The sequence below is a fragment of the Spermophilus citellus genome, assembly GCF_964194105.1.
Source record: "Spermophilus citellus genome assembly, chromosome: 2".
Lineage (NCBI taxonomy): Eukaryota > Metazoa > Chordata > Mammalia > Rodentia > Sciuridae > Spermophilus > Spermophilus citellus.
Genome location: NC_138183.1, coordinates 39,326,056 through 39,447,951, shown reverse-complemented (window position 1 = coordinate 39,447,951; position 121,896 = coordinate 39,326,056). Strand labels below are relative to the sequence as shown.

The window sequence follows — 121,896 nt, the reverse complement described above, 5'->3', positions numbered from 1 at the left end:
AGCTACTACATACCCAGCCCTTCAAAAAAAAAAAAAAAAAAATGACACGGTCTCCCTGAATTGTCCGGGATGGCCTCGAATTTCCCTTCCGGTCTTTAACTCTGGAGCAGCTGGAATTACAGGAGGGCGCCCCAGGGCCTTTGATTAGGTGTTTTTTATTGTTGTTTAACTCCAAGCTTAAACTATTCTGGAATGGTGAGGTCTGAGCTGACTCCTGAAGACTCCTGGGTGGCGGGGCAAAAGGGCGTCGTAGCTGGAAAACACAAAGCATAGCAAAAAGAAAAACAAGATTACGCAAGTCCCTGCCCTTCCTCCTACAATCTTTTGCCACCTCTCCTTGCCACCAGCTGCACGCCTCCTTCCGCCTGGCGCGTCTGTCTGACATCACGAACTCGAGTCGTTCGATTTAGGCCGCGCAATCTCCGTGGCAGTCTACCTGGCGCGCCGACGCGAATCGTCGTGCGGCGCCGGAAGTCAGGGGCACGTGACCGGGTGACAGCGCTCTCTTGGCTGCGGGCTCGCTTTAGGTGCTGCGGCACGGGATGGCGGAGGCGCCTCCTGTCTCAGGTACTGTCCTGTCCCGCGCGGGACTGGGCCCTTCTCAGGGAAGGGCAGTTTGGTCAATGACTAAGTGCTAGGGCTCCGGCAATTTATATCGCGAGAGTGGCTCATGCTAGACTTGGGAATAGTGGCTCGGAAGGGCCAAGCCACGCTTGTCGCGCAAACGGAGACCTCCAGCATCTTCAACTGGGTGGTGAAGCCCGGCATCTGGGTTTCCGAGGAGATCGGGCTTGTTCTGGCTCCCAGTGAATCGATGCCGGTGTCCCGCTGTTCCACGGGGCTTATATCGGCCATCTAGGGTACATCTGGCTCACCTTTGAACGGCGGGCGTCGGCCAAGTTGCCGCCTTTGCCTGGCGGGCTCTCGGTTCCATCGGGTGTGCGCGTTGTGCTTGGGGTGTATGCATACCTCTTGGAGTGGCGGCGCGCGCGCCAGCCGAACACCAGTGGTGATCAAGTCTCAGTTTCCTCATCTGTCAGATTAAATAAGTTATAAACTGTAAAAGCTCTCGCACTGAACTGTGTCTGTTAGCTCACTTCCCTTCATGGAGTTGCCTCTGTAGACCGCCTTATTTGACTGTTAGTATAACGTCCATTTTCATTTCCTTCAGTGTGTATGGTAGATTCGTGGCTTCCAAACTTTGTGGAAGGGATCAAAAATAATTTTGTATCACAAGCTTATTTCACACTTACAGAACGTGAAAGTGAACTAAATATTTCCAGGAGCAATGTTTTCCTTTACTATCAGTGATGATATACTTACTCTCTTTTCTTCCGTGTGTGTGTGTGTGTGTGTGTGTGTGTGTGTGTGTGTTTAAACCCCGGGCCTCACGCATGATAGGCAAGCACTCTACCACTCAGCTACATGCCCAACCCTTTTTTAAAATCTTAGGACAGGGTCTTGCTAAGTTACCCAGACCAGAGTCAAATTTTCTATCCTCTTGCCTCAGCCTCCCCAAGTAGCTACAGTTACACTGTAGCATCTGTCTTGTGTATCACTTTTAAAAGTAGTTGTCACGGGGCTGGGGATGTGGCTCAAGCTGTAGCGCGCTCACCTGGCATGCGTTCGGCCCAGGTTCGACCCTCAGCACCACATACAAACAAAGATGTTGTGTCCACCGAAAACTAAAAAATAAATATTAAAAAATTTTCACTCTCTCTTTAAAAAAAAAAAAGAAAGAAAATGTGGTATAAAATAAAAAAAAAGTAGTTGTCACTACCCACTATATTGATTTAATAGGGTTTTTTTGTTTTGATTTGTTGTTGTTTTGGTAGGTGTATTCCGTTGTGCCTGGCTGCTACATGACTTGGTTTCTGATTTCACTGTTTCTGAAAAAACAAGGCAACAATTTCCAGCATTTGTTGGTTTGAATCTTAGCTCTGCCACAGAACTAAGATTTAAGATCTTATTGGGGCACCAATAAGATTATGTATGTATTTGTGTACTAGATAGCAAATAAAATATTTATTACTGTGACCTCAATTTTAAAAATTGGGGAAAAAAACACTACATTGGTTATTAATTAATCTTGGGGAGAGAGTTTTTTTTTGTTTGTTTGTTTTTTGGGTTTTTTGTTTGTTTGTTTGTTTGTTTGTTTTGGTACCAGGGATTGAACCCAGGGGCACTTAACCACTGAGCCACATCCCCTGCCCTTTTTATTTTTTATTTAGAGACAGGGTTTTGCTAAGTTGCCGAGGCTGGTTTTGAGCTCATGATCCTCTTGCCTCAGTCTCTTGAGCCACTGGGACTACAGGTATGCATCACCGTTCCCAGTGAAAATCTTATTTTGTGTAAATGGTACTGAAGATGAAACCCAGGGGTGCTCTATGACTGAGCTACATCTCCAGCCCTTTTTGTTGTTTATGTTGAGACAGGATCTTGCTAAAATGCCAAGGATGGCCTCAAACTTGTGATCCTCCTGCCTCAGCCCCCCAAATAACTGGGATTACAGTCATGCACACCATGCCCAACAGGGATATGAAAAAACTTTTTAGGTTGATATTTTTGCTATTTTCCCCAACAGGTCCTTCACTAGACCCTCTAAACTGGATCTATTGGTCTTCCCATCCTCAGGCTCACTTATTTCTATATCAGTGTTTAAAGTGGAAAGGGTAAATAAAGGCTAGTTGTAAGACATAATTGTTGGCCTCTGGTGTGGGCTCCAAGTTACCACCTCCACCTGTAAATGCATTTACTGAGTCCCATAGTTCAAAGACCTCTCTACTTTTGTGATGCTTTGTTTTTGTTTTAGTTCCCTATTCCATTTTCTTATTTTAGCATCATCTCTATTTTACAACCTCCCTCTCCATTTAAGGTCCTTAAATGGTAGCCTAATTCAGGAGGAATCTTTTTTTCATGGGTAGACTTTCCATGTCAGCTTTGTCCCTGGACTTTCTAGTCTGCCAGTTGGCTTTGCCCTTATTCTGCTCTGATCACCTGTTGAACACCTACCATGATGCTGTGTTATCTTGGATCTTGATACCACTTACTTCTGTTAGAGCCATGTCTGGATGAGGAGACATCACAGTTATTGAGTAACTTTCACTTACTTAAATAGTGAAAGGAGTCTCTCTGATGTTTGCTATGGTCCAGTTTCCTGACTCATGTATCTCTTTTCCCTTCCTCGTGTCTCTTAAGTGTCTTTCTGAGGGCTTTGCCTTATACTTAATGTCTAATGGAATATAAACTGTATGAATAGGTGCAGCCCTGTCTGGATTAATTCATTCCATCTCAAAAGGCTATTCTGGACAACTTCACTGACTTTATTTCTGCCCCTCTTTTCAGCCTTCCTTTTTTTTTTTTAATATTTATTTCTTGGGTGTAGATGGACTCAACACAATGCCTTTATTTTTATGTGGTCTGAGGATCGAACTCGGGTCCCACCGGTGCTAGGCAAGCACTCTACTGCTGAGCCACAATCCCAGCCCCTCAGCCTTCCTTTTTTTAAGCAGGAAAACTGACCTCTTGGTCCAGTTTACCACTCCTTATCTTTAATTTGTATCTTATATTTCTAGAAAATCTCTACCACCTTCTGAATTTATCTAATCCTCATGCCATTTTGTGCAGCCTTACACTCCACCCCTAGTATTCTGCCTATGTGGAAGTGTTCAGTAGAAATCTGGGATTAAGTGGGAGGTTACTTTATGACTTTTATGAACTCATTCAGTTCTTCACTATGTTTATCTGGTCTCTGGTGCCACACATCCTGAGCTAGAATCCTGAGTCTGCATTGGAATACCTTTGTGTCTTTAGGCAAGTTACTCTCTCTGTGCCTTAGTTTTCTCATCTAGAATGTATAAAGATTAACTGAGTTAACACATGTAAAGGACTTAGAATAGTGCCTAGCACATATTAAGTACCTAACAAATGTTAGGCCATATTATTAAACCTGCACTGTATCCATCTGCACTTGACTGTATATGTTTCAGGTAGTCCATAGTCTGTATTCCTAACAGCAAGAATAAAGACCGTTGTAACTACTTTATACATGTCATTAACTTGCTTTACTCTTTTTTTCCACATTTTTTAATTGGTGCACCATAGTTGTACACAATGATGATATTTATTGTTACATCCATGCATACAATGTAACAATATAATTTGACCAACATTACTCCCTTGTACTTCCCTCCTCCCTTCCCTCTTCCCACCCTTGCTTTACTCTTTATAGGAACTCTATTTGTTGTAGGGATTGTTTCCATCTGCATTACATAGAAGAAAACTTACATTAAAGCACAGTAGGTGATAGGGACTTAAATCCATGTCTTTCAGACTCTGTTGACTCAGAGCATATTTTATATGTTTCCAACTGGTTTTGTGTTGTTAGGCTAATCATTTCTTCTTTAGGGCTTTAGGGACTAAGTTGACTATCCTAAAATCATTCTGGAGCCAGGTATGATAGCACATACCTGTAATCCCAGCTCCTCAGGAGCCTGAAGCAGGAGGTTCACAAGTTTAAGGCCAGCCTCTGCATCTCTGCCCCACCCTATCTCAAAGTAAAAATTTTATATATTTTTTTTAAGAGAGAGTGAGAGAGGAGAGAGAGTGAGAGAGAGAGAGAGAGAGAGAATTTTTAATATTTATTTTTTAGTTCTCGGCGGACACAACATCTTTGTTGGTATGTGGTGCTGAGGATCGAACCCGGGCCGCACGCATGCCAGGCGAGCACGCTACCGCTTGAGCCACATCCCCAGCCCTCAAAGTAAAAATTTTAAAGGGGCTTGGGATGTAACTTAGTGGTAAAGCATGCCTGGATCAGTCCCCAGTACCAAAAAGAAAGAGGAAAAAAAATTATTTTAGAGGAGCAAAGTGAGTGAGTTTAAGGGACATATGATCAACTTTTTTTTTTTTTTTTGGTGTGTGTGTGTGTGTGTGTGGGTGTGTGTGTGTGTGTGTGTGATGCTGGGGATTGAATCCAGGGCCTTGTCCACGTAAGGCAGGCACTCTACCAACTGAGCTATATCCCCAGCCTCTGTATAATCAATTTAAAAAAATATATATTTATTTTTTAGTTGGACACAATATTTTATTTATTTATTTTTATATGATGCTGAGGATCAAACTCAGAGCCTCGCACATGCTAGGCAAGCGCTTTACCACTGAGCCACAACCCCAGCCCTGTATGATCTATTTTGAGACTGGAACTCTAGAGCATATTATGGGTGTTGTTATGGAAAATCAAAAATATATTCCTGGGAAAAGAGATGGAAAGTAATGCTTACTATGCTAATATTTTCTGTGTGAAATCTTATTTAAAATATTTTTAAAATTATCTCAAATAATCCTTTAAAAAAAACTCTTATAGATGTGGAAACTGAGGCTAGTGGTGTTCAAGTGATATCCCTAACCTCATAACATAAATTGGAGAGTGTTTAAACCTGTTTCAGCTGACTTCAAAGTTTGTTTACTTAGTATTGCACAATGCTACTTTAGAGTTTCGAAAGACTCTGGTGACTGATGGCTCATTCCTGTACTGTTAACTGACCTTTAATATTTTGATAAAATAAATGCATGTGTACATAATGCCTGATGGCCCAGATGAGCATTTTTACTCAGCAGCTCTTAGCTGTTGTGGCTCTATAACCAGTGGATAAGGGATAATGTATCCTCTACAAGAACCTTGATGGCTGGGGCTATAGCTCAGTTGGTAGAGTGCTTCCTTTCATGTACAAGGTCCTACATTTGATCCCCAGCACCCAAAAAAAAAGCTTTGAACCCATCACATCAGCTTCACAGGTCTAAGAGTTTGTTTTTTTGTTTTTAAAGAAAGAGAGAGAAAATTTTTTAATATTTATTTTTTTTTAGTTCTCGGCGGACACAACATCTTTGTTGGTATGTGGTGCTGAGGATCGAACCCGGGCCGCACGCATGCCAGACGAGCGCACTACCACTTGAGCCACATCCCCAGCCTGTTTTTTTGTTTTTCTTTTTAATATTTTTATTAGTTGTTGATGGATCTTTAATTAATCTATTTATTTATTTATATGCGGCGCTGAGGATCGAACCCAGTGCCTCACACATGCTACGCAAGCACTCTACCACTGAGCCACAACCCTAGCCCTAAGGGTTTATTTTGTACAATGTCCTTAGGAAAATGATTTTTAGATATGGTTTAGAGTCTTATAGGGTAACACATTCATTTCCTTACTGACGTGTCTATTTCTTATGTCCTAGGTACTTTTAAATTGAATACAGAAGCCACTGAATTCATTCCTCAGGAGAGAAAAAATTCTGGTCTAAATTGTGGGACTCAAAGAAGATCAGACTCCAATAGGATTGGCAGAAGAAATTATAGTTCGTCACCTCCCTGTCACATTTCTAGGCAGATTCCTTATGATGACATCACTGTTGTTCATCAGCACAATTATCCTTCAGGAAGTAAACCTAAGAGTCAACAGACTTTTTTCCAGTCTTCTACTTCTAATAAGTCACTCAAGAACCATAACCTTCAGAGTCAGCCTTGGCAAAAATTAAAGCATGAAAAACATCACATCAGAGTCAAGAAAATACAAGGGCTCAATGACCAGGGCTCAGATACAATTAGCTTAGAAAGTGTGACCAGGCCAGAGAGTGGGACAAACCTCAGTGAGTATAGCCCTTCTGAGAGTGAGAAAGAAATTGTTGGTGCAGATCCCAGGGGAGCAAAACCGAAAAAGTCAGCTCAATTTGTATACAGTTATGGTAGAGGATCAAAAGTCAAGGGGAAACTAAAGTGTGAATGGGGTAACAAAATGACTCCAAAACCTGAGGATGCTGGACTTGAAAATACCAAATCTGTGGGGGTTTGCAACCCTGACTCTTCAGATGCATCCTATAAAAAAGGAGCATTGGATGGGTATGGAGCCAGACGAAATGAGCAAAGAAGATACCCACAGAAAAGGCCTCCGTGGGAAGTGGAAGGGGCCAGGCCACGACCAGGCCGGAATCCACCAAAACAAGAGAGCCAACGACATACAAATGCAGGGCCCAGAATCAACCTGGCCCCCATTCCAAAGGACAATCTCAATGAAAGACCAACAAAATCAGCCTGTGACAGTGGGAATTTGGCAGTTGTCAACAAGTCTTCCAGAAGGGTTGACCAAGAGAAAAGTGCTATAAGGAGACAGGATCCTCAAGTGATATCTTCTTTCTCCCGAGGCAAACAGAACCATGTGTTAAAGAATGTGGAAACCCATACAGGTAAACCCACCTAGATGTGTGGAAATATATTTTTAATATTTTTTTTTTGAGAGAGAGAATTTTTTTTTTAATATTTATTTTTCAGTTTTTGGCAGACACAACATCTTTGTATGTGGTGTTGAGGATCGAACCCAGGCCACACGCACGCCAGACAAGCACACTACCGCTTGAGCCACATCCCCAGCCCTATTTTTAATATTTTTTTAACAAGTAATATATTCACGTAATTTAGAAAACAAAGTACAAAAAGGTACACAGTGAAAAGTATCTTAATTCATCATGTGCCTGGGTTCTGTTGCTCTTCTTCCCCACTGGTAAGCACTTAACATGGTTTTATGTATATTACAAACAAATATAAATAAGGACTTTTTCATATAAGGAGCTTTGTAAGGGTTCTTAAAACTGTAGATATAGATGGTGAAGATGTCTAGCTATAAGATTTTTTTTTTTTCCTGTAGTACTAGGAATTGAACCCAGGGCCTGGTGCATGCTAGGCAAGCACTGTACCTTTGAACTACATACCCAGCCCTGAAGACTTTTTTGAATTGTGAAAGCAGAAGTAGGGGATAGTAACATCCACACTCTCTTTGCAGGTTCCAGCCTGTGTCACCTAATCTGCTTCATTTTGTTTGCTCAGTTGTGATGGTTCCTATCTCACCATCTCTTAATTTCTCTCTTTCATTTCATCTCTTGCACCACCATCAGAGAGCATTTTTTCAGCAACATATTGAACTGCCTTTTCCCTGCTCTTTTCCATTTATTAGTTCTTATTGCATACAGATTCTGGCTACTGCCTTACTCAGGCCTGTCTTCTACTACCTCAGTGTCCACCATTTCAATTTCCTGGATTCAGTACTGTTGTATCTTTCCATGCTGTTGCATGATTCTCCTTCTGTCTAGAATTTCTACTACTCAGCTTACTGGTGATTTATTTATTTATTTGTACTGAGGATTAAAGCCATGGGTACTTAACCGCTGAGTCACTTCCCCAGTCCTTTTTTTAATTTTAAGACAGGATCTTGCAAATTGCTGAGGCTGGCCTCAAACTTGTGATCCTCCTATGCTACTATACCCAACCTAACTGGTAAATTTTTTTTTTTTTTTTTTTTTTGTACCGGGGATTGAACTCAAGGGCACTCAACCACTGACCTCCCTGTTGCTGAGGTTGGCTTTGAACTCCCAATCCTCCTGTCTCTGCCTCCCTAGCTGCTGGAATTACAAGCGTGTGCCACCACACCCAATGTGAATTCTTATTGATGTTTCCAAAGCTTAATTTAGTTATATGTTCAGGGAACATTTTCTTATCCCTATAGATAGCATTAATTTTTTTCAGACCTTATATGTATATCTTTCATATATATATGTGTGTGTGGGGGTGTGTATATATATATGTGTATGTGTATGTGTGTGTGTGTGTGCGCGCGTGCACTGCGCATGTATACATATATATGTATATATGTAAGTATGTATGTATATATGCTTCTATTTCAGAATTTACCACTGGAAATCATAATCTGTTTATGTGTCAGTGCCTTTACTAGTCTGTAAACCCATTAAAAACAAATATTGGCCAGGCACATTGGTGCACACCTGTAATCCCAGTGACTCAGGAGGCTGCAGCAGGAGAATCACAAGTTTGAGACCAGCCTCTGTGACTTAGTGAGACTCTCAAAATAAAAAGAGATTGGGACATAGTAGTAAAGTGCCCCAGGTTCAATCCTCAGTATTGCCAAAAGAAAAACAGTTAACTGTGTCTTTTTTTTCAGCTTTTTGGAATTCTGTCTTAACAGCTCATGGAACATATGTAGTTCATCCTTAAATTGAACTGAAAACTTTTTTTTCTATGAATGCTGTCTGTATTTTGGTTCAAGTTCTATCCTTTATAACAGCACAGCAATCAGTATTTCTCCTCATGATTTCCCTCCCCCTTGTTTCACAGTTGGAGACCTTTCCTTTTTCCCTGAGTGTACATCTCATCAAGGCTAAATAGTTTTATCCCATTATTATTGTGAACTTTTACCATCTTGGTCTTTTTTCAGTTTTAATGTGAGATATAGCCTAACCCATGAAGCTGCCACCTTCCTGGAGTCTGTTTTTGTACTAGCCTTTATTTCTTCTAGTTGCGTGCTTCACCAGGTAGTCCTTGGGACTCAACTTTTATGTGAAGCAAAGCAGTGTTATGCCAGAGTTGTTTTTTATTGTTGTTTGTTTGTTTGTTTATGATAGTGTAGATTGAACCCAGAGCCTCACACATGCTAGGCCAGTGCTCTACAAGCCCTTTTTTCATTTTATTTGAGAAAGGATATTGCTAAGTTCCCGGGGCTGGCCTGGACTTGCGATCCTTTTGCCTTAGTCTCCTGAGTAGCTGGAATTATAGGTGTATGCTACTGGGATCAGGGCAATGCTGGGGATTACACCTGAGCACCTTGCACAGTCTAGGCAAGTGCTCTACCACTGAATTGCACTCCTAGTCTCTCAGGGTTGTTTTGAATCCTTAAGACTGGTTAATGGGCCACTTATTGCTTTATAATGAATTATCATAAACATAGTGGGTTAATATAACACAAATTTAATATGTGACAGTTGTTGTGAAGCAGGAGACTGGGTATGGGTTAGCTGGATTCTCTATTCAGGGCGTCCCAGGCTGAAATTTGGCCAGAGATGTGACCTTTGAGGATCAGGACCCTCTTTCATTCTCACTGCTGGTGGTAGGATTCAGTTTCTTAAGGGTCCAAACTGAAGTCCCTTTTTTTTTTTTTTTTTTGGCTGGGATTCACTCTCAGCTCCTAGAAGCCAATCCTAATTTTCTATTATGTGGCCTTATTTATAACATTGTAGTTAGCTTCTTTGAGGCATACAGAAAAATATATTCTATAAGTTTCAAATCATTCTGACTTCTGTCTCCTTTGTTGTTAATTTGTTTTGTTTTTGGTAGTACTGGGGATTGAACCCAGGGCCTCATGCATTCTAGGCAAGTGTTATACCACTGAGCTACATCCCCGGCCCTTTTAATTTTAAGACAAGGTCTTGCCAAGTTGCCCAGGCTACCTTGAGCTTAAATACTCCTGTCTTGCTCAGCCTCTATAGAGTAGCTGGGATTATGAACATGCACCACTGCACCCCGGTGTCCACTTTTTTATTATTTTTTGGTACCAGGAATTAAACCCAGAGGTGCTTAGCCACTCAGCCACATCCTGGTCCTTTTTTATTTTTTATTTTAAGACAGGGTCTTGCTGAGTTGTTGAGACTGGCTTTGAACTTGTGATCCTCCTGCTTCAGCCTCCCAAGATGCTGGGATCATGGGCATGTGCTACCATATCCAGTACTCTCCACTCGTTTAAAAGGATTCACCTGACTAGGTCAGGCATAACCCTTCTCAAAGGGAGGTACCCTTTTCAGGGTGTACACATCAAGGAGGTAGAAGTCTGGGAGCCCATCTTAGACTTCTGCTCAGTAAATCTCTCAAGGCCTTACATTCTCACAGTATTTGTTACTTCATTCATATTATTGTGTAAATACAGTCATCTCTTGGTATCCACAGATGATTGGTTCCAGGACCCCTTCCAGATACTGAAATCCATAGATACTGAAGTCCCTTATATAAAATGATGTCGCATTTTCATATGACCTAAGCATGTTCTCCCATATATTTTAAATTATTTTTAGGTTATTTATAGTCCCAGACAAAATGTAAATGCTGTGTACATAGTTGTTATACTGTATTTATGGAATAATAACTAGTAAAGAAAGCTGTACGTGTTCAGTACAGAACAGGTATTTTTAAAGAATTTAACCTTTTATTTATTTAATTTATTTGTTTTTATGTGATGCTGAGGATCTAACCCATTGTCTCATCTGTGCTAGGCAAGCACTCTATCACTGAGCTACAACCCCAGCCCATTCCAGAGCAGTTTTTAAGGGAAAAGAAAAAAAAAAAATCAGTCTGTGGTTGTTTGAATCAGCAGATGTGCAACCCACGAATATAGAGGCCTGAGTTCCTATATACCATTCACTGTGCTAGTTGCATTAAATACTGAGAATGTTTACATTGTAGTAGGGAAGACAGGCAGAATATTTAATATATCAGGTGGTGATAAAGTTTAAAAAGAAATACAAAACAGGTTGAAGACAAAAGTGGCCAGGATGCTATTTTTTTTAAATATTTATTTTTTAATTGTAGTTGGACACAACACCTTTATTTCACTTATTATTTTTATGTGGTGCTGAGGATCGAACCCAGGGTCTTGCATGTGTGAGGTGAGTGCTCTACCGCTGAGCCACAACCCCAGCCCAGGATGCTATTTTAGATAGATTGATATGCTTTTTTTTTGGTGATGCTGGTGGTTGAACCAGGAACATCTTAGGCAAGTGCTTTACCACTATATCTCCAGCCCATGAGGATACATTTGTACAGAGACCAAAACAAAGTACAGAATCCTCTCTGTGGCCCTTTGAGGAGGAACAAATTTAGATGGAGGGAGGAGCATTATGGTCAATAAATGCGGGTAGGAGAAACAGTCAGAGAATTAATAGGGGCTGGATCATGTGAGGCCCTTAGTTTTGGTTCTGAGTAAGTAGATGAGAATCTGCTAGGAGGTTTTGGGAGGATGGTATGCTCTTTCTAAAATAATGATCACTGGGCTGGGGTTGTGGTTCAGTGGTGGAGCACTTGCCTAGCATAAGCGCGGCCCTGGGTTTGATTCTCAGCACCACATAAAAATAAATAAATAAAATAAAGGCATTGTGTTCAATTACAACTAAAAAATAAATATTAAAAAATAAAATAGGGGGCTGAGGATGTGGCTCAAGCGGTATCACGCTCGCCTGGCATGCATGTGGCCCGGGTTCGATCCTCAGCACCACATACAAAGATGTTGTGTCCGCCGAAAACTAAAAAATAAATAAAAAATAAAATAAAATAAAATAATGATCACTTAGTCTGCTATGTGGAGAAAAGACTGAGAAAACAACAGGGCAGATTAGTATAATATGATAGTAATTCTAATGGGAGAAGATAGAAACTTGGACCGTGAATACTAGTGGTAGAAAGGGTGATCTATAAGACTTTGTGGATGTATTTGGAAGGAGGAGCTGATATCTTACGCGTGTAGATTGGATGATAGAAGAGAATGAAAGGAGTGCAGGATGAAGTTAAGGATTTTGTGCCTGAGCAGTTTAAAAGAGTGGAGCTGCCATTTACTGAATATAAAACCTGGGAAAGGATTAGGGACTTATTTATTTATTTATATTCTGATATTTATATTATATTGTTATTTATATTATTTTTTTTGTGGTGCTGGGAATAAAACTCAGAGCCTTGGGCATACTAGGCAAGAATTCTACCCCGACAGAATATTCCACCCAAATAAGGTAAGGGAGAGGGTTTCGAAAGGTGGAGTCTTGCTGTCAGCAGATTGATTGACATCTCAGCAAGTCACACCCATCTCAGGTGCTGTGTGTGATCACTGACAGAGTGAGAGGAAAGGCACTTATGTGTCACTCAGCATGCAACACCAGATGGCTCTTGACAAGTACTACTTCTGTTTTATCTATATCACCTTCTGTGTCTCCTTATCTCCTTTTTAATTTTTTTATACTGGGAAATTAACTCAGGGGCACTTGACCACTGAGCCACATCCCCAGCCCTGTTTTGTATTTTATTAGAGACAGCATCTCACTGAGTTGCTTAGCACCTCACTAAATTGCTGAGTTTGGCTTGAACTCACTCTCCTCCTGCCTCCACCTCCCGAGCCACTGGGATTACAGAATTGCATACCGTACCAGCACTCCTTATCTTTGTCATCTCTTATTCTCCAAATCTCCCATCCCCAGCCCTTCCTATTGATGCATCTTGCTCCATTTCTCTACTGCAGTGGTTCTGAAAGTATGGTCCCAGACCAGCAGCCGTCAGCAAGACCCAAGAACCTGTTTAAATGCAGGTTCTTGGGCCTCATGCCAGACTTATCAAACAAAAATCCTGGGAGCAGGATCTGTAATCTTATTTTTTAACAAACTTCCATGTAATTCTAATTGCATGCTCAAATTTGAGAATGATCTGCCATAAAACCTGCTGTTATTCTGTGTGACTCTAGCATCTAACAATCATATGGATTATGCCATCCTGAAGTTCTTTCATCTTCTGAACTACAGTCACCTTTAACTTCATCCTACCTCCATACCCACTCTCAGGGAAATAACACTGAGAATCCTGTCACTGAAAGTCTTATGTCAACTTTTTGACTGTAACCATTTGTCCTGGTTCTCTCAGCCTCTTTCTTGCACCCACACTACCAGTTTTGTCTACTTCTTGCCCTTCTTCATTCTTTTCAGGCTGAGTCTTATCACAGATCATGTGAAGCATGATCTTTTGCTAAGCCATTTGGCAGAATCTCATCCCCAGAAAAATCTGCTTTATTCTACATCAGCACCTGGGAAATAAAATGCTGTTCCAGAAAAGTCACAAAACCAAATATGGTGCTGCTGCAGGTTTATTCATCTTTTTAGAGAAGCCTACCTGCGTTAGCTTTCCATCACTGTGATAAATAACTGAAATAAACAGTTTAAAAGAGGAAAAAATTAATTTGGCTTATTATTTCAGAGGTTTCAAATCATGGTCAGTTGGGTCTATCCTGGGGCCTTCAGTGAGACACAACATATGGCAGGGAGCTTGTGGTAGAGCAGAGCTGCCCATGGCTCCCAAGAAGCAGAGAAAAAGAGAGGCTGGAGTCCTGATAACCCCTTCAGGACACACCCATATTGACTTGACTTCCTCCAATGAGGCCCCAGGTCCTCAAGTTTCCCCTACCTCCCTATAGCACCATTAACTGGAGACTAAACTAAATCTTCAATACATAAACCATTAGGGAACTTTAAAAATGCAAACTGTGATACTTCCTAATCATGTTATTTAAAATTATAATCCTTCCCCACTGTCAGGATTCCCTGTCCTTTCTTATTTTCTTTTTCTCCATATCACCTTTCTCTATCTTATGGTGTTACATATTTTCATTATTTATTTGTTTATGGTTTACTTTCTCCCATGAGATTATAAGTTTTACAAAGATAATGATTCCTCTCCCTAAATCCCAAGTGAACCTTCTAGCTTCCTACTTTACTGATAAAGAGGAAACCATCAGATAGGCCATATTTATCTCACCATTTTGTTCCTTTTATGCACACTTAAAAGAGTTCTTTGTTTACCTGTCCTTCAATTTCGTTCTGAGATTTCCTTTGTTTCCTTTCACCAACCTTTTCACATGTACTCTTTCAGCTTCTAAGTCTGAAGCTCTTGCCAAGTCTTTTCTACCCTCCAAAAGGAAAATTTCCTCTGCTGAATGACTTCTTAGTAAGATTTCTTTCTTTTCATTCCGGGCTAATCAAGAGTTGTCTGCTGTTTTCTCTATTTTGATTCACTTCTTTGTATCATCATCATCATCATCGTTTGATTCAGCTGAACAATGATAAGGTCAGGAATGGTTTTCTATTTGCCACACCCATTAGATGGATGTATATCAGTCCTTACTATTCTGGATTTCCCTTTGAGTATGATATAAAGAGGGAATTGAACCCAGGGCCTTGTGCATGCAAGGTGAGCACTCTACCAACTGAGTTATATCCCTAGCCCACAAGAGGGAGTCTTTTTTGAAGTGAGACTTTCTTGACACCACATACTTCTGGTCTTTCTTATTTTCTCTGACTGTTTTGCTTGAGTCTCTTCCTCCTCTCTTTCCTAACTATTGGGTGTTTCCTGGGGTTTTATCTCAACCCTTTGTTCTCATTGATAAGGTCTCATTAGGTTATTTTATCCAAGGACCACTGCCTCCATTCTGCACTGACTTCTTACTTCTATGTTCAGACCCTAAAGCTTTAGATTTAATAAATATATACATGAGTATAACATATACTTTGAATTCAACAAGACCAACTTGAACACCTTAACCATGCCTACCATTGTATTAGCTTAAAAAAATATATAGCTACCTCAACTTTAGTGAGATAACTTACTAAAATTCCCTAGTGGATAGCTTACTTTTAGTCCCAGTATCCAGATAAAATCAACTTTAACTTTTTGTTCAATTTCCTTACGGAATTTTTCAATGCAAGTGGCCATTTTCTTAGATAATCATAGTATCGTCTTCACACTTAACAAAGTTAGCGACGATTTTATTAACTCATCTAATACCTACTCCATGATTGAATTCCTGATTGTCTTAAAACTCATTTTAGTCTTGAATTTTTCCAAATCTGGTTTGTTTTAGCTTTTTTTTTTTTCTTTAAGCAGTTATTTATTGATATATCTGAAAAGTTTTCAGTCAGTTAATGCTTCAGTTATATCTCTGCTTTTCTGATTATTTCAGTGGACAATATGCCAGTAGGACATTTTGTCCAATTAGAAGCATAGATACAGTCATGACTAAGAAATGGTAGGGAAGCCATGGTGGAAAAATACCTTCTAGAATTCAAAAAGAGCCAATAGTCAAGGCAGGACTGCCATCTAGTGTGGACAAGACTCTTACACCTGAAACCTGATAGTTAACTAACACAGTAATGGCAGGACATTGCCATGTCTTACAAGTTAGGCATGTTTTGATAAAACTAAAGGAAAGATTAGTGTCATCAGTGAAAGACCTACTGTTTCTTTTTCTGGGACCTTTCTGGAACCTGTACATTTTTATTTTATTACTGCATTTACTTATATGAGAAATACTATTGGGTATGCTATTTTTGTGTTTTTCATTACACAGTGTGTAAATTATTGTGGTTACCTAGTTCACTGTGGTACTAGGCAGAAATTTTTTTAAAAATTTAATAAAGATACAAAGAAATTGTTAAGCAATGATAACAAAAAGGAAAGGGGGGGAGAAATAGTATTGGTACTCATCATGTCCCAGGCACCACTCTAGTAAAAGTCTGCACTATTCTGTGAAAAGAGTTGAATAATAAGCAAGAGAAAACAAGTAAAATATATGTCCTATCAGGTAGTTTCTTTGTGTATGTAGTGCTAGGGATGGAACTTAGGGCCTTGTGCATGCTAAATGTGTGTTCTACCATTGAGCTATAACTCCAGACTATTCCCTTGGTCTCAGTAGATGGTGAGTTCCTGGAATCAGGAACTGTGTCTCCTTAGGTCTGGTAACCCTACCATGGAGATTGTGATAGGAGCCAAGCCTATCTTTATTGAGTAAATAAAGAAAAACTTCTGGGGTAACTGCTGGAATCATCTCACTCCCCCATGGATTGTTAGAACATATCCAGATTTAGGCTTTTGCAGCTGACCAGTGCAGCTTCATGAGCCCCACCCTAGCCTAAATCCATGAATTTGGTAGATTCAGGGCCTCTCTCCTTTAGAGTGTGCAGAGCAGCATTCCATTGTACAGTGTCCCCCAAGGACACTCAAGCTGTCTGTCTTTCAGGGGCATTTTGCCACTCTAGTATCTTTCTGAGAAAATTCTTGGGAATATTTTCTCAATTATGGGAATGCACACTAAAAAATCTTTTTACTAAATCCTCTGCCTCAGCATATCCTGCTTTGTAGACCTTAATGTCTGAATAGCCATCTTATTCAAAATCAGATATCCCTTAAAATCTCTGTTTAGTTTCTTTTCCTGAATGATTAGCGAAAAGTGAAGGATGTTTGAGTTTATCTTTTTTTTTTCCCCCCAACAGGTTCTCTAATTGAACAGCTGACTACAGAAAAATATGAATGCATGGTGTGCTGTGAATTGGTTCGTGTCACAGCCCCAGTGTGGAGTTGTCAGAGCTGTTATCATGTGTTTCATCTGAACTGCATAAAGAAATGGGCAAGGTCTCCAGCATCTCAAGCAGGTCAGTTATTTCTCTTTTCAGAGTAGTTATTCTCATCTCTTTGATATGTTCAGGTTGTAAGTCTAGCTTTAAAATATTGTCTAATTCCTCTTAAATATTTTGTCTACAGGGAGAGTATATTACCTTGATCACATTTTAGATGACCAAAGTTAAGCTGTAAATCTTAAGTAAACTAAATGTAACAATATTAAAATATTTAGGGTATAATAAAATTTGTTACTTTTATTGAAAATGGCAGCTTTTATCCAAGTAGCAACTATAGAAAGCTTTTCTTATATAGTTTGCCTTAGAAATTTATGCAGAGCAATGGTTTCATTTATACTCAAGATTTTGAAGTTGTTTTTGCCTTTCACAACCCTTCTTCATAGTATATTGTTGGCTAAGTATACTAATACAATTAGATAATGCATATGTTACCAATAATATGGTTTCTGAACTATGGACCTCTAATTCAAAACTCCTGGATTTTCTTGCATATACTCAGTTTATCCTATGTTTTTCAAACCAAGATTCAAATTAATGTTGAAATAATAGAACAAAATGAATGCCTACTTGATTTGTTATCTGAAAGTTCTTTCAGTATTGTGAATTTCTTTTTTAAATGTTTGATATGCTTAACATTGAAATTTTTACCAGGATGTCAATATTGTGACTTTGGCAGTTTTTAGTTTGTTTGTTTGTTTTTGTGTGTGTGTGTGTGTGTGTGTGTGTGTGTGTGTGTGTGCATGCGCGTGCTACTGGAGAATGAACCCAAGGCCTTGTACTTGCTAGGCAAACCACTGAACTATAGCCCCTGCCCTAGATTTAAATTTTTAAAAATTACTTGTGCCTTTTTTGGGGTGGTAGTGCTGGGATCGAACATAGGACCCCATGCATGCCAAGCAGGTGTTCTGCTCCTGGGCTACACCCCCAGCCCTACTTGTGCTTTTGAACGAAAATTTCTTTGTCATACTCATTTTTTTTGACAGATGGCCAGAGTGGTTGGAGGTGCCCCGCCTGTCAGAATGTGTCTGCACATGTTCCTAATACCTATACTTGTTTCTGTGGTAAGTTTGCATACATTACAGAGTCTTTCACTTCATTTATTGTAACTCAGTGTGCTGTCTAGGAGAGGTGATCTGCTGGGCTTGTCTTAGAAGTTACTAGTAAGACTCTGAAGCTGTGAGACTCTATAAGACCTTACTAATGTGGTTCATCTCCCAGCTAGAGTCATGAGCTTTTGTGCTCTCAGCAGGCTGTTCTGGAGATAGGCTTATGATGCCAATCAGGCTTATGTCACTTCAGAATTGTGGTCCAGGTCTCCTTGGTCTTAGCTTAAGACAAGAGCTGACCATCTGGCAGAGGCAGTATCAATATGTGCTCCCGCTCATAACCAACTGTGACAGCTTTAACATTCCAGATTTGAACAGCATGAGTAAAGAGCTAGTATTTTATATTTATTCAAAAATAAGTCATTTTTCTTCATATAATAATTTTTTTATAAACCAGCATTACAAACTCATATCTTTACATCTTCCTTCTTTTTGGAATATTCCTATTTTTTAATAGCTCAGTTTTCCTATGTATTAGAAATCCTATGTAATTGTAATCCTGATGCCCATTCCTGCTACTAGCTTATTTCCACCTTATTCCTGACATGTCTTCCCCCAGCCCCTGATTTTTTTTGGGGTGTATGTGCTGAGGATTGAATCCAGGACCTTGTGCTATGTGAGGCAAGCATTCTACCAATTGAGCTATATCCCCAGCCCCTTCCTGCTGATTTTTAATGACTAACCTCTCCATATAGTCAATTTTTCAGATTTTGTTTCTTAACTATTTTATCTCCCTCCTTGAACCATGCATTTTTCCTCTTATCTCTGTTGTCTTGCTGGAACTATATTCAAAAGTCATCAGTTGACCCCCTTTGGGCAACATCAATGGCTGATTTATAAATTCTTAATCTTTTGGACAGTATACACCCTTGACGTGTTTACCATATGACCAGCTCTTCTGTTTGTTTCTGCATGCTCTCATTTTTCTAACCAATTTACTCATATCACTCCTTTCCCATTACTTAATTAAAAGCTTTCACCAAGAGTCAATCATTGACCATTAATTCCTTGGTGAACTCACTGACGATCAAGAATGTTCTTCCTCCTCTTTAAATTCTCATCCACTGCCAGGCATGCTGGCACACACCTATAACTAAGCAGCTCAGGAGGCTGAGACAGGAGGATCACAAGTTCAAAGCCAGCCTCAGCAACTTAGTGAGGCCCTAAGTTAGCGAGACCTTGTCTCAAAAAAATTTTAAAAAGGGCTAGGGATGTGGCTCAGTGTTTAAGTGCCCCTGGGTTTAATCCCTAGAACTAAAAATAGTTTTAAAATAAAAAATAAATTCTCATCCACTTGCTAATCAGGGTGTGATCCCCAATCTCCTCTTCCAGTAAATAGGAATCTATAATGAGTGCAATAGAAAGAAAAAGGTAAAAATTTAAAAGGTAAGCAGGAATGAACAGCAATAGGAAAGGGAAGAACTCAAACATAAAGTTTCATGCTTTTAGAAATGGTGATATCAGGGAAAAGGGTGGGTCAAGAGAATCAGTAGGGACAATGAATTCAGGTTAGAAATCCTGAGTTGAGTGAATGTGCAGAATATCTAGTAAAGAATATCTAATAGGTAGGTAGAAATATATTCAAAAAAAGATATAAAGACTTAGGATGAAAGTTGCAATTGAGAGGAGTAGATAAGACCCTACTGGAAAAAAAGGATAAGGAATAAGGAAAGAGTATAATACAGAATCCTGGCAGGGAAAAGACAACTATCACTTGTGACTCAGGCAGAAGTGGTGGAGGCATCAAAAGATGTTAGGGCCAAACTGGGGCACTATATTGGAACAAGAAAACACAGAGGCTGCAGCTTTCCTGAGGTTTTAGCAGATAGTGAGACAAGAGCAGGAGTAGGAGGAGTGATAGGAGAGAGTCACTGAGGAAGAATTGACAAGACTTGGTGACTAAGTACAATGTAGAAAGAAAAAGAGGAATTAATAATGACTAGTTTTTGAGTGTTACTCTGACATTGATGCTATCATTGATCGAAATAAGGAACACTGAAGAGGGAGAGCCTTTTTTTAATTGTTTTTTTTTTTAGTTATATATAACAATAGAATCTATTTTGACATAATTATAAAAGCATAGAATATAATCTTGCTCTAATTCAGACTCCATTACCTCTCTTTTCCCTTCCTGAGGGAGAGGCTTTAGAAAGAAGATCTGAACTATGGCTGTAGATAAGTCAGTTATATATGACTGAAATCCCAAGCAGAGGTGTTCAGCAGGTGGCTAGACATGTGAGACTGAAATTGAAGATTCAAGGCAAGGCAGAAAATGTAGATTTGTGAATCACTTGGACTTTGGATTGTTGAATCTCTCAATATGAATAAAATTTCTAAAAGAGACCATATATAGAGAAAAGGTGAGAGCATGGAGTGGAACTGGCTGCCATTTCATGTCTAAATTACCCAAGTGAGGATGAATTCTTCAAGGACAAGGAGGAGTCCTGTAACTTGGATTTTGTTCTTCCCTGCCTCTGTTAAGTCTGAAGAAGATGCTCAGTAAAGATTTGATTATAAAATTATAATGCTTTTTATGCCTATTTTATAGCTTTAGAATAGGTGAGAATTTATGTCCTTTCCATCTTATGGCCTCATCCCCTTTTCCCCAATTCTCTTTCCTTATTTCTTTTATTTTCTATCTATTTATTTTTGTGGCACTGGGTATTGAGCCCAGGGCCTTATGCATGCTAGGCAGGTGCTATACCACTGAGTTACATAACCAGCCCACTAGCCCTCTTTTCCTGTTTCTTTCTAATCCTTACCATAGATTTTCCAGGAGCCCATTTACAGGATGTTTATCTAGTAGATATTTATCTGAGATTAAATGTGCTCATTAATCAAATGAAAATAGCACTTTCATAAGTAAAAATGACTTTATTTCTGCCAGGCGCAGTGGCGCACACCTGCAATCACAACAACCCAGGAGGCTGAGGCAGGAGGATCACAAGTTCAAAGTCAGTATCAGCAGCTTAGTGAGACCATGTCTCAAAATAAAACATACAAAAGGACTGGGGATGTTGCTCAGTGGTTAAGCACCCCTGAGTTCAATCCCTGGTACCAAAAAAAACTTTTTCTCTTTCCTATGTAAGCTGGAATTTAAGACTCAATGGAGCTTTTGATGAATAGCATTACATTTCTTTTTATTGTAGGATGTGAAATAATGAATTTGTTGAACTAATGAAAACCACACTTGAAGTTTCATGCTGTCTAGCTATTCTGTTCTATTTCATTAAAGTTGAGAATATGGTTGAAATCTGTAGCATTGACTCTCTGATCTGATATATTTTAGGCAAAGTAAAGAATCCTGAATGGAGCAGAAATGAAATTCCACATAGTTGTGGTGAGGTTTGTAGAAAGAAACAGCCTGGCCAGGACTGCCCACATTCCTGTAACCTGTAAGTTGGAATACTAGACTTCTGGAGATTCCTGGTGTACGTGCCTTGCTATTAGATATAAAGTACACATACCTGGTTAATATGTAATAGATCAGGGGAAGGGTGATATGGTACCATTTACTTAGCACTTACTGTGCACTGGGCATTCTACATAAGGTAATTTGTTCAATTTTTAACATAGCTTAGTGATGTGTAGATATGTGTCATCTCCACTTTACAGATGAGGTTTAGAAAGGCCAAGCCTCTTGCCCAACATCGCAATGTTAGGACATGGTAGAACTATAATTTTCAAAGCCAATGCTCCTTCCACAGCATTGCACCATTTCTAAAAAGACATGAGAATCAGATATTTTATCTCCTAGCAATATCTAATATCCAGGTCCAAGAGAAAATGCATATGACAGCCTTTGGTCTGAGGAAAGATAATTGCATAGCATCTTGTCTGACAGTATTTTTATGATATGAATACTTTTTTTTTTTTTTAAAGAGAGGGGAGAGAGAGAGAGAATTTTTAATGTTTATTTTTTAGTTCTCGGCGGACACAACATCTTTGTTGGTATGTGGTGCTGAGGATCGAACCTGGGCTGCACGCATGCCAGGCGAGCGCGCTACCGCTTGAGCCACATCCCCAGCCCCGATATGAATACTTTCTATACAATAAATAGCCAGGGTTAAGATGTACCAAATCAGCCTCTTTAAAAAAAAAAATGGTCATAGAGAAAGAATTGATCAGTTTCAAATAAATTTCTGTGGACTGCTTTGACCCCAGACAAAGATTTAAATCTGCGTTTGAATCAAATATTTACATGACCTCAGACAAAATTATTTCTCTAAGCCTGGATTTCTGCATTTGTAAAATAATGATGATTTGAATAATAGTACTTAACTCAGAGGGTTCTGTGGAAAAAATAAATAAATGAGCCGGGTGGTATAGTGCATACCTGTAATCCCAGAGGCTCAGGAGGCTGAGGCAGGAGGGTTGCAAGTTCAAAGCCAGCCTCAGCAAAAGTTAAGCACTAAGCAACTCAGTGAGATCCTGTCTCTAAATAAAATACAAAATAGGGCTGGGGATGTAGATTGGTGGTTGAGTGCCCCTGAGTTCAATACCCCACCCCCAAAAAAGTGATACAGATCAGATAGTCAACACCATGTCTGAAAGGAAGGATGCTCTAAAACACATTGTTTTGCAGCTTTGCAAATTCCACACTTGATTTGGAAATTGTCTTTTTATTACAGTCAGGATCTCAAATGTTGATGAAACCCATTCCCCAGCAACACTTTCTTGATCTCAAAGAAAGTTTGAAGTTTCTCTTTTTTATCCTGATCAAGACTTCAAAGCCACAACTGACCCCTTTCTCTATTTGGGGTTGCATAGGTCATAAAATCCCCTCAAATAATTGTTCTCAACCCTGGCTACATATTAAAATTACTTAGGGAACATATAAAAACACAATTAACTCAGTCTCTATCTTCCAGCAATGGAATCAGAACCTATAAGGTTGTGTCCCGAACCTCTGTAGTTTTAAAAGCTCTCCAGGTAATTCCAGTATATAGTTTGCACTGTAAACCCTGCTGTAAAGGTTAAGAAACTTAGTTCAGCTTTTGGCAATATTTGAAATTACCACACCTGACCTGTGGTTTGTCTCATTAAAAGTTGATTAAATTCTTTTGCCTGACAGGGTTGTTACATATCATGTGAAATATTACTTTTGAATAAATTATACTCTTCTTTAAAGACATGCTTAAACTAAAGTTTCCTGTGGGTGCTATCAAAGTGGTCACTTTTGAAAACTAGGTGCTTATTCCTGGATTGTTACCAGTGTTTAAACCTTATTTAAGAGGTACCAGAAAGACTGGAGATGTAGCTCAGTGGTAGAGTGCTTGCCTAACATTTGCAATGCCCTGGGTTCAATCTATAGCACCAAAAAAAAAAAAAAAAAAACCAGCTGGTAAGTCATGTATAAAACCAAAAATTCCAGCCAGACTACTTTGTAGGCACATCTGGTTTGTTTTGCACAAAATTCTCTTACCCATGCAATTAATTAGACTGGCCTCAGATAAAATTCTCAAAGGATTATACTTTAGCATCACTTAGAATGCCCTATTTCACCAAAAATGTTATAGAAGTTCCCCAAATGTTGTAAGTAGTGGTATTTCTGAACCATTGTATAATTTACCAGGATATTGCTTTGAAAAAGGCAATATTTATTTGAATGTACAAATTCCATTTTGCAATTTCTTCTGTTGGCGTCTATAATGTAGTTCCTATAAAAAGCATTCTGTTCAGAGTTCTAATTCTGACCTGTAGTATATCACTAAGCTCAATCTTTTCCATGACCCCTGGTCCCTTCCTTCTCTCCCTTTTTTGCTTACCAGGGTCCACCCCCTTATAGCAATCTTTTTTTTCATTCTTCCCATTGTTTGTCCACTGCCTAGTGATCATTTCAGTAGTTAATGAGAAAATGTCTATGCTTGTCATGGACCTAGTGGAGCTGAGCTGTGTCACTTTGCTCAGGTTGTCATTCTACCTGGCACCTGAAACGCACATTGTGTGTTTGTGTGTGTACGTGTGTGTGTGTGTTTGTGTGTGTGTGTGTGTGTAGTACTGAGTATTGAATTCAGAAGCTTGTGTATGTTAGTCAAGTATTCTACTACTGAGGTATTTTTATCCCTACCCACTGCTGTAAATGGGCCAAGGCCATATTTGAAAATGTCATCTTTGACTATCAGACCCAAATAAAACTAGTATTTTGACTTGGGCTTTACTTTTCCAGTTAAATGTTCTAAAACGATAATGCAGTTAATATTATTTTCTACATAAAAGTATGGTTGGTTATCTTTAGGGAAATAACTTAGACATAATAGTAGGTTTATTTTTTGCCATGTTCACAATAGGACCCAGTTATATTGCTTTGTTTTGGTTTGGGCACAAAGAATGGTTTGTTCATTGAAGCCTTTGTTTTTCAGTCTCTGTCATCCTGGTCCCTGCCCGCCCTGTCCTGCTTTTATGACTAAAACGTGCGAATGTGGACGTACCAGGTAAAGTTAGAATAGCACTGTTTCCACATCTGTGATTTACTTGTGAATTTCTAAAATAAAAGTTAGTAAATATAATTAAATGGTAAGTGTAAAGAAAAAAAATCATCTCTTGGAATCCGTGGACGATTGATTCTAGTACCCCTGAGGGTAAAAATCCACAAATGCTTAAGTCATTTTTATGAAGTGATGTGGTATTTGCATATAACTTTTTTTTTTTTAAGAGGAAGAGAGAGAGAACTTTAATATTTATTTTTCAGTATTTGCCGGACACAGCATCTTTGTCTGTATGTGGTGCTGAGGATTGAACCCGGGCCGCACGCATGCCAGGCGAGCGTGCTATCACTTGAGCCACATCCCCAGCCCTGCATATAACTTATATACAACCTCCCATGTACTTTAGCTCATCTCTGTATTACATTGCCTAAGATAATATAAATGCTATAGAAATAGTTGTTACACTATATTGTTTAAGAAATAATTACAAGAAAAAAGACCATACATGTTCAGTATAGACACAATTTTTTTTTAATATTTTTATTTGCTCTTGGTTGAATCTGTGGATATAGAACTCACAAAGGGAGAACAGTAGTACTTTTTTATAAATAGTAATTTCCTGTGATGCTCCTGATCCTGCTTTGAAATCTTATATAAGTAATTAAGAAATTGTATGCACAGTGAGATTGTAAGATTACCTATTCAGGTGAAATGCCAATGGGACAGGATTTTTATTAACCTTTCTAATGGGTGACAGAACCAGGAATTGAACCCAGGCCTGCTAAGATCAAGGACCATTATTCATCATTATTGCAAGGATCATTGATAGCTGTGGAGTATCTCTGAGGCCCAGGAAGATGTTAAAATGATTTCTGAACCTTGAAACAAGATGGGATCATGCAGATTTCAGTGATTTGCATTTGTAGTAGTGTTGCTTAAAAGACATGAGAGAGTTCTGAGTCAGAAGATCAAATTTGGGCTTTACTACTTATTGGCTATTGATTCTGAGAAAGTTGTTTGATCTCACTGAGACTCACTTTTCTCATTATAAAGTAGAAATAAGGGACTCGGGTTGTGGCTCAGTGGTAGAGCGCTCACCTAGCACATGCGAGGTGCTTGGTTCAATCCTCAACACCACATAAAAATAAAAAAAAATAAAGGTATTGTGTCCAACTACAACATATATATATATTAGAAATAATAAATAGTTGAAGGATTGAAGTTAACCATGGTGCTAGGCATATGGTAGCATAATAGGCCAGTGGTAGCCATTATACTGAGCACTGCATTTTGATCATTTATGTACATGACAATGACTTTTGTTTTCTTTTTGGTTTATGTTGTGTTTTATTTAACTGTAATCAAAATAAATGAATGGAACATGCGCATACACACCCACACAAATTCAATTTGAATTCAATAATGACTTTTTAAACAAAATATATATATTTGAAATGGGAGGGGTAAAATTAAACTCTTCTTGCAGGAGAATAGACTAAACTACCTGGAAAGACACCTGAAGACAATATCTAAAAGCCATTAAGTCTTGCACATGCTAGGCAAGGGCTCTACTAAGCTACATCCCCAATCTGGGTGTTAATTAAAACAAAGTTAGAATTGGCTTATCCACCCTAAATCAAAATCTTTTTTTTTTTTTATTGGTTGTTCACAACATTACAAAGCTCTTGACATATCATATTTCATACATTAGATTGAAGTGGGTTATGAACCCCCAATTTTACCCCAAATGCAGATTGCAGAATCACGTCGGTTACACATCCACAATTTTACATAATGCCCTATTAGTAATTGTTGTATTCTGCTACCTTTCCTATTCCCTACTATCCCCCCTCCCCTCCCCTCCCATCTTCTCTCTCTACCCCATCTACTGTAATTCATTTCTCTTCTTGTTTATTTTCCCATTCCCCTCACAGCCTCTTATATGTATTTTTGTATAGCAATGAGGGTCTCCCTTCATTTCCATGCAATTTCCCTTTTCTCTCCCTTTCCCTCCCATCTCATGTCTCTGTTTAATGTTAATCTTTTCTTCCTGCTCCTCCTCCCTGCTCTGTTCATAGTTGCTCTCATTATATCAAAGAAGACATTTGGTATTTATTTTTTAGGGATTGGCTAGCTTCACTAAGCATAATCTGCTCTAGTGCCATCCATTTCCCTGCAAATTCTATGATTTTGTCATTTTTTATTGCTGCATAGTACTCCATTGTGTATAGATGCCACATTTTTTTTATCCATTCATCTATTGAAGGGCATCTGGGTTGGTTCCACAGTCTAGCTATTGTGAATTGTGCTGCTATGAAAATCGATGTGGCAGTATCCCTGTAGCATGCTCTTTCAAGGTCTTCAGGGAATAGTCCGAGAAGGGCAATAGAAGGGTCAAATGGTGGTTCCATTCCCATCTTTCCCAGGAATTTCCAAACTGCTTTCCAAATTGGCCGCACCAATTTGCAGTCCCACCAGCAATGTACAAGTGTACCCTTTTCTCCACATCCTCGCCAGCACTTGTTTTTGTTTGACTTCATAGTGGCTGCCAATCTTACTGGAGTGAGATGGTATCTTAGGGTGGTTTTGATTTGCATTTCTCTGACTGCTAGAGATGGAGAGCATTTTTTCATGTACTTGTTGATTGATTGTATATCCTCCTCTGAAAAGTGTCTGTTCAGGTCCTTGGCCCATTTGTTGATTGGGTTATTTGTTATCTTATTGTCTAATTTTTTGAGTTCTTTGTATACTCTGGATATTAGGGCTCTATCTGAAGTGTGAGGAGTAAAAATTTGTTCCCAGGATGTAGGCTCCCTATTTACCTCTCTTATTGTTTCTCTTGCTGAGAAAAAACTTTTTAGTTTAAGTAAGTCCCATTTGTTGATTCTTGTTATTAACTCTTGTGCTATGGGTGTCCTATTAAGGAATTTGGAGCCCAACCCCACAATATGTAGATCGGAGCCAACTTTTTCTTCTATCAGACGCAGAGTAAATCAAAATCTTGTCTATCATGTTTATATTTATATAAGTATTATATCAGAATGAAATGCCAGGGTGCTGGGCCCCATGAAAATGCCATTGTGCTTTAATTCTCAATACATCACATCTGAGTACATTAGTATTTTGTTTTCTTCGTACCCTATCTGTACATTATTATGGGAGCCCCAAGCAGAGCTAGGATTAGAATTTTAATCTTCTCCCCTCTCATCCTAGAGCTCTTTCTACTCCTGCATGCTCCATCATGGAACTCAGATAAAATTACATAGAATGAGTTCTTAGGAATAACCTTTAATTCCTCACTGATTAGAAAATAGATGAGAGAGAAAAGAAGCCTGGATAATAAGAAAGAAAAAGTGAAGAAGAAGAAGAAGGTAATAAAAGAAATAAGAACTGGAGGAAGGAGATATATAGAAAAGCCAAACACAGTGACACATGCTTGTAATTCCATCCCAGCTACTCAAGAGGCTAAAGCAATAAAGTTTGAGACCAGCCTAGGCACTTAATGAGACTTGTCTCAGAATAAATTAAAAGGGCTGATGTTGTAGCTCAGTGGTAGAGCACTCGCCTAGCTTGTGCAAGGTCCTGGGTCAGTCCCCAGTACTACAAAAAAGAAATGAAAGAAGGGGGGAGGGAGGGAGGAAGGGAGAAAAAAGAACTGGGGCGACAGGGTCAATAAACAGGTTTAGTAGGTTTTGGGGGAGAGGTTTGGGCTTCAGTGTTAGTTTAACTGTATAGCAGGAACCTTTAGACTGATGTTGTCTTTGTTATCTACTACTGTCTTTCCAGGCACACAGTTCGCTGTGGTCAGGCTGTCTCAGTCCACTGTTCTAACCCATGTGAGAATATTTTGAATTGTGGGCAGCATCATTGTGCTGAGCTGTGCCATGGGGGTCAATGCCAGCCTTGCCGGATCATATTGAACCAGGGTAAGTGGTATGCACATCAGCTAGGAAAGCTTGTGATTTTTTTTCTGGAATTATATGGCATGTGAATTATATTGCAGTAAAACTGTGTTATAAAAAAACAATGTGGAAGGAGGGTCAAGGGGAAGCAGAGAAAAACCAAATCCATAATGAAGTATCTATTTGCACTTTCAAGAATGTTTAAAATAAAAGACTAGTGATCAAATGTTGGCAAGTGTAGGTAACTAGAGTTTTCATGTATTGCTGGCAGATGTATAAAATGAGAAAACCACTTTGGACAATTTCTTATAAAATTAAACCTGTAACCAGCCATCCCTTTTTGCTGTTTTCATAACTAAGTCACAAAAACACTTGTATGGGATTATGGGAGTTGGGGGACAAGGGGGTGTTGTTTTTTGCAGTACTAGGGATTGAATCCAGGGTCTTGCACATACTAGGCTCCCTCCCCCCTTCTTTCATTTCTTTTTTGTACTACTAAGCTACATCCCCAGCTGCATAATATGTTTTTAATAAGAACCCCAAACTAGAAACAACAGCCAAATGTCCATTTATGGAAGAAGGAATGGATAAATTATGGTATTTTCTTTCTTTTTTTTTTTTTTTTTTTTTTTTTTTGTTGTTGTTGTTGTTGTTGTTGTTGCTGCTGCCTAGGCTAGCCTTGAACTCCCAGGCTCAAGCAACCCTACCTCAGCTTCCCCAGTAGCTAGGACTACTGATGCAAGCCATAGTGCCCAGCTAAGGCCTTTTTAGTCTTGATGCAGTTTGGGCTTTTACTCAGGTCTTTTTTTGTACAAATTTGTATCCTAGTTGAAGTCTTAAACCCAGTTGAAGACTTTTTGTCTGCATTAAATAAGGAAATATTTTGGTCACATGTAAAGCTTATCTTCTGTAGTGCTAATTCTTTTCAGATTCCCTTCATTCAGCCTTATTTAGAGATGTGTTAAGCATTCCTTCTGGATGTTCATTCATGTGTTTTGAAAATGCTGAACAGATTACAACTGGCAACAGAGTTCTTCCTCAGGACTGTTTTTGGCTCCCTAACACAACTTGTGACAACTTGTGCCCAAGTATAACAAAACTTTTTCAGTGGACACAACGTCTTTGTTTTGTATGTGGTGCTGAGGATCGAACCCTGGCCGCACGCATGCCAGGCGAGCGCGCTACCGCTTGAGCCACGTCCCCAGCCCCTGAATCTTAAACTCTTTATTTACAGTTGTTTGTTCATTACCTCTGAAAAAAAGCTTCTGTTCCGTTGGAGCCTAAACTTAGCAAAGGAAACATTGCTCTCAGATACTCCTATTTGCCTAGGGTTTATTTACTAATTCATTGATTCCACAAATATTGTTTCCTACATCTATATTAAATTTTTTGGGGGTGAATGAATGAATTTTAGAATGGGATTAAGTTGCACATTACTTAATTCAAGATGAAATGTATATTTTATCTAGATTATGTCTTCAGTGACTTGAGGCTTTCCTTTTCCCAGGTCTCAGTAGAAGTTTTTAGTTTTGTTTAGTATACAATTTTATTTTAGAAATGTTATTTCTAATGTTTTATTAGAAGCATTCTATTTTATTTCTTATTTCATATATATCAAAAATAAAAAGGACTGGGTATGTAGCTCAGTGGTAGAGTATACCTGGATTCAATTCATGGTACCATTGGGAGACAAAAGACGTGATGTTTTTATAATGTACATTTATTCTGATAGATTTTGTGTACAATAGGTATCTAAATTGCCCTTGGAAGAAGGAAAATATCATTAGATCTGCAGAATTTCAGTTTAGTTTCTACTATTCTGATCACCATTTATTATGAAGGATATACTTGCATAGGTTAATTTATAAGATAAATTTTCACTATAAAATAAAAGCATAAAGGGGCAGGAAAATTATGTACGTAAATTGGTACATATTTATGTATCAGAAACACTTATGCAAAGAGTATCAAATAGCTCAGTGATAGAACATTGGCCTAGCATATGTGAAAGACCCTAGGTTGAATCCTTAAAAAGCCTTGAATTCTTTGAAATTTTTCACTCAGTGTATTCATATTTAACAGAGAAATATATGGATTATTAAGGATCTAATACTATCTTGATAACTTTTTCTTAAAAAAAAAATTGAAGTATCAGGGACCTTTTTTTCCAAGTATTTTATGTAAAACCCAGAATATAAAGTATCATATCTGTACTATTTGTGTTGAGATGAGGATGGGTATCACTCTGATGTTGTTATTAGGGTGTGCTACAGGGGCACTATGAGATTGACAGAGCCTAACGAAGCCTTTTTTAAACTTATTCCTGTATAAAGCTATTAGGTGGGACTTTGAGCTCCTGTACAAAGCACATTAATTTCTGTATCAGGCCTGATCAGCACTTATGAAAAGCATTTTTTTGTTTTCTTGTTGATTATTTGAAATATTTTAAGAGCATCTATAGGTTATTAATCTGTTGTTTTTGAAATTGTGTCCTCAAGTATGCTACTGTGGCAGCACCTCCAGAGATGTGTTATGTGGAACAGACATAGGAAAGTCTGATGGATTTGGGGACTTTGGCTGTTTAAAGATATGTGGCAAGTAAGGTTTTACATTTTCTTCTATTAGAATAAAACTGAATTTTATGCAACAATTATGTAATAATCTGTTCTTTTTTTTTTTTTTTAAGAGGAGAGGGGGAGAGAGAGAGAGAGAGAGAGAATTTTTTTTTAATATTTATTTTCAGTTCTCGGCAGACACAACATCTTTGTTGGTATGTGGTGCTGAGGATCGAACCTGGGCCGCACGCATGTCAGGCGAGCGCGCTACCACTTGAGCCACATCCCCAGCCCCTGTTCTTTTTCTTAACAGGGACTTGAAATGTGGGAGCCATACGTGTTCTCAAGTGTGCCATCCTCAACCCTGCCAGCCTTGCCCACGGCTCCCCCATCTGGTGCGCTGTTGCCCTTGTGGCCAAACCCCTCTCAGCCAATTGCTAGAACTCGGAAGTAGCGGACGGAAAACGTGCATGGACCCTGTTCCTTCATGTGGAAAAGTGTGTGGCAAGCCTCTGCCTTGTGGTTCCTCAGGTAACTAATTTGTATAAAGTTGGCTTTAAAAATATTTGTGTCATCTGGGTACAGTCAAATACAACTCTGATCCCAGCAACTTGGAAGACTGAGGCAGGAGGATCAAGAGTTTGAAGCCAGCCTGGGAAATTCAGCAAAACCCTGTCTCAAAAAATAAAAAGTATTGAGCATATAGCTCACTGGTAGAGTGCCCCTGGGTTCAGTCTCCAGTACCAAAAATAAAACATTTTTATTATGTGGCAGCAATGACATTTTAGCGAAGTAGTATTAAAAACCAGTTATCAGTGTTCTTTTAAATATTATTTTCAAATTTGTGTAGGTACTCTGTCTTTACACTTACATTTGTCCAAGTGATCTCTCCAATTCAGGTATTTTTATTGTCAATTCTGGACAACTGATGAGATACTGATATGTACAATAAAATTTCAGCCTCTTAGACCATTCATAGAATGTTACTTTCTATAATAGTTACCCATGTAACTAAGGGTAAATTAAAATTATAACAATGTAATGTTCAGTTTGTAATATATATAGATACATATAACAATAGCATAAAAAGGGAGAAGAAGAATGAAGCTTTTTAGTAGTAGAGCATCTGTATCTCACTGGAATTAAATCCAAAATAGATTCTGATGAGGTGATTATGATAAGATTTAGAGCAACCATTAAGAAAATAGCTCAAGCCAGGCAGAGTGGTGCATACCTGTATCTCAGCAACTCAAGAGGCTGAGGGAAGAGGGTTGCAAGATCGAGGCCAGCTTCAGCAACTTAGCAAGACCCTGTCTCAAAATAAAAAAATAATATATTGGACAAATTAGTCCTAATTTTATCATCTCTAATTTCTATATATTAAAGAGGTCACTAGTGTAAAAAGTAAATAAATAAAAAGAGCTGGCAATATAGCTCAGTGGTAAAGTGCCCATGGGCTTTAACACACACACACACCACCACCCACTGGCCGCCCAAAAAAAGATACAGTGAGGCTGACCGTTAAAGGATGGAGATAGTACATTATGTAAACAGTAACCATAAGAAAGAGACTAAGGGGATATAATTTAGTGGTAGAATACTTGCTTAACATGCCTAAGGCCCTAGGTTCAACCCTTAGTACCAATAAAAAAAGAAAAGAAAGAAATAAGGGTTGGAGGGTACAGCTCATAGAGTACTTGCTTAGCATATTTGAGGCCCTGAGTTTAATCCCCAGCACTACAAAAAAAAAGAGAGACTCTGGGTGATCTCCAAGAGGTCCTTGAAAGAGGATTTGTTCAAAATCTTGTTTAGTTCAGTTAGTGCAGGCCACTCATTGCCAGATGTTCACAGTATTTAAAACAGTGAGATTATGGATTATGGCTTCTGAGTTATCTCTGATTCATTCCCCAGATAACTTCTAGAGTGATTCATTCATCCATGGCTACACTTTTAAGGGGATCTGAGTCTAATCTGCAGACTTGGGGTTTAAGGGCTTATTAACAAGAGTCAGAACTTTTTTTCCTTTCATGAAGTACTGGGGATGGAACCTAGGGGTGCTATACCACTTAACTAGATCACCAAGCCTTTTTATTTTTTTTAAGTTTATTTTCTTTTCCCAGCCCTTTCTATTTTGATTTTGAGACAGTGTCTCACTAAATTGTTGAGACTGTTGAGACTAGCCCCCAACTTGTGGTCCTCCTGCCTCAACCTCTGAGTGCTTGGGATTACAGGTGAGGACCCCCATGCCCAGCTGAAAAATCTATTTGCTAGTGTGGTGGCGCACACCTGTAATCCCAGCGGCTCAGGAGACAAGCTGGAGGATCATGAGTTCAAAGCCAGTCTCAGAGTGAGGCCCTAAGCAACTCAGCAAGACCTGTTTCTAAATAAAATATTTTAAAAGAACTGAGGGTTCTTTTTAAATATTTTATTTAGAAATAGGGTTTCTGGGGTTGTGGCTCAGTGGTACAGAGATCGCCTAACACATGCTAGGTGCTGGGTTTGATCCTCAGCACCACACAAAATAAATAAGTAAAATTAAGATATTGTGTCCAACCAGAACTAAAAAAAAAAAGTATTAAAAAGGGGGTGGGGGCACTGGGGATGTGGCCTGATGGTTAAACACCTCTGTGTTCAATCCCTGGTACACCTCTCCCCCCAAAAAAAAAGTTAAAAAAAATTATTCTTTGACAGGCAAAGCAGCATGCATGTCAGAATATATTCCAGTGACTTATGATAGACCCTGTCCTCCTCTGTAAAGACCTAACCTACCAGATGATGGGAAAATAAGGGAAGAAGCATTGACTACATCCTTCCCTGGACTCTGAATGTGGAATTGCAGGAATAGAGATGGAAGACCAGTATCATTACTGTATTTGGGAGTATGAAAATGAGTAGATGCAATTTTCATTCCAGCTCTTTTCATTTTTATTAAAGATTTCATTCATACCTGTGAAAAGCTGTGCCATGAAGGAGACTGTGGCCCATGCTCTCGCACATCAGTTATTTCCTGCCGATGCTCTTTTAGAACAAAGGTAAATCCTAAACAATGCTAGAGTTGTTGTTGTTGTTTGATTTATTTTGTTTATTCTAATTAGCTATATATGACAGCAGAATGCAATTCAATTTTTCATGTCTTTGGTTGAACACTGGGGATGTGGCCTGATGGTTAAAAAAAGTTGTTGTTATCAGTGCCTTTTAATATGGTGATTATGGGCTGGGGTTGTGGCTCAGTGGCCGAGCACTTGCCTACACATATGAGGCACTGGGTTCGATCCTCAGCACCACATTAAAAAAAAAAAAAAAAACAAAATAAAGATATTGTGTCCATGTATAACTAAAAAAGTATGTATATATTAAAATGGTGATTATGGGGGCTGGGGCTGTAGCTCAGCAGCAGAGCACTTGCCTCGTATGCGTGAGGCACTAGGTTCAATCCTCAGTACCACATAAAAATAAATAAAGATATTGTGTCCACCTAAAACAAAATATATATATATTAAAAAAAAGCAAATAAAATATAAAGGTATTGTATCCATCTACAACTACAAAAAAATTGTGATTATGGGAGGGGAGGAACCAAAATAACCTTGGTTTTATTAGTTTCACACTACATACGAATCTTTAAATCCAGCCAATGTATACTGATACATACTATGACTAGGATAGGTGTGAGGGGATTGCAGAACTCAAGGTTTAGAGGCACATAGCTGTACTAGGTATAATTATGAAAAGAGGAACAATAGCAGTGTCTCAAGGAGTTAGCCAACTAAGCCAGAAGTGGTGGCTCACACCTGTGATCCCAGCTGCTCTGGAGGCCGAGGCAAGAGGATCATAAGTTCAAAGCCAGTCTCAGCAACTGAGCAAGGCACTAAGCAACTCAGTGAGACCCTGTCTATAAATAAAATACAAAAAAAGGCTGGGATTTGGCTTAGTGGTTAAATGCCCCTGAGTTCAATCCCTGGTACCAAAAAAAATAAATAAATAAAAAGTAATTAACCAACTAAGAAGTTAGAGGAGCCAGATACGGTGGTGCACACCTATAATTGCACTCACTTGGGAGACTGGGGCAGGAGGATTGCAAGTTTGAGGCTAGCCTCAATAATTTAGCAATACTCTGTCTTATAGTAAAATTAAAAGGGGGTTTAGAGGGTGGAGGAGTAACTCATTGGTAAAGTGCCCTTGGCTTCAGACCTTTGTACCAAAAAAAGTCAGAGGGGACATAGTCCACAAGACTGTCCTCACTTCTAACCCACTTCAAGAATTTAGACAACTGCTAAAGTAGAACATTGACCACTCATTCCTGATATCAATTTCTGATACAACTGCAAGTTCACTGATCCATAAGACCTCCTTCAAGGCTTTGAATTTGTTAGGATGACTCACTGAACTCACTGAAAACTACTATATTCATGGTTGTGGTTTTATTACAAGGAAAGGATACAGATTAAAATCAGCCAAAGGTAGAAACCTGTAGAGTCGAGTCCAAGAAAGTACCATATGTGGAGCTTCTTTTCCCTCTTCCCTTGGAGTCAGAACAGTGTTACTTTCTCAGCATCAATGTATGATAGTATGCATGGAATATTGCCAACAAGGGAAGATCACCCAAGCCTATGTGTTTAAGAGTTTTTATTGGGTCTCGTGGGTGACTACCTACATGGCAAGTCTTAGTCTCCAATCTCTCCAGAAGTGACCCAAAGCTCCCAGCCTATTCAGTGTGGCCAGCCTACTCATAAATCATATTATGAGACTCTCCAGTGACCTAAGGCCATATGAAAATAATGACACCTGTTGAACATGGCATTCCATTAGGCTTAGAGATACCTCTCTTTGGGTAAGGGTAATTCTTCACTGTACCACCCTTGTATAAATTTCTACTTTCTTTCCAGGGTTGTTGTAATTTGACTTTGTCTTATAAAAGGAGCATCTTAACATTTTGGAGTTAGACTCTAGTGCCCCTTTCTATGTCTGAAGAAGGAATCTTTCCTGTGGAAGGCTTTTGGTGAAATACACAAAGTGATGATCTGTCTTGCTGTTTGATCTACTAGTCATTTCAGGGCATATTAGCAACTGTGCCAGTAGATCACAAGCTGGGGTGGAGACAATATTCTGAATAATTGGTTCTGTTTGTTAATACAGCCAAGGTCGGGGTAACAACTGACTTGCAAGTGAGTCTGAAGATGTAGTCCACAAATTGGAAGCTACAGTTTAGTGTAGGTAATCTTTAGAATAAAAGCGGAGAAAAAAAAATAAAAGTAGTATATATTAGTATGACAAAAAAGCATGTGTGTCCTTTTTTTTTTTTTCCTGAAAGAATTCACAGTATAAATTGAGAAGTATAGGTACTTTGAATGTCAATTGTAGGACCACTTTTGACTTTGTTAGTACCAGATTAAAATCTGTCCAAATTGGGGGTGTAGTAGAACATGTGCTTTAGTACACATGAGGCTCTAGGTTCGGTTCCTAACACACTCACACACAAAAAGGCTGTGAGATGCTGTAATTTAGTAATCATCAATTTAGTCATGCCCAGAGGTGCTCTTTGTAAACAAGGATTATAAGCAGAGTTGAGACATGTAAGCTAGAAATAGCTGCTGTTAATTTGCTTCTCTCTCTCCAACAAACCTATCCTTTGTTCTCTTGCTTCTCATTCACTCTCTAAAGTCATGCCATCTACAGCAGTGAGTATGTTCTTGGAAAGATTTGTGTAAATTGAATTTTTGCAAATACGTCTTTTCTGTAATTCCTGAAGAAACTCACCATCAATATAATTCTGTTCAATCATTAAGGACAAGTTAACCTTAAAAAACTGATAATCATCATGAAACATCTTTTGGAATGGGATGGGCTTTTCCACAGAATTGAGTTTTCCAGATAAATAAAGCTTATTTTTTTTAAAGTTTCAAAATTGTTTTATTTTCATCATTTTGACAGGGAGTCTTGAGAAATGTATGCTGTATCCTAGTACTATTAGTACTTCTTTTTTTTTTAATATTTTGTTTTGATTGTAATTGGACACAATACCTTTTTTTAATTTTTATGTGGGGCTGGGGATGTGGCTCAAGTGGTAGCGCGCTGGCCTGGCATGTGTGCGGCCCCGGGTTCGATCCTCAGCACCACATACAAAACAAAGATGTTGTGTCCGCCGATGACTAAAAAATGAATATTAAAAAAAAAAATTCTCTGTCTGTCTCTCTCTCCCTCTCTCACTCTCTCTTTAAAAAAAAAAAAAAAAAAAAAATTATGTGGTGCTGAGGATCGAACCCACTGCCCCGAATGTGCTAGGCGAGCTCTCTACCGATGAGTCATAACCCCAGCCCCTATCCTAGTACTTCTTAATAAAGAATGTTGTATTTAAGTTTTTACTGGTAATTCATTTGCATGGATTTAGGGAGCTCTGCCTTCCCCTGTGTCTTGAGGTCCTACTCCAGCATATAATTGCAGGAGCATTTACTTAAGTAGTTTCATGAGTTACTGTTGTTTTATATCTTTAGAGGGCATATGGGGAGCTTTTCATATCGTTGATTCCAGCCAGCCCTTTTTTTTTTAATCTTAAATGTTTATTTTCTAACCAAGAACCTTCAGTTTTTTAGACCTCTTCACGTCTGTTAACAATTCTAATAGCTGCCTTTTTAAATCAGTCATTATTGTTAAGAAGGAACGTTTTTATTATTTTGCTTGTATCTTGAGTACATGACCATCTATAAGTTACATCAAAACCAAATTCCAATGTAGCTGCTGGACAACCAGCCAGGCTCATTTTACCCCAAGTAAAATGCTCCCTATACAGCTTCACCATATGTTATATCCAGAATCATGTCTCTGCAAATTACATATGATAAGTCTTTGGAACCACTCAGATATAATTAAAACCACAATAATAAAACTTTAAAGACCAAAGATGTACCATTTTCTACTTTGCTACAGTTCAGTAACATTGCGAGGAGTGCTCTTGAGGGTCTAGAGCTGTTTGCCCCTACTATAAATGACACCAAACTATAACCTATTTTCAGTTCTATGTCTGCTCTTTGTATCTGCAGCCTTGTCAGATGACAACTCCTCTTTGCTTTGCATACCTTTAGCAGCCCCTTTTTTATTCAGACTTTATAATTCCTAACCTGCTGTGAGTTTGGAGACCAGGGCACAATTATTAGAATTGTATTTGCATGAAAAGTCATTAAACAGGAGGTCCTGTTGTAAGTAAAGCAAGTTAATTTGTTGGCTATTGTGGTATACAACTGTTGTTCCGCTACTTAAGAGGTTGAGTGAGGCAAGAGGCTTGTAAGTTCTAAAGATGAAGCCCCATGCTTGTGTGAGTCCCTGGGTTCAGTCCCCCATGGGGCAGGGGAAAGTGCACATTAATGTAATTGGGCAAGTTCCACACTAGTGAAGTTGATAATAAATAAATGACTGTTATATTTGGCATTACACTAAAGAGTGTTGTTTACTTACTCCTAAAGTAGTTATTGTTTCTTTTTCTCTTCCTATAGGAGCTTCCATGTACCAGTCTCAAAAGTGAAGGTATGACTGGGAAGGGTCATGAAAGAATTTACTGGGATGAAGATGATGCTTTGCATCTTAATAGGGGACTGAGTTATGTATTTGTCAAAATTCAGCAAAGATACACTTAAGATTAGTACATTAAATTGTATAACTTTTACCTCAAAAGGAAAAGAAATCACGAATTGCAGTTAATGAATTGCTAAAAATTTAGGCTAAGTATACTCATGTCTACAGCATACTTTGAAATTTTTTTTTTCCAAATATTTATTTTTTAGTTGTAGTTGAACACAATACCTTTATTTTTGTTTATTTATTTTTATGTGGTGCTGAGGATTGAACTCAAGGCCTGGCACTTGCTAGGCGAGCGCTATACCGCTAAGCTACAACCCAAGCCCCTGAAATTATTTTTAAAAATATTTGGTTAGATGGGTAAAAGAATGGATATAAAAAAAGTAAATATGCTTATGATAAAATCTAGTTGGTAGATATGTGGATGTTGTTCACTGTAAAATTATTTCAGCTTTTTTTAAAATATTTTAGTTGTGGATGGATATGATATCTTTATTTATATGGTGCTGAGAATTGAACCCAGTGCCTCATACATGCTAGGCAAGCACTCTACCACCGAGCCACAACCCCAGCCCTATTTCAGCTTTTTTATATGTTTGAAATTTTCATACCAAAATGTTTGGAGGGGCAAATAATACCTAATACTTGTTTTGTTTTATGTTTGACGCATAAACAGTCTTTACTGGGCTCAGACAGGAAGTCCATGGGTCTTGAAAAGACCTCTTTGTACATATGGTTTTCTTTTTGTTGTTTCGTCTTAAAAGGTTTTTTTGCCCTTATAATTTTTTAAACACTGACTATATAGTTGATCCCTTAAGGCTTGATAAGACTTGGTACCTGGAGCAGGGACACAGCCTTCAACCTTTTTTACCTTGAGTTTTAGATACTTTGAGATAGAGTTTTGCTAAACTGCTTAGGGCCTTAGTCTGATTTTCCCACTCAATTCTGGTTCTATCCTATCTTAGTAGCCATCACATAGTGTCGCCACCTTAAGAGCTTTTTGGAAAAGTGATAAAAGATAGCATGGGCAAAAATAAAAGTTTTTATTCTATTCAGGGAGAAAGCAGTATTGGTTAGGAAGGTTCTGCGTGCAAATAACAGAAAATCCAAGGAAAAATGACTTCCACAGTAAGAGAATTTACTATCTTATATAACAGCAATCTGGAAGCAGAACATGTCCAGGATTTCAGGATTCCAGTTCAACTTTTTTGTGATTTTCATGACTTTTCCTGGATATCAGTTAGCTACTGCAACTCCACACATTGGGTTCTTGCCCAACAGCATCTAAAAGAAAGAAGGGGAGACTTTTTATGTTGTATTTCTTTTTAAGAACAAGGAAAACAATCCTCAAAAGTCTTCAATACACTTTATATCACACATTCCTACTTAAACCTACCACTAGGAAAGGGGATAGAATTACCACGATGGTCTAAACTCTTCAACATCCTCCCCTGGAATGGAGGAACGCAAAATCTGAACAAAATTAAGGTTCTGTTAGCCTGAGGAAGAGACAAGTGGCCTCAAAACCAGATTCGAAATTTTGGTTATTAAAAACATAATTTGAGGAGCTGGGGCTCAGTGGTAGCTTAGTTGCCTGGCACGTGTGAGGCACTGGGTTCGATTCTCAGCACTGTATATAAATAAATAAAATACAGATCTGTAAACAACTAAAAACATGTTAGGGGTGGGAGGGACATAATTTGAGCTGGGCACAGTGGCATATGCCTATAATCCCAGCAGCTGGGGAGGCTGAGGCTGAAGGATCACAAGTTCAACACCAGCTTGAGCAACTTATCAAGGCCCTAAGCAGTTTAGCAAAACTCTATCTCAAAGTAAGAAATAAAAAGTCTGGCAATGTGGCTTAATGGTTAAGTGTCCTGGGTTCTATCACTGGTACAAAACAAAACATAATTTGAAATGTTCTAGTTTTCTATTAGTAGGTAAGGTTTCTGTCAATAATGGTAATGTTCTATGCATTTCCAGTAAAACTAGAAGAAGGGTTTTTTAATGTTATCTGTGAATTTAAAAAACATAATTTGAAAAACATAAAATAATGTATGTGTGTTGTGTGTGTGTGTGTGGGCGCACGCGCGCACCTGGGATTGGACCCAGGGGTGCTTAACCACAGAGCCCCATTTCTAGCCCTTTTTATATTTTATTTTGAGATAGTCTCTTGGTACATTGCCGAGGATCTCGAACTTGCAATCCTCCTACCTCAGCTTTCCAAGTTTCTGAGATTATAGGCATGTGCCACCATGCCTGGCTAAAATTAATATACTTTAAGGCTTAAAATATACATATATATATAAAATAAAAAGTGAAAATATATCCTCATCCTATTTTTTTCCCTCCTAATTTCACCCCTCTGATAAAACCACTATCAGTAACTTGTGGGGTATCGTTTCAAACAGCTTTCTGTATTTATAAAGAAATACAGGGGCTGGAGATGTGGCTCAAGCGGTAGCGCGCTTGCCTGGCATGCGTGCGGCCCGGGTTCGATCCTCAGCACCACATACAAACAAAGATGTTGTGTCCTCCGAAAACTGAAAAATAACTAAATATTAAAATTCTCTCTCTCTCTCTCTGTTTAAAAAAAAAAAAGAAAAATAGAAAGAAATATAAACCTACTACCATCGTTTTGTTTTTTCCCCTAAATTTAGGTTCATACTAAACATATTGTTTGCAAGTTGATATTTTCCCTCAATTATCTGTTAAACACATTTTTTCATGTCTGTGTATAGCTTTCCCTTGAAAATTATTTCATATTATACATCATCATGGCCCTTTGGGTGGTCATTGAAGAGGTTGTCTCCAGTTTTCCCCATTACTAATAATGCAGTAGCTATCCTATCCCACTTTTTAATTTTTTATGATGAATTTCAGTTATATGTGAAAATAGACCAGGATAAAGAACCCCCATACACCTATCACCTTTCATCAGTTGTCAACATTTTGCTTCTCTTGTTTTATGCTTCCTTCTGTCCCTATTTTTAGTTTTTGGGGAAGCACTTTAAAAGCAAATCTCAAACCTAATTTCACCCATGAATACATAAGCAGTCACTATCCTTTTTGTGTGTGTGTATTTTTAATTTTGAGATTAAGGTCTCATTAAGTTGCCTAGGATCTTGCTAAATTAGGTGAGGCTGGCCTCGAACTTGGCAATTCTTCTGCTCCAGCCTCCTGTGTTTTTTTGTTGTTGTTTGTTTGTTTGTTTGTTTGCTGGGATTATAGGCATGTGCCACCTTGCCTGGCTTGCTTAGCATGTTTTCATGGTTATCATATTGTAGCCCATATTAATACTTCATTCTTTTTTATGGCTATTTTATCAGTATGCCACACTTTATTGATCTATTCATTAGTTGGTAAATATTTGAGTTGTTTAGACCTTTTGGTTATTGTCAGTAATGCTACTGTGAACATTTTTATATATAAGTTTTTGTTTGAATGCCAGTTTTCAGTTATTTAGGATAATATTCCTAGGAGAGGGATTGGTGGATCCATTGGTATTTGTTTTTGAAGAACTATCATACTATTTTCCACAATGGCTGCTCCATTTTACATTCCCATCAGGAATGTATATTTATGTTCTTAATGGCCATTTTTATAGTTTTTTTTTTTTGGAGAATGATCTCTCTCTCCAAGTTCTTTGCCCTTTTTTTATTTAGAATGGTTTGTCTTTTTTATTTTGGTTATCAGTATTCCTTGTATATTTTGGATCCTAGACACTTTGTAATTTCTTACGTTACGTGGATTATTTTTACTTCCTTATAGTATCCTTTGATGAACAAAAGCTTTTAATTTTTATGAAGTACATTTTTAAATGTTTTTGTTGTTATTGCATGCACCTTTGATATTCTAGTCTTTTTTGTGTGTGTGCGGGGGATTAAATCTGTAGCTTCATACACACTAGACACACTAAGCAATTGCTCTACTGCTAAATCAATCCCATAATCCCCATCCACTCTTTTTAAAATATTTTTTTAGTTGTAGGTGGACACAATATCTTTATTTATTTATTTATTTATTTATTTTTATGTGGTTCTAGGGATTGAACTCGTGCCTCATGCATGTGAGGCAAGCACTCAACCATTGATCTATAACCCCAGACCCCAATGCACTTTTTTTGGTACTGGGGATTGAACTCAGGGGCACTTGACTACTGATCCATATTCCCATCCCCATTTTGAATTTTATTTAGAGACAGGGTCTCACTGAGTTGCTAACACCTCGCTGTTGCTGAGGCTGGCTTTTTGAACTCAAAATTCTCCTGTCTCAGCCTCCCGAGCAGCTGGGATTACAGGCGTGCACCACCATGCCCGGCTCCCCCCAATCCACTTTTGAAAGTATATATTGTGTTGTTTAAAATGAATTGCCAATTAAATTTTTCATAAATACATAGATCTGCCCATTTAAATATACTTTTTTCCCATACCTTCATCCATACTATATGTATGTATGTGTACATAATATGTATGTATGTGTATATTTTATATTATATGTATATACACACATACTTTTTTCTTTTCCCCAGTACTGGGGATTGAATCCAGAGTTATTCTACCTCTAAGCTATGTCCCCAACCCTTTTTATTTTTTACTTTACAACAAGGTTTCACTAAATTGCCCAAGCTGGCTTCAAATTTTTTATTTCTTCTACCTTTGCCTCTCAAGCTGCTGGGATTACATGTGTGCTCCACCACACCCAGTCCATACTATATATTAATCAGTGTTACTCTTTCTAGTTTTTGATAATTTGACAGGTAAAAAATGATTTAATTTGCTTTTTTTCCATGATTAATTTATTTACTTTATTACATTATATTTCTTCTAATTGTAGATACTCAAATATATGTTGAATGAATGTTCATATCTTTTGCTTTTTATCTTTTTAATTGGCCATCCAGATGCTACATTTATGTGTGACAAGCGGTGTAACAAGAAACGGTTATGTGGACGGCATAAATGTAACGAGATATGCTGTGTGGTAAGTGGATTTATCATTAGGCATAATTAGATTCCATTCATCTAGGCACCAGGCTGTAGAAACCTCAGCCATCTGGAATGTGGCTCAGATTTAGATATCAATAGGAAGGGCCTGTAGGCAAGAAAGAGCTCTCATAGTCCCCAAATTGCTCAGCAGAGATAGATAAAACATTTTTAGACCTCAGCCAGGTCAAGAAATCAACCAGTGGTAGCATGAAGGAATTTAAAAAGGAAAGACAAAAGACCTTGGACCCCAGAGCCCAAGACCTAGATGAGCACACAGTCCAACACACTATTCTGGGCTTAGCAACTTGTTCTTTGCATTTTATATACTCCTTGGGCCAAGTCAGTAGGCAAAATGAATATGACTTTTTTTTTTTTCTATTTGTCAGTAGACCTTTATTTGTTTGTTTGTTTGTGTGTAGTGCTGAGAATTGAACCCAGTGCCTCACACATACCAGCAAGTGCTGTACCACTGAGCCACAACCTCACCCCTAAGTATGGCATTTTACAGGAGTGAGTTACATTTATTTGGAATATTCACTTCTGTGGAATTAATTAAAGGAAACATAACTCAACTATTGATATATCTTATCGTATATACATATATGGGTGTGTGTCATATGTACATGACAAGATAACATGTACATATGTGATATATATATCTGTGAGTATATGTATATACACAAATGTATAAAAACAAAATAACAGCACCAATAACAAGGTAATACATAATTGTCATTTAAAAAAATGTATATATTGACAAGGTGAAGAATGATGAAATTGCGCTTTCTACCAAGATTGATAAGTCAGTGTTTGAAGGCCTAAATGCTTTTGATTATCAAAAATCAAGCATATGCAAAAGCAGTGATAGTGACTCACATGTATATAACATCCAGCTTCAGTAGCGCCCAAATCATGACTAATCTTGTTTTATCCATACCCTAACCGACTTCCTCCTCCCTGGTTATTTTGAAGCTATTCCTAGACATTATTTCATACTTAATTGTATAAAGCTTTGTTTTTGCAAGTTAATCTTATTTATAGAAAATATAAAATGGAGACCATTTTGTGAACAAATAGAAATCTCTCCCCTCAGGATAAGGAGCACAAGTGTCCTTTGATTTGTGGGAGGAAACTTCGTTGTGGCCTTCATAGGTGTGAAGAACCTTGTCATCGAGGGAACTGTCAGACATGCTGGCAAGCTAGTGAGTGTCTTCACTGTATACTTAGTTATGAGAGTTTCCTAGAAACTCAGGCATACTAAATTTTGAGATTTGTTTGCTTAGATTGATGTGCATTATTGAACTAAATCTTAGTATTTCAGATATGTTGAGGTTTTTTAAAGTTATTTTTTATTGCTGTCTTACACTCCCTAGATGTATAAAACTTGAGATGTGAGCAGTGACCCTGAGATAGGGGTTAATTCACTAATGGATTCCTCTTCTGATAACTCCCTTCTATGTATTATTGACCTAGCTTCTGCCCTTGGCAGTCTTCTATATTAGCAGTGTTATTAGCAGCAGTTAGTAAGCTATTTGGTCTTGGGACACATTTATATTCTTCAAACTATTGAGGACTCTGAAGAGCTCTTTTCTGTGAGTTATATCTATTGATATCTATCATATTAGAAATTAAAACTGAGATATATAAGCAGTTGATTTATTATTTCATTTTTTTAAGATAGAGAAGAGAGAGAAAGAGAATTTTTTAATATTTATATTTCAGTTTTCGGTGGACACAACATCTTTATTTTATTTTTATGTCAAACCCAACGCCCCCGCATGCCAGGCGAGTGAGTTACCGCTTGAGCCACATCCTCAGCCCTATTATTTCATTTTAAGATAATAGTAATATACGAATTGCAGGTTAACATTAATCACTTTTTTAATTTTAAAAAATCTCTACTTTGAAAAAAATACACTATTGGATGCCTGGCTTAATACAAGATACTGTAATCTCATATCAGCTTCTGCATTTTATCTGTTACAGTGCAGTTGAGACATATAAAAAAAATCCAGCCTCACATAGATAGCTATTTGGAAGAGTGAAGAATGTTTTTTAAACTTTCTTGAATAATTGTGGATACTGTTCTTTGGTGTTATACCAAAACTCAACCTCATTACAGAAACAACATGAGTTAGTATTGTTTTTATTTTGTCACATTAAAATACATTGGTCTCTCTTGTACTTTGAATGGATCTTTTACCCATGCTTGATTTTATAATACAATACACTAATCATTTGGCAGATAAATATTCCCTGGGTTATTCAGATCTTTGAAATATTGACAAATTTTGTGTAATAGTAAAAACTAATTTGTAATAGTAAAAACTCATAGTCATTTATATAACCTTCTAATAGAAATGTGTTGGGAAAAGTATTGGGGAGTTGTCAGACTCAGAGTGGTAAGTAGAACACTTGATATCTGTTTGTGCCTTTTTCACCCGGTCAACTTTAATAAAATAAAAGCTTAATAAAATAGAAACCTTTTTATTTTTAAAATAGCCCTCTTCCAAATTATCTAAAACCACAAACAACAATAAATGTTTGCATCTTCATTTAATATGGCATCCACATCCCAAACTAAAAAAGGATTTTTTTTGCCTTACCTAACAGGTTTTGATGAATTAACCTGCCACTGTGGAGCATCAGTGATCTACCCTCCAGTTCCTTGTGGTACTAGGCCTCCGGAGTGTACCCAAACCTGTGCCAGAATCCATGAATGTGAACATCCAGGTGAGTCCCATTTCCCTATCTCACAGCCTGATCATACCATGTCACTGAGGATGTTGCCATGTAACTGTCTTCATGTGCTGGGGTCATGCTGAGATGGCTGTCCCTTGCTCACTGTGCTTCTGTGAAGGTGAGTCTATTATCAGGGCTCCAGTTTGGACCCACAGCAAAGTCTATTGCTTTATTCTGTGGTTTTTCAGACACACCCAGAATGGTGGAAGAACCCCTACTTGGTCTAGTCTTTCAAGGACTTTTCTTTGTGACCTCCACTTTTGGTGCATATTTCAAAGTTGAACATCTTTTGACAAAATTAAGAGTAACTTGAGGGGCTGGGTTTGTGGCTCAGTGGTAGAGCGCTTGCCTAGCATGTGCGAGGCCTTGTGTTTGATCCTCAGCACCATATAAAAAATAAATAAAATAAAGGTATTGTCCAACTACAATTAAAAAATAAAATAACAGGTTTTTGCTGTTACAGAAGCAATGTATATTAAATAAAATAAAGCAAGAATAAAAGTAATGAAGTCAAAAGGTTAACATTAAGTTGTTAATTATATCATCTCCTAAGAATTAGATACATTTTTCTCTTTATCCTAAGATTTTCTACAATATGGGGTATGTGTGTAACTGGAAATTGAATCCAGAGCTTCATACATGCTAGGCAAACACTCTAATGCCAATATAGATTTTTAATGACAATAGAGTACTCTGTTACATGAATCAGCCAGTTTATTTAATCAGTCTTGTGTTGCTGGACATTTGAGTTCTTTCCACTTTTTCTCTGATAAACTGCTTTTGACACCACCCCAAAAACTACTTGACATCAGTCATTTTTCATATCTGTCTAGTCCAGTTGCTGACTTTTTCCTAGGACTGTATTGTGCCCATTGTTTGTTTTATTTTATTTTTCCATCATTTTATTTTAACAAGCCTCAGAGACAAACTTAAAATAATCAAGGCCCCAGATTTAATACTTTCAGTGAACTCTGATCATATGATTCAGACTTACAATAATAGACCTCTTTTTTTTTTTTTAATTAATAGACTAAAAAGAATAAGCAAATTCCTCATGAAATAAAAAGTCCCTTTCTTCCCTGGAACCTTAGGATGTCCAGCTCTCCCAGCAAAGTTTATAAACTCATACTACAGTGTTCATACAATCATGAAGTAAGTGTCCAGGCCACACGCAACCCCAACCCCTTTTTTCAACGAAGTTCAAAACCTGCTGGGTAATGTCCTTAGTAAGAACTTAACTGCTTGTGAATTTTGTTGTTTTGGCCTGCTTTTGTTCTGCATTCATTGCCATTTTCTTGAGTGTTTGTTGTATATTCAGCATGGTATCAAAGCTTCCGAAGAATTTTTTTAAAAACCCATAGCTTTGAGGTTCTTATGTTTTCCCTGGGAGGAAGAGAATGGTAATTAAGTACACACAACACAACCAACTTGTATGTACATGAACCGGATGGCATGGCAGCAAGCCTTACAGAGAATGTGAGGGAGCTTAGGATAGAGTGTGGTCAGTCAAGAAAAGTTTTGTTGTAGGTGACAAGTTTTAGTGAAGTACCTCTTATTGACAATAATGATATCGAAAGGAGTCAGCATAATTATTTTAGATGGAATATGTGGCAAAGGTATCTGTGTACCAGTGAGCAGTTGTAGCATAAGGTAGAGTGAAAATAATAATGAAGTAAAATGAACAGACCAGGTGACTGTCTGCAGGACATGGTGAGAAAGCTGTCACCTCTCTGCTTCTGGGATTTGGCACATTTCTTCCCATCTTGATTTGGTTTCTCTTTCCTACTCATCTCATCTTTCAACACTTTAATGTAAAACCAGGTGCTTTTTCTGTTCCTCTGTCCACTTAGAAAAATACTCCCTGCTCCAGAATTTAAATGTTCTATTTCATATGCTGTTTACAATATATAGACCTACATGCGTATATTATAACATGTAAATGTTATAAATGGCATATATGTGTTGCTTTGCTTAGAAATCATACCTAATGGGGCTGGGATTGTGGCTCATCTGTAGAACGCTCACCTAGCACCGGCGGGACCCAGGTTGGATCCTCAGCACCATATAAAAATAAAGGCATTGTGTTGTGTCCATCTACACCTAAAAAATAAATTAATTAACTGATTTTTTAAAAAAAGAAATCATACCTAATATTACCTTTCTTTTTCTGCAGTATATCATTCTTGTCATAGTGAGGAGAAATGTCCCCCTTGTACTTTCCTAACTCAGAAGTGGTGCATGGGCAAACATGAGGTAAGTTTTCTCTCAGGTGTTCATTGTTCCAGACAGAGATTTATAATTTAATTACTTAAGAGCTGTTAGTTTCATCATTTCTCAAACTAAACTTCCTCCAAGAAGAAGCTTTCTGTTGCCACTTTTTTCCTTTTTTTTTTTTTTTTTTTTTGTTGTTGTCTGTCCCAATACTGTAGTTCTTTCCAGAATATCACAAAAGTGAAATCATTGAGTAGGTTGCAGTTTGAGTCTGTTTTACCATTCTCTAAACTCATTACAACTAATGAAATTCAGCCTAGTTGACCTTGAGAACACATGCTATGTTCAAAAACAGAACTTCTAAGTTAACTGGCATGAAAGTGGTGTTACTAGCCTAGGAAGAAGTATTTCAATAAGAGTAGAAATGGACTGTATCCTAGCTGCCCAGTTTGTTCTCTCATCCCTATGCAACTCCCCATTCCCAACCACTGGACTCAAATGCCTTCCTCCAGTCTTATTACCAGTACCTGAAGGACTTCCATTCTCATTCTTAATCTCTGAGCCATATTTGGCATTGTCCACTATAAACCTTTAAATCCTTGAAATTTCTATTTTAAAAATGTATATTTAGGGTTGGAGTTGTGGCTCAGAGGTAATGCGCTCACCTAGCATGTATGAGGCACTGGGTTCAATCCTCAGCACCACATGAAAATAAAATAAAGATTTTTTTAAAAAGCATATTTAAAGTTCTGCTTCCAAGAGAGTACTTTACAGGTGGGCAAGAAGGGAATTAGTACTGGGGATTGAACCCAGTATGTGTGTGCTATGCAAACCTCCTACCACTGAGCTATACCCCAGCCCAAGAAAGAGATATATATCCTTTAACATTCTTGGTGTATAATCTACCAGGCATGTGTTGATACAGATACATATTTTCCCCTACTCTGATTAAGATAATATTGTTTTGTAACCTGATCTTTTTGCTCCATAACACATTAGCCAACATTTCTTGAAATTCTCTTGACATCTGTAACAACATGCTTTTAATATTATTTTCTTATCTTGATGGACATATTTTTCTCCACTTATTTCCTGTGAGTAGTTCTCAAGTCATAGTCCTTCATATTTATCTCCTCTATAAATCTCACTTCCTCTGCGAATTTATCCATTCTAAGACATCTATGTGTCATCTTTGTATTGATGACTTAGCCACACTTCTTTCAACAAATATTGAGTATCTACTATGTGCTAGGTAATAGGTTTGGCATATTCAGAAGTTAACAACACTAGGGCTAGGGTTGTAGCTCAGTAGTAGAGTGCTCACCTTGCATGTGGAAGGCACTAAGTTCGATCCTCAGCACCACGTAAAAATAAAATAAAGGCACTGTGTCCATCTCAACTAAAAATATATATATGTATATGTATGTGTGTGTGTGTGTGTGTGTGTGTGTGTGTTTGAAGAAGTTAACTAGCCAAGCATACTGGCACACATTATAATCCCAGTGACTCAGGAAGCTGAGGTAATAAGATCATAAATTCGAGGTCAGCCTCAACAGCTTAGCAAGGCCTTGAGCAACTTAGTGAAACCCTGTCTCAAAAAATAAAGAGGGCTGGAGATGTGGCTCCAATCTTGTTAACAAGATTGACATGACCCTGCCCTTGTGCGACCTTCACTTGGGTGGGAAGCAGACAGGAAAACAGGCAATTATAAATGCAGTAATGTGGAAAATACAGATTACTGAAGAGGTGAAGGGGTCACTGAATGATCATGAGGAGGTAGGTAAGCAATGTGGGAAGAAGATGACAGAGGATAGAGCATTAGCCAGAATTTATGCCTTGGTACTAGAATAGGTAAATGTTTAATGATTAGGAACTATATTCTACCCGAATACTAATTCCAAAACAATTGGAAACATATGTCCTCTTCAAAAGTTATATGTCACTGAAGTTGAAGTGTATTCCTCATTTTGAGGGTTCTTGAAGGAATTTGAGTGAATATGTGAGAGTAAACTTTGGTTCCACAGAAGTAAAATTTTAAGACATTTTTCCTGCAGTGGGGAAATCTGGAACCATGCAATTTCTTGAGAAAAAATAAATTGGGGGTTACTATTGCCTCTTAATTTTTTTAAATGACAGGGCTGCCTGAAGTTATGAGACAATTATTTGGAAGATGTGAGGAGAGTTGAATATTAAGCACATAAAACAGTCCTGCCACCTATCTCAGAACCCTAGGCCAATATTCTCCCCAGCTCCAGCATGTAAAATGGTTAGTCTGTCGACTTGGTGCCTTCATAGTCTGAAAAAGCAAGATGTCTTCTGATCCTCCCAGTTTAGTCACAGAATTTTGGTTTTTTAAAGTTTTCCCATGTTTTTTTCTTTATTTTAATGATGTTTTATTAGTGCATTATAGTTATACATAATAGTGAATTCATTTTGACATAATTATACATGCATGTAATATAATTTGCTCCATTTCAGTCCCCAGTACTTTGTATTTCCCTACCCTCCTCTCTCCCCGTCCCTTCTTTTACTATATTCTTCTGTTTATTTATTATTTTTTAATTGGCACTTTATAGATAGAAATAAAGTTGGAATTCACTGTGATATATTAATATATGTACATGATATAATTTTGGTCAGTTTCATTCCACAGTTCCTCCCTTTTCTCATCCCTCCTCCCTTACCCTCTGTTCCCTTTCTCTACACCACTAATCTGCCTTCTTATTTTCATGCTCCTCCTCCTTTTTTCCTTTCCTTATTGGTCATAGCAGTTGTTTGTTTGTTTTCAAGAATCTTTAGTTGTAGACAGACACAGTACTTTTGTTTATTTATTATGTGGTGCTAAGGATCGAACCCAGTGCCTCACATGTGCTAGGCAAGTGCTCTACCACTGAACTACAACCCAGCCCAGTCATAGCAGTTTTGAAGTACTTCCTAGTTATCTGATTTAATTTCCTGTTGCCTACCTTAGAAAGTTTGTCTCCGGTCACACTTAGCTGCTGCCACAAATTTTTTGGATCATAGCAAACATAATTATTATTAAAGTTCACATTTATTTTCTTGTCAAACTACTCCTTTTTGACTTTGAAAATCAAATTAATTGTTTTCAAATAAAAAGAGCAAAGTTCAAAAATGTTGTAAAGGTAAATTAAATCTCACCCCACATCCCACACAGAGATGAGAATCTGGCTACTTCTGTCTTTCCTAGTTACGAAGCAACATCCCCTGTCACCTGGTTGATATCTCTTGCGGATTACCCTGCAGTGCTACGCTACCATGTGGGATGCACAAGTGTCAGAGACTCTGTCATAAAGGAGAATGTCTTGTGGATGAGGCCTGCAAACAGCCCTGCACCACACCCAGAGCTGACTGTGGCCACCCATGTATGGCATCTTGCCACCCCAGCTCACCCTGTCCAGTGACTGCTTGCAAAGCCAAGGTGGGTATTTCTGACTTCAGATGGAACACTGACTCTGGGGCTGCTAGTGAATCCAGAACTGACTAAGCAGACCCTGGCCATGCACCTTAATCAGTCAGGAAACATTGGTTGCAAGGAACTGCAAGTTAAGGTAGCAAGAGAAAGATGGTATAAATCATAAAGATTTCTATTTGCCAACTTGGTATGGCCTTTTAGTTCAGCAGATACCCTACTGTCATCTGACCACATTCTGTGTCTCCCTTCAGTCACATTCTCAGGAGACCCTGTCAACTCCATTTATTCAACAAATGTATAATGTCTGAGTATTTAAAAAAAAATTGTATGAGGTAATAAACATGGTCCCTTATAATTTGATGGTCCAGATACTAAGTAATTAATCAGATAGATCAGATATGGTATCATAGAGGAGTAGTTATATCCTTAGAGAGGGTGCTGTGGGAGCATGGAGGAAACTTGGCTGGATATGAGGGATCAAGCAAGGCCATCTAGAAGGGATGAAAGCAGATGAATCTGGTGGTATTGGCTAGACCTCAATTGGTTGCCCCTAGTGCAAGTATCCGCCTCTGGTTCAGTGGTATAAACTTCATTCTGAGCCTTCATGCCGGATTAAGAACAGAGTAGTTTCTAGAAAGGGGCATTATATATAGGACACATCCCTCCTAGCATGTCAGCTACCGCATTTTCAATTTACATATGTTAGCTAGGAACAGTGGCACACATCTATAATCCCAGATGCTCAGGAGGCTGAAGCAGAAGGATCATAAGTTCAAGGCCAGCCTCTGGAACTTAGCAAAACCCTGTCTCAAAAATAAATTTCTTTGGTTGGAGTGGGTGTACCAGGGATTGAACTCAAAGGCACTCAACCACTGAACCACATCCCCAGCCCTGTTTTGTATTTTATTAGTGACTGGGTCTCACTGAGTTGCTTAGCGCCTCACTAAATTGCTGAAGCTGGCTTTGAACTCACAATCCTCTTGCCTCTGGCTCCCAAGCCACTAGGATTACAAGCATGCATCACCACACCCAGCCAAAAATAAATAAATAAATTTTAAAGGGGATGGGGATGTAACTCAGTGGTAGAGTGCTTACTTACCTAGCATGTGTGAGGCCGTGGGTTCAATCCCATTAACCCATGCACACAACAAAGAAAATGCACATGTGTTAGCTTCTTCCATCTTGGAATGTGGCTGCTCACTGACTCTCTTGCCATGGTTTGGTTTAAGAGAACTCTTACAAGCAAAGCCTGCTTAACACATGATTCACATGTGCTAAGAGTCGTTCCATGTTAATTTTATTTCAGGTAGAGCTACAGTGTGAATGTGGACGAAGAAAAGAAATGGTGATTTGCTCTGAAGCATCCAGTACCTATCAAAGGTTAGTGCTACAGAAATGTTAACAATTGGTAGATGTAGATGAAGGGGATTCATGTGTTTATTGGAAGATCCTTGCAAGTTTTCTAAAAGTAAGAGAATCTTTTTCTTCTCTCTCTCTCACTTTCCCCCTTTTGGTCTTATTAAACTATGAGATAAAGAAAAGATATCCTGAAGTTAGATAAATTGCTTTAATATCCCACTGCCTAAAGGTGCCCCTTCCCCAGTCAAGTTTTTCTAATTGTTCTGGGAGGGATCTTTTTAGCCTTTTAAAGTCTTGGAATTTGTGTGGTCATACAGGGATCTGAGTGCAGGGATGGAGGTGTTAGGGAATGACTGGTATGGGTATTTCTGATTAGATGTTGAGGTAGGCCTTAGATATAGGACTTTGCAAATACACAAACATCAAATTGGCTATTTATGAAAACCTGCTGAGTGCTGGGCATTGGCCTGAATGCTCAGGTGTACTGAGGAGTTGGGTTACCTCATCACTTCCTGTGTAACTGCTTAAAACCTAGTGAGGACTCATGCCACAAACAGTAGGTAGTTTGTAAGATAGGATTCCAAGGCCACACAAACTGTCTTGTGGTGGATTGGCTTTAAAAGCGGTGTTCTGTGTTTCTAGCATGGGGAGTTTCTTGTGAAACTGCAATGTCTATTCTCTTTTCAATATTTCAGAATAGCTGCTATTTCTATGGCCTCTAAAATAACAGACATGCAGCTTGGAGATTCAGTAGAGATCAGCAAGTTAATTACCAAGAAGGAAATTCAACAAGCCAGGTAATTTTTAAAATGTGTAAGGTACCTTCTTTCTCTAATTAGACTTGGTTTCTCATGGGTAGGGCACATTCATTTATTTCAGTCTCCCACAATGGAGCTCACTCACAGCAGGTATTCAATACACTTTGATGTTGAGACCATACCCACACCAAACCCAAGGAGTCCCACTCAAGATGTAGCTAAGACCAGAGGATATTTTCCAGTTTCACTTTAGACAGTTGATAGAGTAAGCAGAGTCCTAGATGTGCCCAGCCCAGCCCACAGGAAAACAGAGAATCAGAGTGGTGGCTGAATATAAGAAGGGAGGTGGGACTGCCAGAAGGGTCCATGGGAAGCATTTTGAAGGCAGAGCATCCAGAGAACATGCCCATTGAGGACTCCTAGATTTCCATAACCTAGAGACCAGGGGAAACAATGAGATTGACAGGGCAGAAGTTGCTAATGAAACCTGAAAAGTAGTTGACCTCACAAGCCTCACAAGCTGGCCTGAAGAAAAGTCCTTTGGCAAGAGTCTGCTGTGATCTAAGTAAGACTTTCTTGCTGGATAGGAACTGTAGAACCTGTGTCCTGACTAATTTTTTTTCATTTGCTTATCAAGGCTAGAGTGTGATGAGGAGTGTTCAGCCTTGGAAAGGAAAAAGTAAGTGGTTTCAACAGCTTGTTATCTACTTGTCACTGAGCCCTATTAATTAATGGGAGGAAGCAACCCTTTTGTCACTCAACATCTACTCTGAGTCTTTCACTGCTGTCAGAAAGAGAAATATGATCGTCAAGAATTGAATTGTCTAAGGATAAACTACTCAGGTAGTTTCAGCATATTTCAGAAGCATGAGCTGGGTGGATTTGGGCATGATGCCACAACATAATTATTTAGTGACTGGCCAACTTCCTGATTCCAACAGAGGTAACAATCTTAAAATGAATTCTGCTCGGGATGTGGCTCAAGTGGTAGCACCCTCGCCTGGCATGCATGAGGCACTGGGTTCAATCCTCAGCACCACATAAAAATAAAATGATGATATTATGTCCACCTAAAACTAAAAAATAAATATTTTTTTAAAAAAATGAATTCTTTGTATTGAAGTACAACATATAAGTGTAAAGATCAGTGGGCTACAGTGGTATAAACAATACTGAAGTCAAGAAGTAGAAAATTATCAGAGTCCTCTCATGTAGCCCACAAAATTGTCTGTCCTGACTTGAGTCTTGTCTGTTTTTGAACTTTATATAAATGAAATCATATGGTTTGTGTTTGGTTTCTTTCATTACATTTGTGACACTCATTTCTGTTGTTGCAAGTAGCAGCACTGAATTCATCTTCATTTTTGCATATTATTGCATTAATATATCAGTAACCATTCTGCTATTGGGCTGTTACAAATAATGCTGTTAAGAACTTCTTTTGTGAGGTGCTAGGGATTGAACCTGGGATCTTGCACTTACTTTCCAAGCACTGTGCCTCAGAGCTACATTCCCAACCCCCAAGAATATTTTTATTCTTGCTTTGCTATATATACTCCTAAGTTTATATCCAGTGGAAACAAATAACTTAGGAGTACAATTGTTGATTAATAAAGTATGCCTATGTTCGGCTTTAATAGATTCTTCCAAGTGTTCAAATTGGTTGTGCCAAACTACAGTGCTTTCAGCAAAAATGCTGTTCAAAGTTCCTTTGCTGTGACTCTCATGGGAATTTTCTAGCGAGTGCTATTCAAACCCATGCCCTTTTAATAACCATCAGTTAGTATTCTTAGTTGTAAAATGTGAAGTAGGAGTCCCAGATGTTCAGAAATGTTCTAAATTCACAGGTGTCCAAAATATGAAAATATGTCTTTGTGTAGTTGAGTGGTAGTATTATATAGTAGTCTGAGCTGTCCAGAGCTCCAGAGTCGGATTATCTAGATTTGAATCCTATCTTTATAAATCACGTAGCTTTATAACCTTCAGCAAGTCACATATTCTCCCTAAGCTTTAATTTTTGTTAAAAATTTGTATATTAGTGACAATAATAATATCTACTTCCCAGAGTTTTTGTGAGGATTAATATATTAAAATTAAGGAAGACATATAAGGCTCTTGTCACAAGCCTGACACATATGACACATAGTAGTTGCCCAGTAAATATTAGTTACTGATTTAAACTGGCTTTTGCTTTTTTTTTTTTTTTTTTTTTGCACAGTGCTGGAGATAGAATCCAGGGCCTTGCACATGCTAGACAAGTGATCTACCAAAGAAAAGAAATGCAAATTTTAAAAAGAAAACTCAATCTAAAGTTAAAATATATGTATATTTCTATTGCAAAAATCGAAAACTAACAGGCCAAATTCAGCTCACAGACAGGTTTTAATCAATGTTTAAATCTGAGGGCTGGGGATGTGGCTCAAGCGGTAGCGCGCTCGCCTGGCATGCGTGCGGCCCGGGTTCGATCCCCAGCACCACATACAAACAAAGATGTTGTGTCCGCCAAAAACTAAAAAATAAATATTAAAAATTCTCTCTCTCTCTCTTTAAAAAAAAAACTTAAATTTGAATTGGTGGCCTACTAATAAAAACATCAAAGGATCTCCCTCCAAGAATTCTGAAAATTAAGACTGTTTAAAAAAAAAATAGGAAAATTTAAGCCATTGCATAGCATGTGTCTATAAACCCACCTATTCAGGTGGCCAAGGCAGGAGGATCACTTGAGCCCATGAGTTTTGAGACCAGCTTAGGCAAGATAAGGAAACCGTGTCTTAAACAAACAAATATGGTACATATGTTTCCCAGTGAAATTCTTTCTGCTTTTATTTTCCAGATTTTTGTGATGGGATTTTAATTTTGGTGTTTATATGTCCATTTTATGATTTGGGTTTTTTGTTTTGTTTTGTTTGATGCTGAGGATCAGACTGAACACATTGTGCATGTTAAATATGCAGTCTGCCACAGAGCTACCTTCCTAGCTTAGGTACCTATGTTAAGCCTCAGAGAAAGTCATTCCGCATTTACCATTTCCAGTAATGTCATACACCAGCCTTCTCTTCCCCAAATAATACAAATCTCTAATATTCAGTTTGCTCAGACCCGCATAGGTCTTTTTTTGTTTATATTAGTCTATGAAGACAATGGCACATCTTGTTTTGTTTTTTTAGTCACCCATTTTACTGAAATCAAATGGCTAATATATAAGGAACTTAGGACATTGTAATCCCTGTATATTATTACAGTAGTCACCCCTTATCTGCAGTTTTGCTTTCCAGTTTTAGTAACCCACAGTCAACCGCAGATCAAAAATATTAAATGGAAAATTCCAAAAGTAAAAAATTTACTGATTTTAAATTTCACTCTGTTGTTAATAGCCTGATGAAATTTTACACCATCCCCACTCCATCATGTGAGGGAGATGAATCACGTCTATGTCCAGTATCCACACTGAATACACTACCCACCTAGTAGCCACTTAGTAACCATCTGAGTTATTAGATTGACTACTGCAATATCACATGTTTATGTTCAAATAACACATAATTGTACTTAATAATGGCTCTGAAGCACAAGAGTAGTGACTGGCAATTCAGATTTGCCGAAGAGAAGAAATGAAGTGTATAAATAAAAAGGTAAAAGTTCTCAACTTAAGGGGGAAAAAATCACATGTTAACATTGCTAAAATCTGTGCTTTTTTTTTTTATTAATCTTTTACTGTACCTAATTTATAAATTAAATTTTATCATAGATATGTATGTATAGGAAAACATAGCATGCATAGGGCTTGGTACTATTACAGTTTTAAACATCCATTTGAGGTCTTGGAACATATCTCCTATAGGTAAGGAAGGACTGCTTTATAAGATAGTTTCCTCTGCTCCTTTCCTTATGTTTGCAAAAACTTCTCTCATTTTCAGGAGGTTAGCAGAGGCATTTGATATCAGTGATGATTCTGATCCTTTTAATATACGTTCTTCAGGATCAAAATTCAGTGATAGTTTGAAAGATGATGCCAGGTATGTAACTTTTTTCTATTAATAATGGCTTAGGAGAGTATTTAGTATTTTAACATAGAAACTAATATGTACTCCTTCTGTGACTAAGGCAGGCAAAGTTTATTTACCTATTGTAAAAGATTGGGTGTTGTTTAATAAAAATCCTGCCTTAGTTTTTCAAAACTGTTTCTTTAACTGAACTCTGGTGGTGGGGGCGGGGGTGCCCTGTGGTTGGAGTTGGAGCCTATCAAGAGCTAGAGTAGACTAAATCTTAGCATCTCTGAGCCACATTTCACCTCTGTCCACCCAAGTCTCACAATTACATGATTCTTACTTGGGTCAGTAGTAGTTCTTATTTTTCTCCTGTTTCCTGGTGCTCTGATGGCTATGTCTCCTCCTTTCTCTTCTCATATTTGTTCATATTCATATTCTCCCCCCCTCCCTCTCTCTCTCTCTCTCTCTCTCTCTCTCTCTCTCTTTCTTTCTCTCCCTCCCTCCCTCCCTCCCTCTCTCCCCTTTATCATGGCTGTCTGCTATCTGACAGTTCCTGACTTCTTTTCTGCCAGCATTGTACATTGTATGTACTTTATAGGCAGAGGGTGAGCAGAAGGGATTCCTGGAAGAACCGAAACAAACAAAATTAACTGGTGGTTTCTCATTTCAGGAAGGACTTAAAGTTTGTCAGTGATGTTGAGAAGGAAATGGAAACCCTTGTGGAGGCTGTGAATAAGGTTGAAGTCAAAACATCCAACTGGACATTCCTCTAAGGCCAGCTTGATAAGAGATCAAGTCCTAGAAACACCATCAGCCTAGAGTAGTTAATTCATAGTTTGCTTGAGGATTCTAATCTTTCCCCAAAACCCAGGCATTATAACATCCATGGAAGCTTGTCCAGGTTCAGTCATTTCAGAAAATAATATGCAGTCAAATTAAATGTTAATAAAAATCACAGCTCAGTGCCTCAGAGGGGGTGAAGAAACTCTGGACAAGGAATGATAGTCACATGACTAAGCAGAATATTTAGAACTCCTGCAAGGCCCTCAGATCTCAGAGGGCTGTGTGTGTTAGATAGCACACTCCTTCTTTGTTACTCCAAAGTCAGGACAGAAACTCTTAGATAAAGATAAAACTTTGTATGACTAGTGCTCAAAGAGTAATAGCAGGTAGACTCCTTAAAAAGAGGCCCAAAGCCATGTGCAGTTGCGCACCACTGTAATCTCAGGACTCAGGTAGTTGGTTGAGGCAGGAGGATCACAAATTCAAGGGCATCAGCAACTTAGCAAGACCCTATCTCAAAATAAAAAGGCCTGAGCTATATCCCCAGCCCAGTTATAAGCATTTTCTATTTTTAAGATGATGTTATCAATCAGTTATCTATTTCCTCAATATAGGGAAAGAATAGTAAGAAAAGCCACAGCTTCCCTCCCATGAACAGAGACCACCGCCGAATCATCCATGACTTGGCCCAAGTTTATGGTCTGGAGAGCGTGAGCTATGACAGTGAACCAAAGCGCAACGTTGTAGTCACTGCCATCAGGTAGGTTGATCTGACTGTCACGGGAAGAACTCAGCAAGGCAAACTGGACCCAGGAGGCAGGATCTATTGGGACTTGCTTTCCTTTTGTCTCTTCCTTTTGGAAGAATAAAAGGGAAAGCTACTTTGTTGGGCCAGCCTTTCATTATGATCTGAAGATCTGAACCAGAGTGTGAATTCCATGCTTCATTCCATAAGGCACATATACCCAAAGCCTCATGTGTGCCCTAATCTATGGAAGATGCTAGAGGATTTATTTCTGTAGGTAGAGGGAACAGACCTTGGGGGCCTAAAGGTATGCCTTTTCATCATATCTGTCCCTTTTCCCTTCTGTCTTTTATTCCTCCCTCTGTCCCTCCCTGGCATCATCTTCCTACCATAAGAGAAATAGAACAAATGCCAGACTCTGATTCAAGGCATACCATGTGAACAGTATTTTACCATCAAAGGAAACTTAGGCAGTAGTGTGAGCCAGAAGGGGAAAGGGAGGACCTAAGTTGGGTCTGGAAATATAGCTTTTCTAGCATGTGCAAGGCCCTAGGTTTGATCTCCAGCATCACAAAAAATTTTTAAAAAGAACCCAAGGGAGTCAGAATTTCCCAAGGAAGAATAATGAAGTGTAACATGAGGCAACAGGCCCAGCAGGGGTAGGTGGAAGAGATGGGGTTGAATGCAAGTAACCATGCCCAAGAGAAGACAGGTCATAGTAGAGAGTGCTCAGCAATTATAATGCCAAAGTCACAAACTGAGTTTCTGACTGTCTGCTTATCTGTACAAGTGATCCTCTTTGTTCATTACTGTGTTCTTTGACTCCTCAGGGGGAAGTCCATTTGTCCACCTACCACACTGACAGGTGTGCTTGAAAGGGAAATGCAGACACGACCTCCACCACCAATTCCTCATCACAGACAGCAGACAGACAAGTAAGAATTCTTCAGCTGTTTCCAAAGGGACCTGGCTGGTAGAGACGCCATCAGGGGCTGAACTGGCCTGGGCTGCACCAGCCACTACTGGCCTCTCTGGGCTTGGCCTTAGGGTGCCATGTTCAAATATATAAGGTTTATTTGGCTATCAGACACATTTGTTTAAGCCGCAGAAGACAAGTTTGATGTTTGTAATGCCAGTTTCACTCCAGGGAGTACAGTGACTGGACATAATTTCCACAATATAGGTAGAAAATGGATTTAGTCTGTCATACCTAATGATTTAGAACTGGAACATCACATAATTAACAATAGTCACTCTGGAGATGAAAGTGGGATTGGGGGTAAGAGTTGGGCAGTGAAGAGGGTGAGTGGGGACTTCCACATTTTGTTGTCTACTTCTAAGTGGCTTGAATTATTTTTACCACAAAAACACATTCGTGATTTAAAGAAGAAAACAAGTAGCAAGTCTGCCAGATGTTTTCTCAAACAGGAGCAGGGAAAGAGCATATCCTCGCTCTCTTCCTCTCCTTTGTCAAGAGGGGAGCCCAGCTGCCCTATTATGACCAAGGCAGCATGTCTGAAAGTTACTCTGAAACCTAGAGAGTCTCTACTCCTTTCTGGCCTTCCACTCAGAAGTCCTAGCAGTAACTCTTCTGTACTTCCTGCACAAAACCTCTGGAAGGATAATAAGAGCAGTTTATAGAGTCACCATGAGGGTCAGAGCAATTGGTGTTTCTGTGTCTCAGCCTCAGCCAAGGGCCATGTAGCTCCATAGAGCCAGCTCCTCTCTACCCCTGGAAACCAAGCAGCCTGGATTCTGATGAACACTGTTCATTAGCCTATTTATGCCATGCTACCTTTTTTTTTTTTTTTTTAACTTGTTTGATTTTTCTATAAAACTCCTATGGAAGGCCAGACATGGCAGCACATGCCGGTGATTCCAGCCAACATGGTAGGCTAAGAAAGGAGGTTAGCAAGCTCAAGGCTTCAACAACTTACAACTTAGTGAGACCCTGTCTCTAAATTAAAAAAAAAAAAAAAAAAAAAAAAACTGTTATGGAGAAACTTTCAGGTTAGAATGGTATAAACTAATAAACACCTGTGTACCCATCACCAAATTTCAATAACCACCAGCTTGCATTTGCCTCTCTATCTTATCAAAGCTTCACAAGTGGCTAATCTGCTGATCCTTAACTTTCTGAAGTCTCTTTCCCCCAAAGAAGAAAAGATTGATTGTTCTTTTGTTTGCTTTTCAGGAATTCTGGGAGCAGTAATTTACAGAAGATAGCAAAGGAGCCAGTAATTGACTACTTTGATGTCCAGGACTGAGATCAAGATGCACTTAGATAAAAGAATAATTAGATGTAGTAGAGACTTATTTGCCAGCAGATAAATCATGCTTGTTCCTCACTGCCTGGCAGACCACAGCCTCATGTGCTGTCTTGTACTGATACATCCAAGCATGAGTGTTTCAGAAATCCCCTTGTCTATTCCTACATGTATAAAGTGTTTCGCTATGGCCAGATCTCTGATTGTATGGTCACTAGGTTTTCAGTGATATATTTAAAGAGTCTCCTCAAATCATCACTGTGATTGCTCTGAGGGTTGGGGGAATATTGGGTTTTATTTGGACAAATCAGAATTTTTGCCCAAAACTGGCTTCATGGCACTTAGTCATAGTTTCAGTTTTCCCAGTTGTTCCTCCTCCTGAAAATGCTTGCAACATCAGATAGATCTCTGCAAATTCTCAGCCTGAAATACCAAATACTAAATTTGTACACCAAATTTGAAATCACTCCTGTCATCTTAAACCTAACCATCTTTCCTAAGTCTTACTGTATTTTGCCAAAAGCTGTCTTGGAGCTATCTAGATGAACTTCTTTTTAATGTTTCCTAATACTGTCAGTTCTAGACCTACAAGAAAGTCAGGTTACTTTATAGAATTCCATTTTCTCAAGTTCCTGATGCTTCTTATACCACATCACTGAGCCTGTCCAGTGACAGTTTAGCCATCTCCCATAATAAAGGGCGTAGAACAAGCTTTTCCTTTTACCAGATTCACACTGTGGCCTCTATGAACTGACTAGTGTAATCCTAACTCCTCTCTGGTTGATAAAGAGTCTCATATAAACAACTGTCCTGCATTGCTTTTTCCTAGGCCTTCAACAGCCATGTTGATTTTCTCTGAGCTCTGAATATTCAAAGAAGTATGTGGATAGTCCAGAGCTTATGCCCAGAAGCCCACTGGAGGCATTCTTCAGGCTCCTTTAAAGCAGGTGTGTCAACAGTTAAATTAATTTGGCTCCCTTTGCATTGGTAACCCTCTAGTATGGAGACCAGATTTCCAGCAGCTTCCTTCTGCTTCAAAACAAACCTTGATCCCCAGAGCAGCAGAAGGAAATTTGAGATGTGAAATTCCAAATTCAGGCATTTTTGTAAGAAGAGCAGGGTTTCCCTTTGGTCCTCACCCAACCTACTTTGAAAGGTTGAGGTATAGCATGGGAACAGACAACTGGAAAGAAATGACAAAAAACAACAAAACTTCCTCTCTTTGGGCCCATTTAGCATAGGGTCTGTGACCCTACACACAACAGAAATACCACAAGCATCTGTTAGGTCTTTAAAGTGGTGGATTAGGTGGATGAACTCTGTGAAGGCATCTCAGAATCAGCAGGAGGCAAGAGGTCTGACTTCAGGTTCTAGCTCTGCTACACAACTTGCCACTTGATGGAGTGGAAGTTTCACCTACCTCATCAGGGTTGTGAGGATTAAATGAATAGCAGCTGTGGAGGTGTCTGATCCATCAGAGGAACTCAAAGTTCATGAAAATTACATTTGGTATCTGGAAAAATTGGTAAACGTTTCTCCATAATGCTATCCAAATAAAGGGATGGAATGCTTGCCAGGCTGCTCCTTATGAATGGCTGCATGCTTTCCAGATGCCACTTGTGTATTGGGACTACGAGAGGCAGATGTTCCAGGGCTTGAGGAAGAATTGTTCAGATTGGGATGAGACTGGAAAGGTAGATGTGTGTCAGCTGATGAGAACCACTGATGAACTCTAAGTAGAACAGCATGGCCAAATTCCTAATCCAGAGCAACAGTCAGCAAATATTTCTGTAAGCAACTAGAGTAATAGACTTTGTGCAACTTACAGTTTCTGTTAACAACTAGACAACTCTGCCATTGTGTGAACACAGCCATAGATAGTACATAATCTCACCTTACTTAGAATCACGTTTAGGGGGCTAGGGTTGTAGCTCAGTGGTGGAACGCTTGCCTAGCATGTGTGAGGCACATAAATAACATAAATGTCCAGGGGCTGGGGCTATAGCTCAGTAGTAGAGCACTTGCCTAACATGTGTGAGGCACTGAGTTTGATCCTTAGCACTACATAAAAATAAATAAAGGCATTCTGTACATCTATAACTACAAAAAATTTTTTTTTAAAAATAAAAGTCCATCAACAACTAAAAAAAAATTTAAAGAAAAATCACTTATAACTTATTACAAAATATACTTTTGACTTTTTCCCAGCCATTTAAAAATTGTAGGGCAGGGCATATAGCTCAGTGGTAGAACACTTGCCTGGTTGCATGAAGCTTCCATCCCCCAGCCTTGGTGGGGGACAGGGAAAAACATGAGGATATTTGGGTTAGGATGTAGCTCAGTGGAACAGCACTTGCCTGGCATGCATAAGGCACTGGGTTCAATCCCTATCACCACAAATAAGATTTTTAAATTGTGAATTACATTCTTAGCTCATGGGTTGTGCAAAAACAGGCAGCAGGCTAGATTTTTTTTTTCCTTTCATACCGGGGATTGAACCCAGGGGCACTTAACCACTGAGCCATGTCCCCAGACCTTTTTAATATTTTATTAGAGACAGAGTCTCGCTACGTTGCTGAGGCTAGCTTTGAACTCATGATCTCCTGCCTTAGCCTCCCCAGCTATTGGGATTACTGCCAACACAACTGGCTAGCAAGCTTGATTTGGCCATGGACCTTATATTACTACCCTGTTCTAGAGAAGCCTCTTAGGCAAAAGTGTGTGAAAAGGATCAGAGGGCAGTTTTGATATATGAAGCAGAACCAAGAGGCTGCAGAGGTGATCCAGAGATCCAGATAAAAGAGGATGAGGGTGATAAGATTTGACCCTGCAAAGAAGAGATTCAGATCAGGGAGTTAGGATATGATGCCTGGGGTCTGCAGGGGAACCAGCCCCCTTCTGAGCTCCAAGGGAGCCCCAGGCCACCTCAGCAAGGGAATACTGTTTCTCATAGGTCTGGCTGATTCTTCACTGCACAAGCAGTCTTGAATACAATTTTACACTTGGATCCTGTGTTTTAAGGGAATCTGTGGACCAGGATCCCACACCATTGCTTCTTGAGAATCACGTCCTGTCTTCCCCCCCTTCCAGTTCTACACTTTCTTAACAGGATTTCTTTCATGGGTCAGAATTTTCCAGAAACCAAACTCTTATCTCTGGAATTCCCTCTGGCTTGTCTTGCAGGACTGGCTCCTCTCAGCAGCAGTGCCAGTCTGATGCAATGGGTGGGACGGCTGGTGGAGGACTGGAGATGAAACAGGCCTTCCTGATTGCAGTATCTGCCTGAAACAGCTCTGGATCCTGTCCTAGCCAGGCCTGAGAACAGATCAGGGAGGGGAAAATAGAATGTCAGATTTGAGGGAAATGCAAAGTCCAAGTAATTGGGTCCTGTAGATTTAAGATTGGGGGTGGGGGGTGCCCTTCCTATGATGCTGGCCTTCTTGCTTCATGCCTGAAAGCCTGGGGACCTTGTTTCCTAAGAGAACCTTGCCAGGGTACCTCTTCATTAGTCTACTCACCCACAACCCAAGGGAAAGTTCTGCCTCCCAAACCCCAGATAGCTTTAGCATGGATGTCCCATACTGTCTTCCATGGCCTTTAGAGTGCGAGGATCCCCAAGAGATTCTCAAAGCCACTCTGACCCCTCTACCGACAAAGGCTAATCCAAGAAGAGACATGCCACATTAGGCCTTGTGTTTGCCAACCTAGAAGCATCCTGTACCAGGAGGGAGATGAGTCCTCAGAAAATTGAGTTGTTTGCCTCTCTGACGTCTGCAAACAGAGCTCATGTGGAAGTCCTGCCCATGACCAGGTTTGCCCTGAGCTCAGGCTTTATGAGGTTGCTTTTTCTGATGCACAGCCTCATGGAAAACCTGAAAAAAAGCTAAATATATAGAATTTCTGTCTTGCTGCCTCAATTCTCTCCTTGGGCAGTTTCTTAACAGTGAGCATTGGTTTCTGCATCTGAGGTCCTGCCCATGTGCTGCCCTGAGTTATCTTGAGGGTAACGCTTGGGTCATAAAGATCAAGAGAGTCTCCCCATGCCACATGGCATCAGCATAGTCAAGCCTCAAGCCTATACCAGGACAGCCTCAGCAAGTAACTACTGGGGGTCAGGGGAGGAACAACAGTAGTCAACTGCCTTGGCAAGGACAGTAGCTTTCAGTCACCTCACCATGTACTCACTTCACCCAACATGAGTGAGTCAAGTCCTCATCTACTCACACTTGTCCAGGAGTCTCTTCTAAAAGTAGATAACAGTTATAGAGAACATAGTAGGTACTCAACACAGTGCCTTCTATGTTCTTCTTCATTCCTCAAAGCCCCAGAAAGTATGTATTTGAAACCCCTTCACTAGTGGGGAGAGTTAGATCACTTACCCAGCTCACTCAGTGGACAACTGAGGATCTGAAATTCCTACTGAACTCCTGTATCTTCTCACGCCAAGCAGAGGCAACTTGGACAGCTCATTTGGAGTCCCTGGAGCAAGATGGCCCAGGTCAGGTCAAATGGGAACAAAGCTTATATCTATGACCCCAAGCAGAATAACCAGAGGATAGGACTTTTCCCACAATGACCACTAGGGTGCAGTATGGATCCCCAAACCAGATGGGTGTGGGAGTGTTCCCATTGCCTCAGGAAAACTATTTATTTAAAACATTTGAGTGGCATTTATAACCAGTGTATTTAAAATTTATCACATTTGCATTCCTTTTTTTAATACTGCCTTCTCTCTACTTGTTGGTGTACAGAGCATAGGTACAGGGGGAAAACATAAGGCATGCAGATATCTGAAGGAAGACCATTCCAGGCAGAGGGAACAGCCATTGCAAAGGTTCTACAGTGGAAACATGCACCGTGAAGGAACAGCAAGGCCATCGGGCTGTAGGGGAAAGTAGCAGGGATCAGAAAGGTAACAGAATTTGTTGGTGTCAGGCCTTGTCAGCCACTGGAAGATTTAGGACAAGAAAGATCTCACATTTTTAAAAATAATCATCTAGCTTCTGTATTGAGACTAGATGCCTGGGCAAGGGAAGAGGTTTAGGAAAACCATCAGAAGACCACTGCTGTAGGGCTGGGGATATGGCTCAGTGGTAGAGCATTTACCTGTCATGCATGAGGCCCTGGATTTGATCCCTAGCACTGGAGAGGTGGGGAAAAAAAAAAAAAGAAGATGATCACTGCTGAAATCAGACAATAGTGACTTGAGCTGGGGTGGTGAAAGTGGTTGTATTCTGGATACATTTGCAGGTAACACCTAAGAGATTTACTGACATGTGGGATGTGGGATGTGAGAGAGAGGAGTCAGGAATGACTTCAAAGTTTTTGGCCTGAGCAGTTGGAAGACTGAATTTGCCATTTACTGAGATAGGAAAGAATGTGGGAGGAGCAGGTTTGGGGGATGAAAATCTGTCCGGTAGGTGGTTGTACATGGGAGTCTGAAGTCTGGAGTTTGGACTGGGCTAGAGATCTAATTTGGGGATCTGTTGCATATAATGGTATTTAAAGGCTGATGAGAGGTGGGGAAAACTGGAGGGTGGGGAAAGAGAAGAGGCACAAGGACTAAGCCCTGAGCGTTCTATCATCAAGGGGACAGGGAGCTGAGAACAGGGTGGAAGAGCTGAGGAGTGGCACCTCCATCCACTGTCTGCCTTGCTTCCTATTCTACCATGGCTCTCTGCTTCTGCAGCACACCCACCTCATGTCCCTGGTGAACAAGAGTGGCCTGGTGCATCATCTTTTCTTTGCTATCCCCTGACCTAGAGCCAGAGGCCAGGACAAATATGAGGAAATGACAGAATGGAGGCAGGAACACATTCTTAAAGGGCCTGGCAGGGCTCGTCCCATGACCTGTTGCAGCCCTCATCTGAGGAATTCTGCTTATCAGCCTTATTGGGTCCCTGGAGACTCAGTTCAAGATTTATGGCCTCAAGTGTGCCTGGGTGTATGTGGCTCTAAGTTTTGTGTCTTCTCCCTCAATCCCTGACCCAGCCTCTCAGCCTACAGCCTCCACTCACCCAGTCCTCCCCCAGGACCCAGAGTAACTTCTACAGATGCCCTCTAGCACTTCTACCTTGGCCCCTGGACACAAACAAGAATCCCAGGACTGTGAACTCTTGCAAACTCCACCCAGCCTTGCTACATCACATGGTAATGCTAGTGGCAGAATTAAACCTGAAGCACTTCACTTTCACTGAACTTCATTGTCCATTATCCTCCTTTACAGGTAAAGAAATTAAGGCCTAGAAAGGTTAAATAATCTACCCAAAGTTCAGTGGTAGACATTGAAGTGTTAGATTGTTTTAAATTTGAGAAGTTTTATTGTTTTTGTTACTGTTTTGTTTGTTTGCTATAGGACAGGGTCTCCCAATATTGCCAAGGCTGACCTCAAACTCCTGGGCTCAAGCAATCTAATCCTCTTGCTTTAGCCTCCTTAGTAGCTGGAACTATTCACATGCACCACTGCACCTGGTTGTTCTTTTGTTTTGTTTTTAGTTGTTGTTGGACTTTTTTTTTTTTTTTAATGTGGTGCTGAGAATCAAAACCAGTGCCTCATTCATGCTAAGCAAGTTCTCTACCACTGAGCCACAACCCAGCCCCTGCACCTGGTCGTTATTTCCTAAGTGTTTTATTGTTATTTTCACTGTTCCTATATATTATTTGTACCCTTGCTTACAAAATATATTTCACAATTTAAATCAAACAAACTAGTTAAGGTCACATCTTCAGGTACCAGGTTAATGCACGGCCCATCTCTCTAGCTTCCTTGTAAGATGGGCCTGACGACATGAAGATACAAGAGGGTGCATAGTGCTAACAGCAAACATATATACTCCCCTGTCTTCATGCAGCTCTGTAAAATGAGATTATTATCCCATCTTAAATGAGGTCATATGGCTAGTGAGTGGCAGAGTAGATGTTTGAATCCAGGCAGGCTGGCTTCTGTGTATTCAGCATAAGCCCCTGCTATTTGCAGAATGGCTGAGATCACTATGCTCTACTGTTCCCACTCTAAGACCAGCGTAGAAATGGGTGTGGAGCCAAAATTGGGCTGCACTATTGGGAGTGGCCACAGCTTTATGAGCCCTAGGGCTGAGCCTAAAATGGTTGCTGCTACCTAAACTTCAGGAACCCATCTGAGAGAGGAAACAGTAAAACCAGCCAGATCAGGGTACTGCTATTTTTCCTTAGAAGCCCTAGGAGAAAGAGAGAGTGAACCAGACAGGGAATAAGAGGCTCTTGGCCAAGCTGAGATCACCAGGTGGAGGATCAAACCTTTGCAAAACCTTGGAAGGGTCTTGCCTGGGACTAGGAGTTGTTCCTGTCCCATTGCTATCCCCATCTCAGCTGGAGAAGGGGCAGGATGGAGAGGGATCATAGCATGAGGCTACAAAGTGCCAGAAGTCAGAGCTAGGAGACCCGCAGACACTAACAGATCCAAGTTTCATTGAATAGACAGGAAACCAAGACCCAGAGAGTGGAAGGGTACTGTTCAGATCACATAACCAGTCTGTGCTGGGATTGGGAGAATGGAGGAAAGAAATGTGGGTATGTGGGGGGGGGGGGGTACACATTCCCAAAGCCAAGAGCAAGAACCCATAAGGTGGGCTGGGGTTGTGGCTCAGTGGTAGAGCACTTGCCAAGCATGTGTGAGGCACTGGGTTCAATCCTCAGCACCACATAAAAATAAATGAATAAAATAAAGATCCATCAACATCTAAAAAAATGAAAAAGAAAAAAAAAAAGAGCCCATGTTCTGTGATACCCATCTCACCCATACCTGCTGCTTCCTTCCTGCACTAGGACCTGCCATTCTCTAGAGACTTCTTCCCTCACTCCTGTCCAACCCTTGTCCTCTCCTCCCCTGGGCCTGTCCTCAGTCTACCCACTCACTTCTCTGACCTCATCTTCTTCCACTTCCCACTCCCTCTTTCCCTTCCAGCTCAGCAGCCCTCTTAACTTCCTTCTTTATGGCTTTTCACCAGCCATTTCTTCAGCTTAGCATACATTTTCCTCATGTGTTCACATGGCTCATCCTTCAGCCCCTCCAGGTCCTTCCTCAAAATCGTCTTCTCAGTGAGGCTTTCTGCTTTTCTCACTTCCCCACACTTCCCATTCCCCCTTCCTGATTTTCCTTCTTAGTGTCTATCATTAGTATACCATATATTTTGCACAGGATGTGAGTTCAGTAAGAACAAGGACTTTTGTTTGTCTTCCTTGTGCCTATATCCTCAACACTAGAATGTCATCTGCCATACTGTAGGCTTTCAACCAGTGTCTGCTGAGAGAATAGGAAGACTTGCTCTGTGACTGCGGTCAGGACTCATCAGAGCCTGACATTGGGACCAGAACCTAAAATAGGTACAGGCAATAAACCTCCTACAAGGTGGTGGCAGGGCAGTGGAAAGCAGGCAGATGGACCTATTGGCTGTCCTGCTTCTGAAACAGCAAGGAGGGCCCTGCTTCCCCCACCAAGGTTTCCTGCTCAATGTAAGTTGTTTTTGAATAATTGTTTCCACCAATGACCAAGTTCAGGAGCTGCTCACTCCTTCCCCAAGCTTTCCAGCAACCTTTACATGTACAATGAGCCTGAACTTAACTGACCTTGGGGTGGCAGAGTAAGCACCTCTTTCATTTTTGCAAGCTGAGTGCAGACAGACTGAGTGCACATGTGCAGATCCCAGTGTCAAGGGAAAAACCTGGTGCTGAGAACAAAGATCAAGTGTGCAGAAATTCTGAGCTCAGTGTGCAACAGCTGACTGTGCCTGCCGGATCCCACCCCTTCTGTGTTAGCTTTGCTCCTGGTGTCCTCAGCAAATGGTTCAGGAAACCTGTCCATGCACTGTCTCCCTTGTACTCAAGCACACACCCCAATAAAGCCTCATTCAGATGGTATTGCTTGCCTCTTTGTGATTTCTATCTCAACTGAGCTAAAGAATTCTCAGATTAGCTGTTAACACTAAGAGCTGGGATCCTCAGAAAGAGCTATTCTTTGCCTTTTCATGATTTCTATCCCCAGTTGAGTTAAAAACACCCCACACTGATTAGTAACACCTCCAGAGCCACCTCCCGAGAACATGAGGATGCCAGAGTGTTTGGTGAGGGATAGAGGAGGGCAGGACCCAGAGACCTGCCTCTCATGTGATTGAGGTCTTAGGATCATGTTCCTCTGAAATATCAGGAATGAAAAAGGCCACCTCATGCTCATGGGACCACTGAAGCTGAGGGGAAAGGAATGCAACAGGATCAAAGAGGGAGGCCCTGTACAGCTGACTATCAGCCCTTCCCTGATCACTGTTGGCCCTGCTTCCCCTGACTCTGTTCCTCTCAGCATGGACATCAGACATAAAGCCTCTCCCCTCCATCCCTGGATTCTCCGTGATTTTAGCAGGCCCTACTTGTCACCCCCAACCCCAATCCTTTTTTTTTTTTTTTTTTTTTTTTTGGTACCAGGGATTGAACTCAGGGTTGCCTAACCAGTGAGCCACATTCCCTGCTTTTTATGTTTTATTTTGAGACTGACTTGAATTTGTGATCCTCCTGCCTCAGCCACCTCAGCTCCTGGGATTACAGGAGTGAGCCACCATGCCCAGCCCCCAGCCCCAATTCTTACACTGCAGCTATTCTTTTTTGTTTGTTTGTTTGTTTGTTTGTTTTGTTTTTTGTAGTGCTGGGGATTAAAACCCAGGGCCTTAAGCATGCAAGGCACTCTACCAACCGAGTTATATCCCCAGCCCTCTGCAGCTATTCTTTGTGTTTTTAGATACATGACCCATGCATACAAAAATACATATCACATTTACATGATCCATACATACATAAATATATATCACATTTATGTTACCACATAACAAATTTTAAATGTTTTAGCACATCTAAACACAAGCATAACATTCATAAATTTACCTCCAGCCCCAGAACTAGAAAATTATTAAAAGCTTACAATACCTTTGAGCTCTAGGTAACACCCCTATCTCCCTGGGGAAATCATCATTTTTTTTTCAGCAGTATTATCACATACATGTATGTGCCCTGAAGAATATATTAATTTTTTCTTGATTTTCATCTGTAAAACTGAAATCAAGCTGGGTGCACATGCCTGTAATCCCAGCAACCCAGGAGGCTGAGGCAGAAGGATTGCAGGTTCAAGACCAGCCTCAGCAACTTAGTGAGGCCCTGTCTCAAAATAAAAAATAAATGGGTTCAATCCCCGACGCCCCACAAAAAATAAATAAATAAATAAAAAGAGGGCTGGGGTTGTGGCTCAGAGGTAGAGTGCTCGCCTACCATGTGTGAGGCACTGGGTTTGATCCTCAGCACCACTTAAAAATAAAATATTGTGTCCACCTCTAACTAAAAAATATCTTAAAATAAATTAATAAATAAAATAAAAAGAGTTGGGGGTGTTGGGGTTGTCGCTCAGTGGTAGAAGGCTCACCTAGCACGTGCAAGGCCCTGGGTTCCATTCTCAGCACCACACAAAAACAAATAAATAAAGGTATTATGTGTAACTACAACTAAAAAGTAAATGTTTAAAAAAAAAAAAAGTTGGGGATGTGGCTCAGTCGCTAAGCACCAGTGGGTTCAATCCTCAATCCCCAAAAAACTGGAATCATATTGTATAGAGTCTACTATATTGCTTTCTGTGCCTTCCAATGTTCTCCATATTGTTACAGGTACCTGTTGTGCCTTAATTTTCTTTGTTGCATAATATTCTGTTATTGGTGATTGTATAACAACATGTATATCTCTTCCTCTATTGGTGGACATCTGAGTTGCTACCAGTGCCTCTTGACAACCCAACTTGTGCCCTGCTCCCTGACTCTCCTTTCACTCTTCCATGAAACATTACATCTCCACAAAGCCATGAATCTCTGCCTTTAGCTCTCTTCTGAGCTCCAGACCACATAAAAGGCTCAACTGCAATTATTGAGCACTTACTTGGCGCAGCACTGTTTTTCAGCATTTTACATGTATTAGCACATTTAGCATGGTAAGTTATACTCTTATCCTCATTTACAAATAAGAAGATCAAGCTGGGGTTTTGGCTCAGTGGCCGTGGGTTCGATCCTCAGCACTACATAAAAAAATAAATAAAAACAAATAAGAAGATCAAGACCCAGAGAGATTAATTTGCCCAAGATATCACACGTCTCTCACCCACCCCACTCAAGTGCCATAGGCAACTCAAATGTCTGTGATGTTACTTATCTTCCTTTCCAAATCAGTCCTCCCTTGTGTTCTGCTTTCAGTGGTGACATTACCAACCCCCCACATCCAAGCCAGAAACCGGAAGTCATCATTGACTTCTCCCTGTTCCTCACCCACTCCTTCATCCAAACCACGCCCAAGTCCTGCTAGTTATACCTCCTAGGCATTGATCAAATCCCATCAGTAATTTCCACCCACAGTGCTGACCCAGTAGGTACCTGCTGCTGCTCCTGGATTATTGCCTCTCTCCATGTTCTCTGTTGACCAATCTCCCCCATTGCCTGCATCCTGCACACTCAGCTTAGGTGGGCTTTCTCCATCATCTCACCATTCTCCCACCAAAAGGAAGCCCATCCTCTGACTCCTGTCCCTTCAAACTGTCAGATGTCTCTTAGCCCCAGAAAGGACACCCTAATCCCCACTCCACTTTGCCTCCTCCTCTGAGAAGACTGGAGGCTGGCTGTAAGACCCCCTCTGAGCTCTAAACATCCTACTTTCTAGCTCGTTTTTCATAAGTACCTATCCTCCATTATACTGCATTCCTTAATGGTAGAGACCTCACCTTAGCCATTAGGCATCTTCAGTGACCAGGCATGGTCTGCACACAGTAAATGCTAAATATATGAACAACAACAAGAACCACAAGTGATGCTGCCTTCTACATCCCAGAAAGCAGGATGGCTGGTTTCTGCCTGGCCCCATCATCAACATATCCTGGCTGCCAAGCTGCCACCCAGACTCTGGACCTGTTTCCTGTGAACTCTGTGAGACTTCTTCTTGCCTTTTTACTGATCCAAAATATTTCCCTCATTACATCTTCCTTCCCAACTCTGGAACTCCTTAATGTGTGAGAACTCTTATTTCAGGAAGGAGGAAGACGAGTCCAACCTCTTACTAGCTTTCAGTCCATACCACGCATCTCCAAGGGAATGAAAATTGGAACAAGAATGAAAAGAGTCTCATTATTTTTATGTATGAAGCACGGATAGAGTAGGTAAACATAGGTTTAGTATACCTGTGGTATTAAAAAAATGTCATTAAGAAAATATTTAAAAGAATGCTGAAGGCACTAATGAAAAAAAAATGTTGAGAAATTCTGATCTGCACTCTTGATCTTGCTTTGTCTGGTCCAAGAACTGGCCATGGCTAAAGAAGGGACAAATGGGGGGACTCTAGAATCCTATCACGAGGTACCTTCAAGATATGCCCAAAGTTGCCCCCACCCCAGCTAGTTCTGGGCCTTACATCAAATCACCCCCCTCAGAGTCCTCTATGCCTATCCCCACCCTAAGGCCACAGGTCAGTTCCTCCCAATTCTCCCTCAGGGAACACCCCAGCTCCTGTGCTGGAGAGAGTTGAGGCCTCTCAGCTATATGCTTCAGACTTGAGCTAAGGCATAAACCTGGAGCTCCTGGAAGGAGCCAGGAGGGAAGCCCAACCACAGGAGGCCCCACAAAGTGAGGGTGCCACTGTGGGACAAGGCTTTCTTTATTAGGGTGAGTTGGGATGACAGTCTCAACTTAGAACTGCTCTAAAGGCATGGAGCCACTTAAGGATGGGACAGGCTGGATAGAAGGGGCAATGGGGGAGGTCGTGGATGGGCTGGTCTTGGGCAATTCAGTTATCCTGTGATCTTCGCACACCATGGAGTTCTCCAAACTCTGAGGCTTCCGTGGGATGCTGGAGCCAATGAAGATGACATAGATGATGCCACCTAGGTAGGCACCTAGGAGTGGTGCCACCACTGGCACCCACCACCAGTTGTCCCCAGCACTGCAGGCAAGAGACAGGACTGCTGAGGAGGCCAATGCCCAGGGTGGCACTAGCATCCATCTCAGGCCAAGACAGAGTGAGCAGAGGAGTCACCCCAGGAGACACCCTTGCCAGGGGCCCTGGCCCACCTCAGCCCGATTCAGGGGTAGGGTTGACAGTCCCAGAGCAAGGTCTACATCTGTGCTGGTCTGGGAAAACCTCAGGACCCACCCCAGCTCCCTGAGCTATCTGGATGTTCTGCAGGACTCTCCTGGGCGGCTGCTCAGGTTGCCCCACCCCTCTGCAAGCAGGGGCCCTACAGAAAACTCACAGGAATGGGGCTTGGCAAGGGCGGTACCTGAACACCTGTTTGCCCCAGCCAGCAATGAAAGTGAAGAAGCGAGGAGGCAGGTCCCGGGACGGGTTCATAGCATATCCTGAGTTCATGCCTAGGGACGCTCCGATGATGACAATGAGGAGGCCGACCACCAGAGCCTCTGTCCCTCGAAGTGCTGGATTGTTGTCCTTGTCCGTGATGGCAAAGAGACACAGCTGGAGCATCCCTGTGATAAACATCTGGGGAGTAGATGACATGGCAGCCTACTGAGGCCCTAGCCAAGCCACTGAGTCTCCATTGTACCCTAAATCCAAACACCCTGGCGGAGACATGTCTTGGTACAGTCCCCATCCAGAATCTTTTCTTCTATCACCCTACACTACTGACCTCATCCAGGAAGCCCCTCCACAATATCATGTGTTCAGGAAGGTAAGTGGCAAAAATGCCAGCAGTGGCCGTGGGACCAGTCACTGTCAGAAGGTTGCCGGAGAAGTGGATAATGGCCGCTGTGGAGACAGATTGAGTTATACCCCACCAACATCCCAGATTGTAGGGTGAGGGTTGGGGAGCACCTCCAAGGCCTTCTCTCCCAGACATTTTTACAGAACCGGAACACCAAGACCTGATATGCCCATGTTTCAGAAGAGGCTGAGACTGGAGGCAGACTACCCGGGAGAGAACACTCACTATAGAAGAGGCTGTAGATGGTGACAGCAGCCATGAAGGAGCCCAGAAACTGACCCAGAACATACACAGGAAACTTCCTCCAAGGCATTCGACCTAAAGCGCAGGTGGTGAAGGTCACAGCTGCGTTCATATGGGCCCCTGTGGGGAGGGGCAGGTGTAGGGGAGATTGAGAGCAGAAACAAAGGATAAGATGAATAATATTGACAGCAACAGCAATAATAAATAGTAATGGTGAGTGTTTATGGAGTGTGTACTGTAACAAAGGCTTTCTCACTGAACCCTTACAATGGTCGCCACAAAGTAAGGACCACCATCTCCATTTCACCATCAAGGAAAATGAGAAACAGAGGTGAATAATTTCCCTAAGATGACCCAGCTTGTAAAAAGGGCAGGGGCAGGGGCGCTGTCAAAAGGGTTCATGAAGAGTCTGGGGAAGATACGCAGCCAAGGCAAGGGGTTCGGAGGCACATCCTCCCTTCAGGTAGCCAGTAAGGGTGAGGCACCAGCTGTATCAGAGACAAGATTAGCTGGAGGTGGGCAGGAAACAGCTTGCCAGGAATACCTGGTCTTGCCCAATCAGAAGGGGTCTGGGCTTACTCACCAGAGATGTTGCCTGCCACATGCATTCCTATGGTGACTCCAAAGCCAAAAGCCAAGTTGACACTCAAGTAGCTCCCAAATTTTTTCCCTCCTAGAACCATATGGGCTATAGAACCAAGGCCAAATACCTGCAAAAAAAAAAAAAAAAAAAAGGTTTCTGAGGTGGCTGCCTGCCCAGAAGTCCCAACCCCAGAGGAGAGCTCTGAAGTCAGTTCTAGCTCCTCACCACCCCCATGTCCTAGGCCTCCCCAGTATTGCCCTTAAAGACCCTCTGCTGTGCCCTCTTTTTCCAGAGCCTTCTCTCTCATGGCCTCTTCTCCCTTACCCCATAGAGATCTCTCATACCTGAGCCAGTGAGAGCTAGGTGATGGGTTTGAAAGAAGACAGGGATGGGTGGGAAAGTCAGAGGCTCCTAAGATATATCCAGGCACCTTGACCTTGAGCCCACACCTGTAGTTTGGGTTGTGAGCAGGGCTTCAAAGAGGGGATAATTGGTGTGAACTGCACCCCTCAAAGCATCTTACACTTCAGGCCAACCTGAAGGATATTTCTATGTGGAGCATTTTTATTCTCCCCAACTGATAGATGGGCAAAGTGAAGCTTCAAGAAATTGAATGGTGGGGCTGGGGCTGTGGCTCAGCAGCAGCGCACTTGCCTGGCATGTGTGAGGCACTGGGTTCGATTCTCAGCACCACATACAAATAAATAAAATAAAGGCCTATAAACAACTAAAAAAATATTTTTAAAAAAAGAAATTGAATGGCTTATCCAAGGTCACACAGCCTGTAACACAGTGAAACATGATCAGATCCATGACAGATGGTCTCAAATCAAACAATTGCATTACTCCATGCATTCCTTGCTGTCTCAGGCCTCTGTGTTGGATATACTGTTCCTTCTGCCGGAATACTTGATCCTATATTCTGAAAAACTTAATATTCTGTAAGATCAAACTCAGAAGTCACCTTCTTTGAAATGTCCATGTGTTTTAGGTCCAGCTTCTAGAAATCAGATTCTAGGTATGTGTTATGCAAGTTATCTAGACATGTGAAAAATTAGGCATAGTGGCACACACCTGTAATCCCAGTGACTCAGGAGGCTGAGACAGGAGGATTGCAAGTTTAAGGCCAGCCTCAGCAACTTAGTGAGGCCAACATAAACTTAAAACTTATTTCAAAATAAAAAATAAAAAGGTCTGGGGCTGGGGCTGGGGTTGTTGCTCAGTGGTAGAGCACTCACCTAGCATGTACAAGGCCCTGGGTTCAATCCTAGCACCACATAAAAATAAATAAAGGTATTGTGCCCAATTACAATTAAAAAAAATATATAAAAAAAAGGTATGGGATATAACTCAGTGACTAAGTGCCTCTGGGTTCAATTCCCAGAACCAAATAACAACAACAACAAAAAAAGGATATCTAGTTATGTGACCACATGCAGCTGTTATGCACTTAAAATGGGACTGTCCAATTGAGATCTGCTCTAAGTGTAAAGCACATGCCAGATTTCAAAGATTTAGTTGGAAGTGGAGAATGTGAATTAGCTTAACGATTTTATGTTGACTACATGTTGGATTTTGGATACATGGGTTAAATATAATAGCATACAACTTATTATCACCTGTTGCTCTTTACTTTTTTAATGTAGCTACTAGAAAATTTTAAAGTATGTGACTCAAATTCTATTTCCCTTGACCAGTTCTGCTCTAAAGCTTAGGAAATAGAAAATCTAAATAATTATGGACATGAGAACTGCAATGAAGCCATGGGTGAATAGGGCCCCAGGAGAAGGGGGGGCACACAGCTGGAGGCTGATTAGAGTCAGCATTTATGGGTGGATGTTAGAAACCTCAGCTGAGCAGGCATTAAAATGGGAGAACAAAGAAAGTGCACCAAGGAGAGATTTTCCCAAGGAGGAGGGCATGGTCAATTTGGTTAGTCATATGCAGCCTCTGGATCACAAGTATGAAGACCTGCCTGGAAAGCACATTCCTTTGGATGGCAATCCAGCAGTCATTAGTAACATGATGAGCACTGTATTATCAGGCCATGGGTGTGGGGGGTTGGGGCAGAAGCCAGGAAAGATTGATAAGTAAGTGGTAAGGCGATAAGGAAGAATTCATTTATTTGAGACAGGGTCTCACTATGTTGCCCAGGCTGGCCTCAAATTCTTGGGCTCAAGGGATCTATCTTTCTGCTGCAGCTTTTAGAGTATCTGGGACTACAGTTGGGCACCACCACGCCCAGCAGAGGTAACTTTTTTGCAGTGCTGGGGATTGGACCCCGGGCCTCACTCATGCTAGACAAGTGCTCCAGCACTGAGCTACAATCCCAGCTGATGAGAATTAAAATGTACCAGTATAGAGACTTCTTTGAGAACTTCTTTGAGAAGTGAGAGTGTATGATAAATGACAGGTTCACAAGATGAAGGGAGAGATGTTTTGTTCTGTTAAGTGGAGAGATTTTGGTATGTTTATGGGTGGGCATGCTGAAGATAGAGGAAAGAAAGAAAAAAGAGCAAAGGGCCTGAGTGGGCTGGAAGAATGGACTGAAGTAGAGGAGTCCTCCAGGAAGGAGGTGACACACCCTAGCTTAGGAGAAATGTGTGGATGCACAGGTAGGTAACAGGTGGTGAGAGGGACAGGAACAAAAGGAGGTAGACACACATACATATCTGGGTTTCCAGGAAACACAGGAAGCTAGCCCAATGATTTTCTCTGTCAACCAGGAGATCAAACTATTTGCTAATTAAAAAAAAAAAAAAAAAAACAGGCAGATGTAGAGCAGTTTCAAGGAAGTCTGAGAAAGTGTGAAATAGCCAGGTATGACAGAGGACAGGCAGTTGAGCATGGCTCACTGGTTCCCTCAGGAATCCAGGAAAGGTGCAGGGGAGCCCAGAGATGGCTGGCTTAAGGCCAGGAGAGGATGCAGCAGGAGAGGACAGGAACTGACAGGAATAGGAGGAGTGAGGCCATGCCAGGCTAGTTGGGGGACCTCCCAGGGGGTGAAGGGACTGAAGCAGGCATGGAGGGTCTGAAGACTGAGGGTCCCTCATTTCTGTTTTCCCCATGTCAACATAATGTTTTTTTAAAAATAATGAATGAGCCAAGCACAGCGGTGCATGCCTATAATCCCAGCAGCTCGGAAGGCTGAGACAGGAGGATCAGAAGTTCAAAGCCAGCCTCAGAAACTTAGTGATGTGCAAAGCAACTTAGCGAGACCCTGTCTCTAAATAAAATATAAACAGGGCTGAGGATGTAGCTCACTGGTTAAGCACCCCTGAGTTCAATCTCTGGCACCAAAAAGAAAAAAAAAAAGAAAAAGAATGAATGAGTGAATTAATCCCACATGATTCTCTGTATCAGAGTTGCCAATTGGCAATACACATACCTAATCCATCCAGCACACAGATTTTGGTTTTAAAAAACAGAAGTTTCAGGTCCTCTTGCAAAATAAGAAGCTGAGGCCATGCTGACCTGTATTCCACCTCCATGGTAACAGCCAGCTGGAGCAGTGGCAGTTACACCCTTACACAGGTCTGCACTCCGTGTCCAAGTCCCTAGCACCCTGAGTTGACATTCTTGGCCCCTGTAGCATATGAGTTTGCAACCCTTGCCCTATTGCTCACATACACAGCTTTGGGTTTCCAGGGCACCGATGGTTCCAGCCTCTCCCCTCTCTGGTAAGTGAATGTAACCCAGCCCATCAAAGTCCCCCCAATAGCCAGGAAGCCAGCTTTGAGGACAATAACCTTAGAGGTTATAGAGTAGAATAGCTCACTTCCCTCATCCTGGCTGCAATAAATGGGACCCAAGGTCACACTAGCCTTTTTTTTTTTTTTTTTTTTTTGGCAAAACCTTTACCCTGGTGATTCACTGAGCTTCCTATCAACTGAAAAAGCCCCCACTTCTTGGCACAGGTCTGGCAACTAAAAATAACAACAATACAATGTCCTGCATGAGCTTAAACCTCACAACGTTCTTTTAAAAGCATTGCTTCCTTTCAATCCTCACAGCAAATCTGTGTAGCAAGTGTTTTTGCTCCCACTGTAGAAAAACTGCAGCCCAGACAGGGGTCTTGGACTACCCAATGCCTGAAAGCAAGGGTCATATCATAGCAGGCGGGGAGTTAACAAGACAGCCTTAGAGAGCCTGTGATCTCTAAACTAAGGGACAGACCATAGAGGTTAAAGGTCAAGATTATGATATTAAACCAGGCATAGTGGTGTGCACCTGAAATCCCAGTGACTTGGGAGGCTGAGGTAGAAGGATTTCAAGTTTGAGGGCAGCCTGGGTAACTGAGTGAGACTCTGTCTCAAATTAGAAAATAAAAAGGGCTCTGGGGGGCTGGGGATGTGGCTCAAGTGGTAGCCCGCTCGCCTGGCATGCGTGCGGCCCGGGTTCGATCCTCAGCACCACATACCAACAAAGATGTTGTGTCCGCCGAGAACTAAAAAATAAATATTAAAAAATTCTCGCTCCCCGCCCTCCCTCCCGCCGCCGCCCGCCCTCCTTCGCTCGCGCTCCCCGCCCGCAGCCAGCCGCCCTCCGTCGGTTCTTTCGTTAGTCCGCGGTCGTCTCCGGAGCTACCCGTCTTCGCCTCAGAGCTTGCGACTCACGGACAGGCCTTCTCAGCGCAAAGAGGCCAGAGTCGGAGTCGGAGTCTGAGCTTTTCATCTGGGAAGTTCAAGGTACTCTCTACAACTTTGGTCACAGGCCGTGCATTTTTGTAAGCTATGGCTGCCATCAGGAAGAAATTGGTGATTGTTGGTGATGGAGCATGTGGCAAGACATGCTTGCTCATAGTTTTCAGCAAGGACCAGTTCCCAGAAGTATATGTGCCCACAGTGTTTGAGAACTATGTGGCAGATATTGAAGTGGATGGAAAGCAGGTAGAGTTGGCTTTGTGGGACACGGCTGGGCAGGAAGATTATGATCGCCTGAGGCCCCTCTCCTACCCAGACACTGATGTTATACTGATGTGTTTCTCCATTGACAGCCCTGATAGTTTAGAAAACACCCCAGAAAAATGGACTCCAGAAGTCAAGCATTTCTGCCCCAATGTACCCATCATCCTGGTTGGGAATAAGAAGGATCTTCGGAATGATGAGCACACAAGGCGGGAGTTAGCCAAGATGAAGCAGGAGCCAGTAAAACCTGAAGAAGGCAGAGATATGGCAAACAGGATTGGCGCCTTTGGGTACATGGAGTGTTCAGCAAAGACCAAAGATGGAGTGAGGGAGGTTTTTGAAATGGCCACGAGAGCTGCTCTGCAAGCCAGTCGTGGGAAGAAAAAATCTGGGTGCCTTGTGTTGTGAAACCTTGCTGCAAGCACAGCCCTTATGCGGTTAATTTTGAAGTGCTGTTTATTAATCTTAGTATATGATTACTGGCCTTTTTCATTTATCTATAATTTACCTAAGATTACAAATCAGAAGTCATCTTGCTACCAGTATTTAGAAGCCAAACCATAATTAATAATGATGTCCAACCTGTCTGACCTGCCAGAGTTCTTCTGACACTGCTCTAACAGCCCTCTCTGTACTCCACCTGACACACCAGGCGCTAATTCAAAGAATTTCTTAACTTCTTGCTTCTTTCTAGAAAGAGAAACGGTAACTTTTGTGAATTAGGCTGTAACTACTTTATAACTAACATGTCCTGCCTATCATCTGTCAGCTGCAAGGAAATCTGGTGAGTCATCACTTTGGAGCTTTACTCCTCAGCCGATTTCATTGGCATAGCTCTGGGGTGGGCATTTAGTTGTTTGAAAGTGTACTCAGCCAGAAAGGCCCAAGTCCATGCAGCTGTGGCAGAGTTACAGTTCTGTTACTCTGTTAGTTACCTTATAGTTACTGTGTAATTAGTGCCACTTAATGTATGTTACCAAAAATAAATATATCTACCCCAGATTAGATGTAGTACTTTTTGTATAATTGGATTTCCTAATACTGATATTTGTCAACCCACAGAAAAGTGTATTGGTTTTTTTAAAAAGAAAGTGTATTTGGAAATAAAGTCAGATGGAAAATTCATTTTTAAAATTCCCGTTTTGTCACTTTCTCTGATAAAAGATGGCCATATCACCCTTTTTTGGCCCCACATTTCCCAGTACCCCTCTCCAGAGCTGGGCAAAGTAAATAGGAATTTGGTTTCATGCCTGAAACAATTAGACACTTGAAGGTGGCATAACCTCTCACCTAGACTGCAGGGTCTGGCTCTTATTCACAATGCTCCTTTCTTCTCACTGTATCCAGGTTCCCTCCCAGAGGAACCACCAGTTCTCATGGGTGGCACTTGGTTTTTCTCTTCTCTCCAGCTGACTAAACTTTTTTTCTGTACCAGTTAATTTTTCCAACTAATAGAATAAAGGCAGTTTTCTAAACTTCAAAAAAAAAAAAAAATTCTGTCTCTGGGGCTGGGGATGTGGCTCAAGCGGTAGCGCGCTCGCCTGGCATGCGTGCGGCCCGGGTTCGATCCTCAGCACCACATACCAACAAAGATGTTGTGTCCGCCGAGAACTAAAAAATAAATATTGAAAATTCTCTCTCTCTCTCTCCTCTCACTCTCTCTTAAAAAAAAATTCTCTCTCCTCTCTCTCTCCTCTCTCTATCTTTTAAAAAAAAAGGGGGGGGGGCTCTGGGTTCAGATGTCAATACCAAAAGAAAAAAATTAATACTAGACTGGGCTAGATTTAATTTTTTGTGAGTATTTTTTATTGGTTCTTCTTAGTTATACATAACAGTAGAATCAATTTTGATAACATTATTTAAGTATAGAATATATCTTACTCTAATTAGGACCCCATTCTTGTGGGTGGGCATGATAATGGGATTCCCTTATGGATTTAATCTTAAAGTATGACTAAACCAATGATTTAGTCTCACAGAGCCTCAGTTTCCCCATCTGTGAAATGGGGCTAACAACAGTACCTACTTCACAGGGTCATTGTGAGGGTTTGGGATGATGCCACATGTAAGGGGTTTAGCATCAGAGTGTTTGGTATGCAGTAAGTGCTCAACAATTATCTAAATAAAAATTTTTTTAAAAAAAGGGAAGGTAGATGTGGGCAAGTATCAAGGCATGCGGGCAGTGCTTGCTTTCCCTAAGGCTCTCCAAAGGGGCACCCTCCTGCCTCTGAGGTTCCAAGGTTTAACAGCCCTCATGGGACTGAAATGTCTTGTCATAAATGAATTACTTTCTCCTGGATCAAGGAGGGACAGGATCCGGCTGCTGTCCTTACAGCTCAGGAGGCAAAGCAGGTAAGGGAGGATGGTGAGAGAATGGGATGCAGGGAAGAAAACGCAGCTGAGAGCACTTGTCATAATAACAAGGACCAACACATATGTATCAACACCTCTGTGCTGAGTGTTGGCACTTGGCCTTCTTCACACAAGTCTGCCACCTTGATGCTAGTGTCCCCATTTTCCAAAAGGAAACTAACATTCTGAGCAGTTTAAATGCTAGAAGATAGCAGAGCCAGAGCACAAATAGCTCCAAAGCCCGTGAAGGCTAGATGCTATATACTTGAAAACTGAGAAGACAAGCTCAAAGCCAGAAGAGACCTGCCCAAGACCTGCTGGTGACTTTGTGGGTTAGAGTAAGAAACCAGGTGTCCAGAGTCCTTCTCACACAGGTTCATTCTCTCTGCACAATTTTACCCAATTTAATGCATTTCCTCTCTTTCCTCCCAGCCCAACTTCTCTGGAGCTCCAGAGCCTTGAATTCAATTTATTACCTCTTGAATTCTCCACTGACATCTCACCTGATCACGTCCAAACCAACCTCACCTCTTCTTGTACTAGCTCCATGCTCCAGAATGGCCCATCAGACATCTGTTGCTTGCAAAGTCTCCTTGATTCCATCTCCTACAATTCTATATATGGGCTTTCTTTGCCATCCCCAACCATGCCACAGCCCTCCTCCTCTTTCTTTTTTTTTTTTTTTTTTTTTTTTGTACCAGGAATTGAACCCAGAGGTGCTCAACTACTGAGCCACTTTATATATACATATATATATTTTAGTCAGAGACAGGGTCTCTCTAACTTGCTTAGGGCCTTAACTCACGATCCTCCTGCCTCAACCTCTGAGCCGCTGGGATTACAGGTATGTGCTGCCATGCCTGGCACAGCCCTCTCTCTATTCCATCTAGATCAGCCTCCTAACTGGCTCCTCTCCCTCCAGCCTAGCCTTTTCTGCTTAGTCTCCACACTGTGCCCAAAAGCTACCTTCTAAAATCCAGATATGGCCATATCACTCCCCTGCTTGATAACCTTCAATGTCTCCCCATTGTCCTCAAAATTAATTTTCAAAGCCTGACATTCAAGGTTTTCAGAAGCCCCCTTACCCTTGGTTTTCCTTTTCCCCACTGCCATCTATGCCCCTTGACTCCCCAGCTCATGGTTTCACCCTATCCTGGTTTATTATGAGCCTTTTCTGTCCCAAAAGGACTTGTTGAGCAAAGCCTTTCACCTACTTTCTTGTGCTTTCTTCTCAGACTCCCAGATCAGAGGCAGAGGAAGTAACAATATGCCTCATGGGATCAGTGCTGGGAAGAGATTTGTGGACTGCCCCTGCTGCACTCCCCCACCCCATGCCCCCCATCCACTCACCATCATGACGTACGTGCTCATGAACTCAGCCAGGAACTCCCGCACCATTTCCTTCTGCAGTGTTGCTTGTATCCTCATTAGCACCGACCAGGAGACCATCTTGAAGTTGCTGTTGGATCTGAAGCAGCGGCCCAAGCCCATGGACGGAAAGGAAAGTCAAGTCCGCCTACTGCCCATCAGCCCTTCAACTCCTGGCTGAGTTAATAGATAACCCTGCAGCTTCTCCATATACGCTTCCTTGTGCCCAGGGCAGCTAGGACAGCTGGGATCAGAGACACCTGAGAGCCACAGGATCATGGAGAGGAACTGGGGCAGATGGCCCAATCAGGCTCCTTCTTCCTTCTTACAGGAAATGGACAAGTGGGAAGGACCCACCAATGTGGCCACTTTGTAGAGGGGGTCATTGGGCAGCAGAAAGTGCAACCTGAAGTGTTGAGGAGCTGCTAGGAGAAGCAGGGTAGGAGAGAGCAGGCTGAAGAGTAGAGCTCAGTTATCCGTCTGCCTAACTGCAGGAGCCAGAACTTGAGGGTCACAGACCAGGATCTGGCAATAGTGAGGCACTTTTCAAACAGCATGGGGTGTGGCAAAATCTGATGCTGGGTTCTATAAACAGCACTGAGGCCTGAAACATGCACCAGCCTCTGCCAAGATGAAGGTGTCAGCAAAATGAACCAGGCTGTATAGCTAGGTCAGCACAAAGAGATATCTGTAAGTGAATGAATGAATGAACAAGAAAGAGGGAGGGAGAAAGGACGGACAGATGGGATAGGATCTTACTTCCTGGTTTATCCTCAGTGCCTAACACAGTGCCAAGCCCATAGAAGATGTATTGGTTGGATCAATGAAAACTGGGGGAACCTGTCTCTTACTCTCAACTAAATCCCAGAGCTAAATACACAGATGGATGAACAGAAAGATGCTGGGCATGGTGAAGCACATCTGTAATTCCAGTGGCTCTGGAGGCTAAGGCAAGAGCATTGCGAGTTCAAATCCAACCTCAGCAACTTAGTGATGACCTAAGCAACTTAGTGAGACCCTGTCTCAAAAATAAAATAATAATAATAAAAGGGCGGGGCTGGGGTTGTGGCTCAGAGGCTGAGCAATGGCCTAGTGTGTGTGAGGCACTGGGATCAATTCTCAGCAAAGCATATAAATAAATAAAAGTCCACTGACAACTAAAAAATATTTTTAAAAATATGTAGTTTTTTAGTTGTAGGTGGACACAATACCTTTATTTTATGCATTTATTTTTATATTGTGCTGAGGATCAAACCCAGAGCCTTACACGTGCCAGGCTAGCACTCTATCACTGAGCCCCAGCCCCAGTCCCCAAAAAATATTTTTAAAAAATAATAATAGGGCTGGGGTTATGGCTCAGTGATAGAGCACTTGCCTAGCACATGTGAGGCACTGGGTTTGATCTTCAGCACCCCATAAAAATAAATGCATAAAATAAAGGTATGGGTCCATCCACAACTAAAAAACATTTTTTTAAATTTTAATATTTATTTTTTTTAGCTTTCGGCAGACACAACATTTTTGTTTGTATGTGGTGCTGAGGATCGAACCCGGGCCGCATGCATGCCAGGCGAGCGTGCTACTGCTTGAGCCACATCCCCAGTCCTAAAAAATATTTTTAAAAAAATAATAATAGGGCTGGGGTTGTGGCTCAGCGGTAGAGTGCTCGCCTAGCATGTGCGAGGCCCTGGGTTCCATCCGCAGCACCACATAAAAATAAACAAATAAAGATATTGTGTCCAACTAAAAAATAAATTTAAAAATAATAATAATAATAATGGGCTGGGGTTGTGGCTCAGTGGCTGAGTGTACACCTAGCACATTCGAGGACCAGGGTTCAATTCTCAACACCACATAAAAATAAATAAAATAAAGGTATCGTGTCCAACCACAACTAAAAAATAAATAATAATAATAATAATAAAAAGGTATCAGGATGTGGCTCAGTGGTTAAGCATCCCTAAGTTCAATGCCTGGCACCAAAGTAAATAAATAAATATTTTTTTTAAAAAAGCCAGGTGCAGAATCATATGATTATCTCAATAGATGCTGAAAAAGCATTCAATACAATACAGCACCTCTTCACGTTCAAAACACTAGAAAAACTGGGAATGGTAGGTTAAAACTTCAACATTTTAAAAGCTATCTATGTTAAGCCCAAGACCAACATCATTCTAAATGGAGAAAAAAATGGAAGCATTTCCTCTAAAAACTGGAACAAGACAGGGATACCCTCTTTCACCACTTCTATTCAACACAGTCCTTGAAATTCTAGCCAGAGCAATCAGATAGACTAAAAAAATTAAAAGGATATACATAGGAAAAGAAGAACTCAAACTAATACTATTTGCCAATGACATGATTCTATGTTTAGAAGGTCCAAAAAAATTCCACCAGAAAACTTCTAGAACCAATCAATGAATTCAGCAAAGTAGCAGGATATAAAATCAATACCCATAAATCAAATGCATTTCTATACAAAAGTGATGAATCCACTGAAAGAGAAATTAGGAAAACTACCCCATTCAAAATAGCTTAAAAAGTATAAAATACTTGGTAATAAATTTTAAAAAGGTGAAAGACCTCTACAATGAAAACTACAGGACACTAAAGAAGGAAATTGAAGAAGACCTTAGAAGATGGAAAGATCTTCCATGCTCTTGGATAGATAGAGTTAATATTGTCAAAATGGACATTATACAGATTTAGTGTAAGACTATTATACATATTTAATGCAATTTCTGTTAAAATCCCAGTGACATTCTTCAAAGAACTTGAAAAAGCAATCATGAAATTCATTTGGAATAATACGAAACCCAGAATAGCCAAAGCAATCCTAAGCAAAAAAAAAAAAAAAAAAAAAGCATCACAATACCAGACCTTAAACTGATACTACAAAGCAATAGTAACAAAAACAGCATGGTATTGGCAACAAAATAGACATGTAGACCAATGGTACTGAATAGAAGACACAGAGACCAACCCACATAAATACAGTTATCTCATATTAGACAAAGGCACCAAAAACATGCATTGGAGAAATGATAAACTCTTAAACAAATGGTGCTGGGAAAACTGGAAATCCATATGTAGCATGCATAAAACTCAACTCAAAGTGGATCAAAGACCTAGGAATTAAACCAGAGACCTTTCACCTAATACAGGAACAGTAGGCCCAAATGTTCATCATGTCAGATTAGGCCCTGACTTTCTTAACAATCCCCTAAAGCTCAAGAAATAAAATCAAGAATCAATAAATGCAAGAAAAAAAATGCGGGGCTGGGGTTGTGGCTCAGTGGTAGCGTGATTGCCTAGCATGTGTGACGCACTGGGTTCGATTCTCAGCACCACATACATATAAATAAGATAAAGGTCCATCAACAACTAAAAAAATATTTTAAAAAGAGAATCAATAAATGGGATGCATTCAAACTAAAAAGCTTCTTCTCAGCAAAAGAAACAATCATTGAGGTGAAGAAAGAGCCTATAGTATGGGAGCAAATTTTTACCACATGTACAACAGATAGAGCACTAATCTCCAGGATATACAAATAACTCAAAAGACTTACTACCAAAAAAAAAAAAAAAAAAGGAAAAAGGAAAAAAGAAACAGCCCATCAATAAATGGCCTAAGGAACTGAACAGACACTTCTCAGAAGAAGATATACAAACGAACCACAAATATATGAAAAAGTGTTCAACATCTTTAGTAATTAGAGAAATGCAAATCAAAACTACTCTAGGATTTCATTTCACCTCAATCAGAATGGCAGTTATCAAGAATACAAGCAATAATAAATAAGAGTTGGAGAGGATGTGGGGAAAAAGGTACGCTCATACATTGCTGGTGGGACTGCAAATTGTTGCAACCGCTTTGAACAGCAGTGTGGAGATTCCTCAGAAAACTTGGAATAGAACCACCATTTTACCCAACTATCCCACTCCTTGATTTATTCCCAAAGGACTTAAAATCAGCATACTATAGTGACATAGCAATACCAATGTTTATAGCAACTGAATTCACAATAGCTAAACTGTGGAACCAACCTAGATGCCCATCAGTAGATGAATGGATAAAGAAATGGTGGTATATATACACAATGGAATATTACTCAGCAATAAAAGAGAATAAAATTGTGACATTTGCAGGTAAATAGATAAAGTTGGAGAATATTACGCTAAGTGAAGTAAGCCAATCCTAAAAACTAAAGGCCGAATGTTTTCTCTGATTAGTGGATGCTGATCTATGATGGGGTGGGGGTAAAAAATTGAAGAAATTTGAATTGGGCAAAGGGGAGGGTGAGGAGGGGTTGTGGAGATAGGAAAGATGGTGGAATGAAATGGACATTATTACCCTAGGTACATGTATGATTGGACAAATGGTGCATCCAGAGAACTGAAATATTGTGTTCCATTTGTATACAAGGAATTAAAATGCTTCTGCTGTCATGTACAACTAAGTAGAACAAATAATAATAAAAAGCCAGGTGCAGTAGTGCACATGCGTTGGAGAAATGATAGCCAGGATGCTGTCCAGCAGCTCAGGATGCTGAAGAGGATCACAAGTTCAAAGCCAGCCTCAGCAACTTAGCAATGCCCTGAGCAACTCAGTAAGATCTTGTCTCTAAATACAAAATAAAAAGGCTAGGGATGGCTCAGTGCTTATGTGCCCTTGGGTTCAATCCTCAGTACCAAAAAAAAAAAAAAAAATTAAGTGAATTTCAGGTCCCAATGACTGTGAGGGGGAGGACTAAACTAGGAAAAGACTGGAAAGGACTGGAGAGGAGAGAGATGCTGGGGTATGGAGGATAAAGAGGAAGAAGAGGGCAGGTGGTGATTACATTGGCTGTGAGGAAGTAGGGTGGTAGTAAAATCAATGGTGGGAGGCATACACATTCTAGATATTTCTAGATATGACTAGATGTGAGGGAAATGTCAAGGATGTGTCCTTGACTTTTGGCTTGAGCAACTGAGAAGGGAACACCTGACTGAGCTGAGGTCACAGGCAGAGGAACAGACTCAGAGGGAGTGAAGGAGGCTGTTTTCAACTAGGATCTGGGTTGTCTGTAAGACACCAACAGGTCTTTGGTGTCTAAAGCCCAGGAGGAAGATGTGGGCTGGACACAGCAATCTCATCGGGACAGGAGGGAGGAACATTCATTCTCTCAATCTAAGAGCACACAAATGGCAAATTTGCTCTTGTGGAGCTGACAGCAATGAAATAAACAAGTGCATTCATGGGTTAGAAAGTAGTAGAACCCATGGGGGAACTGGGGTAAGGAAAGGGGGAGCTGGTAGGCGTGGAGTGTGATTGTAAGTGGAGTAGGCAGAGTAAGCTTCATTGAGAAGATGGACTTTTTTTCTTTTTTTTAAGAAGTGTTGGGCTGGGGATGTGGCTCAAGTGGTAGCGCGCTCGCCTGGCATGCATGTGGCCCGGGTTCGATCCTCAGCACCACATACAAACAAAGATGTTGTGTCCGCCGAAAACTAAAAAATAAATATTAAAATTAAAAAAAAAAAGAAGTGTCTTTTTTTTTTAACCTTTATTTTTATGCTGTGCTGAGGATCGAACCCAATGCCTCTCTCACGTGAGCCACAATCCCAGCCCCAAGAAGATGGCCTTTGACTAGACATGAGGGAGGGGAAGGAAGGCACCAAGTAGATAACTGTGGGAGAGCACTTCAGGCAGAGGGATGAGTCACAGAAGGACTCTGAGCTGCCTGCAGAAAGCCAAGGTTGTGTGTGGCTACAGGAGGGACAGTGAGGCGGGGGTGGGGATCCGCAGAGAGCTAAAGGGGATTAGATTGTGCAAAAACTCTGGCTCTTGTTCCATCCCAAGGGGCCAAGAAATGGGAAGTTCAGTTCAGCTGAGGGGGGCAGTCAGAACACACTGACCAACCCTTGAACCCTTTGTCTCTCTGAGCCCCTCACCCCAGGGCCCAGCCTGGGCTTAGCTGTGCTGTGAGGACATGAGAGACAGGCAGAAGACACACTTCTCTCATCCATGGGCTTCGAGGGAAGCAGGAAGGATGGGGACTAGGGGAGCAGCTGCCAGAAGGGAGAAGCTGAGGACAGGACCGGGGGACACTAAGGTGTGCCTGGAGGAGGACAGGAGGCTGAGATGGGGAATGAGGTGGGGTACTTACCGCCTCTGCCCATCTACTTGAGCCATATCTTGTCCTTCAGATTTGTAGATGCTGTGAAGCCAAAGAGAGGTCACTGGGCTGTGGGATGCAGAACGCCGTCCCACATTCCCATCAGACTCAGTACCACAGGGGAGAAGTCACTGGGCAGCTAGCTCCTGCTAGTGCCACCCCCTCAACTCAGCCAAATTGGCATGACTGGGTGTGCCTCAGCCAATAGCAAGAGGCCCTGGAGTCCCCACCCCTCTACCCATGCTGGCCTCAGGACCCCTGACTTCTGGGCCAGGCCCTTCAGAGGTCCTCCTGACCTTCCCAAGTCTGCAACACACTCAGTTTTGGACAGTGCAAGGTCTGCAGCCTCCCCTCAGTGACTCCAGCCTCTCATAACAGATATCATGCCTTTAATCTAACCTCAAGCTCACTTGTTGATGATTTAAACTGTGACTTTTCAGGACCTCTTCCCTACACTCATGCACACAGGATGTGGCCCTGAAAACTCATTTAGCCCATGCCTCCACCTCAGAACAAAGACTAACCCCACACACACATTTCCTCAAACATCCCCACCCCGCCATTCCTATTTCTCTCTCTCTCTCTCTCTCTCTCTCTTTCTCTCTCTCTCTCTCTCTCTCCCCCCTCCCCGCACCCAGGGATTGAACCCAGGGGTGCTTAACCACAAAACCACATTCCCAGCCCTTTTTTATATTTTATTAGAGACCAGGGTGTCATTGAGTTGCTGAGGCTGGGTTTGAACTCACTATACTTCTGCCTCAGCCTCCCAAAATACTGGGATTACAGGCATGTGCCACCGTGCCCAGCATGACATCACTCTCTAAACTAATCTCCTCTGACTGCAGCACAAATTCATAATCCTCAACTCTGAAGGCAGAAACTCTCCAGCACCAAGGGAGGGGGACCCCAGGGAGAAGATGCTTCTGCAAGCTAACAGTTGGCCTGTCCGTGACCTGCCTCCCTTTTGCCTTGGTCCAGGGTAAAACCTCTACAGCTCTCTTCTCCTCCCACCCCTGTGCTCTACTGACTTCCCAGCCCAATGCATTCTCTCATTCTGTTCCACCAAGCTGCTCTGGTCGTCCCAGAAGTCAACTAACAGGTAAGGAAACTGTGGCCCAGAGAGAGGGTGCTATGTGCTCATATCACACAGCAACACAGGACTGAACCAGAACAGAAAGCCAAGCCTTCAACTCCCCCAGTTGGTGCTTGTTTCACAGTCAATCCTTCAGCTACCTCCTCTCCACATGATTCCCCCATGGCCCTTCCAGGATTTCACCTTGAGGAGACCACCCTGCCCCAGTCCTGCCTGAATCCCCACTCACTCTGCTGAAGTGCCTTAGGTGTCTCAGCCTTTATCTTGGGGGCTTCTCAGTTAAAGTAGGTCTCAGTCTTGTTCCTCCATTACTGTCGGCACAGTCTGCACCCCCAGTTGGAGCTCAACTATCTCTTTGTCTCTAGTCCAGAGCCCGCCCCTCAGCCCTTCCCAGAGCAGCCTCAAGTGCTGCTCCTGCCCCTCCAGGGGAGAGGTCAGTAGGACAGGGGTTTGGCCACTTGAGCCAAGTCCAGACGCACTGCCCAAAATAGCATTCCTCCGCCTGCCAATGGCACCCTGGAAAGTAAGTTCTGAGGCAGCCCTTGTGAAGTCAGTTGTGGAACTCCAGGTAGGCACTTTTCTCCTCTCAGTCCCAAGGGAAAGAACGATCCTCTAAGCCAGATGTTGGGCCTGTCTTCAGGACCAGAGCCTAAAGTAGCTCTTCCAGGGTCCCAAACCTGGCAAAAGGCTACAGAGGCTCCTAGGCCGCCAGCTACAGAATAAGGACTGGAGGTAGAAATTTCTGGAGATCAGTAGTCAACTGGGGGCGGAGTGGGGGAATAGATTCTGAGTCCGTCCTCAGGGAGTCTTTGACCTGAAGTAGGGAAGGGGACTCAGGAACTGTCCTCAAGGGCCCCAATCTGAAGGGAAGGACACAAAGCAATATTTTCAGGGAAACCCCATTCCAGATGGGAGGGGGAACCCAGGCCTAGTCCCCTAGGGGCCCCCTGTCTGAGGCCAAGAGGGGGAAACCTAGGCCCTGTCATTAGGAAAATGCTTCCCTTAGGAAAGTCAATGAAGGCCTCATGAAGGAGCAAAGCTGGACCGTGAGGGATCGAGCTCAGGGCTGTAGAAGCTCAGTGACCAAGATGGGGTCAGGATGGAGCCTGGAGACAAGCTGCAGTCTGAGAGGTTGGGGTTTTTTGTTTGTTGTTTTGTTTGTTTGTTTGTTTGTTGGCTGTACTAGAGATTGAGCCCAAGGCTTCTCACTCGCTAGGCAAGCACTCTACCACTGAGCAACACCCTCAAACCTTTTTATTTTTTGGTACCAGCACGGCCACCCTCAACCCTTTTAAATTTTTTTTAAAAAATTTTGAGACATGGTCTTGCTAAGTCACTAGGCTGGCTTCAAACTTCCAATCCTTTTGCTTCAGACTCCAGAGTACCTGTCCTACCACACTTAGCTCCAAGAGATCTTTTAGAGTCAAATCTTGGCTGGGTCTGGAAGGACAAGGTGGCAGCTGGGGATTTAAGCAGATGATACAGTGATAAGACATAAGGAAGATGTTGCTGGTCTGCAGACCATAAGGACACCTGCCAATGGAGTGGTGGACAATAAGCAGTAAGTCCAGGGAGCTTCTGAGGTCAGCAGCCCCCGGGGTATAGAGTTCAGTTATCCAAAATCCAATCTATGTATGAAACTTTCCTCTAGAGGGTGACAAAGACCAGGCCAGGTCTGGAACCTGCATAGCCTCAGTCGCTTCCCGATACACCCATCCCAACATGCCCAGCAGGTGGCAGCAGAGCAGGGGAGGGGGAGGCTGCAGTACCAGGGTTCCTGAAGTCAGAAGCCCTCCTTTAGGAACTAGCTTCCACTGCAGCCCCAGAAGTCTAAGGTTGTGCCCTAAGTAAAATCAGGATGCTAGGTTTCTTCCTTCAGGGAGGAAGAGATGTGCCTGGAAGAGGGGGAGACCTGCCTTTATTCCTTTCCTGTGAATATTATCAGGGTAAGGGAGGAGATAAGGTCAAAAGTGAGATGGGATCTCAGGTAAGGCCAGAGCTTGGGCAGAATTAGATGGGAGTGAATTAGGAGCTATTTTGGAGTTGGGCCCTGGGGCAAATTTTATGGGGCTGGATGCTTTAGAGGTAGTGAAGACAGTCCCTTCCCTCTCTGTGCTACAATATGACCCACCACTCTGATGCCTTGCACACTGACCTGGGTTTTTTGAGTCCAAGCTGAACATCAAATTCACTGTATAACCAACCCTGTTTCACTCCTTGCTTCAGGTTTCTGTTCCCCAATCCACAAAACAGGGTTGGAGTATATGAGGCTGCTCCCACTCAGCTATTTTTGGCATGCAGAGAGCACCCAGGAAAAGGTTTGTGAAGGCAACAACAGATGATTAACTAAAAAACTAAATTGGTGGAAATGATACATTGGTTGAAAATTAATCAGTAATATTGATGCAGCACGGGAATTTTTTTTGCAAACTTTAGTGTGTCCTTAAGCATTTGGTCCCTCTTTTAGCAAAATTGTTTAGTTTTCTAATTTTAATTTTGTCTGCCATGCAGGCGATTGCTAGTAAAATGTTGGAAATCACCCAGTGCTCATCAACTACTCACTTATTACCATACTAAAAGTTTTACAATGTAAACTGGTGATTGGGAATATTAATGTTCATCTAACCTAAAATTTAAATATATATGAAGATGGGCTGGGGATGGCTCAGTGGTAGAATGTTTTTTTAGCTTGTGACAGGCCATGAGTTCAATCCCCAGCATCCCCCCCAAAATTATTATTATTTTTGGTTGTTGTTCCAGGGATTGAACCCACTAGTGCTTAACCACTAGCTACATCCCTTGCCTTTTTATTTTTTTAAATTTTGAGACAGCATCTCACTAAGATCCTTAGGGCCTCGTCAAGTTGCTAAGGCTGGCTTTGACTTGCAATCCTCCTGTCTCAGCTTCCTAGGATTATAGGCATGTGCCACCATGTTGGCTCTAATCTTTCTCTATATGTGCACATATATAAATCTCCTACCTACTGTGTCAATAATGAGTAGAATGATAATAAGATTTTGTAAAGTACTTTTTTATTATTTTATTTTTTAAAAAATTTGTTCTACTTAGTTTTACATGACAGCAGAATGCATTTCAATTCCTTGTACACAAATGGAGTGCAAAATTTCAATTCTCTAGTTATACACAGTGTAGAGACGCACCATTCATGCAATCACATGTACCTAGGGTAATGATGTCCATCTTATTCCACCATCTTTCCTACCCCTTCACCCCTCCCCTTTTGCCCAATCCAAAGATCCTCCATTCATACCATGCCCCACCTCACCCCCATCATAGATAGGCATCCACTAATCAGATAAAATATTCGACCTTTCGTTTTTGGGGGGATTGGCTTACTTCACTTAGCATAATATTCTCCAACTCCATCCATTTACCTGCAAATACCACAATTTTATTTTCTTTTTTAAAAATTTTTATTAGTTATTGATGGACTTTTATTTATTTATTTGTTTATATGTGGTGCTAAGATTTGAACCCATTGTGTATATATACCAAAGTTTCCCTATCCATTCATCTACTGAAGGGCATCTAGGTTGGTTCCATAATTTAGCTATTGTGAATTGTGCTGCTATAAACAATGATGTGGCTGTTTCCCTGTAGTATGCTGTTTTTAAGTCCTTTGGGTATAAACCGAGGAGTGAGATAGCTGGGTCAAATGGTGGTTCCATTCCCAGTTTTCCAAGGTTTCTCCATACTGATTTCCAGATTGGCTGCACCAATTTGCAGTCCCACCAGCATGTGGGAAAATGTGTCTTTCCCCCACATTTTCGCCAACACTTATTGTTGTTTGTATTCTTAATAGCTAACATTCTGACTGGGGTGAAATGAAATCCTAGAGTAGTTTTGATTTGCATTTCTCTAATTGCTAGAGATGTTGAACATTTTTTCTTATGTTTTTTGATTGATTGTATATCCTTTTCTTTTTTTTTTCAGAAAGAGAGAGAGAATTTTTTAATATTTATTTTTTAGTTTTCGGCAGTCACAACATCTTTGTTTGTATGTGGTACTGAGGATCGAACCTGGGCCGCATGCATGCCAGGCAAGCGTGCTACCACTTGAGCCACATCCCCAGCCCCGTATATCCTTTTCCAAGAAGTGTCTGTTAAGTTCCTTCGCCCATTTATGGATTGGGTTATTTGTTTTCTCGGTGTTAATGTTTTTGAATGCTTTAAATATCCTAGAGATTAGTGTCTCCAACACTTATTAATGCTTGTATTCTTTTTTTAATGTCATTTTTTTAATGAGAGAGAGAGAAATTTTTAATATTTATTTTTTTAATTTCCGGTGGACACAACATCTTTCTATTTGTATGTGGTGCTGAGGAACGAACCCAGCGCCCCGCACATGCCAGGTGAGTGCGTTACTGCTTGAGCCACATCTCCAGCCCAATGCTTGTATTCTTGATAACTGCCATTCTGACTGTGGTGAGATGAAATCTTAGAGTAGTTTTGATTTGCATTTCTCTAATTACTAAAGATGTTGAACACTTTTTCATACATTTGTTGGTTACTTGTATATCTTCTGAGAAGTGTCTGTTCAGTTCCTTAGGCTATTTATTAATGGGTTGTTTTTTGGGGTTTTGTTGGTATTAAGTCTTTTGAGTTCTTTGTCTATCCTGGAGATATACAAAGAACTTTATCTGATGATCTATACAAATGCTCTATCTGATGTGCATATGGTAAAAATTTGCCCCCATACTATAAGCTTTTTCTTCACCTCAATGACTATTTCTTTTGCTAAGAAGAAGCTTTTTAGTTTGAATACATCCCATTTATTGATTCTTGATTTTATTTCTTGAGTTTTAGGAGACTTGTTAAGGAAGTCAGGGCCTAATCTGACATGATGAACATTTGGGTCAACTTTTCTTCTATTAGGCACAGAGTCTCTGGTCTAATTTTTAGGTCTTTGATCCACTTTGAGTAGAGTTTTATGCATGGTGAGAGATAGAGGTTTAATTTCATTTTGCTACATATGGATTTCCAGTTTTCCCAGCACCATTTGTTGAAGAGGCTATCATTTCTCCAATGTATATTTTTGGTACCTTTGTCTAGTATGAGATAACTGTATTTATGTGGGTTGGTCTCTGTGTCTTCTATCCAGTACCATTGGTCTACATGTCTATTTTGTTGCCAATACCATGCTGTTTTTGTTACTATTGCTCTGTAGTATAGTTTAAGGTCTGGTATTGTGATGTCTCCTGCTTTGCTTTTTTTGTTGTTGTTGTTTAGGATTGCTTTGGCTATTCTGGGTTTCTTATTATTCCAAATGAATTTCATGATTGCTTTTTTAAGTTCTATTGGGCCGGGCACAGTGGCTCATGTCTGTAATCCTAGCAGCTCAGGAGGCTGAGGCAGGAGGATCGAGAGTTCAATGCCAGCCTCAGCAAAAGCAAGACACTGAGCAACTCAAAGAGACCCTGTCTCTAAATAAAATATAAAATAGGGCTGGGGATGTGACTTAGTGGCCAAATGCTCCTGAGTTCAATCCTCGGTACTCAGAGGAAAAAAAAAAGAATGCCATTGGGATTTTAATAGAAATTGCATTAAATCTGCATAACAGTTTTGGTAGTATGGCCATTTTGACAATATTAACTCTGCCTATCCAAGAGCATGGGAGATCTTTCCATCTTCTAAGGTCTTCTTCAATTTCCTTCTTTAGTGTCCTATAGTTTTCATTGTAGAGGTCTTTCACCTTTTGTTGTTGTTGTTGTTGTTGTTGTTAGATATATTCCCAAGTATCTTATACTTTTTAAGCTATTTTGAATTGGGTAGTTTTCCTATTTTCTCTTTCAGTGAATTCATCACTTATGTATAGGAATGCATTTGATTTATGGGTATTGTTTTTATAATATAATTATAATTAATATAATCCTGCTACTCTGCTGAATTCATTGGTTGGTTCTAGAAGTTTTCTGGTGGAATTTTTTGGATCTTCTAAATATAGAATCATGTCATTGGCAAATAGTAATAGTTTGAGTTCTTCTTTTCCTATGTGTGTATCCCTTTAATTTCTTTTGTTTGTCTGATTGCTCTGGCTAAAGTACTTTTTTCATTCAAAGGTTTGTTGAGACTCTTTCCATGCCAGAAGGTCCACCTTCACCTGATACATGTGGCTGTCCAGCATTCCACCTGATGGATCTTTCATAATGTAGAAACTCTCTACTGATCGGCATTTAGATTGTCTCCATTTTTTTTTTGTTTTTTTTTTTTGTTTTGTTTTATATATATATGTGTTGTAGGTGGACACAGTACCTTTTTTTTAAAGAGAGAGAGAGAGAGAGAGAGAATTTTTTAATATTTATTTTTTAGTTCTCGGCGGACACAACATCTTTTTTTGTATGTGGTGCTGAGGATTGAACCCGGGCCGCACGCATGCCAGGCAAGCGTGCTACCGCTTGAGCCACATCCCCAGCCCCCAGGTTTTTTTTATTAGAGCTTTATAGTTATATATAGTAGTTGGGTTTATCCCAATAAATCCATTCATGCATGGAATTTGATTTTAGTTCACATCCCGCCCTCCCCAATATTGTCTCCTGTTTTAAAATGTATTCAACTGTTCTCTGTTGTGAACATCATGGGGCAGACACAGCTGGCTAACACCCAATCAGGAATGAAAATACAAACAGAAATTTTTAAAAATCAGGATGAACAAATAAAAATGACTGAAGATTCTTAAAACTTCTCTGAACTTCCTCCCCAAAGGCTCCCCAAGTGTTGACATATTAAAAAAAAAAAACTAATATTTCATCAGGCATGGTGGTGCTCATCTGTAATCCCAGCAACTCTGAAGGCTAAGGCAAGAGGATTCCAAGGCCAGCCTCAGAGATTTAGAGACCCTCATCAACTTAGGAAGACCCTGTCTCAAAATAAAAAATAAAAGGACTGAGAATGCCTCTCAATGGTAGAGCACCCCTGGGATCAATCCCTGGTACCAAAAACAAAACAACAAAATTCTAGTTTCAACTAATTATTTAATTAAGCCAACATATAATTTGATTAACATATAAACTTCTTTCCACCAAACTGTGTAGTTTTTCATATTCTTTTGAGCCATGTAACTCTTTGTATAAGCCTATGGTATAAACAATGGATTAAAGAGTCGCTCTGGCAGAAGGGAAAGGGATGGGGTGGGTCTCTAGGTTCTGTGGAATCACCTGAAGCCATGAAGACTCTCAGACTGCTCCAAAAATGAAAGAACTTAAACCTCACCCAGTAAGTTTCCACCTCCAAAATAATTTTTCAGGTAAACAACTTCAAAGCAAGGTGGCAACTTTCCCAAGATCACCCACAAACTAGAACATCCAGACCAGGTCTCTGCCTGTCCCTGGGCCAGGAGGCCAGGGGTCCCAGAGAGGGAACTGGGGGCAAGGATGCTAAGCTGGAGAGGGGTGGTAGTTCTTTAACCCTTTAACCCACCAACTGCCAGACTGCAACCCCCTTCCACCAACCTTGCCAGCTGGATCCTTCTCAGAGTCATATATAGGCCTCCAGGACAGAACAGAAACTAATGCAGACAGGATCAGACATGGCCACTTGCCCAAGGGCAATAATATTTTAAGTCCAGGAACCAGAATTTAAACCCAGCCCTGCTCCACTCGAAAGCCCATGTCAAGCTGTGTGTGGTGGCACATGCCTGTGACCCCAGCTGCTTAGGACGCTGAAGCAGGAGGATCACATTCAAGGTCAGCCTGGGCAACTTAGTGAAACCCTGTCTCAAAAACATAATAAAATAAATCCCGTGTCAAGCTGCTTAACTTGGTGTCAGAAAGCAGAGAGAGAGAGTTCAGGCCTTTCACTTTCTAGTATCAGCTGGAGCTACCAGGGAAGAATACCTGGAGTAGGTTGTCAGCACAGAAACAGCTGGGGAGAGAACACAGAAGGTATTTGCCTGTGAGAAAAGGATTTGTGACTTTTTGTATGTCTACGTGTATTTATGTGAATGGACAAGTGTGTGTTGTGTGTATATGTCTGTGTTTTGATATGGGAAAGCTTCTCTGTGGACACACACATACACACACACACACACACACACACACACACGTGTGCACACATGTGCACACGTGAGCAAGCACTCATTCTTCTGGGTTAATATTTTCCTCCCTGCGTCAGCAAGGCCCCGGTCAGCAGGCAGCTAGCTGCAGGAACGTGCCGTATCTGATCTGGTCAGGGACTATGGGCTTGAAACAGGGGGTTTGGGGTGGGCAGGGAGCCCATCTCAGCTCTCCCAAGGCAAGCTACATTCTCTCTATTCTTCTGCTCAGCCTGAGAAAGGAAGCAGGCCCGGAGGCCCCATTATTCCCAGTGTGGTGTGACTGATAACGCCCCACTCGCTGGAGGCTCCCCAGTGAAGAAACCTCTTTGCCTCCCTCCAGATGGGTATCCTAAGATACCCCCTCTAGCCCACTCATCTTTGTCCAAATTATGAAGCCTTTTCATACATAGCTGTCTCTTTGAAGACAGGCAGGGAGCAGCGACCCCAGGAAATGCTAACAGTGAGCCCCCCTTCAATAAGAAAGCAGCTCTGAAATGACCATGCGAACCAGTGGAAAGATGGGACTCCATCAACAGCTTTCCAGGAACACAGCGATTGCACCAAGGGCCTGCACACAAGTCTGTGTGGGCAGCATCTGGGGCAGAGACACCTTCGGGCACTAAGCCTCAGCTAGGAAGCGTTGGTGGAACATGGGGACCCCAGGCAGGGTAGGGCCTTCCCTGTTCCTGGGCCTCTCCCTGTGTCCCTGGAGGGAACCCCCACACCCTTACTGGTCCCTCAGGTGTAGGCTGGGCTGACTGGGTTTGGCAAGCAGACACTGTCTCTTGGCACAGCCCCAAATCCAGAGTGACTCAAACCCAGGTATCCTGGCTTCTAGCCCAGCTTGAGGATGCCCCAATGCATCTCAACCAAAGAGTCAAGGATGGCGTGTGGAGGAGGGGGACGATCACCACGGCGGGGGTCATTCCCCACAACACAGATGGCTTTATGAGATATAGTCAAATGACAGTGTGCAAAAATATCAAAGCCCCAGTCTGTTTTACTTAACAAGGAAAACAGCGACTTACATGCTGCAAGTAAAATCCTCTGAAGATAAGAGGCCATCGTGTTCCTGTTGGTTCATCATGCTTACACACCAAAACCAAAAATGTTTTTCACAGTTCAAAGCACTGTGGACAGAATGAAAATCAACACCTATACTTAATAATGATCTCATTTAATCAAGTAAATGGAAAACTATGTTCAATCATCCAGAATACCTTCATCTACATTGATGTCTGTGTGTTAATATCTTCTAATGCCAAATTGTTCAAACCCTCTGGTTTAAGTAAACTCTTTTCATCTTCGTTGGCTGTTTGGGAGGCCACAGTAATAGGAGTAGGAAAAAGCAGGTTTCCCATCAAGTTCCTGCTGAGCTACAGATCTTGAGGGCTCAAAGCCTTTTTCCTCTTCTGTAACATTTCTCTTTTTCTTTGATGTGATGATCAGGTAAATTGGCCATCTTAATTGTACATTTCAGTGATGGTCAGGGTATTAACACTGTTGCACAACCAACCTCTACAACCCATTTTCATTTTGCACAAATTCCAGGGAAAAAAAAACTTGCAAAAAATTTGCAAAATGAAAATTCTATACCCATTAAATAATTCCCACCTCCCCCTTACCCCCAGGCCCTGACAACTACCATTCTGCTTTCTATGAATCTTTCACCCTAGATATGGTGTATAAGTGGAATCATACGGTATTTGTCTCTTTATGTCTGCCATTTTTTAATATTTAATTTTTAGTTGTAGTTGGACACAATACCTTTATTTTATTTATTTATTTATATTTGGTGCTGAGGATTGAATCCAGGGCCTTGAACGTGCTAGGCAAGCACTGTACCACTGAGCCACAACCCCAGCCCCGAGTCTGCCATTGTTTTTAGATATTTTTTGCTTATTTACTCACAGGTGTCTATCTAAAGCAGGAAGCACTGTTGTATGTCTTTATTTATTTGAGGTGCTAGGGGTCAAATCCAGGGCTTCTTGCATGCCAGGCATACACTGTACCACTGAGTCACATCCCCTAGCCCTGTCTGCCTAATTTCGCTTATCATGATGTCCTCAAGGTTCATCTTTTTTTTTTTTTTTTTTACTACCAGGGATAGAACTGAGAGGTGCTTAACCACTAAGCCACATCCCCAGCCCTTTTTAAATTTTTTTTTTATTTTGAGACAAGGTCTCACTAAGACTGGTTTTAAACTTGCAATCCTCCTGCTCAGTTTCCTGAGCCACTGGGATTACAGGTATGTGCCAATGCACCTGAACTCCTCTCCAACTTGAAGTCTTCTATGCATCCCTCCCCATGATACACAGGACAAGCTATTGCCTGCTCTGTGTGGTCTGCAGTCTCAGCTGGTTTTATGCCTTTACAGTGGTTACCTCCCCAATCTACCTGAAGAACTCTTAGCAATCTGGCAACTCAAGTACCCTGTGAACACCAGTGCCTCCTGTCTTCCAGGGCACCCAGTCTGCACCTTGGCCACAGCATGTTCTTCCCTTTAGATGGATCTTCCTGTCTGCCTTCCCACCAAGGCTATGGGGACAAGCACCACATGCTTGTACTTGAGAACCTCAGAACTCGGACACTGAACTAGTATTGGGAGAATAGGGGAATAAATCACTGCTTGTGGGTGTGATGGTAGAGGATTCTAGTTAAATGGTATGATTGTAGTTGACATTATGATCAGATGGAATAGCAGGAAGGAAACATGATGGTGAATGAATTTAGAAGAGAATCAGTGAGGCACTGGGTGTGGTGAGGCATGCCTGTAATCCCAGCAACTCGGGAGGCTGTAGCAGGAGGATCACAAGTACAAGACTAACCTCAGCAATTTAGGCAGACCCTGCCTCAAAATAAAATTTTAAAAGATCTGGGGATGTAGTTCAATGGTAGAGTTCCCCTGGGTTCAATTCCGCACCAATATAAAAACAAACAAGGGAAAGTAAGGGTTAGGGGAGAAACCTCTCCTGAAACAGTCTACAACTTGCTCAACTCTACAGTGATGGTCTAAGTGTCTCCATTGCCCTGTTCTATACCCAGGAGGACATCCAAAGAATTGTTCCCACCATCTGTGCCCATTCCCAACTGGTGCTTCTGGATAGGTACAAGAGCTCAGCACTCATCTTCCTGCCCCACTGAAGAAGGTACCAGTGTCTGTCTGATGTCCACAACTCTGAACCTTCCTTATCCCTGATACTGGACATCTTAGAGCAGGCTTGCCCGGGCAGGAGAGATGAGGATGGAAAACAGGAAGATTTGACTGACCTCAGAGAAAGTGTGAAGAGAATTGGGAGTAGGCAGTGAATCAGAGATGCCCCCAGTTTAAAGCAGCCCATTCACAATATCCTCAAAAAAAAATAAAATACCTGGGAATCAACCTAACAAAAGAGGTGAAAGATTTATACAATGAAAACTACAGAACCCTAAAGAGAGAAATAGAAGAAGATCTTAGAAGATGGAAAAATATACCCTGTTCATGGATAGGCAGAACTAACATCATCAAAATGGCGATATTACCAAAAGTTCTCTATAGGTTCAATGCAATGCCAATCAAAATCCCACGGCATTTCTTGTAGAAATAGATAAAGCAATCATGAAATTCATATGGAAAAATAAAAGACCCAGAATAGCAAAAGCAATTCTAAGCAGAAAGTGTGAATCAGGAGGTGTAGTGATACCAGATTTCAAACTGTACTACAAAGCAATAGTAACAAAGACAGCATGGTACTGGTACCAAAACAGGTGGGTGGACCAATGGTATAGAATAGAGGACACAGAAACCAATCCACAAAATTACAACTATCTTATATTTGATAAAGGGGCTAAAAGCATGCAATGGTGGAAGGATAGCATCTTCAACAAATGGTGCTGGGAAAACTGGAAATCTATATGCAACAAAATGAAACTGAATCCCCTCCTCTCGCCATGCACAAAAGTCAACTCAAAATGGATCAAGGACCTTGATATCAAATCAGAGACTATGCGTCTGATAGAAGAAAAGTTTGGCTCTGATCTACATATTGTGGGGTCGGGCTCCAAATTCCTTAATAGGACACCCATAGCACAAGAGTTAATAACAAGAATCAACAAATGGGACTTACTTAAACTAAAAAGTTTTTTCTCAGCAAGAGAAACAATAAGAGAGGTAAACAGGGAGCCTACATCATGGGAACAAATTTTTATTCCTCACACTTCAGATAGAGCCCTAATATCCAGAGTATACAAAGAACTCAAAAAATTAAACAATAAGATAACAAATAATCCAATCAACAAATGGGCCAAGGACCTGAACAGACACTTCTCAGAGGAGGACATACAATCAATCAACAAGTACATGAAAAAATGCTCACCATCTCTAGCAGTCAGGGAAATGCAAATCAAAACCACCCTAAGATACCATCTCACTCCAGTAAGATTGGCAGCCATTTTGAAGTCAAACAACAACAAGTGCTGGTGAGGATGTGGGGAAAAGGGTACTCTTGTACATTGCTGGTGGGACTGCAAATTGGTGCGGCCAATATGGAAAGCAGTATGGAGATTCCTGGGAAAGTTGGGAATGGAACCACCATTTGACCCAGCTATTGTCCTTCTCGGACTATTCCCTGAAGACCTTAAAAGAGCGTATTACAGGGATACTGCTACATTGATGTTCATAGCAGCACAATTCACAATAGCTAGACTGTGGAACCAACCCCGATGCCCCTCAACAGATGAATGGATAAAAAAAATGTGGCATTTATACACAATGGAGTACTACGCAGCACTAAGAAATGACAAAATCATGGAATTTGCAGGGAAACGGATGGCATTAGAGCAGATTATGCTAAGTGAAGCTAGCCAATCCCTAAAAAACAAATGCCAAATGTCTTCTTTGATATAATGAGAGCAACTAAGAACAGAGCAGGGAGGAAGAGCATGAGGAAAAGATTAACCTTAAACAGAGTCATGAGATAGGAGGAAAAGGGAGAGAAAAGGGAAATTGCATGGAAATGGAAGGAGACCCTCATTGTTATACAAAATTACATATAAGAGGTTGTAAGGGGAATGGGGAAAAATAAGGAGAGAAATGAATTACAGTAGATGGGGTAGAGAGAGAAGATGGGAGGGGAGGGGAGGGGGGATAGTAGAGGATAGGAAAGGTAGCAGAATACAACAGTTACTATTATGGCATTATGTAAAAATGTGGATGTGTAACCGATGTGATTCTGCAATCTTTGTAATGTTTTGAATAACCAATTAAAAAAAAGATGTTGTGTCCACCGAAAACTAAAAAAAAAAAATATTAAAAAATTCTCTCTCTCTTTAAAAAAATATATATTAGCATTTTTTACATAACTACAACACCATACAAAATTAACAATTATATATATATATATATCTACAATAGTTTCAAAATGTCTTTTTGTATTGATTTGTTGGTTTGTATAAGTCAGGATCCAAACATGATCACATATTACATTTGGCTAAATGTTCTCTTAGGAACCGTTCCCGGCAGGGTGCGATGGCACACACCTGTAATCCCAGCAGTTTGGGAGGCTGAGACAGGAAGGATCTCAAGTTCAAAGCCAGCCTAAGCAATGGTGAGGCACTAAGTAACTCAATGAGACCCTGTTTCTAATAAAATACAAAAATTGGGCTGGGGATGTGGCTCAGTGGTTGAGTGCCACTGAGTTCAATCCCTTGTACCCCCAACCCCCCCGAAAAAAGGTGCAGTTCCCTATTCTCCATCTTCACTGGTTCATGTCACTGACTTGTCAAGCAAATGTGGTCCTATAGGAAGTCCCATGATGGGGCCAGGCACAATGGTACACACTTGTAATCCATAACTACAGAGGCTGTGTCAGGAGGATTGCAAGCTCAAGACCAACATCAGCAACTTATCGAGGCATGACTCAAAAAATATAAAGGTGTCCGGGAATAATGGTGCACGTCTATAATCCCAGTAGTTTAGGAGGCTGAGGCAGGAGGATTGCAAGTTCAAATCCAACCTCACAAATTTAGCAATGCCTGAGCAACTCAGTGAGGCCCTGTCTCTAATTAAAATATTTGTAAAAGGGCTGGGGGATATTGCTAAGTGGTAAAAGGTCTTTGAATTCAATCCCTGGTACCAAAAATAAATAGATAGATAGATAGATAGATAGATAGATAGATAGATAGATAGATAGATAGATAAATGGGGCTGGGGATGTAGCTCAGTGGAAGAGCTCCCCTGGATTCACCATCCAATACAAAAGAAAAAAAAAGAAATAAAGGAAGTCCTGTGTTTGGGATTTGCCTCTTTGCTTCCTTGTAATGTCATTTAACTTTCCCTCCTGTATTTCTTAGAATCTATGGGAAGTTATCTTGATATGTTTTTATTTCAGTTCAATTTTTTTTTGGTCTGGTGGAGCAGAGAATCCTTTGCAGATGGTTCTGTGCTTCCTATTGCATCCCACCTGAAAGCACTTAATGTCTAGTTGCCCCATGCATAGTGATGCCCACCGTTCAGTGGATCCTTCCATTGTCTGTAGAGTTCTCCCATCAGACTTTTGCCTTCTAGTTTTATCTTTTGATTTCTACCCAAATCAATTTCAAAATCTTCCCACAATAAAGCATTTTAAAGAAGAAGCCACAAGCATCAATTTCTTAACCCACAAGGGAAAAGTCTCATAATGGTGGGAGTCAGGTTCTAGGTGAATTGGAACAGAGAGGGAAATCAGAATTAGGGACAAAAACAGAGTGACATCATGGCAGGAAGGAGCAGTGGAAAAACCTGGAGACCACCTTGTCAGGAGCCTGAGTTTGGGACAGGTTTGAAGTTTCCTTATTGGGTGGGTGGGGGGCAGTTGTCCCCCACCTGGTGGTGAGCTGCTCATAACGAGCAGCTGCTCATAATAAAGCTGAGCTGCTCAGGCTTTATAGATAGGCCCACCTAAGCTTGAATCCTGTTCAGATTCCTAATTGGTGCTGGGCATCTTAAAGCAAAATACGTAACAGGGTATTTTCATCTATAAAATGAAGATCCTAATCCTCATGTCCTGGCAGGTTGGTGGGAGAATGGATTGAGTTGGTGGATGTGACAAGTGACTGGTAACACTCTGGGTGGTGAATGGAAAACTTATTTGAGGAAGGGAAACCCTGCTGACCATTCTTGGCTGACGTTAGAAGAGCTGGGGGTGGAGTATAATGTGCTCATTCCACTGATAGCATGACCTAAGCCCAGGGACTTCCACCTAGATCTCCAGCCTGCTGTTTCTGGTCTCCCAGTCCTTCTCATTGCAGCCTGGCCTCTCAGCATCTGAATTTGAACCCCTGGTGGCCCCTCTGGTCTAGGGACCCAGCAGCCTCAGGCAACTCGCAATCTCCAGCTCCATCAACAGGCAGCTTGCTCAGGCTCACTGAGTGGCTAGGGGAACCAAGCATGACAGGGAAGCAGAGAATCCCGTGGGCAGGCAGCTTCCTGGAAAGGCCCCAGCAGAGCTGGGCGGGGGGGCATCTAATGCCAAACAATTCGTCCCTTACCGGGAACGCAGCAAGTGCACATTAAATGCATGTTCAGAGAATTAAGCTCTCTCTGCCCTGAGTGGAATATAGTTTTCAAGGAGGGCAACTGCCTGTGGATGAGTTGGCAGGGGTGGGAATGTCTTGGGCATCCCCAGGAATTCCTGGCTCCAAAACCCTGAGCCTTTGCGGGTAGGGAGGCGGAGGAGCAGAGAGCCAGGAGCTCCTCTCTCCTGTTCCAGACTGTGTGCTGCTACATGCTGCTCCCACCCACAAACTTCTTACTTGCTTTCTGCAACTGCCAAGGCAACCAGCCCAGAGGGAGGCATCACCGAGAGTCCCCATCTCCAGGTCCTCACAAGGGACTGGCAGAGACACTCTTAGTCCTGGGGTACTGCTCAGAGGGGAGACATATGAACTCCATCCATCCCAGTTCACACACTTTCGTTGTGGCGTCCAGATTTTCTTTTCCACGTCACCTGTGCTGTTTTCTTTCTTGTTTTGTTGACTTTAGTGCTATCTCTGTTTGCTCTGGCTAATCCTACAGCCCCAGGATGAAACCTCTGAATTTGGAAAGTGTGAACCTGAGAGGCAACAAGCCAGGGTGGAGGCGGCTAAATGTGAGAGAGGAGTGATGTGGCCTCAGGAGGGGGGTGCTCCTGTCCACATCCCCCTCACCCCCCTGGTGGGGCCTAGGGGTAGGGATGGGTGGAGAGACTTTCCCAGCCTCACTGCAGGCAGGTCTTAGCCTGTCATATTGCTAATTTGTTTTGAAGCTTAGCCCCAAAACTCTAAATGCTTCCCATATTCAGGAGGTTCCAACACCTTGTAGGACTTGTTGTTTGGTAAGTTACCTGCTGATAGTCCCTAGTCCTTCAACTAAATGATGTAGACAGGGTCCACCTTTTTCCATGTGAAGCCCCCAGGACCAAGCCTTCCTAACTTTCCATACACTCCATGAATCTGCTACCCAACAGCCTTATAATGTGACCCCATGAGGATTACTGCCCTCTCTAAATTTTATAGTGGGAAAGTTAAAGGGACATCTCCACAATCAATTAAGTGTCAGCTTGGAGTAGTTCAGGCTTCCTGGCTTCTGGCCCAGATTCTTTCCCCCACTTCAGGTATATCTCAGATCACAGAGCATGATGGGAAGGCAGCACCAGGCCCCAGCGCTGGGGCAGGGGCCAACACACTCAGCCATAGTGTATGCACACAGCACATTCAGGTGCACACGAACCATATTAACCAAGGGAAGGGCCCTTAAGTCCTTCCCACCTGCTGAGGGGACAAGAAAAAGCTCCATGCCCATCTGGTGTGCTTAGCACTCCTGGCCTGCCTGTGTGCCCTGCACAGCGTGTATTCCCTCTCAGGGCTAGGATAGGGGAGCCTCCCTGGCCTGAAGCTGGGGGCTTAAGGGATAAGCTTAGAGAAGCTGCCACCGTCACCAGACTTAGGATTCCTGGCTCTGCCAGCTGGGCTAACTAAGCCTTTCTTGAGAATGATGAGCTGTCATCAGGGAGCCCTCCCCACCTACCACTTCCCAGGCCTCCTCCTCTGATGGCTCACAGCCTCTGAAGCAGCATCCCTCTTGCACCCCTGCTTACGTACTCCAGGGAGTGGTGTGTTCACTCACACAACTTCTGCCTTATGCCACAGGCACTCTTCTCCATTGGGGCCCACATCCTTGCACAGTCCACATGAACTGTGTACACAGGAACTTTCTGTGTGTGCAGTCAGACACAGGCGTGCATCTCAGACCCAGGTGTGTAACACAGCATATCCACCCATACAGATGAATACACAGATACAAAATTCGACATACCCCTGCCCCTTTCTGAACAAGGGTTGTTTGAGGATAAGAAGTGACTCACCTACCAACTTGTGTGACCTGCTGAGCCAGCAGGATAAGAAGCCCCAAGCTGCCACCTGTGGCCTCAGAGAACCAACACCCTTTTTGGGGCCTGCCTAGCTACCAGCCTCTAGCACCCCCTGTCCTCTACCTCCACCTTTATTGCCTCTTGCCCACACCCTCAGATAGGACTCATACCAGAAAAGCATCTCTACTCCTTTAAAATACATAAATGATAGGGGTTGGGGATTTAGTTCAGGGACAGAGCACTTGCCTAGCATGCACAAGACCCAGAGTTCAGTCATCGGCCTTGAAAAAAAAATACATATATAATGGCTGGGGGATGTGGCTCAGTGATAATGCACATGTTTATCATGTGTGAGGCTCTGTCTGGGTTCAATGTCCAGCACCAAAATACACACACACACACACACACACACACACACACACACACACACCTACACATACCCTACTGAGCTACACTGTCACTGTGCTTCAAAGGCTACCATCAAGCACAATTGTCCTAGAGGCAAAACCAATGTGCCGTGGGATACATCCTCTCTCCTCTCCTCTGCCCAGACCCCAACCCACCTAACTATGTGCCTTCATGGATGCCCCTCCTTTTAATAATAATTCACACACACCTCCACTCCTCTTAGCTCACACACACTTGAGTAGACAACCCCATTCGAGGCCTAGATAGTCTCTCTCCCTCCTGCCCCCTTTCACTTGTAAATTTCTTCTCAGGAGTCTATCCCCAAGAATGACAGAGGATACAAGCTTAGTCTGCAAACAATCCAAGTAAGTAGATTGTCAGATGAAGGAAGCTGGTAAAAACCCTCTTTCCCTGCTTTACCTGCACATACAGTTAGTGACAAGTCAAGTCCTGTTGGTTCTAAAGTATATCCCCAACTAAAAAGAACAAAGAAAAAAGTGTTTAAAATAAAGAATATTTTATATTTTTATTAAAGAATATCCCCAGGTCCTTCTATAAGCCAGGCATTATCTGTAAATATATGATCAACCTCGAGCACACTTTAAAATGAAGAAACATCACTCTAATTCCCACCACCTTTCTAATCTGAAAGTTTAACATAGTGGTTAAAAGTGTGGCCTCTGAAACAAGACTATCTGCATTCAAATCTCAACTCACCTGCTCGCTAGTCACTTACTCAGTTTCCTCACCTGTAAAAAAGGAGATCTAGAATGTGGCTCAGTGGTAGAGCACTTGCATAACATGTATAAGGTCCAGGGTTCAATCACTAAAACCACACACACAGAGAGAAGGATAATATTATCTATCTTCAAGAAGTTGTCATGAATACTAAATGAATTTATAATACAAATGAAGTGCTTAGGGGAGGGCCTGGCATATAGCAGGTGCTCTTAAGTGTTTGCTGCTTGCTGGGTGTGTTGACACACACTTGTAATTTCAGTGACTGAGTGGCTGAAGTAAGAGGATTGCAAGTTTGAGTTCAGCCTTAGCAACTTAGCAATACCTGTCTCAAAATAAAAAAACAAAAAAGGACTGGGGATGTGGCTCATTGGTTAAGCTCCTCTGGCTTCAATCCCAGTACCAGAAAAAAAAAAAAAAAGAAAGAAAGATAAGAGTGCTGCTATTATTCTCCCTTCCTTCATTAACTTAGTCCCATATTAGTCTGTGCCCAGAGATGCAGTTGTCACAAAGCTATCAGTATGATCTTCTAACTCAAATGGGACAGGGTTGCTCCTGCCTTTGCAATCCTCCCTTGGCATCCCATGGCCCTCAGGATGGTGTCTGGCTCCTTAGCCCTACTCACAAGGCCCTCTGCATCTTAGTATTTCAGCCCCACCACTTCCCATCTCACAATGTTTCGAACACAGGGATTTCCCTAGACCCTCACTGCCATGGTGCCACGGTGTGCTGGTAAATACTTAACAACTGATTCTCTATTTATATATATATATAATCAGTTTAAATACACACACACACACACACACACACACACACACACACACATATATATATATATATATATATATATATATATATATATACATGCTCATGTTTATTATAAACTTTATTGGTATAAAATTTCACAAAATTTTAAAATAGGACAAAAATGTACAGTGCTTCTTATTTTAAGTTTTAGAGTTTATTGCTCCATAGATTTCTTTATAGCTCTTTCTTTGGTTTTTGCCAGCCTTTGTGCATACACAGGATATGACAAAATTAAACCATGAGATTGGGGATGTGTCTCAAGCGGTAGCACACTCGCCTGGCATGCATGAGGCACTGGGTTCGATCCTCAGCACCATATAAAAATAAAATAAAGATATTGTTTCCACTTAAAAAAAAAACCTAAAATTAAAAAAAATTAAACCATGAACAAATGCTTAATTACTATCCATTACTAGTCATTCATATCATTGACTAGTTTGTGATATTTCATTTACATTAGAGTAAGACAGCTGGATATGGTGGCACCCACCTATAATCCCAGTTACTCCTATAATCCAAACAACTCAAGAGGCTGAGGCAGGAGGATTGCAAGTTTGAAGTCAGTTTTAGCACTTTAGCGAGATGCTGTCTCAGAATAAAATTAAAAAGGCTGGGAATGTAGCTCAGTCATAGAGTGTTTACCTAGCATGCCTGAGACCCTGTGTTCAATCTCCAGCACCAAAAATAAATAGTAAAACAAAAATTTTTGAATGAAGATATGTTGAGACTTCAGCAACTTAGCCAATAATGTAAGTGATCATTTTTTGCTGAATTGAATAACAGTTTTCAAATATTAGAAGAATATTTCCTTAACATAAATGCAGCAATATAAATGTTACAGGCACATCAAACACTTTTAAGTTTAATCCACACACATTATTAACATTTTTCATCATTTTCTTTTTCTTTTTTTTTAATTTTTTAATATTTATTTTCTAGTTTTTGGTGGACACAACATCTTTGTTTGTATGTGGTGCTGAGGATCGAACCTGGGCTGCACGCATGCCAGGCGAGCGCACTACTGCTTGAGCCATATCCCCAGCCCTCATCATCATTTTCTTAATTCTGGACCAAGGATTGAAAAACTTTTTTTTAAATATTTTTTATGTTGATGGATCTTTATTTTATTCATTTATTTATATGTGGTGCTGAGAATTGAACCCAGGGCCTCACACATGCTAGGCAAGTGCTCTACCATTGAGCCATAACTCCAGTAACCTGAAAAACTTTTTTTTGAAGAAAATGTTTTATGTTTATGGCTAGGTGTATAGCACTTTGTAGTATGCATGAGGCTCTGTGTTCAATACCCAGAACCACACACAAACACAAATATATTTTACATATTATATTATTAATACTACAATGTTATGTTACATTATTATATTATTACATATATTACAGAATAATTACATTGCAATATATTAATGTTGATGTGGGGCTGGGGATGAGTCTCAATATTATCAATACATATTATATTAATGCATGTAATATTATATTACCTTATTATATGTGTAATATAATAAGTAATATATCACAATATGATTATATATAATATGCTGTAATATAGTAATATTATATATGAAATATAATAACATGATATATTATTGTGGTATGTTATATTATAATATTTTGTTATATTATTATATTGTGATAAGTTTTTTTCATTTTTAAAATTTTTTCAAGTTATACATGACAGTAGAATACACTTTGACACAACATATATAAGTGGAGTATAACTTCTCATTTGTCTGGTTGTACATGATGTAGAATCACATTGGTTGTGTAGTCATATATGCACATAGAGTAATAATGTCCAGTTCATGCTACTATCTGTCCTACCCCCATAACTCCCTCCCCTCCCTTCACTCCCCTCTGCCTAAACCAAAGTAACCCTATTCTTCCCTAGCCCCTCTTATTATGATTAGCATCTGCATATCAGAGAAAACATTTGGCCTTTGGTTTTTTGGGATTGGCTTATTTCGCTTAGCATGATATTCTCCAGCTCCATCCATTTACTGGTCAATTCCATAATTTCATTCTTTTAAAGGCTAAGTTATATTCCATTGTGTACATATACCACACTTTCTTTATCTATCCATCTGTTGAAGGACACCTAGGTTGGTTCTATAGTTTAGCTGTTGTTAATGAGCTGCTATAAACATTGATGTGGGGCTGGGGATGAGTCTCAAGTGGTAGCGCGCTCTCCCAGCATGCATGAGGCACTGGGTTCGATTCTCAGCACCACATAAAAACAAAATAAAGATATTGTGTTCACCTAAAACTAAAGAATAAATATTAAAACAAAACAAAACAACAACAACAACAAAAACATTGATGTGGCTGTACTACTGTAGTATGCTGATTTTAAGTCCTTTGAGTATAGACCTAGGAATGGGGTGACTGGGTCAAATGGTAGTTCCATTTCAAGTTTTCTGAGGAATCTCCTTACTGCTTTCCATAATGGTTGTACCAATTTGCAGTCCCACCAGCAATGTATAACTGTACCTTTTTCCCCCCACATATTTGCCAACATTTATTGTTGAAAAGCCATCCTTTTTAAAAATTGCATTTGTTCTTTTTAGATATACATGACAGTAGAGTGTATAAAAAACCATTCATAGCTTGATGACTGGATTTAGTTTGCAGGCTGTAGTTTGCAATCCTTTGGTCCATGAAACCAACAAAACAATTAGTTAGGGCTTGATGTGTAGTGTTTGCCAATTTCACTGTGGCCTTTCCAACCACTAGTGTGATGTCACTGAACAAGGAGTTGGGAACAGATAAGCAGAAGCACATCATTATATGGTCTCTCCACCTTAAAAATACAATAGATGTCAATACTTTGAAGAGCACAGATAATAGTAAAATATAATAATAATTAGAAAGTGATTCTATATTACCTTTGTTTTCAAAATAGTTAATTATATGTTTTTATAATTTAATTTTTGAATGGTGGCTATGTTTAACAAGCACTCTACAAAATCTCTAAATATTTAATTGGTCCCCGTGAGCCTGATGGAGTGACTTCAGCATACCCTGCTAGTGCCCGAGTTCTTTTCACAGCTCTTCCTAGGAAATGCTAACTAGTTCTTCAAGCTCAGGATCCACATTCCTTGCTCCAGGCTCCCCTAGACTGAATGTAATGCCTTCTGTGGGCTCCGATAGCTAAATGGGCTTCTGTCTTTCATAGCCACTAAAGGCTAGGCTCCCTGGATTATTTTCTTGCCTGGTTTCCTTCAGGAGGAGTAGGGGATGAGAGAGGCACAAGGACCAACAGTCCTGCTCACCACAGAATCCTCAGGATTTAGAAAATGCCAAGCAGATAAAAGACTCTCAATAAATATATGTAGAATGAAGTGAGGAGGGCTGAGGAGCCCTGCAGACAGACTCTAGGACAAAGAGGATAAGGGAGGTGGGTGGTCTAATGAGAGGGACCTAATCCAGGACTCAAAATGTCTGGGAAGGCAGGGTCAGAATGTCCCTCAGTTGTGGGAGACCTGGGGTGGGTCTGGTCAGGGTACAAGCATCCTGAAGCATCACTCTGTCTTCATCAGGTCCAGATGTCCCTGTCCGTACTCCACTCAACCCATGATGCAGTTGTATTTTCTTTTCACTCCCCAGGTTTTCAAAAGCAGCATGTAAGGGGGCTGGAATTGTGGCTCAGTGGTAGAGAGGCTTGCCTAGCACGTGTGAAGCACTGGGTTTGATCCTTAGCACCACATAAAAATAATACATAAATAAAAATCACTTGTAATTCAGTGTTACACATTACTTTAAAAAAAAAAAGTAGCATGTAAGGAAAAATCCTCAATCTTTGGTGACCATGCCAGGGGACACTTTGTCTTTAAGATCCCTTTGGTAATCAGGGACCAAGAAAATTCTCCTCATTTCACAGAGGAACAACTGAGCTCCAGACCTGGCCTGACCCAAGCCTCAATTTCCCAGGGTCTCCTCTTCAACTGTAAACTTCCAAACCCTGACAGAGGGTTATTGGCTCCCTTGTCCCCCAGGATAGCCTGTCCATCTCCCCTGCCTTCAAATAAGACAGCCCTCCTCCCCTGAGAGAGCTGGTGACATGGCTCTTCCCTTCCCTTCTCTGAAACAGCCCAAACAACATGGCACCTCTTTCTCCCTGCTCTACCATCACCTGCTCCTCCTGTGGACCAACGTGAGTCTCTCCTCTTGCATGACACCTCCTTTCCTTCCCAGAGAGGGATCTTGGCTCCCATCCTAGAAGTGACTTCACCAAGGGACTGTTCTCCACCCTCCAGGTCCTCCCCAGCCCCATGGCAGAGCCATGACTTAGCCCAGCCCAGCATCTGTTTCTGTAGTTCCTGGGGGCGGTCACCAAGTAAAGGCAGCCGGCCTGCTGGAGCCACCTCTCCCATCCTTGACCTTTGCCAGGGATCCACCCCTACCTCCCCTGTCTCCACGACACACACATGCACACCCCACCCTGGAGCTCAGGCTCCACTGTCCACCTGTCCAGACTCGCCTTCTGTCCTGCTGCCTGACACACCCAACCTAGCCAGTCCCTGCGGTAGAATGTCTCACACAGGTCAGAGGGAAAAGCAGGAAGAGGGGCCTGAGGGGACAATTCCCTTTCATCTCCATGGCGATATACCTTCCCTGGCTTGAGAAGTTTTCATGAAACTTTTTCTGAAAGAGACCTTCATGAGGACTCTGAGGACCAGTTTCCAAAACACCCCAAATTTATGTGGGGCAGAAGTAAGGTCCTGAGTGCCAGCCTAGACTTGGGGTGGATTAGTAGTAAGGACAGGACTGGATCCCAGGCCAGCTCCTATGCAGACGTTCTATTTCCTACAGAGGCGGGGCCTCCTTCCCCCAGATAGCCTCTAGCAAGGAGACTCAAAGTGTTCTCCTGAGGGAAATGGGGTGCCAGAGGAGCCAGAGGGAGTGGCCCCAGCTCTGGGAGAGGACACCCTATAGAGTTTTGGATGGCTGGATCCCAGCTCAGTGCTGAGGGGATAAAGACAGATCAACTCACCCAGTCATCAGGGCTGCTTATGGCTGGCATACTAAAAAGAGGGGACAGGTCCTCTCAAGTGTCCCGCAACAGGGGATGTATTGTCAGACGAGAACTCAAAAACAATAAAACTGAATAATGAGGAAGGCCCTAGGTTCAATCCCCACCCAGCACTATAAAAAAAAATAGGAAAAAAACCTAAAAGTCAATCTGCTCCTATTTAGTGGAAGCAGCAATTCTAAACACTGTCAGTGATCAAACACACAGATGGTTTGGACCACTCCCACTGTCCCACCCCATAACCCATCATCCTTAACTACATATTTACCACCACATTCCACTTATCAAATCATAACACAATTTTATCTTTGGAGAATTTTATGGGTTCTTTTGGATTTTTTTTTCTGAATATCCACTTCTGAGAATCTTAAGTATTTACCTTTTTTAAAAAACATTTTTTAAGTTGGAGATGGACACAATATCTTTGTTTTATTCTGTTATTTTTTTATGTGGCACTGAGGATCGAACCCAGTACCTCATGCATGCGAGGCAAGTGCTCAACCAGTGAGCTTCAACCCAGCCCTTAAGTATTAACCTTTTTAATATTTTTTTCCTTTCTAGTGCTGAGGATTAGACCCAGAGTTTTCTGTATGCCAGGTAAATACTGTACCACTGAGCTATATCCCTGAGAAGTATTATGTATTCATTACTTAATCATTCAGCAGCTGTGGAAGCCCTCACAGGTGCTATGGGCATTGAAGAGCAGGTCCCATCTGAGTCCTGAAGGACTTACAGGGCATGTAAGAAAGCTGGTGAGTAAACAAGGGTTACAATGCAGGAATTAGAGATAATAAAAATGATGGGAGATGAGAAGAGTCCACTGAACCAAGGGAGTGGGGGACATCAGGGAAGACTTCCTAGAAGAAGGGACATCTACTTTGTGGCAGTGAGAAGTCAACCAGGCAAAGGAGTAGGGGAGAGAAAGGGTGGTTCCCTCCACCCCATCCTCTCCCCCAAAAGAAACAACACATGCAGAGGCCCAGAGGGAGCCTAGGAAATTCCAATAGTGAAATTCTGTGTGGCTGGAGCAGGGTGGGAGCACCAGATACAGGAGCGGTCAGCCTGGGCTGAATCATGACTGTCTTCTATTTGCTCCTGAGAGTGATGGGAGCCATAGAAGGTGTGTAAAGGGAGAGTAGCAGCAGGAGGTTATTGTCTTCAAGACCTCTAAAGCATGGCTATAACTCAGAAGGCACAGACTTAGGGTGAGCAGAGTGGAACAAAGAAGCTGGCCAGGAGGTAGCTGCAATAGTGAAAGTGAGAGATGGTGATGACTAGAAAACTAGTCACTTTGGAGATGGAAAAAGAGGTGGGGCTGGAACATGGTGAATGATTGACTGTGAGAGTGCAGGAGTGAGAAGCTGGGGTAACTCCCCGGCTTCTGGCTGGGGTGGTTCCCCTCTCTGAGACAGGAGCAAAAAAGGAATAGCAGGCTTACTGAATAATCCAGTCTCGTTTCATATCTCTGATATGATTCTCTCAAATCCACTGTGTTCCTTAAATGTACCATCATGTGTGTGTGTGTGTTGGTTTTGTAGATCAAGGCAACCCAAAAAATATTCTCTCTTTTTTTGCGGGGGCGGGGGGGGGTATTGGGGATTGAATCTAAGGGCACTTGCTGAGGCTGGCTTTGAGCTCATGATCCTTCTACCTCAGCCTCCTGATCCACTGGGATTACAGACATGTGCCACTGCAACTTATTATTTCCATGTAGGATGGGTTTACTCTGGAGAATTAAGGTGAAAACAGGTGTAAAATGCAGAAAAAGGCACGTTTAATGATTTCTATTGCATGTTACCCACCACACTTTCATTCAGCATTTACCAGGTGAAAGCCAGGCACAGAGGCACACCCTGTAATCCCAGTGACTCAGGGGGTTGAGGAAGGAGGATCTCGAGCTTGAGGCCAGCCTCAGCAATTTAGTGAAACCCTGTCTCAAAAGAAAAATAAAAAGGGTAGTAATGGCTGGGTGCGGTTGTGCACATCTGCAATCCCAGAGGCTCGGGAGGCTGAGGCAGGAGTATCGCAAGTTGAAAGCCAGGCAGTAAGCAACTCAGTGAAATAAAATACAAAATAGGCTGGGTATGTGGCTCAGTGGTCGAGTGCCCCTGAGTACAATCCCTGGTACTATCCCCGCACCTTGCAAAAAAGGGTTGGAATGTTGCTTAGTGGTAAAGTGTCTCTGAATTCAGACCCTGCCCTCCCACCTCCCACTCCCGCTCCCAAATATCAATCAGGTCCAGTGTTAGAAAAAAGAAAAATATCCTGTTGTCATAGAATTTACAGTCTAGTAAATCAAAAAAGTAATATGGGTTTATAAAACACTGACACTTTCACATAAAACATTATTTTTGCGCTTCTTTTAAATGCATAGCTTTTATTATAAAGGTAATAATGCCCATAAAAGAAAATATGAAAACTACAAGAAATAAAAATAAATTTCTCACAATTCAGAAGCAACATAATGTCTATTAAGTGCTTTTACTCCTTTTCTTTTCTTTCTTTTTTTATAAGATTCATTTAAGGGCTGGGGTTGTGGCTCAGTAGTAGAGCACTTGCCTAGCATATGTGAGGCACTGGGTTCGATTCTCAGCACCATATAAATAAATAAATAAAGATACATTCATAACAACAACTAAAAATTTTAAAAAGATTCATTTAAATACATTTGCTTTTACTTCCTTTCACCTCTGAATCTTTTAAAGCACTTTTGATATAATTGAAAATAATTCTGTATAAGCCTGATTCTGTAATGCATTTCTCATTAATGCCATGGTTCTAGAATAATTCTTAACTCTTCAAACCATGATTTTAGTAACTAACAGACAAACCATTCTTCATTTAATCTCTCCTCTATCACCGGGTATTTATTTTTAGTTTGTTTTCAACTTTTTTTTTTTAAGTACTAGGGACTGAACCCAGGAATGCTCTACCACTGAACCACATCCCCAGCTCTTTTATTTTTTATCTTGAGATTTTTTTTATCTTGATCTCACTAATTTGCCCAGGCAGATCTTATGATCATCCTGCCTTAGCATTCTAAGTCACTAGGATTACAGGCTTATTCTCAACTTTTCAGTTTTATTTTTTTATTTTTATTTTTTTTATAACATAACATATGTAAAGTCTTTTTTTTTTTGAGAGAGAGAGAGAGAGAGAGAGAGAGAGAGAGAGAATTTCAATATTTATTTTTCAGTTTTCGGCGGACACATCTTTGTTTGTATGTGGTGCTAAGGATGGAACCCGGGCCGCAAGCATGCCAGGCGAGCACGCTACCGCTTGAGCCACATCCCCAGCCCCTCAATTTTATTTTCATTTTTTTGTTATTGTATTTTTATACCTTTATTTTATTTATTTATTTTTATGTGGTGCTGAAGATCGAACCCAAAGCCTCACATGTGCTAGGCAAGTGCTCACTGACCACAATGCAGCCCTTTATTTTCTTTTTTTTTCTTTTTTTTTTAATATTTTTTAAAGTTTATTTTTTTTAGAGAGAGACAGAGAGACAGAGAGACAGAGAGAGAGAGAGAATTTTTTATTTAATATTTTTTTTTTAGTTTTCGGCAGACACAACATCTTTGTTGGTATGTGGTGCTGAGGATCGAACCCGGGCCGCACGCATGCCAGGCGAGCATGCTACTGCTTGAGCCACATCCCCAGCCCGCAGCCCTTTATTTTCATTTTTAATTCATACATTTATATTTAATGTTTAAATATTTCAACGAATATCTGGGGACAAAGGCTTTTTCTATATCTCCAATTATTTTCCCAGGGATAAATGCTAAGAAATGAAATAAATGGGATAAATGATAAGAGATATATGTAAGTTGATTTTAATTCTTTATATATTAGCCTCTTGGACCCATTAGTTTTATGGTATGAAGGATCTTCTTTTTGCTTTTCAGAGATCAGAAGGGGTCTTCTTCAGATATCCCTTCACCCCATCTTCTTAGCTCCAAGCTTCTTCAACCTCCTTTGGAAAACAAGAAATGTGAAATCAAGAAGTGATATTACAAACCAAGATTCTCTTTGTTCTAATTATAAAAGTGCTTTCCTTGTTCTATGAGTAACTGGATTTCTCTAAGCATTCTCACTTTCTGATGAGTAACTGGAAATGTGCTTCTCTGCTTGAACTTTGTCAGGAGTGTTTGTGCCAAATGGGCTAAAAAGCCCTTAAAATGACTCAAAAAATAAATAAAATAGAAAGAGACTCTAAAATAAAAGACAAGATAATAGGTGTGAAGTACTCAACACAGTGCCCAGCACATGTTAAGGGCTCAATAAATGATATCTATTCACTCAAAAGGAATTTATTGGTCCCCTACCAGGAGCCAGGCACTACATAAAGCTCTGGAGACCTGGAAGTGACCAAGATAGATAAATTCACTGCCTTCCCAGAATGTCTTGTCTGGTGAGCAAGAGAGCCTTAAATGTAACTACCCAAATAAGGGGTTATCATTCAATGTTATGTGTCAAGGTCCTGGGAGCTATCATAGGCAGATGAGTAGTAGTCGGAGGGGTCATTGGGGAATTCTAAAAAGGGAAATAATAGTCAACATAATAAATAGGGATTTTAGGGCCAGGCAGGACAGAAGCAATTGCCAGATGTCATAGGTGCAGTCAGAGAAGATCCAGGGCTTACCCACCTGTATCCAGTATTCTTTCACGCCTGGCCCCAGAGCTCTGCCAACTTAGGGTTGAAATGAAGCACACCTGGCCGGGGCACAGAGCAAAGATAAGGAGCACAGCAAACCTAGGTCGGGAAGCTCAACAGAGGCCAGAAGTCAAAAGGTAGGGACAATGGCTCAAAGGTGACATATATTGCGCATATCCTATTCAGGGATATTGGTGAAGAGCTGGAGACAAGGAGGATGTTGATGATGATGACAAGGATGAGGCACAGATGGGGGCAATAAAGGTGAACAGAGTGGGTGGTGCAAGGTGATACCAGACCATAATACACAGCAGTGGTGGGGACTGGATGGTGGTAAAAGCTGAGAAACTATGTTGGGAAATGTACCATAAGGTTAATTCGGTGGCAGCAAAGATGACTAAGGTGACAGGGACAGGTGAGGGCACCTCAGGTTACACAAAGGATTGAAATGGAACTAGCAAGTGATGGCTAGGGTGGA

The 121,896-nt window shown here is 41.1% G+C and overlaps 3 protein-coding genes across 9 annotated transcripts; 2 read left to right on the top strand and 1 right to left on the bottom strand.

Annotated features, from left to right (window-relative positions):
• Positions 1-354: 354 nt before the first annotated feature.
• NFX1 (nuclear transcription factor, X-box binding 1) lies at positions 355-71,910 on the top strand. 2 transcript variants are annotated; one of them, XM_081272214.1, is made up of 24 exons: positions 399-567; positions 6,235-7,239; positions 16,906-17,064; positions 18,033-18,110; positions 21,445-21,550; positions 24,518-24,589; positions 28,370-28,509; positions 30,984-31,083; positions 31,354-31,571; positions 33,975-34,072; positions 38,528-38,558; positions 43,513-43,592; positions 44,691-44,799; positions 46,211-46,330; positions 48,513-48,592; positions 51,759-51,989; positions 53,290-53,363; positions 54,038-54,139; positions 54,738-54,779; positions 58,018-58,116; positions 58,760-58,826; positions 59,487-59,632; positions 60,448-60,552; positions 61,812-71,910. In XM_081272214.1, exons 1-24 carry the CDS (start codon positions 543-545, stop codon positions 61,882-61,884), a joined length of 3,360 nt encoding a protein of 1,119 aa, XP_081128340.1. In that variant the 5' UTR covers positions 399-542; the 3' UTR covers positions 61,885-71,910. The 2 variants fall into 2 exon arrangements, with proteins under 2 accessions (XP_081128341.1, XP_081128340.1); XM_081272215.1 differs by lacking the exons at positions 60,448-60,552; positions 61,812-71,910 and having other exon boundaries at positions 355-567; positions 58,760-58,863; positions 59,487-59,622.
• Positions 36,048-92,772, bottom strand: AQP7 (aquaporin 7). Of its 6 annotated transcripts, XM_081272406.1 has the most exons (9): positions 92,577-92,771; positions 91,246-91,296; positions 85,082-85,199; positions 76,473-76,599; positions 75,872-76,009; positions 75,572-75,690; positions 75,206-75,423; positions 74,574-74,868; positions 36,048-36,061 (listed from the first exon to the last, which is right to left on the bottom strand). In XM_081272406.1, the coding sequence occupies exons 2-8, from the start codon at positions 91,269-91,271 to the stop codon at positions 74,616-74,618; spliced, it is 999 nt and encodes a 332-aa protein (XP_081128532.1). In that variant the 5' UTR covers positions 91,272-91,296; positions 92,577-92,771; the 3' UTR covers positions 36,048-36,061; positions 74,574-74,615. The 6 variants fall into 6 exon arrangements, with proteins under 6 accessions (XP_081128532.1, XP_081128536.1, XP_081128535.1 ...); XM_081272410.1 differs by lacking the exons at positions 36,048-36,061; positions 74,574-74,868 and adding an exon at positions 39,839-39,893 and having other exon boundaries at positions 75,179-75,423; positions 92,577-92,772; XM_081272409.1 differs by lacking the exon at positions 36,048-36,061 and having other exon boundaries at positions 74,570-74,775; positions 92,577-92,772.
• Positions 80,992-82,854, top strand: LOC308641466 (transforming protein RhoA-like). Its single transcript, XM_081280170.1, has one exon. The coding sequence runs from the start codon at positions 81,206-81,208 to the stop codon at positions 81,785-81,787; it is 582 nt and encodes a 193-aa protein (XP_081136296.1). The 5' UTR covers positions 80,992-81,205; the 3' UTR covers positions 81,788-82,854.
• Positions 92,773-121,896: the final 29,124 nt, after the last annotated feature.

Bases quoted from the DNA above. Each gene is read 5' to 3' on its own strand.
- AQP7 (XM_081272406.1), bottom strand. From the start codon at position 91,271: ATGGCTCAAGTAGATGGGCAGAGGCG. The intron at 76,600-85,081 runs GTGAGTGGATGG...TTTTTTTTGCAG, and splicing joins TGAGCACGTACGTCATGATG to GTATTTGGCCTTGGTTCTAT. The intron at 75,691-75,871 runs GTGAGTGTTCTC...CTGTCTCCACAG, and splicing joins CATCTACAGCCTCTTCTATA to CGGCCATTATCCACTTCTCC.
- LOC308641466 (XM_081280170.1), top strand. From the start codon at position 81,206: ATGGCTGCCATCAGGAAGAAATTGGTGATTGTTGGTGATGGAGCATGT.
- NFX1 (XM_081272214.1), top strand. From the start codon at position 543: ATGGCGGAGGCGCCTCCTGTCTCAG. The intron at 17,065-18,032 runs GTCAGTTATTTC...TTTTTTTGACAG, and splicing joins GTCTCCAGCATCTCAAGCAG to ATGGCCAGAGTGGTTGGAGG. The intron at 48,593-51,758 runs GTAAGTTTTCTC...TGTCTTTCCTAG, and splicing joins GGTGCATGGGCAAACATGAG to TTACGAAGCAACATCCCCTG.